At 42.3% G+C, this 144179-nt stretch overlaps 2 protein-coding genes across 2 annotated transcripts; one reads left to right on the top strand and one right to left on the bottom strand.

The window, feature by feature from the left end:
* Positions 1-30023: 30023 nt before the first annotated feature.
* NEIL3 (nei like DNA glycosylase 3) lies at positions 30024-53761 on the top strand. The gene is made up of 10 exons (XM_083631193.1): positions 30024-30668; positions 35639-35757; positions 37048-37182; positions 38187-38400; positions 39876-39950; positions 41261-41427; positions 44683-44852; positions 48995-49373; positions 51360-51534; positions 53027-53761. Exons 1-10 carry the CDS (start codon positions 30357-30359, stop codon positions 53207-53209), a joined length of 1929 nt encoding a protein of 642 aa, XP_083487319.1. The 5' UTR covers positions 30024-30356; the 3' UTR covers positions 53210-53761.
* A 13065-nt stretch (positions 53762-66826) lies between these two features.
* Positions 66827-84703, bottom strand: AGA (aspartylglucosaminidase). Its single transcript, XM_083572114.1, has 9 exons — positions 84217-84703; positions 82016-82169; positions 78315-78427; positions 76667-76779; positions 74626-74743; positions 72324-72399; positions 70969-71076; positions 70172-70305; positions 66827-69520 (listed from the first exon to the last, which is right to left on the bottom strand). Exons 1-9 carry the CDS (start codon positions 84665-84667, stop codon positions 69420-69422), a joined length of 1368 nt encoding a protein of 455 aa, XP_083428240.1. The 5' UTR covers positions 84668-84703; the 3' UTR covers positions 66827-69419.
* Positions 84704-144179: the final 59476 nt, after the last annotated feature.

Below are 144179 nucleotides of genomic sequence, written 5' to 3'. Positions count from 1 at the left end.
GGAAATTAGGCTATACAATTTTGAGATGACCCCAGTAATGTCCCTGAGTGCAGCAAGCCATTATCTCTGGAATGCCACTGGTGGAAGCATAATCAGCTCTAAGGCCATGACAATAGTGATTCCAGCATTAGGGCAGAGAGTTGCTATGTAACAGAATTGGCTACGTTAATTCCTACGGCAGAATGTTACTGAAAGACTGGAAGCTCCATGGCAAGGATCCCACACTCTCCCAACAGCTTAGCCCATTGCTTTGCTAGTGCTGTAATATACAAGCATCAGAGGTTATTTTAGTAAATTATCTCAGCAAATTAGAAATAGTCAAAAATGCAACATTTATGATGGTTTTCGAATTTTGATCTAACATTTGTTTCGCAACACATAATTTTATACACACTCTGCACATTTTGCTATCCAAAATATTATATAACAAAAGTGGTTCTTTTAGAACAAGCAGAGTATTTCAAAATGGTTTTGGCAGCCAAAACATCAAACAGAATACTTAACAGCGGGGGAGGGGAGGGTAAATCCATCAATCAACTGGATTATTTAGGGCCCTTTTACTGCCAAACAACAAACAAACAACCCCAGAATTTAGGCTTGGATCCAAAGATATGCAATATGACCTTCAGACTTTGGCTTATGACTTGGCCTCTGTGTGGGGAAGGGAATTCGGTCCTTAAGGCATATGGTGGGGCTGAAGCAAGCCAGTTGTACTTATTGGCTCCAGCGCTTTGACGATTTAGCCAATAGTTACAACTTTGTATCAGTGATTTGTTTTTAATCAATTCATTCTACCTACTCCACCCTTTATCCAAGGGCCCCGTTGTTAAGATAATACAGACAGTAAGTCTTTCCATGTAACTTAATGCTTGTTATGCTTGTTAACCACATTCCAATAGCGGGTATTTGTTTTCGCAACCATAGTGACGACATATATTTATTGGCTGCTCTTACAAGGGATTCTAAACAAGTATCTGTCTTTGTTTAATTTCAGCAAATGAGGACATTTTCCTAATGCCGCAGAAATATGGATTTGGAGTCAGGCACTGCCTTAAGAAATAAGTTGTTCATCAGTATACTAATAACATACTGGAATGTTTTCAGGTGGGACCATCATCCACATAGAGGAAATCAGGCATGTCTATCACCATTTTGTTATAAATCTGGGGGTGTGGCTTAGCGGCCAGAAATGTACTGAAAGGTACTGTGAGGTACAGCTTGGAGACTTTGTATTAGCATTCTTAATGTTTAAAATCCTAGAAAATGCAGTACAGGTATTTCCTTTCCTCCAAGGACCAAATCTTGGTGTACATGGTTCTCTTCCTCCTCCTCTTCCTCCTCCTCCCCACGTGGGTCAGACTATGTGGGAGGGGTGCCATTATCCAAGTGTACCCTCATTCCCATATTAAGCTGAGGGAGTCTTGATTTTAAAATCAAAAGAGGGTCATGGGAAGAGAAGGGTGTTGAACGCTTCCACCTTCTGTGCCCGCTTCTGCCCACCTTTCTTGGCTCCGATACCAGTAGTGATCTGGGAGTGGGGCATAGGAACCAACTCCCAGGGCCTGAGTTCTCCCCAATTAAATATTGGAGGAGGCCATGGCCCCCAAAGTTGATGGCCATTGCCATTCAAATGGTGCACATGCACCACACCTTGTGATCAATTATGCAGGGCAGGGCTTACCTGACCCCCACCCCCAAATATTTTATTCAAGCTGGCACCCCTGATTGGGAGGAAGTGACTGAAGCGAATGGCAGATTGTCAGATGTTGGGGTGAGAGGGAGCAGTGCTCATCTCTTGACTGCTCTTTTTGTTGTTAAAGTAAGACCTCTCCCTTTAAATCAATCGGATGCAATGTGAGTTTACTGTGCAGTTTGCTCTTAGTTAACATTCATCCATTTACTACTGTCAATGTAACAGGATCCTAGCTGAAACATTTTGGCAGTTTCTTAAGGAAAGGTCAGAAATCCAAGAATGACAGTAGGGCAACTGAAGGAAAGGATGGGGGGGGGGGGAGAGGAAAGCTCCTTATAAAAGCCTTATTATCACTGGGGAAAGCTCTGTCATTAAAGAAAGACTGTTATGGGGAGGGGGGAGATCCCCAATCGCCTTGCAGAGCTTTCCAAAGACAGATCTGGTAGCTTTTTAGGCCATGAATTGCAAGATGGGATAGATGCTGTAATCCATATTGGATTTCATGGGACATTCCTAATGAAGAAGAAAAATACCAAAGCAAGGTGTAAAACGACTCACTTAAATTACCAGATTGAAGCACGTTGACCTCAGAAAGCTATTGACATTTCATTTGAATGAATGAGACGTACTATTCCAATGTTATTTGGTGCGGCAGAGGAATATGCATCTCCCAGCTAAGATAACATGTCTGTCACAGATTGGATAAAAGTTATGACTTACAGCATTTGATCCTATTTCCATACTTGATTGATGTTAACCACTAAAGACAAAGTTTCAAAAGTCTGAAGGAAAAGTGGAAGCTATAATACATTTACTGTAAGAAAAATAATCTTTGTTCCCTAGCCACTAATTTCCCCTAGAACCCCAGCGTCTGCCTGTTATTTCAGTTCAAATTTGATGAGAAAAGGTCATTTTGGAGGTTTTTGCGAACTGCATGCCACACAGAAGCATCTTTTAAAATGCAAGCCTTCATCCAACACCACAAAAGGAATACAGCATGGGGGAGGCTACTTTGCTGATTCTAGGCTAACTTTCAACATGCAGTCAAGCCACTTGCAACCTGTATTAGACTCTCTTATACCATTTCCCCCTGATGGCTTGGCTTGTGACATCTTATCAGCAGCTCAGATATTTAACACCTCTTTGTTATATTAACAAAGTCCAAATTCAAGAACTACTAAACCAGACTCCAAAAATGCCAGAAATTCCGTTGTGAATGAATATGTGCACATAAATGGCATTATGAAAAGAACTGTGTTATGCTGTGCACTTTGCAAACTATACACATTCTGACTTTTTTGCCAGTTCTAGAGCAAGATGAAAATCCACCAGTACAAGATTAGTCAATTCAAAGCCAATTAACTCCTCCATTAAAATATTTGCTTTAATACCCCAGAATACTATAAATGCACACCAGCCAAACTTATCTATGGTACATTACAAAGAAGAGAACTTTTAGAATGTTTTAGTCATGTTGAAGTCCCAAGAGATTTTCCTTTTAGCTAATAATTCCCAAGAATGTCTCTATAATTTTTGAGATACTACCTAGTGTTTCAGCCTTTTCAACAATATTAGTACTCCTGAAAGCTACAAAATATAGCAGCATCCTATTACAGACCTAACTTCCAGGGTCATAGTATGCTTGTTTATTCTTGACTAAGACTGCAATCCTTTACTCCCTTTCTTAGAAGAAAGTCCCATTTAAATTAAGAGGACTCTCAAGTAGGCATGTATAGGGTTGCACTATAAGACTAAATAAAGGTGGGTCAATCTAGCCCTATATCAGGGTGCTCAGTTCATCCCCAGCTCAGGTGTCCTCTCAGACTCCACAAGCAAATGCTTCCGGCCTCCCAAGAGCTCACTGATTTTGGTGGCAGCAGTAAAAAGAAAACAAATTTAAAGTAGACCCAATACTGGGGTAGGCAGAACACAGGGTTCTGATGGAGGCACAAATTGTCCTCTTCAAAGACATCAGATTGAGCATTTGATGAGTGTGGAAGATAATCTTCTTTTCTCAACTGATCTACACAGAGGAGCTGGGTGTGGAGGGGGAGAACATTGAGTGCTTGTATGTCTCTTGTGTGCATTAGAGTGTGTAGGATGGCCATGCCTACTTCTGTGATGCAGCCCTTGGAAATTTAGTCAAGAATGACTATTTTATTAACAAAACTACAGTATCACACCAGTTTCTCTTTTAGGCAAACCTCTCATCCTAATAAAGACCTAAGTAAGGCAGCAGGATAATTCTTCACCTGTAAATGGTCCATTACAGTTTTTCAAGAGATATTCTGAGGTTTTCTATACATTCCTGGTAATTATATTTACGTACATATAACAAATAGTAGGGGAATCTATTGCAAACATCATGGAGTAAAATCCTTCAAAACACATGTTCCCTCTTCAATAGAGTTATAGAAATCTTTCTTCCAGAGCATGAAAGAATTAAAGGTAACATGGGCTTTGTCTTAATTCATCCCTGTGTAGCTGCATTCTTGGAGAAGTCTTGTCTTCTTCAATAGAAAAACCTAAGTAGCTGACACATGGAGTATAAAAAACAAATAGTCTCAGCGGGTCTATGTAATAATCATAATATATTTATGCCCCACCTTTCAGGTACACCATCACGACGTTGCTTTCAAATAAATAGAATATTGGTGCTGAAAAGATCATAATGAAACTCAGGGGATGGCACTCCACCAGTGGGTTACTACACCCAAAAGTGTCCATTGATTTTTCCGGGATTTAAAATTTTGCTTCCATTGGCACCCTAGCTTTTCCTTTCCCTATCCTAAAATATCACAATCCATCAGATGAACCAATATCAAGTCACCTTGCTTCCCTTGTATTCATTTTCCACAATTATTTCATACCTTTCCTGCAGCCATAATGTTTCAAGGTTTGTACTATGCCTAGCAACTCCCAAAGGGTCATTTTAGAATCCCACAGAGCTCCAAGTTAAGATTGTGGATGTCTATCTTATAATACTATGTAATTTTATCTGCTTGTCCACATTAGCAAGCTTACATACATGTGGCTGCTAGTTGCTCAAGTTTCTTCTGATAGGAATATCTAAAGTTTCTTAAGTCATTTGTCTCCCCTGGAGAAAGATGGATATTTTATAATTAGTATTTTTCTTTGGTAAGCAATACTCTCTGGGTGCTTGAACATTTGTCAAAATTATTCATTTCAGCTTCTTCTATTAGTACATCAAAATACCAAGGCAAATGTCATTCATGGTGTAATGTTAACCATAGTAAATTCTGTACTGCTATGATTTAAGGAACTGGTCAGTGTCATGTGTGTCTGGTTCAAATGTGTGTGTGTGTGTAAGAGAGTAGTATAGTTTGTGTCAATACAGCAGTATCATTCATATTAATGTTTCATTATTGTTGCCAAAATAAGTAATGCTTCAGTACCTGGGAGTCATAGGTCACTTCCAGGTGATCTGTTTATTGAACATTTATCCTCATCTGTTTGAACAAAGTTTGCAGGAGTATCAACAACACTGGCTGTTTATTGAGCATTCATTCTGCTTTGTCTGTGTGACAGGTTTATATGACGCTGCCTCAAGCAATTTTTTCCAGTGCATTTCCCCTTCACTTTGCTTACAGCAAAATGTTCAGTTTTACAGGAAGTGGGGTTTTGCTCAATGGCATGAAAACACAGAGGGACGCGGCAAGGGGATGGTATCCACAAAAACAATGTTATTGTTGCCCATTAGGTCAAGCAGATAACTTCTAGACCAAGTGTAAATCACAGAAGACAAGACCTATTAGCATTATAATACAGTGGTACCTCGGGTTAAGTACTTAATTCATTCCGGAGGTCCATTCTTAACCCGAAACTGTTCTCAACCTGAAGCACCACTTTAGCTAATGGGGCCTCCTGCTGCTGCCACGCCGCTGGAGCACAATTTCTGTTCTCATCCTGAAGCAAAGTTCTTAACCCGAGGTACTGTTTCTGGGTTAGCGGAGTCTGTAACCTGAAGCATATGTAACCTGAAGCGTATGTAACCCGAGGTACCACTGTAATTTGCTTATAATAATTTGCTTCATTTGTTTCATCATTTAAGATATTCATTTTTTAAAAATGGAAAATAAGAATCAAAGTTTTATGCTTTGCCAGTGAATAAAAGGTCTGTAAGTTCAAATAAAGTTATTTAGAGTGCACCAGAAAAAGAGAAAAGCATTAGTACACTAAGTTTAAGGAACATTTAAGGGTGATTTTATACAAACAATTTTAGGCAGGGAAGCCATGCTGTGAAGTTAAGCTTTCTGTCATTTTGCGGTTGGGATTTCTTATGAACACATTTCAGCATGATGAAATCAACTTCAAGCTATTTTTGTGAAAAGTAATAGCAAACATTTTCCAAGACATGGCTTAGCAGTTATTCCTCCAGGAGGAGTTTATTCAGAAGAAGTTTTAATTACTGCAGAATGGTGGGGAGCTGTCACCACAAGGAGATGTCTTCCCATCCAAAACGTAAACTAGCCCTAATAATGTGTATCAATAGTACAGTACTCTTCAATTTAGTCTGCTAATCATAGCTTGACCTTAAGATTCTACTTCCCATGTGTGCAATTAACAATGGGTAATATTGGCTATGTTCACATGCAATGCTAAAGTTTAACATTACATGGAAGAGCCTTGTATTTCCCTGTGTTTCCCTACCCTTCTCCTCTTATGATTATGAAGAGGAGATTGATAGCATTTGCTTCTGTTTGCAGCTATACCCAGTTTGCCATTATGCCCAAACCGGGACAAATGGTGATTAGTTTTAAAAAACTATGGTTTCTCCAAACAAGTTTCCCATGATCAATGATCTTGAATTGTTTGAATAAACCATAAATAAAGTGGTTACCATTCTTGGTTTAGAAATTACAAATTGTGGTTAGTTGAAAGTGGAAGAAAACACTTCTGGTCTCCTCCTCTTAGCCTCACCAGAGGGGGAGAGAGGAGGAAGGAGCACATGAGCCCAAAACTTGTGTAAAGGTAAAGGGGCCCCTGACCATTAGATCCAGTCATGGCCGACTCTGGGGTTGCGGCGCTCATCTCACTTTACTGGCCGAGGGAGCTGGCGTACAGCTTCTGGGTCATGTGGCCAGCATGACTAAGCAACTTCTGGCAAACCAGAGCAGTGCACAGAAACGCCGTTTACTGCCAGAGCGGTACCTATTTATCTACTTGCACTTCGTGCTTTCGAACTGCTAGGTTGGCAGGAGCAGGGACCGATCAATGGGAGCTCACCCCATTGCAGGGATTCGAACCACCGACCTTCTGATCGGCAAGTCCTAGGCCCTGTGGTTTAACCCACAGCGCCACCTGCATCCAAAACTTGTGTACATAACATTAAACTATGGTTTTAAATGCAAATTTTTCAGTTTAGAGAAAAGGCAAGCAAGCAACGACATGACAGAAGGATATAGAATTATACATGGCATGGAGAATGTAGAGAAAGTTCTTTTCCCTCTCTCATAACACAACAGCTCATGGACATCCCATGAGGATGATTGCTGAAAGATTCAGGACAAGCAAAATATATATATATAAAACACTTTCTCACAGGACAGTTAAACTATGGAATTCTTTCCCACCAGAGGCAGTGGTGGTCATAAACTTGTATGGCTTTAAGAGGGGATTAGAGAATTTTACATAGGATAAGGCTATCAATGGCTACTAGCTACCTTGCCTCTGCAGTCTGAAGACGAGTTGTTGGAAACTACTGGAAGGGATAGTGCAGTTTCACCCAAACCCTTCCTGTATGCTTCTCACGGGCATCTGGTTGGCCATTGTGAAAACAGGATACTGGACTAGAAGGACCAATGGCCTGATACACCAGGACTTTACGTTAATCTTCAGTTTACAAGTCACCGTTTACAAGAAAATAGAAATTTACAAGCTTCATACAGAAATCAGGAACGGCGGCGGAGTTGGGAGCAGTGCAGCACAGCTGGAATAAATTCCCCCATTTGATGATTGTCTTTCTATATAGCAGTGTCACCGGATGAATGGCTCATGCTAGACGAAAATGTGCTCATGGATTTTTCCTTTCCCACAACTGACTTAATTAGTGGGAAACCCAGAGATACAAACATTAGTTTAAAGGAATTATTCCAACGATTTCATGGTTTGAGTAAAGTAGGAGCAGCCTCAGGGACAATGTCTCCTGTAACTGATAGTAGACTCAGACTCAAAGTCATTATCCCCAGTAATGAGCTAGAGCCCCTCTCACATCTCCTTTTGAAGATTAAGATTTACATGTTTTCATTATCTCTAAACACTCTTGAGAGAGGAGAGAGTAAGCAGAACATTCCTATAGTTTACATTGGGGGGTGAGGTTCTGCTCATCATGATTTTTTTCAAAAAAACAACAACAGGTTTTTAATCCTCTGTTAAAGTGGGCAAGTCAGCTGCTTGTGAAATGCCTTCCTCCTCCCAGCTGTGTACTGTGTGAATGCTGTTTTTTCACAGAATTCAGAGGCTGGTGTAATTAAACTGAAGGGACCCTGGGTCATATCCACCTATTAACTCTGCTAATATAACTGACATGTCCAAACTGTTCCTTATGGGCAGTAGGATAAACATTCTCTCTCTCAGATTCTCCAAGTCCCAGAAATAATGAATTAGCGGCTTGTTATGTTGTCTCATCCTCATTGCATGTTTATCAGCATTAAGATACACACTGTTTATTCAGAGATATTTCTTTGTAAAGAAAGAGTGTATAAATAAGAGATATTGATGAAGACAGTCTGATACTGACTTCTCACAGAGCTGACTAAGGCTGCAGTCCTGTGCGGACTTTGGCATGCTTAATCCCCCAGATTCTAGCAGGTTTAGGTGCACCTAAGTCTGCACAGGATCAAGCTACACGGCAGCTAACAGAGGACTTGGATTTTCTGCAAGTGTGTGACATTATATTCAAAGGTTAATATTCATAAATGCCTGGAAATTCAATTCCTACTAGTTTTATATGGTGGAAGAACCTCCAGGATGGTAGCACAGGTGTAGCTATGGGCATGTCTATCAATTTTGGTTTCTCATTTTTCCAGGCTTAAATTCAATTCTCCACATTTTCACACCAGTTTACTTAAAAAATAAAAAGCCCTCATGAAAATTCATCAGCAAATCTCTCTTAACCTGTCCAAAATGTTCCTTTGGGTCAATACTGTAAACATTTTCTCCTTCATATTTTTCCATGTTTGTACAATTTTGTACAACATATACAATTTTGCAAAGAAATTTCCCCTAATTTAATGCATATTTTTGTGCTGTTTCAACTAATATATACATTTTTATGTATAGTTTACCATAGTGCATGCATTTCTTATACATTCCTGGGCTGGCAGACTGCACTGAAAAACTAAAGAGAACTGCGAATTTCCAAGAATGTTCCAGTTCCTGTATTGTTTCAGAAAGTGCAGTTTAGGTTGGTTTGCCCTTAAATGCGAACTCAATTGAATTTCTCCTGCATCCATACTCAGATGTTGGAGCTTCTTACTGTATTCAGTGAGATCATCTTGAAAAGATCTTAATAATACACCCAAATCCCATCCCAAAACATGGATAATCTCAGATCTGGTGCCAAGGGCTTTCCATATTAATCTTATAGCTTGTTCTACATCAGTTCAAGTCTCCTGTTCATTGACACTAGGGATCCATGTAGCCTGGGCTTTCTTTGACAATAATACTTTATTTGTAAATTATGTCACTTTGCACTAACACCAGGAACATTAAACCTAATGAGTTGCAAGTGTTTTGGGGGGCCCTCCATGATAGGTGCCTAGATGCAGCATGTTAACTTTATCCATTAGAAGAGGGTCCTGTGCTGATGACATTGTAAAATAAATGGCTGCTTCATAATCAGTATATTAGATTTTCTGGTATGGTTAAAGTGAGGGAGAAGATATTTCTTTCCAACTATTTCATTCATTGTTCAGCTTCAGATGGCAAGTTCAGAACAAACATAATTAATAGACTCATTGACTGAAAAAAAAGGGAGGGAATGTGAGAATTTTTTTAAAAAATGGACAGTAAAGAAGGAGGTACACCAAGAAAAGCTGCCAGAATGGCTGAAGACAAATGCTTCAACAACAAGACAAGCACTCTTGAAGATTTATGGATGAGCATCTCACTTGAGAAACAGGATTAAAAAATCATGTATAACTTTTGATGTGTAACTAAATCTACTAAAGCATTCCTTTCTCCTTCTTCACATGAGAAAGCAGCCATGTGCTACGGGAGAGTGGGGTCACCACTCCCTCGGGGATGTGGTATTCTTGCAACGTTTCATGCTGACAACATGCCTCCACTAGGAACATGTTTGAGTTTGGGTGTGTGCCAGTCATTGTTCTTTTCTGAATAAGTTAAGTGTTGTGGCACTGGGATCATGGTGGATTCTCTTCCCCAAGAACAACAATAGATCAATGTGAGAATGATCCTAGCCTTCTGAAGTTATGATTGAATGCAAATGTATTACACGTCTAAAAATTAATCAATAAACTCTGCAGCAATAAAGAATTCAACAGCTAACAAAAACAACTTCCATAAGAAACAAATAGAAATAAACAGTAGTGTCCCTTACAGCGGAGCTACATCCCATTTCAGGCAAAATGGGAAATACCTCCCTGCCCTGCTGCTGCCACCTTAACCACCCACTCTGCCACCTCCACCGCTGGTGGAAAAACTGTGCCAGCATAATAATAATAATAATAATAATAATAATAATAATAATAATAAATTTTATTTATACCCCGCCCTCCCCGGCCAGAGCCAGGCTCAGGGCGGCTAACACCAGTAAAATTACAGTTAAAACGTAATAGGAAAAAAACCACCCAATTTAAAATGCAGCTTCATTTTAAAAGTAGCCCATAGATCAAAACCACACCGGGGGGGGGGTGGACATAAGGGTCAGACTGAGTCCAAACCAAAGGCCAGGCGGAACAGCTCTGTCTTGCAGGCCCTCCGGAAAGATGTCAAGTTCTGCAGGGCCCTAGTCTCTTGTGACAGAGCGTTCCACCAAATCGAGGCCAGTACTGAAAAGGCCCTGGCCATAGTTGAGACCAATCTAACCACCTTGCGACCTGGGACCTCCAAAATGTTGTCATTTGTGGACCATAAGGTCCTCCACGGGGCAAACCAGCAGAAATCAGTAGAGGCAGTGGGACAGCCAGGGAGCCCTCAGGGATGCCCCCTCACAGGCTTCTGCTGCCTGAGAAGAGGGCCTCACCTTGCCTAATGGCTGTGCCGCCCCAGTCTCTTATTTAGATTTTAAGAGTATCTCCTCTTTTCCTTGGGAATCCTTCCTTGTGTTCAAGCATAGGACGAATAGTTGTTCTGTCTAGTATTATCTGAAACACACGTATCTATTTTACAAACACAGGAAAGCCTTAATTGGTAGTGTTTTATTATGGTGTGACTACAGATGCATACAATTTCATGAAATGGTGCAAATGCTTGCCCCCCCCCAACTGCTGCAATTAAAGCATTATTCATGAAGTAGGGATGTTGGACAAACTATTGAAATTTGCATTTATGCACAAATAGGTGTGCTCTGGCACCTTGAAGTGAAACCCCTTATCTGCTATGCTCCATTATATTTGTGGAGTATTACTGAAAGATTTTTGGCTCTGCAAAAAAGGGGATTTTTTTTATTATTCATTAACATGCCATATGCTGATATTATTGCTTCCAAATGAAAACTCTGACCATTACCTATTATGGCAACAAGTAACCTATATTTGGCCAGCTCTTTAGTTATGCAAAACCCCATTCTCCCAACTATTTCACAAAAGGCTATTTATGAAACAAAAGAAACGGGATGCTGAACATGATTCCTTATGTAACCAACAGGTAATGAAGACATATAAATGAAAGTTGATGAACAGCACAAAAACAATGTCTAATTTTCTGGGAAGGAAGGGAAGGAGAGAGAGAAATCATAACTTTTCATATGGGATGAGACAAAGAAGGGAGGAATGGGCTCCATGTGGAACAGAGAAGTACGGATTCGCACATTCCTTATGTGGAGTGGCCTTAAGATCTAATTTTCACTTTACTTTTTATATTCAGGTTCATGTTAGCACAGAATAATACCCTGTGATGTGTGGATGGTGCACAGAAGTGGAATTAGCTAAAAACTCAGAAGCAGCTGCTCAGCCCAGCTCTGCCAAGTTTCTTAACGAAATCTAATTTGACACATGGATGGCCATGTGAATATTTTGCACTAAGTATGTACCAAGGATGAAAATGAAAACAAATGGCTTCCGTTTGTGTACAGTCTTTGAGAATTTGTTCCCAAACATGGATTGCATCAGGGACCATGCCCTGCCCTGCTACAAACACAATAGTGGCAACTCTTACACTCAGCAGTAGGAATATCCCACCCAGTTTCAGGCAGGCATGGGATATAATTTTGCAGATGAGAAAAATTCAGAGATCGCACCAAATTCACTCAACATGTCAGCTTTATCCCTCATCACAGAGAGCTTTGCAGAAAAAAGAACCCTGATGGCAGAGCCTGCCCCATCCCCATGAGATGGGGGTGAAGCAGCCACCCATGGGTGACTTATCGTCTCTGCCAGCAGCAGAGAAACGGCACCAGGTTTGGTGCTGATTTCCTGTGTGATTTCACCAGAACCTGCCAATGTCATCTTTGTTTTGTGCTGTCACCACACAACCTAGGTAAGGGATGTGGGGGCAGAGTGGGGCAGCACTTCCCATTTCACCTCAAGCAGCGAAACAGGACACGCCACCCCTGCTAGTGGAATATCACTGGTGTTACAACCAGCTACTTGCTCTCAGTGAGAGTTGTAACAGGTTGAAGGACTGTACCCCAAAAGTGCAAATCAATGGTTCTTCGTCAATCTGGGGGGGTTTCAAGTGGAATGCAACCAGTTTCTGCCTGGATGGCCATTGTTTTGCAGCTGAAACAAAACCAAGTGGGTTAGCTTATTCCTTAAAAGATAGGAGCAGGATTCAAGTTGATGTTAATAGGATGGAGAGTTGGACCAACATTCATTTCAACAGCCCTAAAGTTCTGTATTTAAGTAGGGGGGGGGGAATCAAATACAGGCTAGCTACTAGCCACAATAGCTATGTTCTACCTCCACTGTTGGAGACAGTAGGCCTCTGAATACCAGTTGCTAGGAATCCCAACTGTTGCACTCCGGTCCAGTTTGCAGGATTCCCATAGGTATCTGGTTAGTCACTGTGAGAACAGCATGCAACTAGACAGGCCAGCATGGCTCTTCCTCTGTTCTTAGGATGGGTGGCAAGTGGCTTGACATCTGAAGATGATCTAGGAGTTTTAGTAGACTAGTTGACCATGTCAGCACTGTGGTGCAGCAACAAAAGGACTATGGAAAATCTAGGTTGCATCAATAGAAGGATTGTGCTCAGATCATTAATAGTAATAATACTTCACTGTTCTGTTAGAACACACCTAGAGTTGTTTTAAGTTCTGGGCACTATCATTCAGGGTGGATATTGACAAACTGGAACATGGGAATGTGGCCAATATGGTGAAAGGTCCAAATACCTATGAGGACAGGTTGAAGGTGCTGGGTAAATAACCTAGAGAAGAGATGCTTCAGAAGCTATATGATAGTCATCTTCAAATATTTGAATGCTGTCACATAGACAATAATACATAATACAGAAACTGGCAGGAACCTGGTGGAACCTTCTTTCTTACATTTTAAAGCAGAAGTTGGATGGTCACTTATCTGGGATGCATTGTTAGGAAGTTAGACTCAATGACTCTTTATGCCCCTTCCAAAACTGTGATTCCATATAAGTTCAGAGTATCATCCTAGAAGGGCTGTAGACTTTTGTCTGAAAAACTGTTGCCCTCCTTTTCTCTTCATGTGTCCTCTGATGCTTTCCAGATAACTGAGGGTAAAGCCAAATTTCTACTCCCAAGGGCGAGGCTAGGTGAACACTTACTTGTGTGCCCACAAGTGAAGCGATGTTACTTACTCAGTCCTTTAGGAAGTTCAATACAATACAATATTACATAAATAAATAAAACTCACTTTTTTGATCTTACTTGCAGGCTACCTATATAAATTAATCATATTGGTTTTAAATTATGGGAAAAGCAACAACAATAGTATCTTTGTATACAGTTTTCCACATTACTATTGTTCCCCGTTTAGGTTCTTTTTCATACAGTTGGGGCTGCTTTACAGTTACTGGGAAACTTCCTTTAGACAGAATTTTCAAATATGAAGCAGGAGCTCCCTCTGTGTAGCCTTTACTGTATTACTTGGGTTTTTCCCCTATTTCTTTTATAATGACAACTGCAGCTGTGGGCTGGTATTCTTTCAACTTAGACTTTGTATACCCTGTATGAGGCTAGCATGGCAGACATATTAAGACTTACCTGAGAGCAAATCCCATTGCACGATAACTCATCTAGTATCTGCCCAGATCTACGTTTGTTTTGATTTTTACTTGAACCCTGAGATCTGCCAACCAGAGCTTAGCACAGGATACATACACTTGTAATTAAGGAATTATTAGCCTAGAAATTTGTTCTGTGAATGCTGAACTGAGCTTGTAGTCCTTCCACACAGAAACGTAATTATTTCTTAATTAAAATATTTATATAGCACTATACCATAAAAAGAAAAACATCAAAGCAATTTACAGCAATAATACATAAATAAAAACCTAATTAGAAAGCTAAAAACATATATCAATTAACCATTGGGGAAATATGTAGTCTTAATTGCCTACATAGCCCTGGCGGAATAGAAAAGTTTTCAGCAGACATTTAAACGTTGACACAGAAGGTACCTGCTGAATCTCTGTTGGAAGAGTATTCCACAGGGCTTGGCTGATGACACTAAAAGCTCAGTTTCTTGCTGTATCCAGTCCAGATACTATTATTACCCTGCTGACTTTATATAAGAAGTATATTTGGGGGTGGAGGTGGTGACTCATTTTGTTGTTACCCCTGTGAGTCAGAAATCATCACTTCAAATCACCCAGAGGTTCTCCCAGGAGATCCTAATACACCTGGACTAGATCATAAAACCACTTCCATAGTTTCAAGAAAAATTAAGATTGTCCTGTGCAGGCAGCAAATACAGGGAGTGATGATAACGCATGAAGCCAAGACCACTGTACAATTGCACTGCAGATCCCCTCTTGAGGTGGTTGCATTATTGTTAAAACACAAAATCAAAGAAGCAGACCACACAATAAAAGTGATGGTTAGGTGACACACTGATTTAATTAGGGTCTTGGAACATGATCTTGGCAGTCCAGACATATGAATTGGCCAGGGATGAGCAGCAGGCCCAAGACACAGCAGTCATGGCAGAGTCTAGCAGCTGGGAGACAAGTGAAGAGCAGAAGCTCTTGGTGATGGACTAAGGCAGTGGTTCTCAACCTGTGGGTCCCCAGATGTTGTTGGACTACAACTCCCATCATCCCTGAGCTCTGGCCTTGCTAGCTAGGGGTGATAGGAGTTGTAGTTCAACAACATCTGGGGACCCACAGGTTAAGAAAGGCTGGACTAAGGCAAGCTTTGCCTCCTGACACTCTTCCAGATTGTGGAAATGCTAAATAGGCCCTGAGCAGGAAAGGGGGTGTCTGCACCCAGTACTTTCACTAAGCAGCAGTGGTGGGTGAAGGTGAGTGGAGCACCTCCTGGTGGTTCTGAGCTCTCTGGGATGGGGACAGGCGGAGCTGGTGTCCTTTCGGACTCCCCTGCTCTTACCACTGCCTCATCCTGCTCCATGTCCATCCTGGTGAGCCCAGTGCTGCCACCACTGGGAGGAGTTCATGGGGCTAAAGCCAAGAGTTGCCTTACTGCCATGTGCTGCTGACACCAGGTGGTTTGGTTTATCAATATATATATATATGCCACTTTCCCACAGTTAACGACCCCCCAAAGCAGTCAACTTTAACTTGTCAAAATACATTTGAAGACAACAACTTAGTCAGTTATGAAATGAACCAATAAATTAAAACACAGGCAATCCCGTGGTTTGAGCAAGGGTTCCGTTCTGGGTCATCACACATGACGGCATGTGTTTTTCATCACAGTATGTTGGGGGCTATGACTGTTGCCTCTGGCCTCACCCACTAGTGCTGCCATGTGGCCTCCAGAAGGTTGCCTGAATGGAAATGTGGCCCTCGGTCTTAAAAAGGTTCCCCACCACTGGTATAAACCCTAAAAGGCAGGCAACAAATCCCCTGAAGTAATAAAAATAACAATGTTTTGGTTCCTGGATTTTCTTAATGACTGGTTGGCTCTAGAAAGGAGTCTGCCACACCTGTTTACTGCATTCCAGGCAGCAAGCCTACAGCTGACTGAAAATCTCTGTTGCTTCAAACCTGCTATTACTACAACACATCCATGCCACAGACATAAACTAGTTTACCAATCAGCTGATCAATCTTAGGGAACTCGGGGGATTGTAAAATTTCGTAACAATTCTCAGCCCTCTTAACAAACTACAGTTCCCAGTATTCTTTTGTGGAAACTATGACACTCAAAGGGTGTAAAACTTGTGTGTGTGTACAGTGTAGATCAGTGTTATTTTTCTAGAAAAAGAGTGCTGGAACTCACCACGAATACCCCCCTTGTTCTCTTATAATGGCAATGGCATGTGCACCCGAGAGGTGCCGTAACTGGGTTCCGGTGAGTTCTGGCTGAAAAACACACCCTGTGCCACACTACAAGTGGCAGTGCTGAGAAGAAAAGCATCTCCACAAGCCAGAAAATCTCTAGTTCCACATCCTGTCCCTGCTTCAAGATGAGCAGAAGTCATAGGAGTAAAACCAGCAGAGATCCAGGGGTGTTACTTGTACCGACTATCTCACAGTATGTTCTCAAGCAATGGTTCTTCTTTCATAGTATTTATGAACTGATAAACTAAGGAGAAAAGTTGGACATTATGACAACACTATGTTTTACTAAGTATGGTCAGTTGTAGCAAACCATGACCAAAGTTTCTGTGTTTTTTAAAACTTTTCGTGACTGAGTAACTAATTTATGCATCGGTCCTGTCTGAGTAATTTCTTTGATATACTGTATAATGTAGGAATTATATAGAGTACATCAAAGCCTGCCTTGTGGTCTTTTAATAAAATGAGCAGAGGCGGGTGGGGGAATCTTCCCATGCACATCTCTACCAGGAAATTTTCCGCCAACAGAGTTGTTTGCTAAATTAAAGAATTCCTGACAACGCAGCAGTAAACGCCGTTACCCAGTTTCTCTCATCCAATAAATGTCACTATATATTATACCATTTATTGCTTCAATGGACCACTAGACTTGTAATGACTGATTAAGGCTTCTTCACAGCGAGATTTTCTTTTTTTGCTTAATTACCCATTTAAATATTTTATTTGATATCACACCAAGTAATGCAAATATTTTACCAAAAAAAAATGATTTTGAAGGAAATACAATAAAGCAAAGATGGCATGTTTCAAATGGTGCTGCAGCTGTTGTAGAGAAGCTCATTTATATCCATAGAAACACATACATTGGATGCATTCTGTCCACTTACCATACAAAAACAATGGCAAGAATTACAAATCTCAAAAATTGCTAAGCTGGATCTACTTTTCAGTTTAACCTTCTGTACTGTATTAAAGGTCTGTATAGTTAAAGCTATGGTTTTTCCCAGTAGTGATGTATGAAAGTGAGAGCTGGACCATAAAGAAGGCTGATGGCCGAAGAATTGATGCTTCTGAATTATGGTGCTGGAGGAGACTCTTGAGAGTCCCATGGACTGCAAATAGATCAAACCTATCCATTCTTAAGGAAATCAGCCCTAAGTGCTCACTGGAAGGACAGATCCTGAAGCTGAGGCTCCAATACTTTGGCCACCTCATGAGAAGAGAAGACTCCCTGGAAAAGACCCTGATGTTGGGAAAGACTGAGGGCACAAGGAGAAGGGGACAACAGAGGACGATATGGTTGGATAGTGTTCTCGAAGCTACTAACATGAGTTTGACCAAACTGCAGGAAGCAGTGGAAGACAGGAGTGCCTGGCGTGCTCTGGTCCATGGGGTCACGAAGAGTCAGACGCAAATAAATGACTAAACAACAACAACTATATTAAAAATATCAATGAACAAGCCTTGCGTTCTATTATGGGCAGGCAACTAATGGGCTTTAAAATTTGTAAGATCACATACTTGCTAAATTCAAATGAACCTTTTGACTCTTTCACAAATGCCTAATTATAGAAATCCTGATCACATGCCATAACATGTGCTGTAGGGTATATGCCTGATCCCTGCAATCTCTTCAGCCATAAAACTTGACGTTTCTTAAAATGATTTTGGAAATGTATAGATCTTGGAAAACTCTTTTGTGGTATATTCATCCAGTCACTTGCTATGAAATCCCAAATGTGAATGGAAGCAGTTGCCACTCAGGAAAGGAAGACACTTTTTCCGTTCACAGAAATCTGCTTGCATCTGACTGGAGAACCTGTTGTTGGACTCCAACTTCCATCAGCCCCAGTTAATACAGCCAATGCTGATGGGAACTGTAGTCCAGAAACATCTGGTGAGCCACTGGTAGCCCATGCCTGACCTAAGAAGGTGTGATAAGGTCCAGTCCCCCTTTCAAGAATATTCTGTATTCCACAAGTCCAGACTTCAGTAATACTTAATGTGTTGGTGGTAGCTATTGATTATTGAAGGAGGGAACATCTCTCAGCCTGTTCGACCTTGCAAGAAAGGAAGGTAACAGCAGTTATAAATGACTTTATAAAGTTGTCTTTTAAAAAAAAACTGGTTTACAAATATGTACAACTTCAGAGTAGAACATATCTAGCACACCAGATCACCCCTATTGGTCCATTATTGGTGGATGTTGGATGTTGCAGATGTTGTCCCTTACAGGAGTTAGTACCAGCAACACTGTCCCCCCCCCCCACAACCGGAACTCACTGGAACACAGTTCCAGCACCTTTCAGATGGGCACCATTGCCATTGTAAGAGAACGTGGTGAGTTCCGGCACTTCTTTTTCTAGAAAAATAGTAGTAACCAACAATGATATAACAGCAAAGGAAAAGTTCAAAACAGCTTACTCAGTTTGAAAACTTTTAGTTTTGGAATCCTGCCTTGGACCGAGGCATTATTACAGTGACAGAACGATCTCCGTTGGGCCACTGAAGGCGGACATAAAGAACAGGACAAGTATTTAACTACAGGTTGTAAAGGTTCTTTTCATTAGGTCCTAAGTAATAATGAACACTTATAAAAGGAAAATAGCACAGATAAAGTATTTCCACTGAAGGCATTTTATGCGCAAGTTCCCTCATTATTAGTGTTTAAATATGGGCCAGGCAGTATCAATTCAAATGTGCATCCATAATTCCCTGCATAAAAACATAATTGTACCCAATCTCTCTCACTCTCCCTTTGCCGCATTTTTCTTGAGTTCCAAGATCATTCACAACGGCGGTGCCATTTCCCCTTTAAAACTGTCTCTGCTCGCCACGTCTCAAACGGAATCCTCATTTGTAAACAAAATGGTGATTCATTATTGAAGCTGAAGGGCATCCTTTTTACCTGGATGTAAATTTATCATTTTTTAATGCCTCCCAGCTTGGTGCCTGAAATCTCATCAAGCCCTCTGAAAGCTTCTTTGACACAGATTGATGACCCAAACAATTAACTTAATAAAGGAATCAGCAAGCGTAGGTTGGCGCTGAGCACCGGAAGCACGGGCCAAAGCGATCCCTCATGCAAGCCCAATGAACTTTGAAGAGTTCCTTGTGGGATTTGTCTATTTACCTGCATTTGTAAATGAGGTTCAATTAAAAGCTTTTCTTGCTCTTATGTCATGATCTTTTAGCGGGGTACAGTTGACCACAACGAGCAATATTTGCAGCAAAGAGCTAAATGGGATGGATATGCAAGTTGCATTTCAGTACAACTGCAAACTGAATTTGGCTAGCCCTCACTGTTTAAGGGAAGTGGTACGTTTAACCTAGCCCTGCACAATGAAACCTTGAAAGCCTTGAGGCCTTATACAGAGTCATTAATATTTTAAGTTCTTTAATATGACTAAATCCATATGACTTAACAAAAATTTGTAAGTTATCAAATCACATTTCTTATTTCCTTAAATTTGTAGTTCTAATTGGAAGTGTGTCACATTTCGGTACAAGGTGCATAAAAACATATTGTGAAACTTATTGAACACCAAATAATTAAGAAGTACAGAAATCTAAGGTGCCATTTGAGCATAAAGCCCTCAGGCCTAATGGTTCTTTCTAATCCCAGTCTGATAGGACCCGATCATGTTACTAGAACGCCTTTTCCATTATAGATTGATAGATTACACACTTATGAATATAGATAAATGGTACTTAAGAGTGTGCTATCATAATACAAGCAGGCAGTTACACTTTTTGGAAAATGAGAATCAAAGTGAAGCAGTGTAATACACTGTATACTTTCAAAGACCTATCAGGAAAGAAAACACCGTTAGAGCAATAAAGCTTGCCATCTTGCTGATGACACTCAGGAGAAATTCAACAGATGTTTCTCTGAGCAAATATATACTTTGCCTCGTCTGATTACACTGATCTTGAGAATTCTTGATTTGATTTGACACTTAACAATTCTTCAACAGTCTCATTAAAAAAAAAAATCCTCCTGGAAAATATAAGCTTTGAATTTTTCCTCACAAACAGTTGAGGTGAGCCCACACTCCCTTACGATGAAGCAGTATCCTTATGTTCACACAACTGAACTATAATTAAATATGATGCCAGCGTCTCTGTAACTGCCTGCTGAATGCAAGCCACATTTTTTTGGTCATTGTGAAAACCACTTTCGCTGAAGTGACTGGTGACCGCAATAAATCATTTCTCACACTCTCACTTGCTATGCTGTATGATAAATGGCTTTTGCACTTCTTACCTGAAAAGAGGTTCGCAAACCATTCATTACTGCTTCTGAATACTTAAAAATGAGATATTTTTCTCTTGCCAGGTGGATATCTCTGTAGCAATGTAACAGTGCCTATGGACATTATCCAGAACAGGGTGTCCTGAATATATGCTGGTGTCCCAAACCCTTGGCCTACCTTGCAGCAAAGTTAAAAGTCTGAGGGTCAAGCACAGTTCAGAGTCCAAAATCCCAAGTCTGAAGGTCAGGAAAAGAGGTTCAGGGTCAACCTAAGTAGCCAAGTCTGAAATCCAGCATTCGGTACACTGAGTCAAACCCGAAGACCAGTCCGTGAAGGTCCAGGAGCATCCAAGTCAAGGTCTAGCAGCAGGGGCAGTTGAGCAAACACAGCACCTCAGCTCTTCTGCATGCTGATTGCAGCACCTGGGCTTGATGAGGCAAGTGACCCTCACCTGTTCTGAGCTTACTCCAGCTGAGGAATCACACACCTCCTCCCAAAGCTAATGAGTCCCAACTGGTCAGCTGTGGGCCCTTGCCTACCTCAGCCTCCTAGACTGCCCCTCCTGCTTCTCCCTATGCCTCAGAGCCTGCTGTGTTCATGGAGACAGGGCCCGCTCTGGCTCTGGGTCTTGCTGCTCTGGTTCCTGTGCACTGACCTCCATATCCTTGTCATCCTCTGTCACCTCATGAGTACTTCCTACACCAACCACTCCTTCCCTATCCCCAGCTTGCCCTGGTGTGTCCCAATCCCAGCTACACCCCCTCGCCGGGATCCTCTTCCTCCTCCCTGTTGTCCTGCCAGTTCATGACAGCGGGGGAGGAACTGGGATCTGGAGGATCCTAGAGCCATCCAAGTCCCAACACCAGCAGAAAATTCAGACATGCTTTTGAGCATGTCTAAACCTTCCTACCCTTGTTTCCAGTGAGAGGGGAGATTTTCAGACTGTGAGGGTTAGGCCAGAAATGAGCAGAGCAACCCATTTCCCAGAGCGGAGCTATCTATTCTGCCCCATAGGGTACTGGGTGATGAGATTAAATTGCCTTCATAATTATCTGCCCTCCCCTATTTTCATCAGAGAAATGTTGGAGGGTATGCTGTCCTGTGGGTAGTCATATTGATTGGTCTGATTATTAGGAAACAAACCATGAATATTATTAAGTAACTGAAGCAATAGGAACTTAGGGCTTCTGTCAGATGGGCAGCATATAATAATAATAATAATAATAATAATAATAATAATAATAATAATAATAATATAATAATACAGTGGTACCTCGGGGTACATACACTTCAGGTTACAGACTCCACTAACCCAGAAATAGTGCTTCAAGTTAAGAACTTTGCTTCAGGCTGAGAACAGAAATCGTGCTCCGGCGGCGCGGCGGCAGCGGGAGGCCCCATTAGCTAAAGTGGTGCTTCAGGTTAAGAACAGTTTCAGGTTAAGTACGGACCTCCGGAACGAATTAAGTACTTAACCCGAGGTGCCACTGTATTAATAATTGTTATTTACCTTTTCTAGACTTGTTGGACTTTAAAATGCCACAGCTAAAGAAGTATTGCCAGAACACTGTATTACAGGAGAATGAGATACGTTACACTTATTGAAGTGTACTGATAATTCTATCACATTCCGTACGGCCACATTTAAATGGCATGCATTTAAATCCCTATGGCACCACTTTAGTCATGGCTTCTCTTAAATAATTTTTGGGAACTGTGGTTTCTTAAGTGCGTTGAGAGTTCTTTGGAGACCCCCTATTTCCCTCCCAGAGCTACTGTTCTCAGAACGGTTTAACAACCAGTCCCCAAGGAAATCTGGAAAGTGTAGCCCTTTGGGGTGAATAGCAGAGGGGTTTCCTGACAACACTCAGCACCCTTAGCAAACTACAGCTCCCAGCTTTGGGGGAAGCCATAACTATTCAAAGTGGCATCATAGCGCTTTAAACACAGGGTGTGAATGTGGCCACAGTGTGAGTAAGTATATAACATGTGAATGGCATCCATTTTTTATTTATTTATTTTTTTAAAGAGGCCCAAGCAAACCACTGCAGCATCTTGGGAAATATTACAATGATGGGCAGCACCTGGGCAAAAAAACAACAACCCTTAATGCATGGGCTTCTCCCTCTGGCCTGAAACCTACGCATTATAAAGATTGCTTTGCCTCCACTGTTCCTATAAATCACTAGGTGCCACCTTGTCTTCATGCGCCTCACCTGCTCAAATTGCTGGCATCATTAACGCACTTTATATTATGCCATTCCTCTTGCTGCCCAGCCTGTCACCTCTCTTGCTTTTTCTAGCCTCCTCCTTGACAGATGCACTCAAGGAAACCTCGGCTGCATTCTCCCCCCCCCCCGCCCGTTTTCCATAGCTTTGCTCGTGCTATAATGCCAACCTCCTCTCGAGGGCGCTGCTGCATCGTCTTGAGCTTCTGCTAATAACCAAAGCCACGGTAGGCGTCAAGGCCCAGCATAAAAACTGCTTGCTGCACACACAGACACACACACACACACTTGAACGTTAGCTCACTCTGGAGGATGTGGATTTTGTACTTTTATTCACAGAGACCATTTGTTACCCTGAGCAAAAATATAGACACTGCACATTAAAACTGCAATATACCAGAGAGCTCTGTGTCTAAGGTGATACATTTTTCTCCCCCTGCAGAGAATGTACTTCTTCCTGTTCTTTTCAGTATTAAGCCCCTCACATTATCAATCAGTGTGTACATGATGAGAGTCGCATCTTCCATATATTCATGAGCAGGAAGCAGTCAGGAAGCTTTGCATCCTATCTTGAAGACTGCATGGGTCTGCATTTCAGAGCTGCCAAATACGTACTACTCCAGTCGAGACAAATGAGAATGGCGGGAGAGAAGGAAATAAAAACCCAAACACACTTCAGGGGGCAGGCTGGACTTCTTCCCAATGCAAAAATCACAACACAGTTTATACTTATTAAACAAACAAAAACAAAAAACCACCTTTTTTAAAAAACAAAACCACCACCCTGCTTTTGTGAAATTATATTAAGAAGCTTGTAACTCTATGCACACTTAGCAGGGAGTGAGTCTGAGCTTGTTTGAACTTGTTTCCAAGTAAACACACAGAGGATGGGGCTGTAGGGATGAAAAGGAGCAAACTCTTCTGATCTTGTTTGATGTTTTTTCTCTTAAAAGATTTGCAAGGAACAAGACAATTCAAACCAGAGAAAGAGAGAGAGAGAGAGAGAGAGAGAGAGAGAGAGAGAGAGGGAATACAACTGTTGCAATACATGATTGGTTCAAGTGCAATAATTTTGGGGGTGGGTAGGGAGAGAGTTGTAGCAGCTTACTGTATATAGTCTCATGTACTGCAGTAAGGGACGCGGGTGGCGCTGTGGGTTAAACCACAGAGCCTAGGACTTGCTGTTCAGGTTGGCGGTTCGAATCTCCGTGACAGGGTGAGCTCCCATTGCTCGGTCCCTGCTCCTGCCAACCTAGCAGTTTAAAAGCACATCAAAGTACAAGTAGATAAATAGGTACCACTCTGGCAGGAAGGTAAATGGTGTTTCCGTGCGCTGCTCTGGTTCGCCAGAAGCGGCTTAGTCATGCTGGCCACATGACCCGGAAGCTGTACGCCAGCTCCCTCGGCCAATAAAGTGAGATGAGCGCCACAACCCCAGAGTCGGCCATGACTGGACCTAACGGTCAGGGGTCCCTTTAACTTTACCTTACTGCAGCATGGAGCTTCTCACTTGCTTCTCTGCATGCCTAGATAGATCTTCCCTGTCTTGAGAGTTTCTCCCCTTCAGATCAACCACAGAAGCAGTTCATGGAGCACATATGAAGCCATTTCTTCTACGAGGAATGGGGAAACCCAAACACTCACGGTGCCATTTGCATACAGAAGTGCATATGCATCTCATGGTATAGACACCCATACGCAACACTGGACTGCGATACAGGGATGTGGTTTTCCCCCTCCTTGATAACAAATATACATATTTCCTACTTTTAAATGGGAAGGCACTGGAAATATTTAATGATAATATTTAATGATAATTAAATATTTAATTACATATTTAATTACATAATATTTAATGATAATAGCTAAAACGTGCTTGATATACACACAAAACGAATTTGCTAGCTTACTGTTATATGTTCATGCTTTGAAATTTGTCTGGGAACTTTTACCTGGCTATTACTTCTCTGAAGCATATGCCAATTTAATGAATGAGCTGCCTAATCCGTCTTCTAGATCATTAATGAAGGTGTTAAATAAGACCATCACTAACACTGCTCCCCCTGGAACTTCACTAGACATCTCTTTGCAGCTCAATTTATCACCACTCTTTGCTTGGAAATTACTTGGAAGATACAGCTGATACACAACAAGCCAACCCACCTGCTTAGTTGTATTAACTACAGGGAGCATATTACACCAATTATTTTAAAACTTCACCACGTTCTTATTTGTCTCTGGCTGCAACTCAGGATACTCAGATTGTTGACAATGAGCGATGGATCACCTCAAGGTTTTGCATCTTATTCACCTGAAAGGCTAAGCCCAGATTTTTAGGCAAAGTGCCAAGCATACAAAGCAATCTGTTGAGTGGACACGTGTAACACAAAAATTAAGTGTCTTCCGAAAGTGTCTTCCAAAATGACATTTTCGTGAAATTTCCCCCCAAAGAAATAATGTAAGTAAATGAAATGAAAGCATAAATCCAAAGACCAGAGAGCACTGTGTGTGTGTGTGTGTGTGTGTGTGTGTGTGTGAGAGAGAGAGAGAGAGAGAGAGAGAGAGAGAGAGAGAACATTGTCATCTTTATAGAATTCACAGTTATACAGAAACCATACAGGCTCGAAGATATAAGAAAACAAACTCATAAACCAACCATCCATATATGAGTCTGACCGTGTTAGTCCATCTGATGTATCCATTTGTTCGGTTTCAGCTTGATTAGATACAGCTCAAAACCAATACAGTAGTTCCCCTTTCAAAAAAAGGCTGTGAAGGGATGAATTTGACCTTCTCCATTCATTGTTAAGTTATTGCTTTTTTTTTATAATGGGCATGGAATTTGAATGACAACTATCAGAATGACCACAACACAAAAGAAACAGCTTGCCTACAAATTGGGGTGGGTACCATCTTCGTTGTTGGATGAATGCATCCATCAGGTGACCTCAATAAACTGAATGTGATGGAGAAGCACAAGTGCTAGGGCTTCCTGAAATTGTACCCCTCTTTACTATTAATTATTTATTTATTATGTTTTTATATGTGTTGGAAACCACCCAGAGTGGCTGGGGCAACTCAGCCAGATGGGAATAATAATAATAATAATAAACAAGAGCTTATACATGTGCATACATTTAATGGAAAGTCTTTTAACAAGGATGCCCATATATTAACCAAGTCTTTGGCAGTCAGTCTGATGTATGCTGATCTGTCACAAAAGGTCTGGGACTCAACATCTCCTCCTTGGGCTGCTCAGGTATCACAGGAGTGCAGATAAAGATGCCCCAGGAAAGGACATGAGGAAGTAGGCAGGGAGGGATCAAAGGAAGGGGGCAAAAGAGGCAGTAGGCCGAGGCTGGAAAGAAAGAGTAGATGAAACAAGGGCTAAGGGCAGTGAAGCTAGGTAGCAAGAAATAAGGAATGGAAGAGGAGGAAGCAGAGGCTTAAAGAGGGCTACATAGGCAAAGGGGAGGAGGAAAGTAGGGATAGAGGAAGCCAATTCCAGGAAAAGGTGACTGGGACTGGCACTTGTCTATCCACATAGCTATAACCTACAGCCAGACCATAATGGCAGCCTTGTGCACATCAGATTACAAAGGTAATCTCTGCTTCATCCATTCATCTGACGGTTGCACCAAAACAGCTTGGTGGATGGGTGAGACAAGTTGCTCCCTTTCACCACAATGCTGTGAACTGGGCTGTGTGAAGGCCTGATTGTGCAAGGTGTCATGACTATGATCCAGGGGCCATGCACCATGGGATGGAGTTCTGCAGCTTAGGGGCCACCACAGAGAATGTTGTCTCCCAGGCTGCCATTTCCCTGAACCTCTGAGGACAAAGGAATGACCAGGAGGCCCCCCCTATGCCGATCTCAGCATCTGAGAAGCTCTGTGGTGAAGGGACAGACTTTCAGGTATTTGGGACCTGAGTCATTTAGGACTTTAAATTCTAACGTGAACACCTTGAATTGGGCCTAGAAAAGGTGGCAGCCAGTGTGGCTGTTTTAAAACAGCTTATATGAGATCTAAATGGAATCTCAGCCAGTAATCTGGCTGCTGCATTTGGGGCTAATTGAAGTTTCCAAGTTATCTTCAAGGACATCCCCACATATAGCACACTGCAGTAATCCAATCTGGCCCGATAAACAGCATCACCACGCCTGCTTTGCACCTGCTGAAGAAATGGCAACTGAACAGCACTGAGGAAGTGTATGCAGTTAACTTTTACAGTGTATCCTCATTGGTCTGCTGATGAAAATGAAGGTAATTGAAAATTACCTATGGAAATTATCTACCTCCCCAGCTTCTCTTCCAATGGCATGTCAGACATTTTAAAGGGATTACTGATAGAGTTTACACTGGTCCCCCCACAAAAAAATTTACACAACCTCTATGCTGTGATATGTCCGTAACAGTTACTTTTGATTACATAAAGAATGGCTAAGCCTTTTAAGCTTCATTATCAATAACGTGGCTTTGATTCTTAGTTGCTTCTGAGAGCATTCAGGCCCTTTGTCAAGTCCAGCCTGTGAATACCAATAATTAAAACTCCAGAGTCTTCATTCATTTAAAATGAATTCTATTTATAATGATCAGCCATCACATGGGGAGATGCTTTTTTAAAAAAAACCCCGCTCAGATTCCCAAAGCCTTTTAAAATGATTAACACCGTGGCTGTTTAATTTAGCCGGATTTCTCTCACTATGGCACACACTTATTAGAGGGATGGGTGAGTTCATTGCTCCCACCACCAGTACTGCAGAGGGTAGGGCTTTGGGACAGAGGTCCAGAGACCCACTTAAGCAGAATGGGCAGGAGTGCACCCAGTTTCAGCAGGGCTGCATTAGCTTTTGAAGGGATGTAGTATGCACATTATCATCTGAAGGGTGGTAGGATGCATAAGACCATTATGATCAGAGTCTGAAGTGAGTGAAGTACTGTATTATACACTGCCACTCAAAGAGCCCTTTATATACCTGGGTCATTAAATGACTAAGTTCAGAACCTAAAATTACATTACTACACCAATGTGTGGCTATTTTACTTGTGCCATTTTAGCTACCCCTGGATGTCTGCACACTGCAAAATAGGCCATCTCACAATCTGTAAATATGATCCTTCAAGTAGTTGCTCCCTATCTATCTATCTATCTATCTATCTACACCTATGTTGTGTAGGCCCAATTGATTGTGATTATATGTCTTTTGAAGTAAATACGCACAAGATTGGACTATTATGTCCAAAAAAAATATTAAAATAAGCCAATAATCTTACTGTTTTCTACCTGATGTTCCCATGGTAATCAGGAATAAAGCAGCAAAGGCCCACATGGATCTAACAGAAGAAAAAGAAATCAGTTTGAAAAAGACAAAAACAACAGATTACTTTCAAAGGGTAGCAGATGTATTATTGGAAAGAGCAGGCTCTATAATTTTACAGGAGGAAATATATATTAATGATTTCTGACAACAACGGACACCAGACCTCTTGAGTAGCACTTATTGATCATCTGACTTACAGATCTCTCAATATCAACAGAACAGGTTGCATCTTAACGCCTGCTAGACTTAAATGGGTAAAACCAGTCTAACTTAGCAAATTTATCCAAGCTGATTGCTGTGTCTAAGAGAGACATCAGATTCTGTCAGATGACAATGTGGTTATCACTTTAAATAAAAATACTTTAGGATTATTTCACCAAAACAGCTCCTTTTTTCAGTATTATATCTGCATTCTCTGCCTATGGCTACTAGGCAAGTTGTTAAAAACAAGGCTAATATAGTTATATCTTTGATAAAATATGAATTGCTAAATGAATATAATTATTAAAAGTTACATAATAGATATTGATGCTACCTGCATGTCCGTTATGTGTGTTAACAGATAAATATGTTTAGAAGACAGACGTACAATGTTTAAAATCAGCCAATTTTTTAATAAATGCAAAGATGGTTAAAACTAATTTGATATCCGACAAGTCATTGAAAAACTGATTTCCTTATCCTCCACTTTTTTTCTGCTTTTCTCCTTGATTGTACTACTGGCCTCTGACTGCCTAATGCCTTATTCATTCCTCATTTTCTGGGCAGATCACTAGTTTGTGAAGATAATTAGGGACCCCTGCTATTCCATCAGAGACTTGGATCTCGAGGCTAATTAAAATGAAGTGCTGCACATATGCAAGCAGCTGATAAAGGCTTGCAACAAGGCACCTGGAATCCTGGCATTTGGACAGCAGCAGTGGCAAAGAGAAGAGGCACGTCTTGGCAGCAGAAAAACTAAGAGGAAAGGCAGAGAATCCTTCACTTGCTGATGTCTTCCATGCTAATATTTTCCAATATGTCGACTGGCTAACCTACAGCAGAGCTCAAGCAAGAGAGACAGAAAGTTTTTTTGGGCTCCCTTCATTATACTGTAAAATCTTTGGATGAAAAAAGGGAGCTAGAGCAGACTAGAATTTGGATGACCCGGGTTCAGATCCTAACAAGGCTGCAAGGCTCACTGGGTCATCTTGAGCCAATCACGCCTTCTCAGTTTGTCACATACATCACAGGGTTGTTGTGAGCACGAAATGGGAGGTAGAAATCCATGCAAGCTCCTTAAAGGCAAGATGGGACGTGAATGCAATTTTAAAACAAGTGGTGCCTGCACATTAAGCCTAGCTGTGCAATTATTCCACCTCTTGTCTGGCGAAGAGGAATTACTCATAGAATCAGAGAATTGTAGAGTTGGAATCATCGGTTGGAATATGCAACTGGATCAAACCTGCAACTTTGATGTTCAGCACCACGCTCTAACCAGCTAAATTATCCATTGTTGGTTACATGATCATGTGTGAATGTGCGCGCATGCACACACATTCACGATCTCAAGACACATATCTATTCCTGGCACATATGCACAGCCTACACACTGGGGCACTGGATGAACTGGACCGCAGACAAATGCATGGATATGACCTGGAATTCTTTGTAAGGGCACTTACATGCTGCTTTCATGCCCCCCCCCCCAACTAAGTCATACTCAGAACAAACATCATTATCAATGGACTTATCAATGGCATATACAATTATGACACACTGTGCTGCTGCAGGCTTTCGCAGTTTTAAGAAAAACAAGTCTCTCTTCTGCCACACAACCATGCCCAAGCCCTGGCAACTCTTAAGGCTTCACTTTCGGTGTAAATATACTCTGTGTTGCATCAACAGTAGCTCAGTCGGTGGAGCAGGAGACTCTTAATCTCAAGTCCCACATTGGGCAAGAGAGTCCAGCACTGCAGGGGGGTTGGACTAGATGACCCGTGGAACCCCCTTCCAACTACTCGGAAACCTCACTGAGCTCAATGGGGCTTGCTCCCCGCACCCCCGGTAAATGCGAAGAGGATCTGCGGCTCAAATATCAGTGATCCTGAATACGCGCCAGACACGCAGGCAGTTTTTCCTCCTTTTTTATGGAAGGCAGAGGGAGGGACGGAAAGTGATCCAGGGACTGCAAAACACATTGGCAGGAACCCTGAAATCCCAGCCGTTCCTTCTACATGAGGCGGAGCTCTCGAGCTCAGAGCCGCCGGGACCCTGCGCACAAAACTCCCGGAGGCGGAAGCGCGGGGCGGGGCAGCAGCCAGGCAAGGCAGGCGGGAAATTTGAACGCTTTTTCTTTTTTTCCCCCCCACGGCGGGAGGATGGTGGAAGGTCCCGGCTGCGCGCTGAACGGGGAGAAGATCCGGGCCCGCGTGGCCGCGGGGCAGGCGGTGCGGGGCGTGCGGGGAAGAGCCCCGTCGACGCCCCTGTCCCGGTTTACCATCACGGCAGGACGCGGCGCTCCCACGGCCGCCTCTTCCCCTAACGCGGTTAGTAGCGTCTGCACTCCGCAGCCGGCGCGGATCTAAACCTCCGCTCCACCCCCGCTGTGGTTATAGGAATGACAGCAGGGAAGGAGTCGGGCGGCGATGTTCCCAGGGCTCCCCCCCCCTTCATAAGAGCAGAGGTTGATGGTCACCTGTCAGGGATGCTTTAAGTTAAGATAGATGACCCTCGGTGTTCCTTCCAGCCCTATGATTCTAGGGCTACCCAAAGACACATCCAGCCAGATCTGCTTCTGGGAGCCCACAAGCAAAAACGAGGAATACCTGTGGTCTTCCAGGTGTCTTTGGACTGCAGTCCCCCCCCCCATCCCTGACCAGCCTCCAAGTTGGCTGCGGACCTGCTGCTGATGGGAGTATTTGCTGATAACACCAAGGTTGCAGGTTTGATCCCCTTTTATGGCACAGCTGCATATTCCTGCATTGCAGGGGGAGGACTCGATGATGCTCAGAGTCCCTTCCATCTCCGATTCTATGAAAATCAGTGAGCAGGATCCACACGCCAGCTTGCTTTAAGCCCGTTTTGCATATTATTGGTGTGATAAGGGCAGATTGCTAGTTCTGCTCCCTGGTGTTGGAAAAGCGCTGGCTCCTGGGTCTGAACACCCACACATTGGCACAGACGGGTTCCCGGGAGGAAGCTGTTCTTGTCTTGGCTTCCATACAATGAGGTGTGACATTGCAACAACAGCGCTTCCTGCCTCAGCCCCAAAGCCCCGTGATTGAAACGACTTGCTAGGATTACTTCAGCTGCTGCTCCTGAAAATGCATCCATTATAGAAAACCCATTTAAACTAATGGAAAGGACTGAATGTGTTATTGGTTGTGTTGATAGGATTTTAGGGCTGTATCAGCGTGTGATGCGTTTACAAAGGTTATTGCCATGAGCAGATTTGCAGACTGTAAAGGGGGGAAATGGCACATGAATACAGTGGTACTTCTGGTTACATATGCTTCAGGTTACATACGCTTCAGGTTACAGACTCCGCTAACCCAGAAATATTACCTCAGGTTAAGAACTTTGCTTCAGGATGAGAACAGAAATCGTGCTCCGGAGGCGCAGCGGCAGCGGGAGGCTCCATTAGCTAAAGTGGTGCTTCAGGTTAAGAACAGTTTCAGGTTAAGAACAGACCTCCAGAGCGAATGAAGTTCTTAACCCGAGGTACCACTGTACTTAAATAAATATTACCATTGAGTTTTTACCAATGATATTTGCATGGCAAGTATGGTGCCCTTTGGTCCCCTTCATTCCATTTTGTTAGGCTCTATATTACAATATTGTGGCACAGTATTGGGCAGGTCATGTGAAACATTGTATAGGTTGCAACAGCGATGTATACCATCCAGGCTGCCGGTCCTGTTCCTAAAACTAAGCATCTGCAAGGTTGCCCAGTAAACATTCCTTTGTCACATGTCAGAATTACAACAGACATGACTGATCGTCCCCAGTAATCATCAGTTCTGACTGTTTCAGCGATTTCGGGCAGCTGTTTGTGAGGGTTTTTTGTTTTTTGTTTTTCCCCTGCACAAAACACTTAAAAAGAAATAACTGGCAATCTGTAATATATTCTTGCCATTAACATAATAAATCAACCATAACGAGTCTGATTAATTTGAAGAGTTGGTAGAGCTTGGGCAAACATCTAACACATGTAAGAAATAATGAGGAAAGTGTCCTCGAGTCACTTTGCCTAATTAGGAAGATGGCAATTTTTTTAAAAAAAAAATTTAAATAAATAAAAATAAAAAATTATTATAAGGAAGCCCGTTATACAGTATCTGCTATAGAGTCACTGTCATGGAGTTTTTTTTAAAAAAAGAAAAGTACAGGGAAAGATCACATACTGAAATTGGCTCACAGGGAAAAAAAAGCAAAGCAGGTGGATGGAGTTGTTTGTTTGCTTAAAAATGTACTAACGAGGCCTGCTGTTGGTGTGAATGCACAGGACAAGGGAATAGGGTTCTCCTCCTCCGCTTCCCCACTTGCTTTCCCCATGTACACAGCATGCAATTTCTCCACAAGTTTTGATCACTTGTGTTGCCAGCATAAAATTACTCTGTTGGGGCTTGTGGAACTTTATAGAGGAAAAGATGTTGGAATATAAATGAGCAGCTTGGGTTAATGAGCTGTGAACATCCAAGGCTGTATTCCTGATTGGTGGGGTGGGGGGTACGGAGGAGACTCCCCACCCACCCTGTCTTTGTTCAAGTGCAAGCAAGGAAATTTTATTAGAGGAAACATAATCCTCAAAAGTACTCTGGTTATGTGGTCTTTCATTGGAAATATATAGTAAATATTCCAACTTGAAAATGCACAAAGCGTTCTCTGTTTAGGTTGTTTGTAAAGACATGTTTGGCATAAACAGTAAATCCTGACAGCACTTCGTATATATATATTTTAACAAGTGGTAACTTGTATTTTGCCTTTGTAACGATAACTTGTGTTGCTTTTCCCTAGGATACTGTAGCTTTTTTTTAAATCTGGGCACCTTGTAGCTGTACACAAAGCCAAACAACTCAGCACTTGGCACTGAGCCTGGTTTGTTTCCCACAGAAGGCCCCACATCCAATCTCTTGACATCTGCAGGTGGGCCTGAGAAGGCTCCCTGCCTGAAACTTTGGAGAGTCACTGCCAGTCTAGCCTAGACAGCACTGAACTAAAGATGGACTACTGGTCTGATTCCATATAATTCAGCTGCCTGTGTTCCTGCTTAATGCAACTCTTTGGGAACAGGCCATGCCCATAGCTCAGTGGTAGAGCATCTGATTTGCATGCAGAAGGTCCCAGGTTCATAACCTGGCATCTCCAGGTGGGGATGGGAGAACACCCTTGCTGAAACCTTGGAAGGCCACTGCTGGTCAGGGGAGACAGTATTGAGCTAAATGGGCCAGTCTAGGATTCCATTATTTCCTGAATTCTGTGGTGTGACTTGATGGAAGGCAGCTTCCTATGCTACAATCCTTCTGTCTGATCTGCACAAACAGCAGATCATGTGGTAAAACATCCTGGATTTGATTGTTTTATAAAATTATTTATACTGTATTCTACCTTTGGGGGCATGCCTTACCCAAGGTAGCACACAGCATCATGAAAAAAAACCCCCACTAAACACAGCAATAAAAAATAGTTAATCTTACTTACTTGAATTTCTTCACACCTCAGTGGCAGGCAGGGGGAATCGCATGACTAACCTCACCTCCCAAACTTGCACACACAGAAAACTACATGTAGTGTGTTTGGAGGAATTCAAGGTTATAATCCTCCTCTCTAGTTGTTGTTTTCATTCAGTGAGGCTTGTCTTTCACAAAACTATGTCATCCCCTTTCCTCAGTTTTGGGGTATCTAAGAACACTTTTATCCTGTGATAAAGGTTTGTGGAGACTTGGTCCCCATTCGTGTTAAATGTCAGTGACATGGAAGCCCTGTAGCTTGTTGTATGAGTCAGTTGTATGTCCAAGCTGAGGTGGCCACTGGGCTGGGAGGCAGGGTGATTATAGACTACTAAGAACCAATGCAATTGACTGTGCTAGTAACCGTTCATTTTTACATATGCTAACCAGACTCTAGCTGCTTTCTCCAGAGAATATACTTTGAAAAGTAAAGTCATTTCCCGAAAGCAGTTTTCAAACAGTGTGTGCATAGTTAACTTGGAAAAGGCATCATCTGCTTGTTGTACATGGCCTCTGCTATTTAGGAGGTGGTAGATTAAGGCACCATGCCATGGGTGGATTTGCTTCCAGATGATCGCCAGTGATGGCCTAGCCTTGCTTAGCTTGAGGAAAAAACGACATTCATGGTTAACAATGGCAGGGCATAGTATGTGGAAGCCTACAGCCAGCATGGCACACTGTAAACTAAGGAACTCTTTCGTTACATGTTGAACAGAATAAGCTTCAGTCCACCCTTCCTCATGAGCCTATTTTTACTTGAATCACAGTCACAAAGCTGGATGAATTTCTTGCTTTTGTGGTGTGACTGGGAGAGCAAAAATGAAGCGGTTGTCAAGCATCTGTCAGGCCACAATGTATGGCCAGTGGGCTGAGTTTGGCTTGAGAATGAACCAGTTATGCAGGGCTGGTGTAGAAAAACATCTGAAAAACGAGGTCATTATCAACTGTATGCCTTGTTGGATGCACTCAAAAGTAAATTGGCCCTGAAACATGTTACTGAAATGCACCAAACTATTCAAAACTGATACTGGCTTTGGTCAGGCTGATGGAAAACCACTTCTAAAGAAACCTAAGTTCGCTCCCATTCACCCTCAGATTTTATGCATCCAACAGCAAGTTGTTATCCTGTCTGAAATAATCATAAATTACACCATGACCTTCAGTTTACAACATGTTCTATTTCACAAAGACATCTAGAAATTCAAAAAACAAATTGGCAATTGAGAAAACAGCAATCTTGGGCCTTTAAATTATTTAATATTGTGTGAGTAGCAAGGAAGATATTTCATAAACAGTGTCAGCATATTATAGTAGTTTGGCAAATAAATAGCTAAGTGTCGATGCATAGCGTTCAGCATTTAGCGTGTAGTCTTCCAACAGCTTTTGCTTGAATCATTTCTTACATTCTGTTGTACTGACAGAAGGGTCCTAGTGGATAACCATAGACTTGCACAAGTTGGCTTCATACAAATATTTGGGCATTCGGTTTCACAAGTCTTTCAGCTGGAGAACTCTGAGCAAACTGGCAAGGACCAAAGCGGAGCTTAGCACGAATGTAATTAGTTTTCTTTTGTACAAACATTGGAAGATTTGTCCAAGTGGCCATTTGTGTTTTTAAAACCAACATTTTGATCTCAGATTCTTTTTGGTGCACCTATTTGGTTTCTGTGCTTTTAAAATCTATCTAGAAGGAGTTCCATCATACATTCTTAGATTTATATTTGGCACAAAATCCCCTTTACTTATTTTTATTTTATTGTTGCTGTTATTGTTTTCACACCACTCAGGTGATTGGGAATAAAGTATCCAGTCAAGACGTCTTGAGTGTGCTTAATGGATGTGTTTACAGTGGTGTGGAAACTCTGGGGAAGGAGCTGTTCATGTATTTTGGACAGAAAGCCTTGAGGTAAGTAAAGTATACATAATTTGGAGGAAATATTGCCCAACTTTATTAAGCTTTGTTGAAAAAACTGGGCTTAACAAAAGGTGTTGCTTGCACTCTCCATCTCTGTACGCTGACATGGTTTGCATCTCACACTAAGCCAAACCATGGTTTAGCATGAACACTCAAGTGCAGCTCCCAGAGAGGAGCTCATGGTTGCCTTGCTCCTCCTTGGTGGTTCTTTTGCTGAGCTAGCTAGCTAAGCCCATGGTCATGGTTCAGCTTACTCTGTCATCCAAACCAGGGTTCTTGGTTTAGCTCTCCTGAACAAACCACAAGCCATAAACCATAGGACAAACCTTGGTTAAAACTCATGGTGAGTCTGGAGAGAGCTAAACCATGAGCCTGGGTTCAAATCACACACCAAGCCATGACTTAGCTCAGTGAAAGCATGACAATGACCAGGAAGGATCAAAGTGGCTGCAATTACTTCTCTGGGTACCCACACGTTTTTGTGATAAGAAGAAGAAGAAGAAGAAGAGTAGTAGTAGTAGTAGTAGTTTGGATTTGATATCCCGCCTTTCACTCCCTTTAAGGAGTCTCAAAGCGGCTAACATTCTCCTTTCCCTTCCTCCCCCACAACAAACACTCTGTGAGGTGAGTGGGGCTGAGAGACTTCAGAGAAGTGTGACTGGCCCAAGATCACCCAGCAGCTGCACGTGGAGGAGCGGAGACACGAACCCGGTTCCCCAGATTACGAGACTACCGCTCTTAACCACTACACCACACTGGCTCTCTAAGTCATAGTTTATCTTAGTGCGGCATATGAACTAGGCCACTGAACACATTCTCATACTGACTGCAAACTTTTCAACCGTTGACATAAGAATATAAGAAGAGCACTGCATCCGGTTGTACTGATTGTCTAGAACTGCAGAAAAGAGAGGAAGCTGGTAGACAAGAGTCTGTTTGTAAGAGATGCACAGTCTAGCAAAAAGCCGTTTGTTCACACAGTGTGACAAAGGCCTTCATTAGCGGATTGGTGCTCACATGGAGGTGAATGTGTTGAGACAAATATATACCGTATATAGCTAAACCGCTGATGACCATAGAAGGGGAAGATTAAGAAACAAAAATTTAATAACAATTACAGCAAAAGAAGAACCCCAACTGAAGCCCCAAACAATACCCCAGTTTATCAGTCTGTTCAGCAGCCTTAGCCATTGTAGTTGGAGTTATGCCAAAGTAGGGGATAAGCTAGAAATAGTTAATGTTCTGAACTGAGGGATATTCAGAAATGTCTTTCTTTTCTAGGATCCACTTTGGCATGAATGGTTCCTTGCGTATAAGTGCAGATGCAAGCCAGAACAGAAGTGGAGAATTGGCAGTTCTGGAAATACAACTGACTAATGATTTGGTTTGTTTCTACGATGCAACTGTTGAACTTAGGTAAAGCCATGAATGTTTCCCTGCGATATGTTTTTACAAGAGTTCCTGAAGGGGGAAATACTGTGGCTCCAAGTTGGAAACATTGCAAGATGGCTTAAATCAAGCGAAAACTATGCTTAAATTCAAGTAGTTCCTTTTATTTGTTTTATAAGCGGGGTGGTGGTGGTAAAATGGTAGATGTTTGCAAAATGCCTGGATACACACTGGAAATAAATGAATAAATTGTTATCCATAAAACTGACAAAATAATATACTGCCCTATCACAAAATATCAGGGTATAACATGTATAACACTACACTGCACAGCGATATAAGAACATGTGTGTAAGATCACATATTTGTACTCCACATTTAATGGAGAATAGTTGCTTCCTTGCAATCTTTGCTCATAAATAAATGCATGTTTGTACTAGGGCTGCAGGGTTGAATCAACTTATTCATTCATTTCTTAAAAGTTGACTAAAAATATGCCCTTATTAATCAGGCAACAGATTTCTTCCCCTCCCTACCCACCCAAAGTATTGCTATATAGTAATGGGAGTCCTGTAGTCTTCCAGATGTTGGTATACAAATATCAGGTGATGGACTGGTTGGTAGCCTCACTCACCTGCCAAAGAGATCTGGGATGGGATTTTGTTCCATCCACTGGAAAAGGTTTCACACCCCTGGTTTGCTTAGACAAGCTAATTTTGAACTTTTGCTTATGAAGTTCTATTCAATAACCCATAGGTACGGTTAACCACAGTTTAGGGTTCTGGCATAATGTTAAACTGTGGTAAATCAGAATGGAGCTTCCAAAAGAAAAAGGGGGGGGGGGGGAGTTCCTGGTTTATAACTATGGATTGCTTCCTGCTAAATCCAGCCTGGCTTTGGGCAGTTTTGTTTTCTCTCTCTGATACTACCTACTGATAAAACAACTACCGGTACTTAAATATTTTAATTGCACAATGCATTGCTCACCAACTGTCCACTTACAACATATCCCCCCCCCCTTAACCTTGCAGGAATGCTGCTGAATGTGAACAGAAAGTCAGAATGCTAGAAAACTTGGATGTATGCTCTCCAAAATTTAGTTTTTTAAGAGCAGAAGGTGAAATTAAGAAGCAAAAGGGACGTATGTTATGTGATGTGTTGCTCGACCAGGCAGTCCTACCTGGAGTGGGAAACATAATAAAGAACGAAGCACTTTTTGACAGTGGTCTCCATCCAGTTGTTAAAGTATGTGAAATATTCCTGGCTTCCTCCTACTTGCAGGTTTGAATTGCGAGAACCAGAGTTTAAGAAAATATATGCAAATCTGTACCATTTTCGTAATGGTAACAGAATATTAGGCACCTGGCCATGGCAGTTTCAAAAAGCAGATCCTCAAAAGAATCTTCTCACAAAAGGGACGTGGCATGCAACTGACCAAGATTGCTTTTCCTTACAAATTAAATAAGTGGTCTTGAGAAGAAAATAATTCAGGTTGATATTTCCATATTGGGCAAGTGTGCTAAAATGAACAGTTTGAAAAGTAGTAAAAACTCACAAAGTATTCAAGTACAGTGGTAGCTCGGTTTATGAACAGCCCTGTTAACGAACTATTCGGTTTATGAACTCCGCAAAATCGAAAGTAGTGTTCCGGTTTGCAAACTTTACCTTGGTCTACGAACCAAAGCCAAATGGTGGAAGGGCACTGGCGGTGGGAGGCCTCATTAGGGAAAGTGCCTCTCGGTTTAAGAACGGATTTGGTTTAAGAACGGACTTCAGGAACAGATTAAGTTCGTAAACCGAGGTACCGCTGTATCTTTTTAAAAAGCCATACGATGATAAAATTGGTCCCTGATGATGATTTCCTGGTGCCTGAAAAGTACTATGATGATATTTATCTCCTTGGGGGTTCCTGACTTTATGTGTGCCACCTCCCGAACCAAATCCTTGCGTAAATGGTGGGTCCACTATATATCAACCCCCTACATTTGATCTGGAGAGGCCGGTGGGAAAGGGGACCTGGAAACAGCCATAGTTCAGTTGTAACCAACCTGATTAAAATTCTAGCACTGATCCCCTTTAAGTGATTGTCAAGACAAAAGTTAATGGCACTACCTGGTATTCATGTTTGTGGTAGAATTTTATACAGAAGAAAGTCCACAGACTTCAATGTGGCATACTCCCAAATACATATCCATAGGATACCAGCCTTAAAACGATACTACCGTAGATTCCGGCGTATAAGACGCCTTTTTAACCCCAGAAAAGAGGTTAAAAACTCGGGGGTCGTCTTATATGCCGGGTATGGGTGGTGTGGCGCGGAGCCCGCCCACTGCTGCTGCTGCAGCAGCTCCGAAGCAGCAGCAGCCGACGACAGACTCCGCTCTGCGCCGGGAGAAAGCCGCCCGGCGTGGAGCCCGCCCACTGCTGCTTTGGAAGCAGCGGGCGGCGGGCTCCGCTCTGCGCTGGGCGGCTTTCTCCCGGCATGGAGCTGCTCAGCGTATTAGGCGGCTGGGCTTATAAGACGAACCCCCAAATTGCAGCTGCCAATTTGGGGGGTCGTCTAATACGCCAGAATCTATGGTAGCTGTCCCATTACCAGTGATATGGCTTCTTAAGATAAGGGTTCCATGTCCTCAGCCTTTCCTTGTTTTAAGCAGTGACCCACTGTGGTTTGGAGAGTCCTTGGCCGTCGTTTTTTAAACCTCTGCTCCAAATTCCAGGCCTGTCAGCTAACGGATGAGCAAGTACATCACTTGGTGAAAATGACTCGGGATTTCACGCTTCTCTTTTATAAGGTAGGGAGAAAGCCCTTTCTCAAGAGATCTTCGAAAACTGCATTAAAATGTAAATGCTGAACATGTGTCTTGATAGTAAAAATGTTTTTAACACCATTAGTATAAAATTGCTTCACCCAGCCAATTGATTGAAGAGGCTTTTTCTCCCTGGCTGATTGAAAATTGCCTGTGGAATCCAAAGGGAAATGCACTTGAGTCTTTTAATTTTCATAGGACTTGGGGCCAACTGATGTATTTAGAAAAAGTAGGAAAGAGCTGTGCCACTCCGCTAGAGAGCCCAGGCAGAGAATTACACGATTCAATGTTCCCAAGCCATCAGAAATTATCTGGATATAGAAAGGTAGCACAACCAGGGGAAGTGGTTTTGGTCTTCAGCATGCTAGGTTTCTGTTTGATTATTTTTTTAATAAGAAAAATGTAATGTGAACTCTCCTGGAGTGCTGCACTATCAGCTTTTTCTGTCCAGGTTGGTTGGTGCTTAAGCACCATTGATGGCAACTGCCAGAGAACTGGTAACTAACCCATCATCCTTTGCACCGTGTTTAAAAGATGAATTGCATTGCTTGATGTCTTGCTTACCTATAAGTCAGAAAGCTAGGGGAAATGTTGATGGTTTCTTTTCTCTTTTTTGGCTGATAACCTTTTGCTTATTTTGCAAATAAGAAATATGGGTTTGTAATATATATATATGTATGTATATAAAACTTTTTAAAAAATTAAAGAGCTTATTGGTTCACAAAAAAAATATGCATTGTTGAATTTCAACCAAGGGGAAGCGAGGAAGTCACTTAACAAGGTCAATAAGTATAATTTCTAATAAGGTTATGATTTTTGTTTGTTTGTTTGTTTTGTTCATTTATAATTTTGTGAAAATTAATTTAAAAAATTGAGAGAGAAAATGTGCACTGTCTTTTTCTGACAACAACAAAAGCCCTGCAGTGATTGACAAGCAATTTAAAAAAAGCAATGATAAAGTTACAAGAACACATTAAAAGCAGATTTAACAATATAGTATCATTTGCGCTGCCCAAGGAAAACAAACCTCTTTGCCCAGTGCCAACAAGGCTGATGCATGGTTATTCCTCTCTGTGGAGATCATTCTATAAAGGGGAAGCTAATTTCCAGGACAGAAAAACAGGAATTTCTCAAATACATGGAACATTTTTTAACTGCCCAAAGTGTGAATGTATTTAAATCTCTCTTTTTGGATTTTATTTTATTTTTTCTAGTCAAGGATAAAATGATTTGACAATGGGCTGGAGCTCTGGCTTTCTAAATCACATGAATAATAATTCAGTTCTCTGTTCTAGTGTCGCAAGACGGGATCAGCGCTGTATAAGCATTACAGGGTGTACAAGCGCCCTAACTGCAGTCAGTGCAGAGCAAAGATCACGGTGTGCCGCTTAGGAGAGAATAACAGAATGACGTACTTCTGTCCTCTATGCCAAAAGGACAAGCCTCAGCTTGTGGATCCTGGGTAGGTTGTTCACCTTTATCAAACATTTTCTAAATTATCTCAGCATTCTGAGAAGAGCTGGTTTTAGAAATGCTAACCTTTTGCTCAATAGCTCTCCAGCTTGTCCAGTGTCAAAATCCAACCTTTGGCATTTGTTTGTTTTAAATGGCATTCTGTATTTTTCTGTCACTCCTTCCTCCTCTCTCTGGGCTACCCCTGCCCATTGCCCAGCCACCTGAATTAAGCCAGCAATTCTGTACGCTAAACCTTGGAGCGAATCCTATTGAACTTATTGGGACCAAGTAGATATAGATAGGCTACCACAGGAAAAGAGTTGAATGTGCACCAGGGATGTCCAACTGGCCGATTGCTATCAATCTATGTTTACAAAATGCCTGAATACACTGGAAATAAATGAATAAGTTGTTATCCGAAAGAATATACAGTGGTACCTCAGGTTAAGTACTTAATTCGTTCCGGAGGTCCGTACTTAACCTGAAACTGTTCTTAACCTGAAGCACCACTTTAGCTAATGGGGCCTCCCGCTGCTGCTGCGCCGCCGAAGCACAATTTCTGTTCTTATCCTGAAGCAAAGTTCTTAACCCGAGGTACTATTTCTGGGTTAGCGGAGTCTGTAACCTGAAGCATATGTAATAATAATAATAATAATAATAATAATAATAATAATAATAATAATTTATTATTTGTACCCCGCCCATCTGGCTGGGCTTCCCCAGCCACTCTGGGCGGCTTCCAAAAAAAAATTAAAATCCTCTAATACTTCAAACATTAAAAGCTTCCCTGAAGCGTATGTAACCTGAGGTACCACAATACTGCTCTATCACAAAATATCAGGGTATATAACATGTATAACAGTAAGATCACATATTTGTACTCCACATTTGCAGGAAAATAGTTGCTTCCTTGCAATCTTTGCTCATAAATAAATGCATGTTTGTACTAGGGCTGCAGGGTTGAATCACCTTATTTTTAAAATGTCCTGATTAATCAGGCAACACACTTCTTCCCCTCCCTCTCTACCCACCCAAAGTATTGCTGTATAGCAGGGATGTCCAACCGGTTGATCGCGATCTACTGGTAGATCGCAAGGCCTCCCTGGTCGATCCATGTCTTTCATGTGATCCTGACTGATCCACCCCCCAAAATCAAAGGCTCCCTAAAAAAAGCTTAACAACTTTGGCCAATCCAATGCCAGGTTTTTTTTAGTGTGAGTAGATTTCAGTCTCTTGGGAGCTGGACTCCCTGTAGTACATCAACGGAACTTAGTGATATAATCCTAAACGCACTTTCCACAGAAAGTGGGGTACAGCAAGACTGCAATCCTAAATCCTGGTAAGGAAGTCCCATTGAACACGGTAGGGCTTATTTCAAGGAAGGCATGCATAGGATTGTGCTGTAAGTAGTCCATCTGCTTTTTCTTTGTCTTCCTTTAAATATTTTTCATCCCACCTCTTCTCTCCCTTAGACAAAGTGGTTATTTTTAGGGCCGTATTCCCTGATTCTAAAACAGTAGGGTTAAGGAGCGCATTCACTGCTGGAGTCACACAGATATCTTATTTTCATCCCCTTGTTTCTCTCATGCAAAATAATGCAGGCAGCAGGGTTTCAGCTTGTTAAGCTGCAGATGGAGGATGTCTACTGAGAGCACCAGGGGGGCAAGCTTTTATTGAGAATATTTTCTCCACAATTCAGAAAAGGGGAGAAAAGAAAAAATCTGCTACCTTCTAGCTAAATTGGAAGAGATTTTCAGGGAGGATCGTTTTAAGAACACAAGAAGATTTCTGCTAGTTAAGACTAAAGGCTTGCCTAGTTCAGCATCCTGTTTCTCACCTTGGTCCAGGAGATACCTCTGGAAAACCCAGAAGGAGGGCAGCAGCCTCCTCTCGTGGATGTCCCCCAGTGGTATCCATGTATAGTGGTACCTTGGGTTACATACACTTCAGGTTACATACGCTTCAGGTTACAGACTCTGCTAACCCAGAAATAGTGCTTCAGGTTAAGAACTTTGCTTCAAACCGTTGCTGTGAGGGCAGTTCTCTGGCCTGATGCAACACCTGCTTTTTTCTTAGAATGAATTATGTGCTTGTCCTCTTCTCTCCCCCCCCCAAAAAAAATTGGGTGTACTCTTTGGGTAGGTACATTTAAGACTGCAGTGATAGCATGCCATGTTAAACTATGGTTTGGTCAGGATAACAGACTGCTGAGATGGGAAAGCAAGAAGAAACATGTGATTGAAAATAGCTTTCATCATTCATTCCATTCCCTGGTTTCTAAATCACAAGGGTGGAGCCTGCACATTAGCATCCCGTCCCATCTACAGGCTGCCCCCACAACAAATGGATGTTGGAGGCTGTGGGTTTGGAGCTAGCAAGCATAAGTCCACACTCTCCTCCTCATATGATTGATTCTTGAATACATGAGGAACGATGCCCAATCAGGGTTATTTTGTTGAAATCCAGTTTTAAAGCATGGAAGAATTTGAGAATTAGGCTGGAACACAAAGTTCCCTTTTATGTCCCCCCCCCAAATAACTCATCTATATCTAACAATCTCAGTGCAGGATACACAGAAGCATGAAACAACAGTTCCAATCACAAGCGGGGGACGGAGTGGGCAGACTTCTCTTCTGATCTACACATGTCCATTGGAACATGTGTATAGAGCCCTCTATGTATGGCAGCTGTTATGACTGTACAGGGCAAGGGAGGAACCTAATCTCCATCACTTCCTGGCCTAGCATGTGTATTGAATCTATCTGGAAAGCCTAGAAGGGCTGGATTGCATACATCAGGGATGGGCAGCCTGTGACCTTTCAGTCATTGTTGGATTTCATCAGTTCAAGCCAGCATGGCCAACCACCAGGAATGGTTGGCATAATGATTGAAGAGCTTCCAGAGAGCCAAACAGTAGCCACCCCAGGTATAGATGGCTGATATGCCACTGTGTTTTATCACCCAGTGCTTTGAAATAAGTAAACTCTTATTGTTGTTTTTGGGAAATACACTTTTGAGGAGCGGGAATAGCGCCCTTCCCATTCCATGTCTCGATAGCCAAGTTCATAGCCTTGATAAACCCTCAAGGCGAAACTGGAGCTTCCAAGCTATCAGACGCAGCAGCCCAACTTTCCCCCTCGCTGGTGGCCAAGCTATCAGAATCCAGTGCTGAATCTCCCATATAACCCCTGGCGGAACACAATGCTCAGAACAAACCTCTCAACATGTTAACATCAATTCCCCCCTTTCTTTCATTGTGCAGCAAACTGCCAGGAAGAAATGGTTTAATTGGCTGGGCGTACAGCAGGGGGTCGTCTTGTAAGGAACAAGTTGCTCAGGAATCGGAAGAGGAGTGGGCCTGTACACTATGCACGCTGATAAACAAGCCGTCTGTCAAACTCTGTGATGCATGCCTGACTCCAAGGCCTGAGCGTAAGTCTATATGGTTGTCTGTCTGGCATCGTAATGTATTACAGCAGTGCAAGCAACATGGAACCGTTTTGCTTTGCTTTGTGTTGTTTCTACTCCTGTTCACAACATACAGGTAATATGTTCATTAATACACTGGTCCTAAATGCCTATTACTTGCCCTAATGCTTCAAATCTGAAATAGTATATGAGGAGGAAGACAAAGGATATCACTGATATTATTTTATTTCAGAGTTGCTTTATACTTTGTGGCATGGTGCATGCACTGTTCCCTCCCCCTCTCTTTTTCTCTCTGCAGAAAATGCCACTCCCATTTAGCTAGACATGTCCCCAAACATTTAGAGACATGTGACGGACATGTGGTTGGGAATTGGGAAGCTGCTATTGGATGTGGCTTCTTGACACGTGTTTACTGCTTATTTGTTATCTTTTCTTTGTGGACTTGACCCCTTTGAACTGTAGGGGTAGCTAGCCTAGTTTGAGGACCTGCTCTGGTTCCCCAGGCAAATTCTTCTGGGACCCCAAGACCTGGCCAGTTTTCATGACAGCATCAACACGAAGGAAAAAATAGTGGGACGCAGCACTGGGGTTGGTAGGCCCAAATTCCTGACATGGATGCAGATCTTCCCTTCCCCAGTCATTACACCAATGACTAATGCATGGGGAGAAAGAATGATAGCCAACCATGATTCATCTAATCTGTATGCTTCGGCTGTGGAATGGGATGGGGGGCAGTCTGCTGGTGTGCGTTTTGCATGTGTGCATAGATGAGGCTGTGTTTTGAATGTGTGGCGTGGAGGGTTGGACAGGGCCAATATATACTAGCCACCCCAAAGTCCCAATTAAAAAGTAAAAAAATGAGAAGGTCCTTAGGTGTCCTAGCTATATGGGGTGGGAAGAATAGACAGCCCTTCTTTCCACAGACTAGGAAAGAAATTCAGAGGAAATCCTCTCTCAAGAAAATTAAGATAGAGAAAGGTTATATGAAACAGCCCTGAGCAGATGCCCGTGTTCTTAGAATCTGCATTATAAACCCAGAAACTTGTCTCAAGGAACAACTGTTTGTGCAATAATAGCATGTTCCTTTTGTAACTCAAATATATACTTTCACAGCTGTTATCCCATCCCATGCTGCATGAATTATTCAGTTAAACCTTTGGTACTTTTTGCAGATTTCAGCAACTTCCCTGAATTGTCAGACCAAATGTTCCATAAATTGAAAGGGAATGCATTTGTAAGGAGAAAAAAAATCTTTTCTAGCTGGAAGGGACAAAAGCTGTCCTCCACCCTGTTAGTATTTCAAAAACAATAGAAGTGTTTGTGTGTGTGTGTGTGTGCCTGAAAAGTGTTTAAAACCTTTAATAAAAATTGTGATTTTAAAACTAAGTGTTGAAACTTCACATGGGTATATATTTTTTTACACCTTTTACAGTTGGAGCACGGTGTTTCCGTGCGCTGCTCTGGTTTGCCAGAACCGGCTCAGTCATGCTGGCCACATGACCCAGAAGCTGTACGCCGGCTCCCTCAGCCAATAAAGTGAGATGAGCGCCACAACCCCAGAGTCGTCTGCGACTGGACCTAACAGTCAGGGATCCCTTTACCTTTACAGTTGGAGCAAACTCCAATCACTCAGCAATGATGTCTTTCATTTCTCCCACAAAGAAGAGCTGCTCTCAGCTGCAGTGTTCAGCTTCTAATCTCTGAGGCACTCTACTTCTCTGCCCTGCCCTACCCTGATTGTATTTCCTCCCTTCTCTTCCATGATTCTCTCCTCCTTGCTGTCTCTTTCCTCTACTTCCTCCTGCCTTTGTGCTTTCTGCTGTGCTGCTCTAATTTATCAGCCTCCCCCCTCTAATGGACAAGCCAGTTTCTTTTAAGAGGCTCCCCAAGTTTGGGTTAATATAATGTTTCCTGCATGTCCAGTCTCACCTGGATCAATTGCTGGCTATCCTTACCAACTGCAAATCAGGGGTGGGGAAACACCCACTTTTGCCTCTTCCTTGCCCAGCAGTGGGCATGTGGCCCCAGAAGGTTGCATGGCCCTTGGACTGCTGTCCATTCCTGTCACTCTTCCTCTTCCAGGTCTATTTGTTTTGCACTTGATCTGCCAATTGCAGTCCCTGAGAAGGTGCTTTTACCCATAAGGATAACATAGACTAGTGAAATATGCCTGGAGTGGGCTTGGCTGTCAGTGGAGCACTGATGCTATAAGCATCTGGTAAGATCTTCCATTCGAAGCTCCTGGAAGCCTTTCACACTCTGGACTGCGACTGGCTGTAAGGGAAGGTTGAGAAAAGATGTGCCGACCTGCTGTAGGCCTTCTGGAGCCAGCAGAGTGCTGGGCAAGGGAGGTTAGCGAGCAACTGTATCTGCAGTTGGGAAGGATTTCTGTTGTCTGCCAAAGTTGCTCTTGGCTGATTGTCTTCCACTAAAATGTCAGCCCCAGGAACCTAAAGATTTAGTCTGTTCAGAAAGTCAGATTTGCCAATTAACTTCTCTCCTGGAATTTATGCCCCCAGCTGGTTCCCTAGAAGCTGAAGCAGACCCAATACAACAAAGGCAGCGTGGCTTAGGGCTTTAGAAGAAAATCACGATAATGCTCTTTTTCTCTCTCTCGGCATCTTTTATTCCAGTTGTGAAGCTTTTGAGCTGTTATCAAAGTCCAGTGCTGGCATCTAAAGACTTCTTTAACATATGTTTAAATAAAGCAACTTTATCTCAAAAATCTACATTAAAATAAAATCTAGAGAGTTTTTTTTAATAAAAAAGATGATGTAAGTAAAATGATTTCCTCAATGCTTATAATTAATACTTTTGTCCTAGAATCAGAACTATAGAGTCAGAAGGGACCCCAAAAGTCATTTAGTCCAAGCCCCTGCAATGCAGGAATATCAATGCACAGATGGTCTCCCACCCAATTTGAAACCATACCGGATCCTGCTTAGCTTTGCAAATGTGCTTGCAGTTTCCCCCCCTCCACTTAATTAATGTATGTAAAATTCCCTTAATTAATTGAATGTATGAAATTTTACTTCCTCTGAAAAGGCCCTTTCTACATTCCCCATCCTTGCATATGTTGCTAGTGTGCATTCATAAGACTATTGCTGTCTTTCTACAATGCTAACCTGAACTGAGTTGAGTCCCATTGATGTAAATGGGGATGTGCATCAGCATCCAAGGCTAGTAGACATTATGGATAACTATTTCTTAAGGAAGAACTGTAGCTCAGTGCTTTGCATGCAAAAGGTCCATCATTCAATCTCTGGCATCTCCAGGGAGAGCTGGGAATGTTTCCCTGTCTGAAACCCTGGAAAGTTGCTTCTATTCAGGGTAGACAATGCTGAGCTGACTGGACCAGTGGTCTGACTTGGTGTAAAGCAGCTTCCTATGTTCACAACTATTAAAAGGATCTAGGGGTCTTGGTGGACCACAAGCTTAACATGAGTCAACAGTGTGATGCAGCAGCAGAAAAAGTGAATACTGTTCTAGGCTGCATCAATGGAAGTATAGTGTCCCGATCAAGGGAAGTAATAGTCCCCCTCTATTCTGCCTTGGTCAGACCACATCTGGAATACTGTGTCCAGTTCTGGGCACTGCAATTTAGGAACGATCTTGACAAGCTAGAACATGCGTGATGCAACCAACATGATCAAGGGTTTGGAAACCAAGCCTTAAGAGGGTCTGTTGAGAGAATTGGGTATGTTTAGCCTGCAAAAGAGGAGGCAGATATGATAGCCACCTTCAAATATCTTAAGGGCTGTCACATGGAGCAGGGAGCATGCTTGTTTTCTCCTGCTCTAGAGGGTAGGACTTGAACCAATGGATTCAAGTTGCAAGAAAGGAAATTCCGACTAAAGAACTTTCTGACAGTAAGAACTGTTTGACAGTGGAACAGGCTCCCTTGGGAGGTTGGGAACTCTCCTTCATTGAAGGTTTTTAAGCAGGGGTTGGATGACGATGTGTCGTGTATGATCTAGTTGAGATTCCTGCATTGCAGGGCGATAGACTAGATGACCCTTGGAGTACCTTCCAAATCTACCATGCTATGCTTCTATGATTAGTAGTGTGTAGATTCCAGGGGGTGATAAGTGGTTCAAAGAGGATACTAACTGGGATGTCTTCCTTTTCTTGCTATCTATTTTAAGTTCCAGAAATACAGAAGAATGAAGCTTTGGCAGCCTTTAACAGCAGCTTAATCAAGTACCCATGTAATAACTTTGGAAAACCAAGGGGAGAAATTAAGATCAACAGGAAAACTGTGTTTGGGACAACAACATTGGTGCTGTCAGATTTTGCTAGCAAATTGCCTCTGCCGAAGCATAATGGAAGCAGAAGTCTAACTCCAGATGGAAACTCTCTGTGTGATTCTTCACGAAATGATTATAACAGCACCAACCACCATGCTGTAAATACACCCGTATCATTCTCCCATCAATATAATTCTTTAAAGCCGGCACAGAAGAAACAGAAGATTGATTCCTCATCTTCATCTGTTGGGACGATCAATGAGAATTTAGCAATCAGGTTTGTTAATTCCAGATCTAAACAAGACTCCTCTAAAGTATATTTCACTGAATGTGGACTTGAAAGGTAGAAATTGATGGGTGCAAGGCAATGTTTAGAGGGAAGCATTGGTTTGGGGTTTATTGCGTGTTTTGCTTTTGAAGTGGTTTGATATATATTCCGTCCAATAAGGATAATGGGTAACTCATGAAACAGAGTTTGTTGCTGCTGTGTGTCCCTTATTTGTCACAGAATCGCTTGTGACTTGGGCAGCTTGTTAGATCAGAAGAAAGGGCAATTTGCCAAGCTCAAGCGGCTAACTGCAGTGGCAAGAGACTAGTTGCTGTGTCTTAGAAATGAAGTGGGGCAGAAGCCCTGGAACTTTACAGAATTTAATTGTAGGTGCAAGGGGGCCAGTGGGCTTCTGTATAGCACAGCAGAGCAATGTATTCCTTGCTGCCTGCTTCCATACTTGGTAGCCAAGAAACAAAACTGCATTGTGGTGTAGCAGGTGTAGCACCATGGTTGAAAGTGTTAGCCATGGACCTGGGAGACCAGGGTTCAAATCCTTACTAGGCCATGAAGCCCACTGGGTGCCCTTTGGCCAGTCTAGCGTACCTCACGGGGTTGTTGTAGGGGTGAAGTATTAATTAAAATTGTATACCGCCCTATGCCCATAGATCTCAGGGCGGTTCACAACATAAAATTGAGGCTGGAGAGAACCAGGTATGCCACTTTGAGCCCCTTGGAGAAAAAGACTGGGTATAAAGGCAATAAATTAATATAGTTGTACCTTGGTTCTCGAATGCCTTTGTACTTGTACATTTTGGTTCCTGAACGCCAAAGACCCAGAAGTAAGTGTTCTGGTTTTTGAATGTTTTTCAGAAGCCAAACGTTCAATGCGGCTTCCACTTGAGTGCAGGAAGCTCCTGCAGCCAATCGGAAGCTGCACCTTGGTTTTTGAACAGTTTCGGGAGTCAAACGGACTCCCAGAATAGATTAAGTTTGAGAACCAAGGTTCCACCGTAAAGGTATGGGGTGTATATAACCCATTTGAGTAAGGAGCCAAGTAAACCATTACCCAAAGTTGGACCTTTGGGGAGGTGGTGAAGACTGAGAGGGGGTTGGAGGAGGATGTCAGAATTCCCAGGTAGCACTTTACGATGTACACAGGAGCGCGAGAATAGCACCGCCGGGTGGAATTTGGCCTTGACTTGTAGAATTACAGCAAAAAAAGGTTGGCTGCTGCTAAATCAAAGTAACAGGGAGCGAACTAACCTTGTTTAAACATTAACCATCAAGGAAGATGCCCTTGTGCCTTGTAAGCGAAGCTGCTCTCCAACTCTTCTGGTGACGCTAATGTTAGGGGAGAGTAAAGCTTCCCTGCCACCTTCATAAAATATACTTTTCTGCTCCGCCAGTCAGACTTCCTCCTCTGTGGAACATGATTGGGATCATTAAAGTAGCTTTGATCAAAGAGCATGGAAAATTGTCTCTGAAGCGGACAAGTAGGTAGAGATCCCCATGGCCTGGTCTAAGACACTTGTAATAGCTTTCCAGAGAGGGAGACTATAATTGGAGGGAATTGGACCTCGAGTACGTCTTGCTGCTGCCAATTCGGAATGCCTTTTAAACAACATGAAAGGACAAAATTTATGCCAGCGACACCGGAATGGTGCTGTTTTATATTTTAAAAATTGAGATAAAATAAGAGGCCATGCAATTTGGGGACTTTAAATTTGCCACTTGCCCTTCATTTCAATTGCCTGGATGCTCAGTGAAGATTCCTTCAGTTTTATTTAAAGAAAAATCAAGTAGGGCAGGTAAAATATCCGGTTTCTCTATTTTGATCACTACACGTGTATAACAATGCATTATTGACAGCTGTGTACGAAAGGCAAGAGTGTTTGGTGGAAGGGAGGAAGAGTGTTGCTGCTGCTGTTGCTGTAACTAATCCCTTTTAACTTCATGCAGTTTTTATTATTATTTTGCAACCTGTCATTGCAGAGCACCTCCAGTTAATATGACAGATGGTTCTTACACATTAAATACTGGCAACCCTCGCTGCAGTAAACACAGCCGCTTCTGTGTTCTTCGCGTGGTGAGGAAGGACGGAGAAAACAAGGGCAGGCAATTTTATGCTTGTCCTTTACCCAGAGAAGCCCGGTGCGACTATTTTGAAGTACGTGAGATTGCGTAGCCTTGCCGAGTACCCTTGAAGGGTACAACTTTTTCCCTCCAACCCGTTATGATTACTCATGGGTTTCATTCGTACTTTCGGGATTAGTGTACTGGAAGGAGAATTACAATGTCACTGATGAAGTTAGCTTTCCTAGATAACTTCTAGACACATCGTGGCCACTGCAGAATGGTTTTCTGCGTGGAGTAGAGTCGTGAACTTTGAATTCAGATTTTACACTAAAAGGTTTTCATTTATTGACACTATTAAGAGTTAATAGACACATAGAAAGCTATGGCTTATTGATATCCCTTCCCCAGTTCTGAAAGCAGAAGCAGGGGGGATGCTCCTGTCAGTCACGAGCGGGATTTAACTGCCTGGCTTGGGTGACTTCTTATGTGGGGAGGGCACAAGAGAATATTTATTTGAAGAGTGGAATTGATGCAGAGATGGGAATAGAGATTATTCTTCAATCAAGTAGCCATTGCTGTCCTTGAAAAGCTGGTGAATGGGGAGTTTGGGAGAGGGTTCTCCCCCTACTTCTCTGCCTCTTCAACCAGTAGCCATCTATGGCAGTGATGGGGAACCTCAGTGATGAGGTTCGCCTTGGGCCTCTCAGTCAAGTCTTCAGTGCTCTCTCCAGGCCACAGACCTGCTTCACATCCTCCTGGGATGTTTTTGCCTCATTGTGGAATGTGTGGTGGTAGCTCCTTCTTGCTCAGATGGAGACAGATTTGTTCCTTCCATATACACATGGAGGAAGGAGCAGCACTTTCTTCTCCCAGACGTCATTGCAGCTTGTTGAAAGGTCTGAAAAGGGCTCCCTGTGCAAATTAGTGGTAGTCGCTGCAAAAAATAAATAAATCTAAGAATCTCTTTGTATGGACCTTGGCATCCTTTTCAGACCTTCTACCTCATGGGGCTGGGACCAGCAGAGGACAGATATGTTGGGAGTGGGGCCAGTGTATACACTCCACTCCTCTCCACATGCTTAATATACACATGGAAGGAAGTTCTGAAAGGGGAGTAAAAGGCCCTCTCAACTAACTTCCCAAGGATAGGCTGAACGCAATATACAATAGATTATTTTCATGTGGGTTTTGTTCTGTTAACACAGCAATTACACTGGCCTCTGCTATGCAGTAAGGAGTGCAGTTATGTCATTTTGACCTTCAGATTCTGAAAAGGGAGAGAAGGAAGTTGGAAGTGTGGGGAAGTGAGGTCTATTGCTATTCAGCTATGAGGTACCAGAACTTTACTTGGATAAATTGAACCCATGTTGCCTCCAGAGTCAGATAAGACTCCCGAAAACTCTACTCTCACAAAGTCAAACGAGTGGAGCTCAGGTGGTGAAACATATAGCGTATTTGAAAGAGAGCCATTTACCCTGATTATTAGCAGTTGCCACCTACCTGGCAGAATTAAAGTCGAGTTTCTTGCCACCGGTCTAAAAGAGGGATCTGATGTTAAAAGGAGAAATGATTTCTCTCTACAGTGGGCAGACCTGCATTTTCCCTTCTGCAATCACAGGAAGCGCAGCATTATGAGGACGGTGTTGAAGATTGGTCCTAATAATGGAAAGAATTTCTTTGTGTGCCCTCTTGGGAAGGATAAGCAGTGTGACTTCTTTCAGTGGGCAGAAAATGGTCCAGGAATGAAGATTATCCCAGGATGCTGAGCAATTCATCTCCAATACACCATCTGACGTTAATCTTCTCAAACTGTGTGTACAACGCTGCTCTTCTCTGGGAGATACTTTAGGAGGGTCATGATCAAGTGGTATCTTGCGATTGCAAATCCATCTAGATTATACATTTGGACATGCTTTCTTTTGTTCCCTGCTTCTAACTGCCTCTGTGATTTGTTTTATCTATCTAACACTAGAAGCTCTCATGTGGAAGGGTTAACATATCTGAACAATACCCGTCGTATCTTTTGTTGTCTTGTTTCCTGCCACCCCACCCCACCCCAAATTGCTTAAATGCAGTCTTCAGGAATTATCTGGATTTAGGTGTCTCTCACAATGTGCTACAATCTGTCAACAAAACATACATTTTTAGTCGGAGTTTGTACATGTTGTTTGTCCTTCAGCACTTTCCCCCCACTCCCAATTCTTAAGCTGTGTTTCCATAAACATTTATATTTCAATGCATTTAAGATGAATAGATTTTAATACACTTTGTAATCAGTTATGAAAGATTAATATATTCAATAAACTTGTTTCTAGCAATGACGAGCCTCTGTTTGTTCTTAAGGATTGCTCTGAATGAGCTTCTTGCCAAAGTAGAAGGGATGCATTTAACTAACATGCTTTATTGTTTGTTGCAGATCTGTAGGTCACCTTGCCATGGTTTTCCCTTCACCTTAATATTTCTCCATATAGGAACCTGTCCTAAGAAAAAAATGTTGCTCCTTTGGAACTGAACAGGTGGTCAATTTAGCTTGGCTTATGCAATCAGCCTGATCCCCTATGCAGAATTAGGCACACACATTTGGGTTGGTTTGGTGCATTAAGTCTGCATAAGCCACTTGCACTTAAATTTGGTGGAAATTTGGACAGCACTTTACCCATCTTTTTAGATCAATGGAGTTTGGCTAACAAGCATGGCAGAGTTGGCCACTCTCTTCTCATTTATTGGTGACCTGTGCAAATGGATTGGACACATGCCTATTTGGGAGTAAGTCCCATTGAATTTAGGATGATTTAGTTCTGAATAGACATGCATAGGGCTGGGCTCTTGGCATAATTCTTAAAGACAGCTCTGCCTCCAAACATTAGCTAGGTTAGGCACTGGCCAAGAGCCCCATGAACTCAGAAGCACCTCTTACCCTGCCCTCCCTGCCATGTCCCTGGGTGGTTGGTTTTTTTTGGGGGGGGGCAAATCTCTGCTCCCACCTGCAGTGTCCACCCATCATTTTAACTTTACCCAAAATGCAATGCCCTAGCCTATAGATCTACAAAATCTACACGCTGGTTAGGAATATAGATCCATGGTGGAGCATTGCATTTGGTGCAAATTAAGGTGATGGTTGGCCATCACAGATGGAAGCCCATTCAAAAATGGTAAAAGGTAAAAGGACCCCTGACCGTTAGGTCCAGTAGTGGACGACTCTGGGGTTGCAGCGCTCATCTTGCTTTACTGGCTGAGGGAGCCGGCGTACAGCTTCCGGGTCGTGTGGCCAGCATGACTAAGCTGCTTCTGGTGAACCAGAGCAGCACACGGAAACGCTGTTTACCTTCCCTCCGATGTGGGACCTATTTATCTACTTGCACTTTGGCGTGCTTTCAAACTACTAGGTTGGCAGGAGCAGGGACCGAGCAACCGTCGCGGGGATTCGAACCACCGCCCTTCTGATCGGCAAGCCCTAGGCTCTGTGGTTTAACCCACAGCGCCACCCGCGTCAAAAATGGTACTGCCCGCTAAAATATAATGGGTGGGGTAGTCAGCAAGGAGAGCAGCAGGTGTAGCAAAGCAGAAGAAAATATACTGCATATTTATCCGGTGGGGGCCCTACTGAAATACCATTGTGGTAGATTCTGTAGGTGGATTGGCACAGATTTTCCTGTAGTTGCTCATTCAAAGATGAAATGCTCTCCCCATGGCTGCTGCTGCTATCCCAGACTTCCTCTGCTTCTTTGACCTGCTCCCCTGGCATATAGTTTTTCTTGGGAGTCTCTTAGAATGAGCACCTCCCGTGGCAATTGAATTGTACCTCATCTTCGTTTGTTCAGCTAGCCTATTAAGATCATCCTGGGCCAGCGACAGAACTTAATTGTGTTGAAGTGCTTTAACGCTGACGGAGTGCTGTTTATTCTTTAAGGTCACTTTGAAAGTGCTTACACATCCGTTGTTGAAGAAAGCCTAAAGCAAAGCAGCTTATGGAGAAACCCTATGGCTGTGTGTGGTGAACTTTGACGAGGGATCTTTCGAAAGGACAACCTACCATAGGTACAAGAAGAGATGCATTGCGGGCAGGAAAACTGCCTTGGTAAACCCCGAGGGAAACATTTCCTGCCTCCTGTGACAAAACTGCTGCTCTTCTGAACCCTCTTAAAGTGCACGGAGCCACCTTGTTTTCCTTCACAGAATGTTAGGCTTTTGTTGTTGTTGTTTAGTCGTTTAGTCGTGTCCGACTCTTTGTGACCCCATGGACCAGAGCACGCCAGGCACCTCTGTCCTCCACTGCCTCCTGCAGTTTGGTCAAACTCATGCTGGTAGCTTCGAAGACATTATCCAACCATCTCGTCCTCTGTCGTCCCCTTCTCCTTGTGCCCTCCATCTTTCCCAACATCAGGGTCTTTTGCAGGGAGTCTTCTCTTCTCATGAGGTGGCCAAAGTATTGGGGCCTCAGCTTCAGGATCTGTCCTTCCAGTGAGCACTCAGGGCTGATTTCCTTAAGAATGGATAGGTTTGATCTTCTTGCAGTCCATGGGACTCTCAAGAGTCTCCTCCAGCACCATAATTCAAAAGCATCAATTCTTCGGCGACCAGTCTTCTTTATAGTCCAGCTCTCACTTCCATACATCACTACTGGGAAAACCATGGCTTTAACTATACGGACCTTTGTTGGCAAGGTGATGTCTCTACTTTTTAAGATGCTGTCTAGGTTTGTCATTGCTTTCCTCCCAAGAAGCAGGCGTCTTTTAATTTCGTGGCTGCTGTCACCATCTGCAGTGATCATGGAGCCCAAGAAAGTAAAATCTCTCACTTCCTCCATTTCTTCCCCTTCTATTTGCCAGGAGGTGATGGGACCAGTGGCCATGATCTTTGTTTTTTTTTGATGTTGAGCTACAGACCATATTTTGCGCTCTCCTCTTTCACCCTCAATAAAAGGTTCTTTAATTCCTCCTCACTTTCTGATGTTAGGCCTAGAACCCAGATTTAAAATCCAGAGTTCATTTTGTAGACAGCCTCTGTCAAATGAGGGTAATACTGAAGTTCGTCCTCCTGACATGCTCAGTTGCAGTACAGAATTCCACCTCCTTTTCAAAGGCATTCTGCTTCTACAACAGGAATGACATGCCTGCACTTATTGCCAGATGGTTTCAGTGCAGGAAATCAATGCTGTATGTACATATGTGACATACATAACATCTTAAATTAGCGTTGAATGACTCACAGTGGGGGGGGGACTGCTAGAGATTATGCAGGAGCCTTCAATATTTGTTGCAGCACAAATGATGTATAGACGCTGCTTTTGTAACAACAGAATTTCAAGAAGTAAAGCACTGCCCATAACTTGCCACCTGTTGCATTTATCTCATACATTGTTAAAGATTATCTGTCAGTGGTGAAAAGGTGGCAAACGGCAAGTATTATGAAACAAAATGCACAGAATTCTCTCTGAAACCAATTATGCCATATAGCTAGCTGTACATTTCATAGCGTTTGGGGATATATGCAGGAAAAAACAATGATGCGGATGCCAAATGCTGAAATTCAGAGAAAAAGGAAAAGTCAGATCTCTCATTTGCCATCAGTTTTTCACTGAGAGGGGTGTCAATTATTTACTTTAGTTTATCTATCCCCCCCATTTAAAATGTGTTGAATTTAAATTAAGGCATTATTAAAATTACTAGCCTATTAAAAGGCACCCTACCTTTCATTAGGATTGCAAATCTTTTAAAGAGAGTATCCAAAATGAAATTACACTATTTAAGGCAATAGCTTAATTCTCATCTAATAGTTCTTTCAGCATTAACATTTCTATTGTAGTTTGTGAAAAGCAATAGCAATTCTGCAAAAGAGAATGCAAGATGTTAAAGAGTAAGATTTTGTTGTAATCGTTACCTTGCCTTTTAATGGTTCTGTTTTCCAAAGTTTAGCTAGATGTGGAATGCTGTTTTAAAAAATTCTAGAACTGTAAATGTAAATAGAATAGTGAGCCTTCAGCTGTCATTTAACACGGAATAAACAAACTCTTCTACAAGTATCTCATTTCCTGGATGTTCCTATTGGGAGGCAGCAAAGGATATAATAGACACATTAACAAATTACACAGAAATGCAGAAGCTTGCTTTTAGCAACAAATGGAGGTGCTGCTATAGCTAACTTAGACTCAGACTAAAGTAGATTAAAGTAGATTGTTGGCAACTGTGCATTTACAGCTGAAGTTTTTGTGGGTTTGCACAGTATCTCTCCTAAAATAAAAAGAACTGGTCTTACACATAATACAATACCTTGAGGGGAGGGGGTAAACAATACACCAGGCAAGCAGAACAAAGCTAAGGAAGGCAGGAGCAGGAATAAACAAGAAGGTATGAAGGAAACATGTAAATATAATGAAAGAGTCAAGGCCTTTGGGTTTGAACTGTGAATGACTTTAACAGACTGTAGTTATAATGGGAAGTAGCTAGGCAATGAGCTTTTGAAGTAACATCCTGAATGTATCATTGGTTGATGCCCATATAAATATTTATTATTGAAAGGGGTTTAAAACTCAGGACAGATCTCACACTGGAAAGAAGCACCTCTATAAACCCTAGGGCAGAGGTGGAGAATCTGGCGATATGTATGTTGCTGGAGGATAACTCACATCATCCCTGAACATTGACCATGCTAGCATCAACTGATGGGAGCTAGAAGTCTAAAAATATATTGTGGGTCGCTGGTCCCCAACCCCTGCCCTAGGTGATAGTTATAGTTCAGGCATCCCTAGTTTTGCGGCCCTCCAGATGTTTTGGCCTACAACTCCCATGATCCCTAGCTGACAGGACCAGTGGTCAGGGATGATGGGAATTGTAGTCCAAAACATCTGGAGGGCCGAAGGTTGGGGATGCCTGTTATAGTTGATATCTTATGCGCTCACTTCTCTTTGCAAAACATAACACAGATGGAAAAGAACTTAGTTGCTGTGATGGGGGAACGAAGACTTCTGTATTAGGAGACAGAAAACTGAGACAAATACTTAGGCAATCCGTTTTAGCTTCAACAAAGGCTAGAAAGATACACAAAAAATTATGGCACAACCTTGAAAAACTATGAGAACTATGAAGATACTCAGGAGGAAAGAATATTCCCTATGTGGAAAAGTTAAAACATTTGGTGCTTTTAAGTGTAGGAAAAGGGCAATTGCAAGGGGGAGGGGGAGGGGAAGAATGATGATAGAAGTCTATAAAATTATATGTTGTGGAGAAAGTGGATAGAGAGACGTTCTCCCTGAAATAGCAGAACCTGGGACAATCTAATGAAGCTGAATTCCGGGAGATTCAGGACAGATGAAAAAAAAAGCACTTCTTCACACAGCACATACTTATACTATGGGGTTTTCTACCACAAGATGCGGCAGCCAGCAACTTGGAACACTTTAAAAGGGGAGTTGGTAAAATTCTTGGAGGATTAAGCTTTTGATGGCTTCTATCCATGATGGCTTTTAGCTACTTCTAGTAGAGATGCTAGGCCTCCGGATACTGGTTGTTTGGGAACATGAAGCGGGAGGCGGCTATGGGGCTCATGTCATGTTTGCATGCTTCTAGGCATGGAGTTGGCCACTGTGAGAACAGGATGCTGGACTAGATGGAACTTTGGTGTGATCCAGAAAAGCTCTTACGATGAAGAAATCATCAGGCCGGCGTATCTTCTGTGTTAGCAGCTGAGGTGCATGCTTTAAAAACTCCAGTGAGAGTCAGTGTGGTGTGGTGGTTAGTGGTGATATCAGGCTTTGGGGGAGCGGCTCCCTCCCTCCCTTTGGCAATGGATAAGCAGAACAAAGCAAACATAGTCTATTACCATTTAAAGAGATTTAATGATCACAGCAAAAGAACAAAGAGTCAATTCTCGGAGTAAAGAATTAAGGTTCACACCTACTTCCTCCTGAGTCACTCTCATCACTTCCTCATCTTGCATCCTGATCTCGCAACCACTGTGCCTTCTGTGCAGCTATTTATCTAATCTCTGTGGCCTTGGACTGGTTGGCTGGACACTATCCAGTGAACTGGAATCTGTTAACTCTCTCTCTCCCAGTTCTTCTCCTAGCTGTTCACCACCCAGTTCTTCCCAACTTTTGTCTTCTGAACTATGTCCCTCTACAAACCACTGTTCCAAATCTATACTGTCCCACTTTTCCTGGGAAGATTCAGGATCCTGATCAGGGGGAGGGGGAGGCTTCCACCATTCCTCAACTGTGCAGCCCTCCTCAGCACAGTCCCTGACAGGTTATCTAGGACCTGGGAGACCAGGGTTCAAATCCTGACTCGCTCATGAACCTCACTGAGTGACCTTGGACCAGTCACTGCCTGTCAGCCTAACCTACCTCACAGGGTTCTTCTGGGGGTTAAATGATGAGAACCACATGTGCTTCCTTGGAGAAGAAGGTGGGATATAAATGCAATAAATAAATTTCACACTAGGCTACAAAGTGAGACAATGTCTAGTGCAGTGCTACCAGCCCCCTGCTGAGGTGTGGGCCAATGCCAACCCCTGACCCCGATCACATCTGCAGGCCAGTATCCCATGCTAACATCAGCCTAAGGACATTGCCTCTTCCTGCTCTTGCCTTCTCCAGGCCTCGTAAAAGGTGTATGCCAGGAACAGGACCTTTTGACTGGCACGTGAAGAAAGCTTCACATTCTTTAGATGGCTCTGACAAGGCTGCTTACAACATAAAACACAACCCCAGCGCTAGCCCCAAAATTTCTCCCCAAGTCGGCATTCAAACCTAACACTATTCATCAGAGGAAAGCAGGAAGACAAGTACAGAGTGGCAATTTGAAGCAGATGATGAACACCGCGTGTCGGAATGAGAGATCCATTTAAGCATAAGTATAGTTAAGTGCAAGTTAGGCAACAATTGTAAGCATCAGATTTCAGGATGCTAACAGCTGGGAGGTGGAAACACTGATGGCTGAAACCCACAGAAGCTTTTTAGCGGCATTATACAGCCATTCATCTTGTTTGGGCTTCTGCTCTGGGAGATGCTGGAAAAAGAAAAGATAATGTAATGGCAATAGTATATCAACAGTCAATTGCGGTTCTCTCTGAAAGCAAGGAAAGACACTTTGGATAGAGGAAAATATTTAAAATGCTTTTTGTTGTAATTAACACTGCAGCGCTGGTGTTTTTAAAGGGTCTTGTTACACCCATTTACTGGAAGATTTCATTAGACGGCCTCTCAGTTGTTGAGCCAAGCAGCTGTAGGGTTGCTGCAGGTTCAGTACAAGAGAAAAAGAGAGTTAGTGAGTTAGTGAGTTAGTTAGTTAGTTAGTTAGTTAGTTAGTTAGTTAGTTAGTTCCTGGGCCTTTAACTGTGGGCAGAGACTGCTTCTTGCACTATGGCAGCTTGGTGGCAGGGTAAATCAACCCTTCCCAAATGCTACCTTCTCAGAATTATTTAAAGTACTGAAGTCTCCTGAACTGGGCAGCCCTAGGTGAGAAAATGATATTACAAGGTTCACCATCAAGTTCCAACATAAAGGGTTGGGTTTTTTTTTTAAGTACTTTTAACTCATGACTATAAAGGGCAGATTGAGTTGTTTCACATGATAAATATGAAAGACTTTTGTGCTGTAGTGGTTAGAGTGTTCAACTAGGACCTGAGAGACCAGAGTTCAAATCCACACTCAGGCGTGAAGTGGCCTTGGGCCAGTCACACTCTCTAGGTCTAAACTACCTCACAGGGGTTTTTTTGAGGATAAAATGAGGGAAAGAAATTTGTATGCTACCTTGAGCTGCTTAGAGGAAAGGTGATATATAAATGGAAAGAAGGAAAGAAAGACTTTTATACATAATGTAGGACTGGTGAGCAGGGACTGCCTTGACATACAATGTCTAATCATACTATCTAAGGTCCATGGTATGCTGTCTCCTTCCTTGAGTCATAAGATAGTGTCTTGGGACATGCTTGCATCATCATGTCTCAAGATAATCCTTAATATACGGTACCTCCACGTTGGAATCTGTTTGCACAGCAAGATATCAGTCCAAGGTAAAGTGAAGAGAAGTATTTGGATGGTCAGAGCTTCTTTTCCCCACTCTCTTGTTCTGGGCTGGGTCCCCAAATAGGCTACACACACACACACAGTAGCCCAAGAAAATGAACTGCCATGGAGACATGGCAAGGATATCCCTACTTATTCAATTTTGTCTCCAGCCTGCAAACATTATAGAAAGTATAATGCCACTATCTGCCTCCTGAATTGCTTCTAGATTTCTCCCTTCAAAAGCAATGGGAATTGAACTCCATCTCTGTCACATTCATACTGCAGTTTCTAATAAACCTTGCGGAAAGGCAGGTGTGATTTTGTATCAGTTTGTTGCAATCAGCTCTCACAGCAAAAACAGTTTGCAGTTGCTTTCTCCAAATGAAGCTGCATATTGTAACAGTGACAACAGGCCAGCAATTTTAGCTCCTGTTTGAAGCAGGTGAGCAAACAATCAGAGGTAGTTATAACTACAGTGGTGCAGAGAAGAACATATTTTGGACACCAACTGTGTTGTAGACCACATGTGGCAGGAAATGTTTGTTTCTGAATAAGCATGCCTCCATTGATAGGTACAGTATTCCCGTGATTAAAAAGTATTTGTATATTTGGTGGTTTGGAAGGGATCAAGACAAATGCGTGAACACCACAGCTTCCAGGAAAATATGGATGAGAGTAAGGTCATAAGACTTAAAGTTACTTAAACAATGCAGACAGCATACAGAGAGAGAAAAAATCCTGCTAGCAATTTACTGAGAAAAAACCCCCAGAACTAAACCGTGTATAATTTGAGGGGAAAGCAGCAGAAAGGCTTTTCCTTTCTTAGTTCAGGCCTTCAACAAAGCAGGGACACATTCAATAAAATATGCACAGAAAAAACTCCCTCATAACTACACAGCCAATCAGGAAACATGCTACCTCAGTAAACATCATGCCCCTCCCCCTGCCTAGTTGCTAAGCTATACCTCTACCTCTACCCCTCTTGGCCAGTTGACTTCAATACTAAGACAATTAACCATTAAGTTGCACACAGAATGATCTCTGCACACAGAAATGATCACTTTCAACAAAAATACAGTACAATCCAAAATACAGTTCTTTTTTTATATCCAAACATAGCTGGGAAAACATGCTACATTTTTAGCATTAAGCAGTAAAGGCGCATTCTGAAAAATTATGCCCATAGATGAGACTGTACAAATAACTGGAATTGTTTCCATGTAATGTAAAAGGAGCGTGTGGTGAGGTATGGTAATCTATGGTGGGGCTGAATTTGTGTTTGTGATGCATCTTTAACATGCATACCACAATTCGTTAAATTGTGCATTGTGCACACATTCATTTCCCCACCTCTCAGCTTGTCTTTGGTAAAGCTTTCTCCACAGTAATAGAAAACAATTGATAATTTTGATTTTAGAAGAAAAAAGAAAGAAAAGTTCCCACAAGGCCGCTATTAATCAAACACCATTCAGCATTGTAGCACTTTCGTCTGTTAATTGTAATTGTTCGGGTATCTACTGTAGAGTGGTCTTCGCAAATAGAGAAGAGTCCTTTAATGACTACTTAGGTGATTGTACGCAGCCTGTATTTACTGACAGAAGAGCCTGGTTGATTGAGGACTTTTACTGATGGCTGTAAGTTGCTTTTCCTTATCCCAAAAAGAAAAGAAAAAATCATGGCCAGAACTTTTTGTCCTCAGGTTTCCTATTCCAAAGTTATCTCTTTCTATTTATTTATATCCCAACTTTGCTTCAATGCGCTCAAGTTGGCATACATTTTATTACTGTAATCCAACAAGATACAGAAAACCAAGGTTGAAGAACACTGCCCTAGCAGATCTATGGATGGTCTGAAATAGATCAGCAAGGTTTTGTGATTCCCAGTTGTTCAACAAAACAGATTCTGCAATCTTGAAGTCTGCCTTCCCCTGTTGATTGTACCAGCTTACCTGCATTGTGCCTGCTTAAATTCCTGGTCCAAATGAGCAGGAATGTGCAGTGACGTATGTTGCAAATCACCCTTCATCTATAAGGATCTGGTGAGCTAAAATTCTAGTTTAGAATGTTAATATAAATTAATATGCTCTCCATGCCAAATAGACACTATTATTAGCCAGCTTGCTTGGTTTCTATTTGTTTACCATTCTTTAATTTACCATACTATGCACATACTTACTAAAGGCCTGCTTTTGTGTTGTTTTTAAATCCCAATGACCAAGCAACCAGTGTGAGAAGCAGATTAGTCCTATGTTAAGTAGTGCCAGCTTGAACATTTGAAAGGTGATGCCGTTGCCATTTTCACCCTTATTTAATGAGAGCAGTGTCTTGTTTTCTGTATAGCTGACCTTTGATTTATTCCCCCTGGAGTGGGACATCACTGTAGGGGTTCAGTATATAATTTTAACAATGGCTATCAGAACAGTAGGGATCTCCGCTAGAGACAAGACATCTTTGGCATGAAATATGACGGTTTTCTTCTTTGGTCTTTACAGTGCTTGTTGATGTGTATAAAATGACTGCTTCAAATACAAGAGCTTAGTTAAGGAGCATTTCTTTTGTTTTCCTTTTCAGGATTCTATTTTCTTTTGCTGTTTCCAAGCAAATTAAATTTACTTTCTCCAGCTGCTGGTCTGGATGGAAGTAATGCAACCATCATAGATAGAAGTAGACCAACAGATGTTTTTGGATTTTGTACCATTATATGAATGTAGGTAGGCATGTTGTAGATGAGCATGTCATGTACTCATAAGCCCAATCTATGCAGGCAAATTGACAACCTGTGAAAACTCTTCCAGCTTATTAGGAACAATAAAAGTGACGTTTTGGACTTGAGATCTTGTAGTCCTTACTTTTGACATGTCTGGTGCAGGACAAGCTAGGTTAATAAGAAGTTGCTATTAATTCTGAAGAGGCCATGTAGAGTGTTAGACAGTTAGAAAAGCTTCCTGCAATCAGAGGTGGGAGGCAATGGTAATTTCCAGTTAGTTATGTAACTCCATTGTTTTCATGTGAATTGCGGCTGGCAGGTCTACACCCTGAGAAGGTTCATTTACCTAGAGCTGTGGAGAATTGCAGCTGAATGACATATGATATGGTGGATGGAATTCTTCCATCATTACACAATAAAGGTATAGGAACTCTCCCGAAGGATGCCTTCGGACTTTCACTATTTTGCAGGAGAGATTCAAGTGCATACCAGAACTTTGTTGTTGTTGTTTAGTCATTTAGTCATGTCCGACTCTTCGTGACCCCATGGACCAGAGCACGCCAGGCACTTCTGTCTTCCACTGCCTCCCGCAGTTTGGTCAAACTCATGCTGGCAGCTTCGAGAACACTATCCAACCATCTCGTCCTCTGTCGTCCCCTTCTCCTTGTGCCCTCCATCTTTCCCAACATCAGGGTCTTTTCCAGGGAGTCTTCTCTTCTCATGAGGTGGCCAAAGTATTGGAGCCTCAGTTTCAGGATCTGTCCTTCCAGTGAGCAATCAGGGCTGATTTCCTTAAGAATGGATAGGTTTGATCTACTTGCAGTCCATGGGACTCTCAAGAGTCTCCTCCAGCACCATAATTCAAAAGCATCAATTCTTCGGTGATCAGCCTTGTTTATGGTCCAGCTCTCACTTCCATACATCACTACTGGGAAAACCATGGCTTTAACTATACGGACCTTTGTTGGCAAGGTGATGTTTCTGCTTTTTAGGTTTAGGTTTGCAGAATTAAAGATTAAAGCACTCGTCACCCTAGCATAAATCCACTTTAAAAATCCAGACCCAGACATCTTGTGGTTAGTAAATTGATGGGGGAGTGCACGAAAAAGTATAGGATGAACAATTGTCCTCATCGTCCATGAACTAGCTGTGGCATCTGCACAAGCCAATCTGCAGAGACTTTCTTTGGAGTTGGAATCCTGAATGCTGAGGATTCCAGCTTCCAGGGGAATCCTACACACAGAGAGATCTACATAGGGCAGCTCTTCCTAAGCAGATGTCTACACTTAGAAAGCCATGAAACCTCAGAGGCAATGCCAGCAGTGTGGTCTTGCTGCCCCTCGATTGTGTGGAGGCCTCTTCATGTCAATAATATGTGAAGCAGGCTCATCCAGGAAACCAGACTATTCCGCATGAGAGTGTCAAATGAAAACTGGTGGAACCTGGGGTTCAATTCCCTGCCTGGCATGACTATTTCACATGGGGTCACTGTTTACTATCACAGAAGTGAGATTGTCCCTAGGCAGTCTACTTCTGCATAGCAGTCTACAATGTAAAGTGGGTACCCAAAGTTTATTTTACCCCACTCGGAAGGACAAAATTACTAGTTCTAGCTAATTCAGTCAATACAGTTGCTAATACTTTAGTAGTCAAATAAAATTACAACTTCACTTGCCATCCTTATTGTCCTTTAATTGGTTCCCTAAACCACACTGCAGCTAACGTCTCACGTTCTAATTAATAATGGTGATAAGGAGAAATTATCTTCATTGGGCACAGTATGTCAAAGCTATTAGGACAGAGTCTATTAAGGAATATCATAATTTGGGTTGTTCCAAAGCAGGGGGTATATGGAATGTTTTAGATTCACCGACTCTGGGATCTTCAGCAGTACTTATTTGAGCAATCTTAAAAGGAGATTCTCATCTTCAAAACATACATGAAGAATAATTCATCCAAATACAAAGGACAGCTTCCATTTCCCCCCCTTTTAATGTTGCAAAGAAACCCTCTCCCTGCCATTCCACACAAGATAAAATGAAATTCGGAATCATTAAAATGATTGTCTCTGCAAATTTTACTTAGGCTGCAATCCTATAATCAGTTAGCTGGTAGTCAGTTGAACTTAATGAGGCTTACTTCTAAGAAGATATGCACACTACAGGATTGTTAAGACTGCTGTAGGGGGGAAATCATAAGAAAAGGCTAAAGCCTATTAAGGCCCATCCTTATAATTAATAGAGCTGGAAGAGACTCTAGTCCAGCCCTCTGCAATGCAGGAATCTCAACAAGAGCATACATGAGAGAGGGCCATCCAACCTCTGTTTAAAAACTTCCAAGGAAGAAGAATCTACCACCTCTCATGGGAGTCTGTTCCATTGCTGAACAGCTCTTACTGTTAGAAAGTTCTTCCTAATGTTTAGTCAGAATCTCCTTTCTTGTAACTTGAAGCCATTGGTTCGGGTCCTAGCCTCCAGAGAATACATCTTTTGCTTCCAGTGAGAGGAGTGTAAGGCCCCAAAGAAACACATATTTTTATTTTAAAAATGGCTTTAGAAACGTTACGAATCCAATGAGACAATCCGAATTCAGTCTCATGAATAGTGTGTCCTCAGACTAGTATGTCCTGATCAACCTAAATAACAACAAACAACAAACAGGTAAGACCTACTCTTGCAAAACACACAAAAAGAGAATGTTTTATTTTGTCTGAAGACCTGCTTCAGGAGACAGTTGTTGTTTTAAAAGCATGTTCCCAATCAAATGTTATGTTCCACAAAGCCGCACCTAAGGAAAACATCTCCAAAATACAGATGCAATAGCTTAATGGGCGTCACCGAAACAATTTAGTTAACACTGGTAATAAAAAAGGAAAAAGGAAAGTCACCTGAAATATTCTCTTAAACAACACAAACATGAACAATTATTTCTGACTGCTATACATTTAGGGACTTGACCTACACTTAGAAACCCTGTGTGAGCAAAGTCTGCTTCCAGCGAAACCAACACAAAGACATACAGTATCCCAGAGTCATGGGGATAAGTAACAGGGAATGAGCTGACAGAGGCAGCTGCATCCTGGCTTGAGAGTGGATGTATACCTTAAATGCCTTTTAATAGGTTTCTGCAAAGAAGACTAGGTTCCAGAAACTGGACCTGTACTGGAAAGTGGTCCAAAAGGAGGTTGGGATTAATGGTGCTTTGGGAAGGTCCATGGCTCAGTGGAAGGGCATCTGCTTTGCATGCAGAAGGTCCCAGGATCATCCTAGACATCTCCGTGTAGGGCTGGGGAATATTCCTGTCTGAAACCCTGGCAAGCTGCTGCCAGCCAGCATGTGAAGATGGACCAACAGTCTCAGTACAAAGTAGCTTCCTATGTTTAGCACAGCGCCTGTGGGTCTGTCCTTCAAGAGTAAATCAAGATGGAGAAGTAGAAGCCTTATCAGTGCTATTCAAAGTATCATCATTGGCTCTTGTCTCAGGGACCAGTGGATAGGCAAAATCTCTTACCTGGTCTGGTTGAGTAAAACAGGTTGTAGGTTCCAGAGACTACTTATGAAAGGTGTGAAATGAGAAGCATGACACTTGGGTCCAGCAAGTTCATCTTGCACCAGGGCAAAGACGGCATTAATACTGATCTTGGTTGTAACCCAAACACAGCAGGTCTAGGACACGGTTTTGGAAACTAAGCTTTTGATTTTGGCCCTATGGGCTGAAATGATCTGGAAACAGATCTGGTGAGAAGCATTTTGCAGAGATATTGTAAATTAGGAAGAAATTTACAGGGGTCCAAGGAAGGACTTTTATTAGCAGCTATTTGTATCCATCTTTTTGAGGGGGGGCAGCGTACACAGGGCAACATTCACAAGGCGATCCCACTTCATCAGCTTGGCAACAAAAGGAAAGTTAGGTTAGGTTGACTGATAGTAACTGGCCTAAGCGAGCTTTACAGCAGAGCTCCAGAGGTTAGCTGAGTGGCTGGGAAAACCCAGCCAGGTGGGTGGGGTATAAATAATAAAATTATTATCATTGTTGTTAGCAGCAAGAAAGGGCATGGAAGTAGTAGCTGATTATAACACATTTGGAGGTGTGTTGTTGTTTTTAAAAAAACTACTACAAATTCAAGAGCAGGGTGGCAGTTCGGCAGCTCCAGCATGTGAAAAGGGGAATATTATTTTGTAAATTGCTAGAAGGAATGATTGGATTTGTACATTTTAAAAATAGTTCTTAAAAATGAATGTGTTTATGGGGAAAATGTCAATACTCAATTAACATAACCAACAGTCCTTCCAGGACTCATACAGCCCGAGTGTTCATGCTGTATATTAAATAGGTGGTTTCTTTTACATCAGGTGGAATGTAGCAGTACGTAGCGGGGGAAAGCATTTCCGCCCCGCCTCCCACAATAGCTAGTATTGAAACCCTGTCCTGTCGCATTTCTCCTCCATTCTTGAAGATGCATTTCCAGCTGTTACTGGGAGAAGGGACATATTCAGAGTGTCCTAGCAGGGCTATTCCTCATTCAGAGATAGGAAAGAGAACTCCGGTGGATCTTTCAAAACAGAAGTCAGCTGAGAGGAAGGCTTTGTGGTAGGGTTTGTTCAAAGTGCCTGGGCTTGACACATTCATTTCTTCTCTCCCACAGACGGTAGACTGCTTTGGTTGAAGTTGAGAAATATCTCGGCATATATTTGAGTGAATTTCTTTACTCAGCTTATTCTGTTTAAATTTACTTAAGGGTCAGCAATACGGGAAAGCAAAATTAAGGCTACAATCTTAAATTGTATGGGCGGAGAATGAAGGCCACCTAAAATTCAGTTTCCTGCTAGACACACGCAAACCCTCCTCTATCCTTTTACCTTATTTAGTTTGGAACATTTACCCCCCCTATAGAAAATAACAAGGAGGAAATTAATGAGAAATCTTGAGGGGAAATCTTCCCATTCTGGGAGCATGTCAGGAGGATGAGACGACGATGGCTCCTGCTCTCTCTTTGATGTCAGTAGGGCAGCAGGAAAGCCTAGGGGGTGTAGATCTGGCACTCTCTTTCTCTGCCCGCCTCTCCTCCCAAGGGCCAAAAGATTACAGTCTTAAGACAGAGAATATAGGCTCCTTGGCGCAAATCAGTAACCCCTCTGCGCTATAATTTATGGGGAAGTTGTGTGCACAACAAATTTTTGTAAAAAACGGCAATGGCAAAAGTTTAATTTTGTCTTCTTCGTTTCTTCCAGTGAACTCTTTAAGTTTAGGGGGGGTGGGGGGTGTTAAATGCAGTCTATTATTTGCTCAGATGGTTGCTTCAAAGTGGGATTAGAAGCCATAAAGTGAAACTGTGTGAATCCTGAAACTTTATTGCAGGCAGCACCTGTGTCAGGAAAGGGAGAGATAAGAGAATAAAGAGAGAACAAACTATGAGAGGCGCATTAATCTGTCTCCTTGTGCTTTTAACATCTAAGGATCCCACTATTAATTCAACTACAATTGTGCAATTGTTCTTTTATAGCCTTAATTAACCCAGCATTGCGCTTTCTTTAAAAAAGTCATCTTTCCTTCACTTGTTTTAAACTCTTGAAGACGAAAGAGTCTCCAGCTAGCACTATGGCTCTCTCAACCTAAAATATAATTCCAAGTTTAGTATATTTTGTTTCAATTTACATCTTAATACTGGCAAATGTAATGAGTCCACGGGTCTCTAATCTTTCAAACGGAGAACTGTGGGAAATCAAAGATAAAAGAAGTGCACTGAGCAGCCTAACCCAATACGTCATATCGATTAGCAAAATGATTCTGCATGGTGATCCAAGGGCTCAATAATGAGATACCCAGCATGACTGATCTTGGATTGCTTTGAAGCAGAGTCTCAGACTCTGTTTCCCCCCCGAAAAAGTGAATATTTTGTTTTGAGCCCTTTCCTGCATGCTGATGTGACGAATGGGCAACGAACATAGAATCCGAGTGTTGCGAACTTATTCCAACCTATAAATTTGCATGAAACAAACTTCTGAGGCAGACATACCATAGCTTCCACTCGCGTTGGCACAGATAACGGCACCAAAGAAGTATGGCTCATATTTCTGAATTCTAGAAATAACTTTCTGGCAGGCTATGGTGGGATCCATTCCTGTTCGCATATACTCCACGGCTTGATAGCTGATTTAAGAAAAATAAACAAACAGATATTAACACAAAGGTTCTCCAAGTATGCATAGTATGCCAAGGAGGAGGAAACCCTCCTCCGCTGATAACAAAAAGGGAATCTTGCACGAACTTGCCCCAACAAGGGAATCTTGCACGAACTTGCCCCAACGTTGACACGGGATAAAAAACCAAGACAGGGCCTTTTTAGTGGTGGTTCCCTATCTCTGGAATGGTTTGATTTGGCCCTAGTGATCCACTGTGATCAAATCCTCTGGGTCTAACTGTTATCAAAAACTCATAATTAACTGGTTTGGTATATGAATTTGTCCAGGTCTTAATGCTTGGATGCAATATGAATTGAACACTAGTTCCCTTCAAAATTCTTCTACGGCTAGGATTGTAGAAAGAGAGTCTGCATATTTAAACGAAATGTGAAATAGCTATTATTAGTTCAAAATCCTGCTGTTTGGACAAGGCTAAGCAACATCCCCAAGATGATGTTGTTTTTCTACATCACGAAGGACCTATGGGCATGCCTAGTGATACCCCCAAGGCTTGAAGCAGTGCAGTGCAGCTTCCGAGCTTGCCTATACAAAGCCCATCTTTTACCCCAGGGTGGTCTCACAATTAAACCCAGTATCAAAAAAAACCAAAGAGTTCACAGAATATAAAAACCTGGGCAAGAAGCGCATCATCAAATCCCCATCTCCAGTGGCAGCTGCAGCTCCAGCTGTACTATCTGCATATGCTCCAGCTCCAGCAATTGGAGAGTCTCCCACACGTCTAAGAAAGATGAAGGTGATGTTAATCCAATGAAAACAGCCGGGCGATGGGCAAAGATTCTGATAGTTTCAACAGAGTCACAAACAAGCTAGCAACAGAGACACGCTGAGGCGTGTTTCTCATTGAGGTAGTAAACCTGTGCCTGCCTCGAGTAAACTTCTCGGAGCTATATGTACAATCTCAGGACTCTGCCAGACAAAGCATTCGTCCAGATTTCCTCGTACAAAGCTTCGGCAGAGGTTACACCATGTCTGGTATTTACTGAGCATTCGTTCAGATTTGTTTCTGTTTTTTTAGGGGGACAGCTTATGAGGACAAAAGGCCATTCATCCTGATCTGCTTTTGGGGTGTCTTCCCACCAATCATTTGTCCATTCCACACTTTTCTATACAGAGCACTTTCATTGCGCATATCTAAGTTTCCTACTATGAGCTCGAATTTCCCTTGCAAAATACATGACAGAATGCTTGTCCATTAAAAAATAAGACACACACCCCCCAAACCAAAAACCACAAAACTCAAAATTGCTTCTCCCCAACATTTAGTTTTCTGTGCAGAGGATAGTTCAGTCATGGGAGTCTCTGACTGTAGTCAGTACAGCCCAGACACAAGCTTACCACCTCAAGAAGATGTAGTGGTTAGTCTCAGTACAGTGGTACCTCAGGTTAAGTACTTAATTCGTTCCGGAGGTCCGTACTTAACCTGAAACTGTTCTTAACCTGAAGCACCACTTTAGCTAATGGGGCCTCCTGCTGCCGCCGTGCCACCACTGCACGATTTCTGTTCTCATCCTGAAGCAAAGTTCTTAACCTGAAGCACTATTTCTGGGTTAGCGGAGTCTGTAACCTGAAGCGTATGTAACCTGAAGCATATGTAACCTAAGGTACCACTGTATATAATAGCAGATTTTGTTTTCCCAGGCGTCAATTCCATTCTTTTTGGACAGCAATATTTATTATTATATTTGCTGAACTGGGCTGAAATATCAAGGCAACACTTAACTTAAACATCCAATATAATCAAGCACAGCTCTAAAACAGATAGAATTGAAGAGGAAGAAGACAGAAAACAAATTCATGCATTCTTGACATATCCACTTTTCCACAAAATCCTTCTTTCAAGTGATATAAAAATCATTACCACTACAGCAGCAGTTCACATACACACTCATGCTTACTATAAGCAGCACTCAAGAAAGGAAAACAAATCTCACCAATAAGGAATCTTGATTTTATTGTGACACTAACCCCTGAATTTTGTGGTCTGCACCATTTGTTGACGTCCCCACAGCAATGCTTCCGTTCTGACCAATCACAATCATGCCTACAAATGAACACAGGTGGAGAATTTAGAAGCAGCATTATGGGTTAATTATTTTGTTAATTGAATAGGGGTAATGTTAGGTGACCACCCTTTAAAACAGACCAGACTCCTGCTGTCCTTCAGACAGAAGTGGGGAACTGAGTTTGACCAGTGAGTTACAATGTTTATGTCCCCATCCCCTCATAGGCCAAATTTGACAGGTGCGTGGAGCTCAGGAAATCCCTTTCTAAATTCTGGGCAATGTAACCCTTGGACAAAGCATGATCTTGCCCATTGTTTTACATAGTGCTTTGTAGGCACTGCTGATCAGCCGGGCCTGCAAACCCCTTTTCAGCTAAGCCACGTTTTGACCTGGCCCCTACTGACAACATATATGACAGCGGCTGTGTGAAGTTGGGCCAAAATGGTCTTGAAGGCCAAATGGGAGGCCTGGCAGGTGCAATCAGGTTTGGAAGCTGGGGGTCCCTCACACCTATTTTAAGAGTTCCTGGTAATATACGACAGTCGCCACAATCTTTTCTTATCACAACTAGATGGTGATGGGATCCACTTCACCTGGGAACTGTTTGCCTTCCTTGGGCCTCTTTTACGTTTGGAGTAACTCCACCCTAGAGTCCATCTATTATGTTTAAAGAAAGAAAATCTTCCATCTGCAAAGACAGATGATCACCAGGATCACAGTCTGCCCCATAATTCTGCAGATTAAGTCAGAAACATGGGCTTTGGCTCCTGGCTTCAAATGGGAGGCATTATAATCATTCACTTCCAGTGTGGAAATACATATTTTAGGACACTTAATTGTTAATTTATAGACCCACATCCAGATAATTCACACACTGGCTACTGGAAGGCAGCGAGTGCCATAAACATAGTGTCAACTGACACAGCATGAAGCAATTGTTCAAAGTTTGCATTCAATTATTTGCCAAGTAGGCAATTTGCCTACAGAATGCAACTGCCTACAGTAGCCTAGTTCAGTTTTGCTCTTTCTTTGCCTCCCAAAGAATAAATCACTGGCTTGGGCAAACTGCCAAGGTGCAAAAGTTCATAAGGACACACCTTTAGATTAGCAAGAACCTTGGCATTTGACATTTTTAAAATGCTAATTACTTGGTGGTGACGAATTTAATCATCACACTAGAAGTGCCTCTTAAGTGTCTGGGAATGAGGCTTGTGCTCCCAAGTCACTTAGGTGCTTCTGTAAATTCCAAATTTAATTACTATGCAGATGGAAGAGGCTGGATCCAAACAAAGTCGTCGTCCCCCGCCCCATCCCATCTTCAGCTAATTTTGCAAAATGTAAAGTTGAAACTTGAGCTTATTTGAAAAAAAAAAACTTCCAGACCTATGTAGTTCTGGAATATCCACTAGGATGATCAATTCACTGGAATATATAAGCTCATTTTGAAATTACTTCTTCAAGAAGGAGCACTCTTGATGCACGTTCAGCAAACTAGCAAGCAAAAAGAGTAAATTAAGTTGTTCCTGTTTGAAAACAAAGTGGTGCTTCGATTTTGGATGATAATCATGTTCTACTAACACAAGTTCCGCCTCATCAGACCATGTGCGTATTTTTAAAAAAATGCTCATCATATATCTGTAGAATGAATGTATGAATGTACAGGGGCTGGGAAGGAAGGGTGAAAGTGGAATAGAATGTCACATTCCTGATTCTAGAACTAAACAGAGAAGCACAGGCCAGGTTCCTACAGTAAGTAGGGAGATTTACAGAATGGGGTGAGGGGTAACATGGCAGGTGTCATTCCACATCCCAAGTCCTGCCAACTCATGCTGGCCAAGGTGGAAGGTGGCTTCCGTGAAATTTTTCACTATGCCAGCAACATATTGACATAGATGAGAAGCCTGAGGAACTTTTGGATCAAGTGGATCCAAGGCTGTTGATGATCAGCCTCAAGACTCCTCATTTCAAGGCTCCTCCATGCAGTAGCGTTTCACCCTCCTGGGCAGAGCCCCACAACCAGCAGAGAGGCAACTATGCGTAATCTGACAGCACAGCATTCAACATTATGGGGTGCTAGGGCTTCACGCTTGGGAAATGTCTTGCTGAATCACTGATGTTATCTCTGCATCAGGCAGACTTTGTTCTTAAGTGGATTGTGTCCTTATATCCTGCTTAAAATTATTCACATTCAGTTTCTTTGGTGACTCATTTAAAACAAGCAGAGGGATTGCAGCATGAAATAAGCTGCTGTCAAGAAGGCATACCAATAGTGTCATGGTTATGAACATCTATTCTTTTCTTTGATACACTCCGCTCTTCTTTGGTGAACTTTGCAGCCTGCTTGTATGGGCCACATGATTTTGAAGCATCTGGTGTCACACTCTGCAATCAAAGTTTCATTCACATTAAAATCTTGGAAGAAAAACAAACTGGCATTTCAAACAAACCTGTCTTCTCTCCCTCCCCCCCCCCCCCGTCATCCTAAAAGAATAGTGTAAGATTTCTGTATATGCCAAGGATGAAGAAGTTTCATCGAAGGCAAATTACTGTAGCTCAGATGCTTTAAACAATGAACAGACAAAAGCATCTCCCTCAATTTAGAGTAACTCAATACTCAAAACACTCTAGTTATCGCAGCCCCGCTCAGATTCCACGTTATGTGATTTGCAAATGTTTCCTACAATGAACAGCCAGCAGAGAAATAATACATCAACATTCTATGTGCAAAAAACCCAGCATGATAATTTGTCTTACCACCTACCGCTATAATTCAAGATCAGTTTTTCTCAATCCTCATGAGCATCCATGCTGATTGTGATGAGACAACTTTATAGACAAGCCATACGGCTAAAGGCGCTGAAGCCGGATAATTCAACTTGCTCTACTTCCAATCCACATACCCTGCTAAACCCTTTACAATCTAACACACCCTATTTTTTCCCCTTTTGCTGGTGGCTCAAGTTAAAATAATTAAGAAAGACTTTGCTTCAGCCACACAGACTTCTCCTGCTAGCCTTAAAGATTGTTATCTTTCAACTTTCTTCCTATGATCTTGGGTGCAGAGGTCCCTCTACAGGTTTCTACATAGCCTGTGTTTTCTGCAGGGATAACTTGAAGGGTATAGATAGTCAAGAGGATGGGATCTGCATGCAGAATGAAGGAAGAAAACATTTTACACAAATCACAATAGGCTTCCGATTCAATGATAAACGAATAGTGCTGGAGTTCCATATTATATTTCTTAACAGTAGATATCTAATAGGATTTTTTTTTTAAACTGTGCCCATAGTTATACATCTGAGTGACATAGCATAAAAACAAAAAATGCCCATGCTGAACGGGTCCACATAGATTTAATGGTTACACACTTATCAGGATCACAGCAGGCTCAGAGCAGATCTTAAAATGAACTTGCATTCCAGATGCATGCCTAGAGGCAATTAAAAAAAATCTTAAGCAGAACATAAAAATAGTTTAGGATTTTAAAAATAAGGCAAACAGCAGGCAGAACTTGGGATTGTTTATATGAAATAACAATGTGTGGATTCTAATCATGGCACAAAGCTTAAAAGTTCCAAGGTGGGGGAAGAGCAGAAAACATATGAGAAAGATAACCAAGAAGCTTAAACTTAGCTCCCACAGAGGATCTGGTGAATAGAAGAACATGGGGAAGTCCCTGGGTACATAAAACTCATTAAAAGCAACTGTCCACTGATGGCAGGGGGACACAGATAGGATTATCAGGTGCCCAACACTTACAAGGCAGACAATATGAAACAGCAAGCATCAGATGCAGTGGAAGGATTCAAGTTGAACTGGTTAGCAGAAGCTGGTATCAGCAGTGACCAATTCTAGCTCGATTGGAGGCCAAAGAGAACCGAAGAGCAGGACCCTCAAAGCTGATCAACAGGACCTTTTGGCTCCATAGGCCTAGCTCCATCGGAGAACTCTCTTGTACACATTCACATACATTTGTTCTTTGGTACACAGCACATTCCTCTTCCCTTGCAGCTTGCTCCAATGATGGAGTGGGGTGCTGGGAATGTTGCAGACATAAGAAAAGCCCTGCTGGATCAGGCCCAAGGCCAATCTGGTCCACCATTCTGTTCTCAGTGGCCAGCCAGATGCCCATGGGAAGCCTGTAAGCAGGACCTGAGTGCAACAACACTCTCCTCGCTTACAATTCCCTGCAGCTGGCACTCAGAGACATACTGCCTCCAAGAGTGGTGGCAGAACAATATTTAATACAATGTAGCCACCAAGTTTATAAAACAAGAAAAAACAGGGGTGGAAGTTGTGCTTTACCTTCCAGAAGTTTGGCTGACAGTTTCGATTAAGCCACTGTAAGTACATTGAAAGAGAGCTCTGTGTAGTCAGGTCTTCACTTGGAAACCCCATGCTTTCCGCAAATAGTGAGGCTTTATGGAACAGAAAATAATGAGTAATTTCTTTTTCTATGTAACTGTATTTGCAATTCAACAAGCGTGCAAGAGGACACTTTTCAGCTCATCGAGATCCCTATGAAAACACGGCATGGCACTTGTAAACCATTTTCATATAGTATTACAACAGTCAGAGCCCAAGTCACTGCCCTATACAAGTGTATACGTTATTATGATTATGTCCTCAACAGACATCCCTTTCTCATTTTCTAGAACAAGAACATATATCAGGGGGCTTCAGAATGCTGAAGACTGATAGCAAACTAAGAGGAAGTATATGAATTTGCAACATGGAATCCATAAATGAAAGACTTGTGATAAGAAACAGCAAAGTTCCACTACACTGTCAGATAGAAACTTTAAGAATTAAAAGTAGAATGTTTTAGACTGTATTGATAATTTTTAAAAAAAATCCTGTTGCTTTTATCTAATATATCTGAAGTATGTTTCTATTTTTTTCCTGTTACCATAAATTTTTAAAAGAGAAAAGTGCTTTTGGGGACATCATATTTATAACTGCACAGCTTGTGTTTTCACAGAATCCTTTCTGAGCTATCTGTTGCAGCTATACTTTTTAAAGAATAATTTCTAATGCTAAAATTCCAAAAATCAGTGATGAGTTTTTTCACTGAAGTCTGCGATTCAATACAAATTTATTATTTTAATCTATAAAAAACATTTACCTTTGGTCTCCAAAAAGAGTTCCCCAACCAAGTATACAAAAAACCAAAAACCCTCTTCTACACACAAGAGCATTCAGTAATAATAAATACACAAACAAACCATAATTTGATAAAATTAACACATCAAAAATTTGGCAGAACAAAAATGCCTCAACTGCCCACCTTGAGGAGAAGGAACCTTTCTAAACTGGGAGTAAACACCACACCTCTAGGTTCAATTACTGCAATGTGTTATACATGGGCCTGCTTCTGAAGATGCCTCGAAATTTACGATAAAAACCGTAGAAAGATGGTTTGAGCATATAACACCAATCCTGGCTCAACTGCACTGGCTGCCAATGTGTGTATGTGTGTGTGTGTTTATACTGTAAACCACCCTGTGATCCTCGGATGAAGGGCAGTATAGAAATTTAATAAACAAACAAAACAAAACAGTGAACTTAATGAGACTGGAGTGCATGTTGAAGAGGGCAGAAATAACCTATCAAGTCAAACCAGAGCACAGTGGCCCCTATCCATTTAAAGCAGGTGTGAGGAACCTTTGGCCTGCCAGATGTTACTGAACGACAGTTCCCCCTAGCCCCAGCGAGCATGACCAGGGATGATGGGAGTGGTCGTTCAGCAACATCTGGAGGGCCAGAGGTTCCCCACACCTGCGCTAAAGCATTGCACTGTATCTTAATGAAATCAAGTAACTTGTCACAACCAACTCGTGACAAAGTTCTTGACACCAGCAAGGCAACTTAACTTCATTTGGACAGAGGCGGCTGCCTTCCACCACTGCATGGCGGAGCCAAAATTTCAAGGGAGCAAAATGAAGGAAGTTACCTGACTCTCCAACCAGTAAGGTGTGCTGAGTATGCTCTATCACTTTCCGTGCCACGCCAATAGCATTTTTTACGCGTCTGAGATCAGCTACTGCCCCAACTTCCATAGTGTTACTGGACCAAAGACAGACAAATGTACCCAAAAGCAAAACAGACAAACAGAGTCTTAAGTTTAAATCAAGAAACACAGAGTATAAGAATAATGTATGCCACATCTAAAGGACAAGCATGAGATAAGTATAAAAATGAAGATTGGTGTCCAAACGTTACTTGCAATCCCATTAGACTAAATGGGTTGAACCTGTAGATGGGGAATTCCCAAATGACTGTCCACAGAACATGAGTGGTTTATTCAGGTGGTTTGTGGCATGTCTGTGGATTTGTAGTTGAATATAACACATCTATTGTTTTAAATATTCATTCTGACTTTAACTGCATTCTAATTGCTTTTTTTTATAATATTTTTATTTTTTCCATATAAACACAACACAACAAACAAACAAACAAACAAAGACAAAAACAGAACAAAAAACATGTATCATTTCATATCCTAATTTCATATCCTATCTTCCCCGACTTCCTCATGCCTCCCCTTTCTGTATTCCAAATTCTTATCGATTGTTCAGCAAATCTTCCCTTATTTTAATTTAAATTTAGACTATACTTCCTTATTCTCCTTGTCTTAACCATTGCTAATAGCAACCATTTACTTTCCAGTCCAACATCATTCTAACTTTCATTAACTTTGTAATATTTCTTTAAATAGTCCTTAAATTTTTTCCATTCTTCTTGCGCTGCTTCTCTTCCCTGGTTTCGGATTCTGCTCGTCATTTCTGCTAAGCCCATGTAGTCTATCACCTTCATCTGCCATTCTTCCAGTGTGGGTAGTTCTTGCGTCTTCCAGTACTTCGCAATGAGTATTCTAGCTGCTGTTGTAGCATACATAAAGAAAGTTATATCCGTCTTTAACACCCCTTGGCCGACAATACCCAAGAGAAAGGCCTCTGGTTTCTTGGGGAAAGTATATTTAAATACCTTTTTAAGTTCATTATAGATCATTTCCCAGAATGCCTTAATCTTCGGGCAAGTCCACCAAAGATGAAAAAAAGTACCTTCAGTTTCTTTACATTTCCAACATTTGTTGTCAGGCACATGGTAAATCTTTGCAAGCTTGACTGGGGTTATGTACCACCTGTATATCATTTTCATAATGTTTTCTCTTAAGGCATTACATGCCGTAAATTTTATCCCGGTGGTCCACAACTTTTCCCAATCAGCAAACAAAATATTATGACCAATGTCCTGAGCCCATTTAATCATGACCGATTTAACCGTTTCATCTTGTGTATTCCATTTCAACAGCAAATTGTACATTTTGGACAAGTTCTTAGTACTGGGTTCTAACAGTTCTATCTCCAATTTTGATTTTTCCACCTGGAAGCCAATTTTACTGTCCAGTTTAAACGCTTCATTTATTTGATGGTAGTGGAACCAATCTCTCACCTTCCCTTTTAATTTCTCAAAACTCTGCAATCTCAATTTGTCCCCTTCCTTTTCCAAAATTTCCCAGTATCTTGGCCACTTGGACTCCATATTTAACTTTTTAACTGCCTTAGCTTCCATTGGCGACAGCCACCTTGGAGTTTTATTTTCCAGCAAGTCTTTATATCTGACCCAGACATTTAATAGTGCTTTTCTGACAATATGATTTTTGAAACTTTTATGTGCTTTGACCTTGTCATACCACAAATATGCATGCCACCCAAAAATGTTATTAAAACCTTCCAAATCCAAAATGTCTGTATTTTCAAGAAGTAGCCATTCTTTCAGCCAGCAGAAAGCTGCCGCTTCATAGTAAAGTTTAAAGTCTGGCAGGGCAAACCCCCCTCTTTCCTTTGAATCCGTTAATATCTTAAATTTAATTCTGGGCTTTTTGCCCTGCCAGACAAATTTAGATATGTCTTTTTGCCACCTCTTGAAACAATCCATTTTATCAATTATTTGCAATGCTTGGAACAAAAACAACATTCTTGGCAATACATTCATCTTTATAGCTGCAATACGGCCTAACAAGGAAAGCTTTAAGTTGGACCAAATCTCCAAATCTTTTTTCACTTCTCTCCAAATTTTTTCATAATTATCTTTAAACAAATTCACATTTTTAGCTGTCATATTTATACCCAAATATTTCACTTTTTTAACCACAGTTAACCCTGTCTCATTCTGAAACCTTTCCTTTTCTATCTGTGTCAAATTTTTCTCCAAAACCTTTGTCTTAGACTTATTCAATTTAAATCCTGCTATTTGACCAAACTCTTGAATTATTTCCAAAACTCTTTTCGTGCTAGCTTCTGGCTCTTGTAATGTAAGTACTAAGTCATCTGCAAATGCTCTCAATTTATATTGTTTAGCTCCGACCTGAATCCCTTTAACCAGCTGGTCCCTCCTAATCATATTAAGCAAAACCTCCAGGACCGATATAAAAAGTAATGGGGAGATAGGGCACCCCTGACGTGTCCCTTTTTCAATCTTGAACTCTTCTGTAACCACATTATTTACAATTAATTTAGCTTTCTGTTCAGAGTATATTGCACCTATACCATTCTCAAACCCTTGGCCTACCCCCATCCCCCGGAGGTTCTTCAACATAAAACTCCAAGAAATGTTGTCAAAGGCTTTCTCGGCATCCACAAATATCAAAACAGCTTTAGTGTTTATGTTCACTTCCAGCTTTTCCAAAATGTCAATTATATTCCTTACATTGTTCGACAAATGCCTTTTTGGGAGAAAGCCCGCTTGGTCCCCGTGAATCTCCTCCATCAAAACTCTTTTCAGTCTCTTTGCTAAAATATTAGCAAAGATTTTGTAATCCACATTCAATATATATAAAAAAAATTAACTGCATTCTAATTGCTTTTAATTTCTCATATTGCATTTTAATGTATTATAATGTGAATTCTATGGAATTCACATTGTAATAGAATAAAATGCAATATGCAGGAAATTAAAGCAGCAATAAAGACACAATTAAAATTCATACAGCATCTAGCACAGTACGATTGCTACAGCAGGCAGAAAAAACCATTTAAGTGGTCAGCCTCAACAATTTGCAAGTGGTCTGTGGGTAAAAAAGTTTGGGGACCACTGCTATAGACTACAGTTCAGATGGGCATGTGCTCTCTTTAAACTGACATTTTAAAGCATATTTAGTGATAGGAAAAAATAGAGCTAAACCTGACTTGCTAAACCAAATGCATACACTCTATTGCTACTAGTGCACAGCTTCTCATGAGAGCAGGGCCAGTTACATACATTGCCATATGTTTGTTTATCTGCTAGTTACTTTAGAGACCCTGGAGTGTGTATGAAATAATGTGCATAATAATGCAATAAGCCAGTAAAGAAACTGTACTTCTTGAGATCAAGGAGTGAAACAGAAACTAGAAAAAAATATATATGTGTGGATAAGACTGACAAAGATTTAGAAGAAAAACCCCATCCCTAGTAACAGCCCAGTCAGTCTCAGATGCACGCATGCCCTTCTGGGCTCATAGGTTCCCATCAGCTTTTCAATGGAGAGGGCAGCAAGAACAAAACTGTCTACTCTTTGAAGTGAATGGGGAAGATTCTGAACATGGAGGAGCCGCGTGCAATTGATAGTAGAACCCCTATGCCTGTTAGGAATGATGTGGGATTCCTTACCCATCCATAATCATAGCATCCAATGTTGTTTCTCCATGTTCATCTGGGTGTCCTCCATAACCCACACTTCCATCACACTGTTCAACTTCACACTGACCACAGCCTTTTTCTACTGCATCCAGTTCAGAACCACCAGACTGTAAGGTACTCCAAGCTGAAAGGAACAACAACAACAAAATCCCACGCACTCCACATGTAAAGTACGTAGAAGTCATATTCTTAAAAAGCACACCCCCAATTCCCATCCCTAGAATACACAGTACAGAGCAAATGTGTAAGTGTTCATTGTCCTGATTTTATGGAGGCTGGTCAATAATACAAGAAAACTAAATCCATCATGTTCAGGGAATGCAGCATCAGTGGCAAAACCCTTAAACCAGGGATTCCTAGACATTAATTGTCAACTGTCTGCTTCTCATTGTATTCTCCCCCTGCCCTGCCAATCTGGCATCAGCCACAGTTGGCAAGCAAGCTATAGATTAAAAATGGCCTATTTGTCTGATGTGACAAATGTTGAGTCCATTCTAATTTCTTTCTCTTCAAGCCCAGAGTCTCCAATGAGCCAATTATGTTTAGAAGTAAAAGCAAAGCAGCACAAGGGTAGATAACTTCCATTTTTTATAATAAAAAAACCTGGCCCTGCTCTTTTAAGTGGGGAAGCTTTTTCTGGCATGGTGATAAATGGCGGGGAAAGTTTTCCTGGCTACATGTCTGCATCAAGTTGCAGCAAAACAGGAATGGACTTGGGGTGGAGGGCTGGGTGGAGATGGGATGACCCTCACTATATGGCAACAATGTGCTAGTTAAAGGGAAAAAAAATATTTTTAAACCATTTGTATGGCATTTCACTGAGGGGTTTAAAACCATTTAATGTTGCTCCATATGCTTCCTTCACAAGCCAGGCATGTCACTTATGGTGCAAGAATTTCCTCAAGATGGACTTTAGCACAAACTTTATGGATATATTGGGCAAGGGAGAGGACTCATTAATCTTTTCCCAGATGCATGCACACTCACTAGAAGGAAGTGAGTACGCTTTTTACACACTGTGTAAAATCATATCTGTGCACTGTCTGATGTTGCTGTTATGAATCCAGTGAAGACACCCACAACAAGAACTGACAGCAGAAATCTATGTTGCACAACTGGCCACAAGATGTTGCTGTGGCCTAGTAGACCAAATTATGTAGCTAATACAGAACACAGCACAAGCTGAACTTCTGCAGACACAGCAGCACACCAGTGTTTCCAGTGTTAATAAAATGCCATGCTAAGAGCCCTTCTGCCACATTACTGTGGATCAGAACCCCTTCCCCAAAAGACCTACACTGAAATGGAGGGGGGACGTGCCCTGCCTGTAACAGTGCTACACTAAGAAGGTGACCAACGTGCACTAAGTAATGTAGATTATTTCTTGCTAAACCAGAACATAAAATGTCCCACACCAAACAAGGAAGAAGAAAGTAGCAGAGAAAAGCCAAGGAAGTTTAACAGTAGCAGTGTGGACGGCTAGTTCATCTGACCAGGCTTAAACTGTCACCACCCTTTCTCCTATTTCACTGCAAACATTAAGTCTTGATTAAAAAAAGAGCACTGTTGAACATGCACAGAATGCCTTTCCCCTCCTCTCCCCAAAGACAAGCCCAACCAGATTTTTGGGACTGAGATAGTGGCTCCAGTAAATAAGAAAAAGGGGGAGTGGGAGGAGAGAACAATTGGGTCCCAGGGTCCGGCAGGACACTGCTGAAGGTGAAGTCTCCCTCTCCAACCAGCCCAAATCTGGTTAGCTTGAATTCATCGCCCACCCTCCAAGCAGGGGGTCCTCCTTACTGCTTCACTAGCCCCAAGTGATCTGAGGGCCTGGGCTCCGAAAAAGCGACTGCTTTGCTCTTCTGTTTCTCCTCAACGCCTGACTTTAGGAAGGCTCAACACATCCTGCTCGAGACATCTAATGCCAGCGTGCGATGTTCTCCCAGCCCACAGATGCCAGCATGCAGCACGCACACAACCGCCTGCAAGGATCTTTGCAGATGTGGCGCTGAGACCCGGGCTGGATCATGAATCTAGAAAACGGGGTGCGGGGTGGGGGGAGCCCAAACAAAGTTTGGGGCAAACCTAGGACGGGGCGAGGGGTTCCTCCCCGCCCGCTCGAGCCTCTCCTCTGCGCAACCACGGAAGCCCTGGAGGAAGCGAGACCGCACCTGCTTCGGCGGCTTTCCTAAAGGGCCAGGTGTTGAGGACCAGAGGCAGCGAGGGCGCGTCGCCGCTCGCCGCCACCGCCGCCAGCAGCAGCAGCAGCAGAGGCAGCAAGAAAGGTCCCCTCGGGCGGCTCCCGCGCCCCATGGCTCCACCAGCCCCACTGAGTCGCTCCCTTGTCAGCCCCACATCCCGTGACCACCCGGCGGATCGGCCGCACGCGCAGTAGCCGCGAAGGGCGGAGACTGTGGCGCGCGTAAAAGTCTTGCGCGGAGCGGCCTCTGGTGGCAAGTTCCGCCCTCTGGGTGCGCCGCGCGGTTGCTCTTTCTCACTCCAGACGCCCTTACTCTCCGAGCGGCAGTTGCGGGGCCCCTCCGTCCTCTCATCAGAACAGCACTGGAGAGCTAGAGGGGGAACCATCGTCGAGAGTTCCACGAGGGGTGTTGGTGAGACCATCTTAGTCGCCTTAATAGGCCGCTCCTGTTGCTTCGCAGAGTTGGTGCCTGGCTAAGCGCTTGTTTGCATTTATGTTTCATCTTTTGCACGCCACGAAGGAGAGAAACGTCCGTTACTACGAGCTGAATAAAGAGCATGAAATTCACACTCGACTCCGAGTATATTTCAGATGGTGTGTGTGTGTGTGTTGAAGGGTCCCTCCTCCACTCAGCACGTCTCCCCAGCATGCCAGAGACAGGCAAGCAAGGATTAGGCACCTGGTGCTGCCTAGAGAGAGTTACAGCCTCGGGTTACCTGTCCATGCCTCCCCATAAGGCTTGGTTTCCAAACCCTTTATTGTCTTGGTCACCCTCATTGGCATGCTTGTCAATATCCTTCTTGAACTGTGGTGTCCAGAACTGGACGCAGGACTCCAGGTGAAGTGTGACCAAGGCAAAATATTACTTCCCTTACTCTGGACACTAGAATAGCATTAGCTTTTTCTGCCGCTGCATCATACTATTGATGCATGTTAAGTTTGCCCTCATATTAGTTTTGGTCTACTAAGATCCCTAGATCCTTTTCACATGTACTTGCTGTCAAGACAGGTGTCCCCCACCCTATATTTGCATATATGATCATTCCCACCCTAAGGAATAATCTGATTGTTCACATTCTAAAACGGCTGTTTATCCTCCATCCAGGCCACTTAAGAGTCATTGAAGGTCATATTCCAGCCAGACAAAACACTCAAGGAAGGTGTAAAGCAAACCGGTGAGGATTGTGTCCTGGGAAGAAAGGGTGTGTGTATGGCTAAGGAAGCATCCCATGGGCCAGTAAGAGAAGTCTGGAGGGCCACATTTGGGTCCCTAGACCTGAGATTGTCCACTTCAAATACATGATGACAGTGACAAAATAAAATATTTTAAACACCACAGAATAACTGCACTTGCGTTTGCATGTGTGTGTTAGCGAGTGGGAAGGGGGAGGATTGCTAGTCCAGATCAGACCCATTGCAGATACAAGTTGGGGGAGGAAAATCCTCCACTTAAGGGCAAACTGTGTGACTATCATAACATGCAGTTTGGCCGTTAGTTGGATTGAATGTCCTGTTTTCACAGGAGTTATAACAGGAGTAGCCTCATATGAGCAGTAACTCCCAGTCAGCAGTCACCTAGGATAAATCAGGTGTTGATGCTACTTTTCAGTGGCAGGGAGGTTATAGAATAACTACTGGGGAAAAAACACTTTCGTTTCTCACACCCCCCCCTTTTATTATTATTATTTTCAACACGAGAGCACAGAAAGTCGTCACAGAGATGCTTATACAATAGTGGCAAACACAATTCTACACATGAATATGAATACTAAATTAACACAGTATTTAGAGCTGTATTTCTTTTTTAGGTACAGGTGCTACTTCAGGTTTCGGAATAACAGTCCTGAAAATGCACTTCGTTTATAATATTATTTCACTTGCAGAATATACTCCTACATAGTGGAGAAGTGCCAGAGGTTAATTTGGTTCCATATGTATAGTTCATATTTCTTAAAAATGGGAAGACAACTTGGCAGGACCTCATGTAAGACAAGATAAGTTTTGAAGATGCATGCATATTTTTAGAGCGTTCAAGCTATTTTAAAAAGCCTGAGGCTATGTTATTATTATTAGAACAACAAAAAGAGACAAAAGGTGCTGGAGGCTTTTGAAGACTAGTTACCTCACAGCCTATTATTATAAAAGTCTGCAAAAAATAATAAAACCCATAAAGGCTTGAGAGTTGCAATAACTTGACCTTTGCCTCAGAAGTTCCATAAGGATGATATTACAGGAAGTCCAGAAAAAACAACAACATATAATTTAGCCAACATACTGATGTTAGTTCATTTCTGATATGAAACTTTGTATTCCTACCCTATTCTTTTTTTATAGACTTTCATGGGGGGGGGGAGTGAAACATGTAAGTGGTTAAATGGAGAGAAAAGTTAAAAAGCGACACAATGAATATCTGTTCTCAAACAAGCAGACAAAAACAACAGTTATTTTTCAGTGAGCTTCATTACACACACACACACGCACACACCCCAATTCTCAATTGTAGCAAGAAAAAAAAAAAGCATAGACAATTATGCTGTGGTAAATACCTAGATAATATATACATGCTGTTCTTAAGGGAATAATAATTTTGATGTATGCAGCCTCCACATGCAGACTTAAGTAGGAGGATAAAAAGTAGCAATCATATACATGTTCTACTCACTCAGGCTCAATTATATGCTGCTAGTGGGGAGTACCTATCACTGTCTGGGAATTTGTAGTCCTCCAAAATTGTGATTTTTAAGTGACTAGTGTAATTTGTGAGTTTGGACCGCACCCCTCAAAATGGTGATGTTATGGCAAAGTCATGTTTTGGTCCGCCATTTTGATTTAATATGTTGCCTGGCACCAAACATTGATGGAGACTACTGCCCACACCTTTCATGCCAAGTTTGGTGACAATAGCTAGAGAAACAATCAAACCCAAGGCAAAAAGTCAGTCATGTTTGAATTATATTTCAGTCCTCCATCTTGATTCAAAATGGTGTCCAGTTTCCAAATGTTGATGATTGCTAGCCCCATCTCAGGAAACCTTGTGCTGAGTTTGGCAATGATAAGCATCCAAACCAACAGAGAACAGTTGGACAGACAGACATATCATTTCCAAAAAAATATAGTAGATGCTTAATGTGTAGTAATCAGTTTTGTTTCCAGATCTTTTTAAAATTGCAGGGCTGGAGAGATTGTTATGACCAGTGGGAACTTTTTGTTTATTAGGTTTTAAAAAAACAACTTCAATTTCTGTGAAATATGAAAGTGGCTTTCTTGCAAGACCATGTATGCAATTACCGTATTTTTTGCTCTATAAGACTCATTTTCCCCCTCCTAATAAGTAAGGGGAAATGTGTGTGCATCTTATGGAGTGAATGCAGGCTGCGCAGCTATCCCAGAAGCCAGAACAGCAAGATGGATTGCTGCTTTCACTGCGCAGCGATCCCTCTTGCTGTTCTGGCTTCTGAGATTCAGAATATTTTTTTTCTTGTTTTCCTCCTCCAAAAACTAGGTGCGTCTTGTGGTCTGGTGCATCTTATAGAGCGAAAAATACGGTATAATATGTAACTTGAAGTTTCATTTATGTGTGTCATTGTGAACCATGTCTCTAAGAAATAGCTGAATTTTTTAAATTGAATATCCTGTTCTCTGGATGAAGGCTGCCCGGAATAATCTATCAAGTCTATTGATAACATCTGAAATCTCTATCACTAGTTTTGCCAGTGTTTGAATGCTTCCATAAAGAAGGAAGTGCATTGTTTTGCATCAAACAACCTGAGGGACACTAGGCCATCAAAAGACATTGCGTTTTCCAATGCAATTCAATTTGTTGTTTTTTGTCTTCTCAAGGACCTCGGCTTTTGTTCATTTTTTTACAAATTAAAAACATTTTACATTTTTAAGAAAATGACATTATTTATTGGTTCCATAGGTTCCCAGCTGTGATCTCTAACTGCTTTTGTACCCCCAAGACACCTCCCCCCAATCCGTCCTTTAATTTTTCTAAATTTATATTATTATTATCTTAATCAGGCATGGCCAAACTTGGCCCTCCAGCTGTTTTGGGACTACAATTCCCATCATCCCTGACCACTGGTCCTGTCAGCTAGGGATGATGGGAGTTGTAGTCCCAAAACAGCTGGAGGGCCAAGTTTGGTCATGCTTGTCTTAAGTGAATTTAATAATGAATGATTAAAAAGGATTTAATATAGCATATAATAGATGATGGGAGAGAGTTTTGGAAGCAGCTTTGAATTCTCAGCATACCATTTTTTACGGTTTGGTCCCACTTATTTTTAAGACATGTCCCCTGGAGGGTTGACTATGGTTCAATGCAGCCCTCAAAACCCCCTGATGGTTAGCTATTCCTTCTATAGTGGTACTTCAGGTTAAGTACTTAATTCGTTCCGGAGGTCCGTTCTTAACCTGAAGCACCACTTTAGCTAATGGGGCCTCCTGCTGCTCCCGTACCGCCGAAACACGATTTCTGTTCTCATCCTGAAGCAAAGTTCTTAACCCGAGGTACTATTTCTGGGTTAGCGGAGTCTGTAACCTGAAGCGTCTGTAACCTGAGGTACCACTGTATGTCCCAGGACCAGATATTTCAAAGGCTATGAGAGGCAGGACCTCCTCAGTTGTGACATCCACTCTGGGGAACCTCTTCCATCAGGTGGAAAGTCAGCGACATTCACTGATGGCTTTTAAGTGTTTCGAAGAGGGCCTTTATTTATAGCTATTTCAAAGGCCCTTACAATCTAATACTGCAGCAGCAATTGTTTTATTATTGTGTTTATAATGTTACTGCTTTATGGTTTCGAACGATAGCTGCCTCTGAGGGCCTGATACATGCCAGACGTTGGGGTCCAGTACAAATGAAGTTTAAAACCCAAATTTCTGTATGTTTCCTTATTTTACTCTAATAATAGTTTGTTTCATTGAAAAGCACGTTCCTAGATATTACCTGGTAATTGTGACTCACTGTCTCGTTTATGGAATTGTCCTATGTAATTATTTGCATTTTAGCGAAGATTATGTTGCTGCAATGATATGTTGGCCTGTTATGGTCCTTTGCTTCTGGTTTCGTGTGCAATATATTTCTCTTTAATAATTGTAACAGTAATAATAAAGTTGTCATACTCAACGTGTAATGGACCACTTCACATTGTTGGAACTGTTCTTTTATTACAACTGTTTGTAACTTTATGAGGCTTTAATAAATGTGATCCATTGCAATAATAAAGCTTTTGAACAGCTGCTACAACTCGCTGTTTCCTAACCCCAACCTTGAAAGATACTGTGACACTGATAATTAAGACTCTTCAACAATAGAATTTCAGGCAATCAAATGTATTGCTACGGGTAGGATACCATACAGCTAAGATAACCAATCAGAATCAATTTTATACAAATCTATAAGTATTTGCTAGGATTTATGGCCCCACCAAAACAAATATGAAGTCCATTTGGTATGCAACATATTATAAACATAATGCTCCTAATGAAAAGGTTGTCCATTTTTTTACATGATGCTATAGTGCAGGCTTCCTCAACCTCGGCCCTCCAGATATTTTGAGACTACAGTACCCATCATCCCTGACCACTGGTCCTGCTAGCTAGGGATCATGGGAGTTGTAGGCCAAAAACATCTGTAGGGCCAAGGTTGAGGAAGCCTGCTGTAGTGATTAATGTATCCTTTGACCTGATTCAGTGATATAGCATGCCTAGGAGCTCTTAAGGTTCCTGCTTGCAGCGATTTCCCATTCATTTCAGTGGAGGAAATGGATCTTTTATTCTATTGAAATGAGCAAGACAACCATATGTATTGGAATATGGTTAAATGGTATGCATACGAACACCCCACAAGCAAATCAGGATGAATGCAGAACAAATGGTCATTGTCATATAATGGCGCTGTAAGCAAATCAGAACAAATAATGCAGACGGGATATAATCTCGCCTCCGCACTTTGGGCTGGCAACTCAAGAGGGATGCTCATTAGCTATGTCCCCTGGGGGATCCCTCAATCCATTCAATACCAGCTTGTTCATTTGCCTTCATGCAAATCCTCCTCACCTATGGCTACTAGACTAGTGCTTAAATATCTTCTTCTTCTTCTTTGGCGATTACTCGTAGTTGAGTAAGATTGTCTTCCATAAACACGGTTTTAACAATGAGTCCGTAAGTGAATGTGGAGGCCAGTTCTGGATCCACACATCCTTCCACAGTGGGGACATTGGTTTCTGGGTGGGAGTTGATGTGGTAGTGTGGATTTGCCAAGCATGCCTTCCTCTTAGCACATTTCTCCCCTGCGTCCTGAGTTCGGGTGTCTTCAAAGCCCATGACACCTTTGGTAAAGGTTGTTCTCCAACTGGAGCACTCGCAGGCCAGTGTTTCCCAGCTGTCAGTGTTTATACTACATTTTTTTAGATTTGCCTTGAGACAGTCTTTAAATCTCTTTTGTTGACCACCAACATTACGCTTTCCATTTTTAAGTTCGGAATAGAGTAGTTGCTTTAGAAGATGATCATCAGGCATCCGCACAACATGACCAGTCCAACGAAGTTGATGTTGACTATAAGGTTGCTTCAACACCATGTCCTGAGTGAGAATTTCTTTCCTGCTTTTGCTATATTTTGCTTCCTCTACAGAAATCACAGTTTGCATTCCTAGTCCCAAAATGGCTGTATATGGATGTGGCAGAACACCCTCCACCAATTAGACAACATGGTGACTAGGTGTGCTGTTTCTAAGCCATCATCGCAGCCGTGTTGTGGCACAAATACAGACACTTGCACTTTTACAGTACCGCAGCAGGCCTCAAAAAGGAAGGAGAACCTCTTTGTTCCAGTTCTTAGTGGATGGCCAGCCGCACTGCTGTTGAGAAATATGAGATCTCTCAGAATGAATGGCTCAGTAAGAGGCGATGATTGAGTTCAACTATCTTGACTAGCTTTGTTTGTGGATTATAATAAAGTAATGCAGCTCAGTTCATATTTACTTACAAGTAAGGATCACTGAGTTCAGTGGTGTTCATTTCTAAGTAAGCCCACACAGATTTGCAGTTTGAGAATTAATTACATTGCAGTAGTAGTTTGCATATGTGCGTGCTAAAATCGGCGTTGCAGGGTTGCACAAAGGAATGTTCGCATAGTTTCTAAACTCTAAGGGATGTGAAACAAAGGTTCATTTGCTTCATAAAAATGGTGTGTATATAGAAAATATATGCTTATTTACTATTATACCAGTTATGGTGCTGTATACATAACACCGTTTACCATCTGCTACTAGGAATATGGCACATTTTATCTGTGTCTGAAGGAAAACACAGATTTTTCCTTGTAGAATATGCTTTTTATGTCTTTGAGGTTTGGGTAAAGAAAAGTAGGCTACTTATTAAACATTGTTTGTTAAACATAACAGTAGGTAGGTTTCGAGACTCAGCAAGAGGGACGGGGAAAAGGACTCCTAGCATCGGAATTGTTGACGATATCTTAGATTCTTCTTTCCAAATAGCTCTTCATTTCCTGCTGGTCTGCTACATATCTATTCATTATGACTCATTTCCCAAACACTCTAGCTTTAAAATAGAAACTGAATTCTTATTTTTCTATGGAGAAAAATAGTGCATGATGATTACCCAGAAGGACCATTAGAAACAGGAAGATGTAGCATATGACTGACACTGGGATGTGCTTGCATAGAAAACAGCCTCCCAGCCAAAACTAACAAACAAATATTAGTGTTTTGAATCAGTGACTTACAGTTTATATTTATTTTTGAGGAGGACCAGTAGGGCAGCCATTGCTACTCTTTCTCTTCAGTTACATTTTAAAAAAATATTGTATATTTATGTAATTTAAATATTGCCATTTGAGTATCAAGAGCAGCTGTGGAGCCAGGGACACATCTGTCAGGCTATTGCACCGATAACCATCTGGTGCTTGGTTCTGCTTGATTGAATTCCAGCTGGAGATTTAAAATTCATATCCACCCACGACAACTGAAATAGAGGGGGTACATATTATTCCACTGGAATCACCCCCACTGGGTTGTTTTTTTCATTGAGAGGCATTTTAATGCGAACAGAAAGCGCATCTCTGCTTGGATGAATATTTTCACTTATAGTTGATAAACCAACAGGAATAAAAAGCGCAGTAATCAAAAATGCTCTAGAATTTTTTGCTGATGGGGGAAAATGACATCCATTTTGGTGACTTCTGTGTATTGGGAATGAATCTGAGATTAAGCATCAGCCAAAATGTATTTTAAACTCAATGGCAATAAATCACAGTGAAACGAAAGCACCACAAAAACTGTAAAAACGATGACATGTACCAAAGCTATCCGTTTTCATAAAGGCTAATGGCATCTATAGCTCAATTATATCCCCATAGTGAGATATAAGCCTGATTTGCACCCAAAAGCTACACATATATCTAGCTCCGAAGGCACCCTGAGTGGTGTACACCAACATGGGCATAGTAGCATCTTGTATGAGCTCATTGTACTACTGAAAGGGAGTGATTATGCTACTGTGCTGCTTCACAGGTTGGATATCATTGTACAACACTGGAAACTTATCTAAAACTTGGTGGGTTTGTCCAAGCCACTACGTGAAAAATATTTGCAGTGCATAGTGTTTGTTGGCTCTCTAGGAACTCGTTTTTTTCATTGAAGGACACTCCCATGGATCCAACCACAGGAGCCAACTCCAGGGGGCCGTGGGGGCTGGGCACCCACAAAGTCAATGAAAAAACCCGGCAGGCGGCAGTGGTGCTGCCCCCAAGAGGCAAGCAGTTCAGCTACACCTTCCACAGCCAGCCAGCGAGGCATCCTTTTCCGGGGGTGGTGGTGCTTGATATGGAGGCAGAGTCTCTCTGCCTCTGAGTCCAAGCCTCTCCCCCTGGAGAAGGATGCCTTGCTGACTGTGGAGAGGAGGAGGAAGAGGAGTCGCTGCTGGCCACCGCAACACGGATGTGTGACGTCACACACCTGCATGTCTGCACTGAGGCGTTGGGCGCCCACAGTCCTGAGGACAAGATGACTCCACTGGATCCAACCCATAGTATTTTGACCTGAAGGACAACACATAATTCTTTGGTCTTTATTGAAGCAGAAGAGGCATAGGCAAACTCGGCCCTCCAGATGTTTTGGGACTACAACTCCCATCATCCCTGACCACTGGTCCTGTTAGCTAGGGATGATGGAAGTTGTAGTCCCAAAACATCTGGAGGGCCAAGTTTGCCTATGCCTAGCGTAGATGACCAAGAGCAGTTATCCAGGAAGGTTTGGGAGCTGGTACTCAGTAAAGGATAACCATAGGGTCCTAGGTGAGTAATTAGTTCATATTATATATATATATATATATATATATATATATAATGTGTGTGTGTGTGTGTGTGTGTATTCCTTATATCCGGCTTCAGATGCCTGGTTTGCTCCAATATAGGGATATATCTATCTATCTCCCTATATTGGAGAAAACCAGGCATCTGAAGCCGGATATCAGGAATAGGAGAAGGACTAAGGTTGCAACCCTGTGCACACTTTCTTGGGAATAAGCCCACTGCACTCAGTGGAAATGACTCCTGAAATACAGCAGTCAGCAGGACAAGGCAGGGCAGTGGCGCTTACCTGGCCTCCCACCACCAGTGTCACTTGGGCTTACTGGGAGGGCAAGGTCAGCAGCAAGACTAGTGCAATGCAAAAACACTGTTGGGAGTGCTGGGTTGACTCCACTGTTGCATTTCTACTGGACCAACCAAACCCTCTCCCTCACAGGGGTGCCGGTAATGGGAGACATGTAAGTGGTGCTGCCTTATCCTGCTGACTAGTACTGCTCCTGAATGAATATCCACAGAACTGTTGACATGAACTAGCCCTATTCAGGTGGTCAATTTCCCCACACAATTAGAATTGCATAGGGAGAGCTGAGATGTGCTGGTTAGCCACATATCCCTCTGTGGCATCCTATGACACTTCATACATTGGAGGGCTGATTTCCCAGAATGTGGTGAAAATTCACTATAATGACTGTGGAGGATGTGACCATTTCTCAGCATTACTTGTAGATGAAATGGAAATGGGCTGAGTTTTTTTTCTAATGTACCAACATTAGAATATGTGCTGTTTGCTGCAGCTAGTGCAGAATGCAATGGCTAGACTGATGGGGACAGACAGTTGACCGCATGTCACACCTCTGCTAAAACATCTGCACTGGCTGCCCATATGGTACCAGACCAGATTCAGCATTCTTGCATTAATATGCAAAGTTCTGCACAACTTGGGTCCCTAAGGATCACCCAAGCCCTGAAATTCCAGCTCAATCACTGCGATCACCCAGAAGAATGTTGTTGGTTGTCCCCCATGTCTCAGAAGCCTGAGATTTGGCAGGCGTCTTTGCTTCTAATTTTCAGACATCTCTCGAAGTCAGTGGCAAATGGTGTGATGCGGCTGTGCCACTCAGCTGACCTCTGTGTAGCTGAGTCATGGCAGTACACCAGGATGGAGAGGGGGACAAGCACAGTGACTGTGAGACACATTTGCACCATATCAACCTTGCCACCTCTGCATCCCTCCATCCCAATATTTTGCAGTGACTCAGTCAGATTAGTGGCACAGCACAATCACACTGTCCAGTGCTGCTTAAAGACCCTTTTATGCCAACAGACCTTATTTGGTTGTTTGCATTTTAGTGATTCTTCTGCATTGTTTCATTGTACCTGTATATATTGCTGTATGCTGCCATGAAATTTTGTAGGCATGGACAGTTTATACATATATTTAGAAACAAATAAATAAGCCATAATGTATTTAATGTATTTATTTACAAAATGCACCAATACCGATATTTTAAGAATATCTAAGTGGTGTTTTATCAGGAGTTTTATCAAATCAAAGCATATAAGAAAATAGTAAGAGCATATGAAAAACAGTATAAAATATTACCTTGCTGTTTCATAAAACTGGCAGGAGGCGTACTTGGGATTACACTGCTGGGAAGGCTTGTCTAAATAAAAATGCCTTCAATTGAAGTTGAAACCAAGTAAGTATATAACTAAGAATATTAAATTTATTCATGTTGTAGCAAAATATAACATTTTGCTCAGCTCTATATAAAATGAATTGGATTCCTATATATGCATGCACACCCACACACCAGGATACTATAACATTAAAGGTACTGATTTAAAGTTCAAGGATCTTTATAAAACTTGCAATAATTTATAATAACATAATATGATATTTTATAATTTAATGAAATAATTTACATGAAATTGATTTGCTTCTCTCTCTCTCTCTCTCTCTCTCTCTCTCTCTCTCTTTCTGTCTGTGTGTGTGTGTGTGTGTGTGTGTGTGTACCAAACTCATGGAAAGTTAGATGGCTGTTCATGCTTCTGAAGCTAGATTTCTGCTTTCCTAAAGGTTATTAAACTGGTTGTGTAGAAAATTGTGCATCTTTTGATTCAAAAGCAACAGCGCTTCTGTTCCGAAGCAATTTTTGTACTTTATAACATTGTTTTTCCATTCAGCTTGACCCAGTGTCGGTTTGGAATGAACAGTTTGTCGAAATGTCTCCATTAGTGCAATATTACATTGGTGGATTGAGCCCCTACTGCAATTGTTAGGTGAACTTTTAATTCCTTGGTGGTCCTGATATATCTGCCCATTAATTATGATTAGGCTAGGCCTGTAGTACATTTTCAACTTTACAGTGGTTATTGATTTGTTCTTTTGGAAAAATCAAAGTTTAAAGCTACCTGTATAAGTGTTTTTTGTTAAAGTTGTACAGTTGCTGAGCATTCCATATTTCAATTCCCCAGAACATTTCCATCCCCCAATTGTGTAGAAGCAGTAATGCAAAGATGTATAGTGGCACAGTCCTCGGTACCTCCACTCTGCATCTGGTTAATTACACATATCAGAAGATCCTGAAAGCTGAAAATGGCTCAAAATGTGCAAGCTCATGCAACAAGAGAACACTTTCAATGCACCAACACAGCCATTTCCTGGAGCCGCAAATTCGTTTTGCCAAACATAATAGGAGGGAAGAAGTTCAATGCATGACCAAAGTAACAAAAAATGAACATCAACATATAAAAACACTGTATCCTAAGAAAACCCCATGTAACTGTTACAGATCTTATGTAAAGTACAGTGGTACCTCGGGTTACAGATGCTTCAGGTTACAGACTCCGCTCACCCATAAATAGCACCTTGGGTTAAGAACTTTGCTTCAGGATGAGAACAGAAATTGCATGGCAGTAGAGCGCGGCAGCGGGAGGCCCCATTAGCTAAAGTGGTACCTCAGGTTAAGAACAGTTTCAGGTTAAGAACAGACCTCCAGAACGAATTAAGTTCTTAACCCGAGGTACCACTGTACCAGACATTTCAACTGCTATTCAGTAATGCAATGCTTTATCTTCATGGTAATTGAAAAGGCGGCTAAAAAATCATTGTCATCCTAAGCATTCCATCTCCCTATCATGGAAATGGGGAAAGAAGGCCACCCTTTAGATTTCAGTAGCATTTTGTATTATATGAGATTAGACAAGGTTTGAATGTGGTTCGCTATTTGTTAAAGAGCCACAGGTTCGTGGCAGGAGCAAGAAGCCATGGTGAGAATTAGCCTGGATATACAGATCTGAGTGATGACCTAAAACTCAACCATTTGCCCATGCGGCCCTTTGCTAGTCTTGGGGCAGCAGCAAATGCCTGATCTTGTCATCCTTTAAAGCAGGCCCTAATATATCTGTGGCAGAAGGTTAAGGAAAGGAGACAAAAATTGCCAAAGAGACTGGATTACTGTAAGAAATAGATGTAGCCTTTAAAGTTTGTGTTGTGCTTTGACAAATGGGTGAGACAACCCATCTGATGTCATAACGACACCAGGCGGCTGACAGGTTGGTTGTTGTGCCCACCAGTTAAAGTTAGCCTGACGGGTGGAAACAGGTAATGAACAGGCCTGCTGGGCCAAAATGTTTTTCTGACCCTTTTTAAACTGGGAAAGGGGGAATCTGAGCATTGCTGGGGTTCTTTAGAGTGGATTTATTGAGACAGGAGTTGCATTCCTGATGTTCAAAACTGGCGACTGAATTTGGACTAAAGGCTGAATGGTACATTCTGGATATGAGAGATAGGAAAGATGGAAGGAGAAGGGGAACTGACAGCCTGCACTGCAGAGCAGCCTTACAGCAACATCACATCATCATGGCATCTGGACAACAGTTTGGCACAGTGCAGGACTCTGATTTAAAGTATCTCTACATTGCATTGGAAGGGCTATAGGCTTATATAAACTTATAGCATAAATTAAAAGTAAATTTGATGAAGGAAAAGAAATCATTTTTTTCTAAATATGCTCACCTTGTTTCAAGCTCTCATCCCAAACCATAAGACCTGTGGCTTGCACTTGACAACATGTTGGATGCCTGTCCTTAATATTGTCCTTCCTGTCTGAGATAAAGCTCTTGGTTTGGGGCTCCAGGTCCCAGGAAGTGCTCCATGAGGTCCAAAGCATGGTGAGCAGCTTTAGATATCTTTTGAGATATTTCTTTGTTGGTTCACCAAAAATAGGCATTGTGGATGGTGCTTGCAAGTGATAGTAACAAGCAATCCCTATGGCTTGTTTTTCTTTTCAGCCTGATCTATATTTATTGAACTGCATTGATCTCGTTCATACATTTCACTAGCCTTATAAGTCTGTGAAAGAAATGAGGCAGAAAATCCTGTTAAATAGATGATACTTAATGGGGTGATCAAAGCACCTCAGAATTTAGCAGTTTTCTTTTCTGCACAGGTGTTCATTGCTGTTTCATCTGGCTGAAGTAAGATTTGAATGAGACTTGATGATTCGATTTGTATGAAGTCATTTGACTCCTGTTTTCCTCCCCCATGTAGAAACAAACCTGTTCTTAAAACTGGAATGCTGAGAAGAATGAGCAACAGTTACCTCATCAGCTATTGTCCAGACTGTGTGTTGTCACAATCCTAATTGATTTCTAGAAGGTCTCAAGGCAGCACTTTCATGCTACAACAAAAATAAACACACATGCACTGTAAACCCATGTGTTAAAAGCAGAATAACTTATACAGACCATTGCAAAGCTATAACTAGTCCATTCCTCTCTGTCAGCAGCAACCACACTTTCTGTCTGTGCAAGATCATTGTTGAAGCATGGCTCTATGGACTAGATTTTCTCAAAATACGGTGTTCTTTCTAGAGATGACTGGCATACTTCTGTATTACTGGTAGCTTCTCTGTTTTTAAAAGACCCCCTCCTAGATCAGGCCAAAGCCAAAAAGGTACTTACGGGAAGCCCACAAGCAGGACATGAGGCCAATAACCCTTTCCTGCTGTTGTTCCCTATCAAATGTCACTCAGAGGTATGCAATCTCTGATCCTATAGGTAGTATGTAGCCATCATGACTATTGGCCATTGGCAGCCTTGTCCTCCATGAATTTCTCCCGTTGTCCTTTAAACCCATCTAACTTAGTGGCCACCAGCACCATGTCTTGTGTTAGTGAATTTCATCGTTTATCTGTGTGTTGTGTGAAGAAGCGATTCCTTTTGTCTGTCTCGAATCTCCTTCATTGAATCGCTCCACAAATATTATGAGAGAGGGAGAAAAACAAACCAAAACACCATATCTCATGAGAAAAAGCTGGATAGATATGGATTTTGGCTAATGTCCTGTGTATATCATGCCCCCAAACACTGGCTGGAAGGTGCAGGATGTGGTATGGGAGTATGTACACAGTTTTATTTGGTCTTCTCTGTACTTTCCACACTTTCCACCTTCCACACTTTCCCACTTGTGAGATGCAGTAACCAAAACTTTATAAGTATGTCAGTTGTGCTACACTATAGATTTGTATAAATGTATTATGATATTGGCAGTTTTATTTTCAATTCCTTTCCTAATGATCCTTAGCATTGAATTTCACCTGTTCACAGCTGCTGCACACTGGCTTGACATTTTCACTGAGTTATCCACTATGAGCCAAAGATTCCTTTTCCTGCTCAGATACCACCAGTGTATATGTGAAGTTAAGATTCTTCTTATTATTTTTGCCTCGATGTGCATCACTTTACATTTGTCATTTTAATGCCCTTTCACCCAGTTTGGAGAGATCCTTTTGGAACTTCTCACAATCCCCGTTTTTCTTTTTACCACTCAGAATAATCTCAATGCTTACCCCTAACTCCAGATCATTTATGAACAAGCTCAAAAGCACAGACACAATATAGGTCCTATTTTCCTGTTATTGGTCCAGGGAGCAGGTGTGTATTTACGACAGAAATCAGCAGCTTCATGGGTGATAAAGTTGGCTGCACACATATAAGTGGGTCTCATACACACATGTAACTGGGCTTTGTGTGAGAGAAAAAAGAGTCTTCAAATGTTGAATAGCTTTCCTTTGCAAAAGAATTTTATTTTGCTTGTGAATGAAACTGGCGATTTTACCACACCTTGATTAAAGTGAAGAAAAATATATTGTGTTGCCAGATAAAAAAATCTATAGGATGTCCCTGCCCATAAACAGTTAGCATATGACCATTCGCGTTTAAAAACCAGCTTTTTTGGTTTCAACAAATCTCTATTTTTCACCCTTTGCTCTATGAGTTTGTGTAAGAGAGAGATAGACAGACAGAGAGAGTGAGCACATTTGTGATTTCCCTTAGGGAGATTGATTAAGAATTGATAACGTCCCGCTGACATTGCTGTCTAGACTTGATTGGGTAATTTAGTTGCTGCTATCTTTTGTTGTATACAATTGTGGGTAATGAAACCTTCGTTGCAGGCTTCTTAGAATCTCAAATTGCTGTATATTTGACTTAGCATTGTGGACAAAACAGATCAGAAGGAAAAGATATAGACAGCAAAATTGAAAAGTTGGCACAGATATTAGAAATGATCCTTTAAAATTATTTCACTACAGATTCAATAGGGGCATCTGGTTCCGCTTTATCTTGTGCAGACTAGCTTGTGAGGCCTCAAAATTACATCAGTTGTGGAAAAGATGAACCTCGGTGCTTAATAATTTTGTTAACATGGTACCTGAAGGTTTTTCTGTTCTTTCTTCTTGTTTTTGCCTTTTCCATATCTCAGTGAAATGCTGGATTCTGTATCTGTGTTGAATACAGGGGCAAACTTTAATTGAGGGCTTTTCTTTGGGGATCATGTGCATTCGAGGAGAAAAACTCCTATTATCAGCTTAGAGATATAGCAAGTTTGAGACTTTCATCTTGCAGAGATACCAAAATGTTAATTTGTGCTTTTGTGACACCAGGCTTGGATTACTGTAATTCTCTGCTTGCAGGTCTCGTTCAGCCCTCTCTTCAGAAAACAATAACATCTGAAATAATTCCACCACTGTGATTTTAAACATGCACAATAGCTGGTCATCATATGGTTCAGCACTGAGATTGCTGCACTGGCTACCAATTAGATATCAGATCGATTTTAAGACCCGGGGGGATGCGTTTTAAAACTCCACATGTATCCAAATGAGTTTTTGGTTCCCTATTGCCAAGCCCAATTTGTACTCAAGTGTGTAAAATGGTGGGCTTTTCATTTGTTCAGAGCTATGATTATAAATCTCTGCACTGCTTAGCTTTCCCCTGCAGCTGTGGGATGCCCTTTGCCAGCAGAGATGCAGAATGTCAGGGCTGTCATTGACTCGAGGTCAGGGCTAAAGCAGGTCATTGTTTAACTTTGCTTTTGTTCAAGCTGTGTCAGGATATATTTAATGTAATATTGTATCACTCCTCTTTGTGTAGGGGAGGGGAGGCGAGGCATGTACAAGCATGTGCTTTGGAACCTTTCCAATGCCATAACCCATTGCTCCCTTAGAAAGGATTTGCAAGTCACTTTTCTGCATTTTGTGGGGTGTTGGAGCAATATGGCGCTGTATGCAAACAGACCTATTTATAAGAACAGCTCATACCTAATAAGAACAGCTGCTAACACATTGGGCATGTAAGGAGAAGATATATAACTAGTGGGAAAAGCCAGATGTGCATTACAGAGCAATAGTTATCAAGGTGAGGTGAACTCAAAGACCGTGTGTGTGTGTGTGAGAGAGAGAGCGAGCGAGCAAGAGAACGAGAGCGAGAGCGCACAGTTATGAATGGAAGCTCATTGCTTCTCCCATATCCCTCTCAATGGGTTCCTTGATTGGGCCAGAGGTCAGATTCCCAAGGTATCCAATGCAAATCAGAGTTGTACTCCGTCAGGGTGGGAATCAAGCCGAGTCCCTCCGAGGGCATTAAAATTGTCTTGATCTTCTTCCACAGTGAACAAGAGCGACTGCTGCCAGGCACACCATCTGTCTTTTTTCTGTTATTACATTTGGTCCAGGTTGTGCATTAAATTATCATATGGAAAATGAAACAGCCTACACGTTATGGCTAACTCCCAATGCTGCTGCAATGACAGGATACCAAACTGTACTCATGGATCACCTCCATTCCAGTCACGTACGGTTCAAGCAACTGGTCCAAAGATGCCATAACAGGAGGGGCATCATAGGCTGCTTCATATGAGCTCTTGCATGTTCCACCCCCCTTTCATATGAAACTTCCCTGGATATATGATTTTTATTTTTATTTTGACAGAGGAGACTGTGAATCAGAAATGCCCAAGTACACTTGGGCAGAGTGTCATGGAGGCACCAAAATATTGCCAGGCAAAAGTGTGTCCATGCACCACCAGTCCATGGGAGACATTCTCTACTCAGTCATGTGTGTCTGAATGACCACCATGTTCTCTGGTCACAATCTTCCATTTGGTTCACAGACAGACTTGGAGAGAGAGGAGGCTTCACCTGGAACACCTCTAGCCCCAGAACATCTAGACCAGAGGATGTGCCCTTATCAGACTCTTCCAGCTCACAGACACCCCTCCAATTCATCCCTCATTATCACCATGCTGCTGGAGCTAGTGGTTACAGAACAAGGCAATGGTCCAGAGGGGATGGAACTAACAGGAGGTTTGGGCTAGCCAGCCTTCAAGAAGCCTCAGGTGGCTTCAGCATGAAGCTGAGGAAACAGCTCTCACCGAGTCAGTGCCAAGCAGCACTGGCGGTTTCCCAGGTTACTCATAAGCTGGCTTTTGCCATGCCTGACCCTGGTTAGGATATGTGCTCCTCTAAGCGGGGATTCATTGTTAAGCTGAACCTAACAATTCATTGAAACATCAAATGCCACCAGCTTTACTTGTGTGACTTGAGCATCGATTGCAGCTTGCAGATTGTGTGGGTGTAGGAAGCTGACTTAGGACATGCATGTGGAGAAAGGGCATACGAGTTTTCCTTTCACACACTCCAATGTATATTTCTGTTCCTTTTAAAATAAAAATACCATTTCATTTATCTGATATGAGCACATTTGTGTGCTCACGATTGCATATGCTCCCTTAGTCTTTCCAGGGACATAATGAATTCCCTTGCTGTTGTTCCTTGCCATTTCATTCAGGATATATGGCTGTTGGCATTTGGAAGCATTCTGATATCCAATTAAATATATGTAATGTCCTTTTCTTAGGCAGAGGTGATTCTGTGGTTCACTGTCATTTATCTTGTTCTTGGGTTATTCGAGGGCAGCTGTAATGTTGAACTTGCACTGCAATCATGACCAAAAAAAGTTGTTATTGTCTGTCATTTTACCTCGGCAGCTATAGTTAGAGAAAACTTTAGGTATACATACAGGTATATGTTTAATAATCTATCATTAGTAGAACTGCAACTGTTCACAGCGTGCAGCCCATAAATACCTAGCATTGCTGGTGCTGTCCTCTGGTTGAAACTCTAAAAGCAGTCTTAAAGTGACCGACAATCCCCAATGCTTTAGGAAATCTGCTCCAGGCTGTCTGAGTTAGCATGGTTCTCATAAAACGCATTGACCCCTTTTGATTGCTTTGCCAACCTTTTGGTTTTAAAGGCATCTGCGCTCTGCAAACTGTGCTTGTTAGCAGCCTGGCTGATGCTCTCAGAAGATCAGGAGAGAAAAAGCATCCCCAAATTTGCTGATTGTGGTTTGTTTTAAAGAACCTTTGCTGTGCCCATCTCTCTCTCTCTTTTTATGCCATTTGCCTCTGACTTGAGAATGTGTCACAGGTAATTTCCACACCGGCACAATTTATCAGTCAATCAGTCTCTTTATTATAGTTAATGACCAGTAGTGACACAATTTAAAAGCTTGGTGAGATTTTATCCATAATACTAACTAAGGCTGCAGTCCCAACTCTACATACCTGGGAGTAAGGCCTATTAAATTCAGTGCTACTTACTTCTGAGTAAGGATGGTTAGGGTTGCAGCTTAATTATGCTTGATCAGAGTGAAGGTGACACCCTCCGTAGTGCATCAGCAAAGAGGGGGTCGCAATCCCATGTTTGTTGAATAATTGGAATGAGAGGTCAGAGAGGAAAGAATTTACAGGGCAGACAGATGGGGCGAGGTACTTAACTCTTCCCTAACCCACCACTTTCCTTAGTGTAATCCCTTCCCCAAGTCATTTTGTATGGCCAAACTTATTTTGAGTCACAGCTGTGAAAAATTGAGAGGCAAAATGACCAGGGGGAAGGGATTGCATGGGGATAGTGGCAGAAAATGGAATGGATTAAGCACTCCCCTGTCTTGAAACATCCCTCCTGCATTTAACCCTGGCTGTGTTTGCTTGTGTAATGCACACTTTGATCCTGGGATGAAGTATTTCGGGGAAGATGAGAACTGTAAAGACCAAAACTATTGTCCTCTGTGTTCAGAGCCTGACAATGCAAATTTAAGTCATAACACAAAATGGAATGTTGTTTTATATTTATATCGCATGGGACAATACTATGTGATATCAATATGCATATATGCAAATCACTGTTTTGTTCCTTTTCCATCTTGAACAAAATCTAAATGACACCAGCTGCAATCCAAAGAGCCCATTTAAGCATGTACGACTGAAAAGGAGCTGGCAATATGCCACAGAGGAATGAGGGGGCAGCTATGCCAAGAAAGAAAGAAAGACAGAGAAACATGATGAACCCACAGATGTGCCAAAGGCCCATCAAGTCCAGCACTCTGTTCTCACAATAGCCAACCAGATGCCCATGAGAAGCCAGCAAGGAGAACTTGAGCACAACAACACTCCTGTGATTCCCAGCTTTCTTCCTCTGACAGTGGCGGGAGAACATAACCATTATGGCTAATAGCTTGAAGTTTTGCACAGGATGAATAATGTTTCAAGATTGTTTCAATGGCTATCTATCCTCTGCTGCAAAAACTCAGCCTGTTTCTGCAGGTCTTTGCTGAGACAACTTGGATGTTTGGTCTCAGCTGAAGAAGCATTAGCTCTGGTCCTGAATCTGCCCCTTTCGTTACTCTCCAAGGTGCTGACTTTGCCTCGCCATTCTGCCTGCCTGGGAAACCAGGGATTATGCATCACTCCTCCTTGGTGGTGGGCATCCCTGTGGATCATGACAGCCCACTGCCAGCATGCAATATCTGACAGATGACTCTCAAGGGAATGCAGACCACAACAGGAAAAAGTTTTCTAGTCCTGAAACAGGGGAAACAATACAATCAAACACAATAAAAAAGTTGAATGGTCTCACAAGGCATTTTCAGAAAATGTTTCTAACCCTCTGCTCCTTTTCCATCATTGTTATTTTAGGCACAAAAATTGAAATGGGAGCATCCCCCCCACCCAGCGCAGCCTAAATGGTTTCTATTTTAAATCTCCTCTCACCTCACTCTACCCCATGTCATTTTCCCGGTGCTCCCTCTATCCAGCCAGCAGCAGAAGATGGAGTGGGGCAGTGATGCTGACCTCTGGCCAGTTATGCTAAATAATTTATGGAACAAAATCTACCATACATACTGCTTGATAGTAGTAAAACCTCTGCACAGTTTACAGGAAACATTATCCATTCAAAGAATTGAAAACATTTAAAGATAAAGATAAAATTACCAGGAAGAAAGATTAAAACAGATCAACGTCTGTGTGTCTAGATTAACTTGACAAACTAAAATATTTTCTTAGCACCCCTGCTGCTTACTGGGAGGCGTCAGCTAGGCACAAATGCACTGGGAGAGGGACCGGATTGGCTCTGATACTTCGTTTGCACCATGCTGCTCGCACTGCTACCACCCCCTCTCCTTCCTCGAAAACAGCAGTAATGTGACTGATCAGCGGTCAAGTGAGTGCCACTCCCCTGCCATCTAATTACTTTACCAGCCTTTACATAATTACTGAAGATGAATAAGTTATCTAGAGCTTACAGAGCCTGTGTGAATGGTCCACCTCTCTCTTTATAGTACCTATAGCATTAGTTGCCTTTGCTTTACTGCCCTCATTCACCTGGACTAGATCATGCAAATCATTTATTACTTCCCATTTGACTGAAGAAAGTAGCACCTATACATGTTGCTACATTTGCTAGGATTATAATTTTCATGGCAGGATGAATTAGACTGATATATGCCTAATTCTTTAAATTATATTTATATAAATCAAAGAGAGCTCCAATGAAAGGAAAGGAGTTCTACATGCATGCAAGAAAACAGTCTAAAAGAGAAGAGAATTTGTAACAGGTATATCTTGCCTCCTGCAAGTTGCTAAGCACCCCAAATCCCCGCCGAGTTCAATAAGAGTAGAGGATACTCCCTACCTTCCAAGCATATAATTTGCAAAGCAAAATAATTCATTTTTGCTTCTAAAATGACTAAAATGGAAAGGATGAGCACACCATGCAGCTACTTCTGTGCTGTTATCAGGAAAAAAATCCACAGGGATAAGCAAATCAAGCAAATACTGTAAAAGCCTTATAGCTTCCACTACTGGTGTTCAAAGCAAGCATCAAATCACCGATTAGGCATATGAAAACAAATACAAAACTTATCAATTTTTAAATGACTCTGATAAATTATGTGTAGAAAGTTAATTAACAGAACTGCACCTATGATGCTGATAAGCAACTAAAGATTGTGCCCAGTAATTAAGGACTGGAGGTCCCGGTGTATTCTTAGAGTTAAACCTCTTAAATAACTTTTGGTTTCTAGACCATTGGATCTTTGAAAAGTTAATCTCCGTTATCTCCAAATGCAGAAGGTTTACTCTAACAATAGTAGTTCAAAGCCCTCTAGGTAGAGAGTTTTCAAAGTCTATATTACTTGTGATTGAAATGCAATGAAATCAAACATTAGATGACTAACAACAGTGAAATCCTAGCCACGTCTACTCATCTCCATGCAGTTCAATGGGACTAACTTCCATGTAAGTGTGCATAGGATTGCAGTCCAAATTGCTCTTAAGATTTTCATCAGAGGTATCCAAACCATCAGCGTCTTCCACAGAGGCTTCCTTACTGTGGTGAAATAATAAAACCCTCTACATTCTTTGTGTACATTCATGTTTGAACATCTGCTGTCTAAAACGGACAAGGCATCACCATTTTTTTTTACTCCAGAATTGCTCCAAGGAATATATTAGTTTCTTTCCTGAGAACACAGGCTTAAAAAAAATACCCCAAAGAACTCAACTAGGGACATTTTATACAAATATCTTGGCATACCCATTTCCCTGCATGCATTATAGGAATGGGTTTGCAGGAAAACAGAAATGAATCAGTAAAAACTGTCTTGAAATGGACTTCATGGCTTTGAACGACAATGTCAGCATGATTTTTTACAATGGCAGTAGGAATCATAGTGTCCTGTGAATGCACACATGGGTGTGTGTGGGGGGGGGGGGACACACAGGTACACGTAGATATGTCAGCACTGCCTGTGATCCAGGGCTGGATATGGATCACATCTGCATGTTCAGCAGCTCTCCTCATCCTCCTCTTCTCCCCTCACCCCACCTCAGACTGCTTTGCAAGCTGTCTTTGAATCTTTCTCCTGAGTTGTTCATCCATAAATAGGCTCTCTGGAATCTCAGCTGGTGCCTTGAGATCAGAATACCTTTGCTTGCATTGTTCTGAATATTATGCACCTGGCATCCTGTTTTTGTAGCTTTTATGGAAGGGGGGGGGGCTGTTCTGCATTCAGCAGAGCAAGCTAGTTTTCCTATCATTATTCTTTCAGTCACTGTGAATTTGTATGCCCTCAGTGAAATCTCAGGTTAACTACAAGCTTGAGGTGAAAGCCTACCCCACGAGCTTTTCCTGCTATGTAGGTGAGCAAACACACTACTTTTCTGTGTCCTTTTGCATTGTTCTGGTTTTGTCGACCTTCCAACCCATAACAGGCATCTGCTGCACCAAGGCAGGGCTGAGGCAGTTCCCTTTTGTTTCCTCGCTGTCAGTAGAGGTTAGAATTCCTCCTGTCCCAAACCATTTTCAAACTTCCTGGGGTAGGCCAAGCCCACTTATAAAACACGGTGACACCGTTTTTACATTTTTTGCTTCCCACAGGCATTCAAATACAGGTGAATGTCTTTCCCTGTCAAGGCAGCAGTGGGAGGTGAGAATGAAAGTCCTTTTCTCTTTCTCCGGGAAATTGGACTGCAAAAAGCTGTCAATTTAAAAATGACAGAGTGGCACAGCGTTTCTTTAAGGTGGCTCCTTTCATATATTTTTTTTTCACTCCCGCTGTCTCTCTGACAGTCGAAGTGGCAAGAGGAACTGAGACAAGAAATGAGCACTGCTGGCACCTGCCCTCAGGCGCAAAATTAATCATGGAATGAAGCAGACCAACCTCCAAGATCCCCGGCGTCCATTATCTGCCAATGGGGACTGCCCATCCCTGTAATAAGGCAACCCACACATTGACTATTATTCAAATCTTAAGATTATTCACCATTGCTCATCAAATCCCAGAGTACTGTTCTGTTCAGCATTGTCCTTGGGATTCTGTCGTAATCGAGTTCCTGTGTGCCATCAACACAGCCTCGATGAGTCTAGCATTTTGTAGATTAGGAATGCTGTCTTTTCTCGTTTGCATATTAATGTCAAACGTTGGCAGAGAATATGTAAGGTATCTTTTATGTGGGACTGTGATCATGAAGGTACATCTGCACCCACACTCCTCATTGCAGTTCTTAAGAGCTGGACTTGACATTTTGTGAGCTGCTCATAGGACTGCCTTAATCAAAGAAGGAGAAGACTAAATTCATGCAGACAGCTGTGCATAGTACCATCATGTTAATGCACAAAGGAAACAAAAATTGGGAGGAAGAGCATGGCATGTAATTTACACATGATACCACCAGCAGAAGAAACCACTCTTCAGGGGCACAAGTCAAAACAAAATGCACCTCATGTGGTATATATGGTCCATGTGATGTGAAAAACAGCTCCTGCCATCCAAGACTTACCAACTGTGTGTTAGAAAGTTCAGAGTGTTACAACTATTTCAGTTACAAAGTCTTCAGAACATTAATCACAATGCTAAAAAAATGCCGCTGGGTTGGCGTCTTCCTCATGCATTATCACTGTATGTAATTTTTAATGGCTAGACTGGTTGAAAACACAAAACAGAACAGACTTGAAGTCTGAGGCAGAAACGTATTTTGGCCTTTACAATCTTTTCACCAGAAGCTGTCTGTTCAGGCAGTGCCTGGGAGTTTATCAACATTTCAGTAGAACTAGCCTTCCGCCCTCCCGCTCCAATTTCTCCATTCCCTCAGAAATAACACCTTGTAGGTACTATGATTGGTAACTTAATGGGATCTGACATTTTTACACTCAACTGATGTCATGGCATATCACTCCCTAGGTTCAGCTAGGAGGTTAACGTATGTTTACACCATGCCTAATTTTCCTCAACACATCTCATTTAAGTCTCTCTGCAACGTGTAATTTTTCTGCCGGCTCCTGAGTTCCACTATTGCCACTATCACTGCTCTTATTGGGTAAATACTTTTCTGCAGAACTTGAGTGATTTGTCAACTGTAACAGCACTGTAACAGCCTCCTAAATCCAGGCTTTTCCAAGGAAACCAAGCATTTGGGGATGAGATAAAAGAAGGGATTCCTCCCTCTTTGACCTTTTAGAATTTAGACATTGTAGAAATTCCCATCTCAAAAATACATAGATTTCCCACCATTTAAACCCATATTGGTGAAATTCAGGAGTCGCCAAAGTGGTGCAGGCAATGGATCAGGATTTTACATAGCTCTCTTGGAAAAGCAAAGTGTTTGTGCATATTAGATTAATTCAGTTAAGCTATCAAAACTCCACAAACCTGTTCATATACATATTATAATTACGGTTATGCATTCTTGTCTATTTGATAAACTGTATTATCTGTATCTGACAGCAGATCAGATTATGTTATTTGGGGTTTCCTAGCTGGTGCCTCCCACCACTCGTCTGCCTCCAGCCGGTCCACGATGCAGCCTGCTGATACAGTGTCAAAGTTGCGTTACTCTAAGTGTTCCCAGAAATAAAGGCAAAAGAGATACAGAGGCGTAACTTCTCCCTGTCTCTTGTTATGTCTTGCTCCATCCCGAATTCTTTCCCACTGAAGTATGGTGTATTTCAGATTTCCCCCTTAGGTTGTTTTGAACATGGGTTGCATAGGGGAACGACCAATTATTCCAAATGATGGCATCTTCTGAATGGTTAAATTGAGAACACCACATGGCTGTCTTTATTTCTCAAGAAACAGAAACGGTTTCTCACCAAGACAGCACTTCTTAACAAAGACCGGTACAACAACCTGGTTCCAGTAGGCCAGGAAGGATTAGAAAGCTGAACACTTAAATTCATGGAGAGTTGCTATGCTAGTTGGCATGCCTGACCTTTTCAGGGTATGTTCAAATAATAATTAATATCTGTTATAATTCAGAATGTTGTAATTGTAATAATGACCCATTATTATCCTAAGAAAGAGCAACTTGACCTTTTGAGCGCACACCTCTTCCCATTGGGGGAAATGCATGACCTAAAGTGGCAACTCCGTTCCTCTACTGCCACTTACTTAGAGCATCCCAAGTTATGCAGCCACTTCTTCCACATAGGTACATGGGAAACTGACCAGTAGTAGCTCTCCAGGGTTTCAGATGGAGTCTCTCCCAGCCTTATAGCACTTTCAGTCAATACAAACTAGTCTTGAATTGGCCCAAAGGCTTTACATCTTCTCTCACCTTCTGACATCTGTTCTCAGACCACTCTCTTAATATGTGACCAGCATGCAGTTGGTACACATGGAACACACAACTCAGTTCCTTCAATTCCTCAATCTTCTAATGCATTGGATTAAATGCTGGTTTACCCACTGGCTTTTAAAAATGCTTTGAAAATGTTGACTCCTAACATTTTATAACGCAGAGTAATAGGACAGAAGAGACACTCATTAGTCCAGTTGCCAATTGATTTAGCTGTTTTGCTTAAATCACTCCAGTTATGGAGGGCCATTAAATAATTTATTCCAACATCTATATTTTAAGCCTCTTTTATTACACAAGAATAAACATCACATTAGGACTGCCTTTGCAGGAACAAATGTACACGTGTGTAATAAAAGGAGAATGATGGTTCTGCAGTCCTTCCCTTCAAGTGAATTGCCTGGAATAATGAACATGATTATTTATTTAAAATGATATGTTAGTCAAATAATGCAAATGGACCAACAATCTTTGCAAACATTTCCCCAAGCTGCCTTTACAAAGCTGCACAGTTGTTTTACATCAAGCGTGGCTTTGACTTGAGGTTATGATTATTCCTGTCATATAGCGCATTATTTCACCAAAGGATATGATGACATTAAGAGCAGTTTAGAAGCATTGGTAACTTTATCCTGGGATACTATTGTAGAGAAATTGTTCAGCATATACGGCAGGGCCTATTATTGCTGCTCAGAATTCTATATGTGAATAAATCTTTCAGGGAGGAGAATTGAAAGATGACCCTCTAGATTTCCTGTGAGATATCAGGATGTAACATTGCAAGAAGATATTCTGTGATTGGGGGAAAGGCTGTAGCTCAGTGGCTTAGAATCTGCTTTGTATACAGAAGACTCCGGGTTCAACACTCAGCATCTCCAGGTAAAACTGAGAAGAATCTCTGTCTGAAATCCTGGAGAGTCACTGACTGTCAATGTGGACAGTACTGAGCTCAATGGATCAGTTGGCAGCTTCCTATTTTGCTTAACAATTACATTTTTATTTAGGACAACTACTTTGTTCCTTCCTGCAGGTATAACATTCCCCTACAATGCCCCCATCACAACCCCTGGTTCAGATCTCTTTGGATGCACTGATGTACACAAATATCTCCCAGCAAGCCTGATAAGATCAAGAGAGCTCCATATATTCAATGGAGAATTTGTAGCCAATAGTAATGTTGCAGCAAATGAAAAAGCCCTTGTCCACAAAGGATCCCAGTCTACACATCAGAGCTCTTGCATGTTTTTAAGGACCCTCTGGATTGGCTGCGCATACGGAAGCGTGATTTCTCCAAAGATAATGAGAATATAATCATAGACAAATATGCCTACAGTGGCATTCATATTCTTATCACCTAAATAAGAACAATCATGGAGATGAGTGAATATCCCCTAAATAAATTTTGAAAAGTAAATTGCGAAGAAGCACAGTCACAATCTGTTTCTTATAAGCAATCTACATCTGGCATGCAGATTTACAAGAAGTTATCTGATTCCCTTTTGTTGTTTAAAATAAATGTTTCCTGTTCTTATCTCTGGAAAAAAAATCTCTTTGGGAAGCTGCAATGTTATATGGAGACACCAATCACATCAAGGGGAGTCTGCCACCTTCCAGATGTTGTTAAACTCCAGTTCCCATCAACCTCAGCTGACATAGCCAATGGTCAGGAATGACAGGAGCTGAAGCTTAGCTATATCTGAGAGGCCAAGTGTGATGGCCTGGGATTCGGATTCGGATGCTGAACGTGAGGAATCCCAGCCTGCACAGCAGTCCCCGCTGAGCCGGGGCTGGGGGTTGAGCCTGAAGGGTCCTCACCTGTGCTGGATCCTCAGGTACAGGCACCAGCTGAGTCTGCTCTGGCTCCTGAGGGGGTGGAGGACCCATTGCCTGCAGGCGCTCCACTCCCAGCCCTGTCAGGGGAAGCTGAGATTGTTGCGGGGGGGTCAAATTTGTCCAGGGGTCCGGCACACTTCCCTGCGCCTCATCAGCTGGCCCTTCCGAAGACCTTTGACTCAGCAGAGTAAACACACAGCGGATGTATAAGCTTGAAACGTTCTGTCGTGTGGTGGCAATAACTCAGGCTGACACGCAGCTCTCCTTATCTTAAAGTCTTTATTCCGTACAGATCAACACATCGTAAATCTTCCCGGTGAGACGCAGCTCATGGCTCCTTTCTCCGTGGAGCGTAACACACAGACTGGCAAACACACAGAGATCCACGCCCCTTCCGTGTTCTCTGCCCGCCCTCAGAATGTGAGGCGTCATCACTCAGAACTCTTAACCCTGTATGTTCTGACTCTCTCAACACTCCCTCTCGAATCACGTTCTGAGGGGACCTCTGAGTGTTCAACACCTTCCCCATTGCCTTCCGCCCCTTCCTGGCATCGTTGTTAGGCACCTGTTGAACCTCACAAACCTCAGGTTCGCACTGTGCGAAACCAACCCACGCATTTGTGACCTGAAACCTCTCAGGTGGAATTCCCTTTGTTGCCCTTGAAGACCGCCTGGGCACAAACTGGGATTCTTCTCCTGACCCACTGGGGCCAGCTTGTGCGTCTTCCTCATCAGAAGACTCCCCCTCTGACTTGACACGTCTGTGAGCTTTCTCCATTATGCGCACAGGAGATGAGGGCTCACTCTTGGACACTCCCTTAACAACCTGTGGAGACGCCTCCCCCTGGTCCTGATCCTGATCATCGACCAGATCACCATTACCTGGCTCTCCCTCCTGCTCAGATTCGGATTCAGACAGACAATCTGAGACAGCGTCATGGCTGACTTTGCGCCTTGACCTATTTCCCTGCTGCTCTTTGAACTCAGCATGCTTGCTGACCAGAAGCTTGGTCTGATCACCTTCTGGGTATGCGAACCTCCACCCCTTGGTCGCGGGTTCATACCCACAGAAGATCATTTCCTGGTACCTTGGACCACCTTCTTGCTGCAACCACTTTGGTACAGGCACCATGGCCCTGCAACCAAAAGTGCGAAAGAAATGCACAAGCGGCTTCTGCCGATGAAGCAGGAAATACGGGGTGTCACCTACCACTGCATTGTAGCACCTGTTCATCGAGAAATTGGCCGTTTTTACCGCCTCCCCCCAAAAACTGTGAGGCAAACCAGAGTCATCCAGTAGAATTTCGGATGCTCGGACCAGAGCTTTACTCCTAAGCTCTGCCACGCCACTCTTCTGAGGAGAAGTCACCTTGTGACGTATCCCCCTCTGGCGAAAGAAACCCTTTAGAGCAGACCCAGTGACCTCAGACCCACGGTCAAACTGGAAACCTTGCACCTTGGTGGAGAACCTCTGTTCCACCTCCGCAACCCAATCTTTGATCAGTTGCGCTGCTTCCTCCTTAGCTTTCAGCGTGAAAGCCCATGCGTTCCTAGTATAATCATCTGTCAGCACCATCAGCCACTTGGCCTTGCCCAGACTTGGTTGTGGCATACCTTTAAGGTCTGCGTGCACAAGCTCAAAAGGCTTTGTGGTCACCCTCTCCACTCTGGGATCATCAAATCCCTTGTTTCTGGCTTTCCTGCAAGCCTTGCAATTCAAAGGTTTCCCACACTCTTTTACCTTGCAACCTTTGGTGCACTCTGATAACATCTGGACGTCCTCGCAGGACCCATGTGACATCCTCTTGTGCCACACGCAAGCACACGACACATGAGTGTGGTCAGTGGCTTTCCCCTCACCTTCTAGAGGTGATTCCAGAACAAAGAGATTGTTCTGATTTCTCTCAACACGTACCAGTTGCTCTCCACCTCTGGAAATTGTACAAACATTGTTTTCAAAACTCACAGAATATCCCTCCTGTAAAAGAGAAGGTACAGACAGCAAGCAATGCTTTATCTCAGGGAGAACATAAACCTTCAATTCAGCCTGTAAAAAGGAGACGAACAAGTTAGAAATATGTGTTACACGGCCCTGTGCACCTGTAGCAAATCTAACTGTTTTCTCAGTTGAAACAGCCTTGCAGTTCCACATTTGTCCATCAGGTGGCGCTGTTACCAAATGGGCATTCGCAGCTGAGTCAACAACCCAACGTAGGACCCTTCCCCCACTGGAGTTGTCCTTCTTTGTTGCCTTAGCAACTGACTTCCTGCTCCTCCCGACCTTGGAGCTCTCGTTGCAGGTGGTGTTTTCCAAAACAGCCATCGAAGCAGTCAACGTCTCTTGTTTCTCACGCCTGCCTGCGCTGTTGCCATGGAAACCCGCCTGGTTCCCATGGGAAATGTCCTTGGGACCTTCCTGCCCTTTGTTTCGCTGTGGACAGCTTCTGCGCAGGTGCTCCGGAGAACCGCAAGCAAAACATCTCCGAGTGGAAAACTTTGCAACTTTGCCTTTGGTCTTTTCTGCCCCCCCAACCTTTCCAGCAGCACTCCTCCTTGAGGCTTTTCTGCCGTTGGGAAAATGGCTTTTGGCTTCCAGCTCTGTGGTTTCTCTGCAAACCCCCTCCAGCTCCTGCCAAACAGCCTGGGCACTCTCAAGACCCTTGGAATGGCCTTCCTGGCCTGCACCCCCAAACTTGGATGCATAGCCTCCAGAGGAACAGCTTGCCTCTGCTTTCCTCTTCCCAGCTTCCAGCAGCTTTGCAGCATGCAGCTCACGTGTAGGGGCATTCCGGCAGCCCTCCAACACAGTCCCAGCCCCCTCTGGACTCTCTGGGCGTTCTGGGCGTCCACCAGCCCCTCCTGGGCATGGTGCTTCTTCAGAGCAATTCTCAGCCCCCTCTCTGGGCCTGGCTCCCACTGCTTTCTTCAGTGCCTGCCTTCTCTCGGCCCAGGGCTTGCTCCCGTCCACCTTATCAACAGGGATTGACGACTTCTGGCTGTCTGCCATCTCTCCCCGGGGCCCAGCTTACTCACGAATACCTCCGGTCCGGCAGATCTCAGCTCCTCCCAGCGAACTCCTGGCTGGCTTCTGGCTGCAGTTTCCACTTCCCAGCGAGCTCCCTTCGCTTCTGCTGGCACCAGCTTCTCCTTGCTGGCCTTTTGCTGCAGCCCTCTCACACGCACGAACGTTGCTTATCTTTATTGCTGATACCCATAACCTGTTGCGGGGGGGTCAAATTTGTCCAGGGGTCCGGCACACTTCCCTGCGCCTCATCAGCTGGCCCTTCCGAAGACCTTTGACTCAGCAGAGTAAACACACAGCGGATGTATAAGCTTGAAACGTTCTGTCGTGTGGTGGCAATAACTCAGGCTGACACGCAGCTCTCCTTATCTTAAAGTCTTTATTCCGTACAGATCAACACATCGTAAATCTTCCCGGTGAGACGCAGCTCATGGCTCCTTTCTCCGTGGAGCGTAACACACAGACTGGCAAACACACAGAGATCCACGCCCCTTCCGTGTTCTCTGCCCGCCCTCAGAATGTGAGGCGTCATCACTCAGAACTCTTAACCCTGTATGTTCTGACTCTCTCAACAGAGATTGCCTCTGGGTCCGGTAACCCTCCAGCTTCTCCTGAGCTGCAGAGGCTCAGGGCAGAGAGGTGGAGGGAACTAAGTTCCCACAGGAGGAGTGCTCGCCTCCAGGCCAGGAGAGGCGAGTCACCTGAGGATTGGGGCCGCCCTGTGCCTCGGGGCAGATAAAAGCCAGCCAGCCTCAGTCCCAAGTTGCGGGAGCAACTTTCTTGGTTGTCAATTCCTGCCTGAACCCTGTCCTGCTATCCTGCCGGAGCTCTTGACCTCACCTGACTACCTGCCCTGCATCCAGCTTCAACTTTTACGGACTGCCTCCATACTGCACCTTCAACCTCGGACTGGACTCGGACCTCGCATCTCAGTTAGCCCATGAGACCAGCACACCAAGGCTTCCTGCTCCATAAACAGTGGATGTTTGGAGTTCAAATCAGCTTATGAATATATAGACTTCCCCTTTCCCCCTTGCATAGTACATCTGTGTTGCAAGTTGTATTTTTATCCAAAGCTATTTTAGATGCCTGTCAGGAGTAGTTGGTGCAACACCTCCCAACTCATGTTGTCAGCCTGAGGGCCGGCTGCTGAGGGAAGCCAAACAGAGACCACAAGAGGCTGGGCAGGGCAGCCATGCTGGAGAAGGAGAGATGCTCCACCAGGAGAGGATAAATGTGTAGTGGGTGAAACATTTAGAGGGGGTTTCAAGCAGGGAGGGACCAATAATGGAGAAGGAGGAGCATAAAAGGAAAAGAGTAAAGAACTAGGCTCTGGGCAAGCCTTGCACACAGAGTGTGAGGAAGGAAAAGGCAGCATGCTGGAGCTAGCCACTCTGGTGGCAAGTCAAGGAGGAAAAGGCCAGGGTTAACTGAAGGAAGGGAGAGGGATTCATGGGGAAGTAAGACAGCTTGAATGAATAGATCCAAGAAGGGCTCTGAGGATGAGGGCAGCAAACTCATCTGAATGAAGAACTCACCAGGTGTTTTCTGAAGGCAAGGGAACACCAGGGGAGGGTGGAAACTCTCATATTCCTTTGAAATCCCTTTGATGCTTCACCTGGGGAAAAACACCCACCTCCACCCAGAGGAGAAAAAGCATAGAAACCTAGCAATCCGCATAACTTTCTGGGACATTTCATTTGCCCGTTGAGTGTCCTTTGACTGCCATCATTATTTCTCACATGCTTTGCCGGAATAGATAACGTCCAAATTCACCTGGAATTATTTTGTCATTTGCTATCTCCATATGAGATCCCTGTATCCACTGATGAGTGCACTGAGGAATTGTTTTGCTCCCCACACAGCATATTGCTGGCTGCTCCTTAATGCCACATTTATGACACTGGCAGAGAGAAACTGAGAATCTGAGAAATAAGGATTACTCATCTGTCCTGCAAATGTCACATTTGCCCAAGAGAAGCAAAAACCTAAGAATTGCAATGCGGTTGCAAAATCAGAATTGCCTGAGCAGGTAAGTAAAGCAAGAAGAGCAAGACTTCAAGCATTAAACGACAGGTATATAATTTTTAGCATTCCTTCAAATAAGAAATGTGGGAGCAAATATTTAACATAGGAATTGCTTCAGAGGTCCACTAGAAGGCAGCAGAATCAAGCAATTCAGCTGCTATGGTACCTCCAATCATTCTAGAAACAGAAGACCATGCAAAGAGAAGAAACTGAAATAGATCATGTGAAGACTATGAATGTGCAAACGGGTAAAATGAATAGACTAGAACTAAATATGGTATTTTGGCCTCAGTATCAAACACATTTGTCAGATTCACATAGATCCCCCCCCCCCGACGTTTGATCACTGAAGAGTTGCATTATATCTGAATATACCTGAATTATTGTATCTTCTAGTAAATGTTTGAACAAGATCCGACTATAACACTGCCCAATCCTGATCTCTGCATATATGTTAAATGTGCTCCAAATAGAAAGTTATGATTATTGCTTATCATAAGCAATTCTGGCATGGGTCTTATTGTCATCTCCAGAGATACAAAAAGGTGAAATAGCGACAGCCTGAGCAAAGTTGGCATGCCACTGGAAAACAGTGGGCTTCTCTGGGAAGGCACGCCCAGTTTTGCCAACTTGCGTTGCATGACGAAAAGTCCAGGCAGCATCGCAGGTCCATCAGAAGTCCAAAAATTAAAGACAAATTTGAAGTCACTTGGATGCTGTTTCTATCATCTATCTATCTATCTATCTATCTATCTATCTATCTATCTATCTATCATCTATCTATCTATCTATCTATCTATCTATCTATCATCTATCTATCATCTATCTATCTCAATACATAGGAAGCTGTTTTCTGCAAAGTCAGGTCTTTGGTCCATTTGGCTTAGTATTTGTTACACTGACTAGCAGAAGCTCTCCAGGATGACAGTTCACTTCCAGAGTTCTCATCTAAGACACAGTAAAGACGTGTGGGTGGCAACCCCATTTCCCACACAGAGGACACTCTGGAAGGATGTGTGTCCATGGATTTATTAAAGACTGGTTGTCTCTGTGGAGAAGTGAGAACATGAGGGTGGGAGTTTGTACTGAGAAAACAGAGGTTCCCATAGATTATTTTTGTAAGAGAAAAAAGAAGAAAAAAGACTTCTTTTAAAAAATCACAATCAGTTCAACAGAACAGAGTACTTTTCTTCCAATGGGTGTTCAGTGGGTAGGTGCCCTGGTCATGTGGATTTGCAACTGTGGTTATGAAGAGGAAACCTAAAAGATAACCTTTTCCTCCCAGGATTCTTATTTTCCTTACATTTACGCAAAAGTGACATGCAAATGAAATAAAATTACAAAGGCTGCATGCGAAATTGGAAAATGTTCAGACAGGTTTTGTGAAGCAGCTAGAGAAAGCAGCAGCAAGGATAGGTAGCTGTCCACATCCCCAGAAGCTGATCCTTAAATGCACCACTTTCCAGTGCATCAGTGCTGAGCCTTTTATAAATTGGGTCACATCAGTGGAGCACAAAGGGGAACCGAGCAGCTATTATGTACAGTAGCCACTTCTCTGATTGCAATCAATGTTTCAAATTAGAGTGCTCTTCTGGCTTGAGCTCTATTACAGAAAAAGGTCTTGTCACTTTGAGTTAAAGATGGCCAGGCACACAGCATCCAGGTGCCCAGATTAATTCTCAGGTCCCTTTGTTTTATTTTGTTTTCAGTTTGAAGTGTTAATTCCACAACATTTGCACACTTTCAGGTCCCAGATTAGTGGGTCTTAATTGCAAGGAATGACTTGTGTGCTCCTGCTTTCCCCCAGGGCCAAACCCAGGCTGCAATCCTGCACCCACTTACTTGGGAGTAAGCCCCATTAAACACAAAGAGACACACTTCCGAGGAGACATGTATACCATTGTACTTAAGTTAGCTATACAGTAAATTCTTAGAGAGTGTCTGGTTTTTAGCTCTTGCGCAACAGGAGTCAAGCCCAATTCTCCTTGCAAAGTTTGGCCATTTTGCATTTGCCATTGGGAGAGGCTGACTGACTCTTTAACATCCACTGGCATTTACTGAGCCATAGTCTTTGAAGAAAATAACATCGAGGAAGTAGCTATCTCAGAAGAATCTACCACAGGGAGGGGAAAAGCACCTTGATTGCTAGGAAAAAAGAAAGGGCAAACTGCAGAGATTTCACAGACTTGAAAATGAGACAGAAGCAGGAAAACTGCACTTAAGGGAAGGAGAAATCAGCAGCTCTTTAGGATTTGTGGGATTCATATTGCATGGCAGGTGCACCCACTCTATGGGACTGAGGTGTCTTTGGCCCCCCTCAATATTTGTTTGAAGGGGGCCCAGTCCCCTCCAAGTTGAGGGGGTCTTGCATGCGTCATGGAAGGCTGCACTAGCACAAGGTCGCATTGGTCTGCACAGGGTCCAGAGATGCTGTGAGGACTGGCACAGCCTGGGCCTCCTCAAACTTGGCGCCTCTGCTGCATGGTGTCAAACAACTCACTGATTAGTCACAGTTATGATTTTCACTCACTGGCAAAAGGCAGGAGCAGCTAGGCTGCCTCATTTTACAGTGATCGCTTTGAAGGGCACCTGCACATTTTGCTTTATAACTTTATTTCTAGGAAGGCTAGAAACTTACTCTTTCTTTCTTTCTTTCTTTCTTTCTTTCTTTCTTTCTTTCTTTCCTTCCTTCCTTCCTTCCTTCTTTCTTTCTTTCTTTTAAAGAAAGGTCCAGGTAAGCATTAAGATTTAATGGATTTAATTTATATGCCGAGTTGGATTACAATGTGTACACTGCACCTTTATAAATTCCATTTTCATGGCCATTTATCAACCATATATAATGGCTGGATGAGCTTTGGCTTATTCAGCCATTTCGTGTGGTTGGCAAATTCTCATGAAAATGGAATGAGCGATAGCCAAATGGTATGGCTGCCTTGAACATGTAAAACCAATTTCAACTAATTGTATCAGCCCATGCCATCTCTGTTTATGTTCAAAGCAGCATTCATTATGGGGCATTTCAATATCTGTAAATGCTAGCGAATGAAACACACACACACACACACTCACACACACATATATTACATATAGTGGTGTTTGATCATAAAGTCTATTAAAAATCTTGATTGTCCCTTTTAAATAATGAACAAATGGCACAATCCGAACATTTTCCTACCCAGTGGATCTAAGCATATTAAGAAGTCATGAACAAGGTTTGTGTCGCTGTCCTCAATGGAGCACCCTGCACTTTATGCCTCAGCCCTGGACAGCTTTGCTCAGAAGTAAGTAAGATATGGCTAGAACCTGCAGGTCAGGCAAATAAACATTTATTTTTTATTAAAAACATTTATATACTGCTTAATGGTTAGCATTCGTAAGCCGTGTACATAAAGACCTTCCTCAACAAATGGGATAATAACACATGACTGCATTCCTTTTTTCGTGCTGTGGGAATGTGTGAATAGATATCATTTGGTGATAGAGAAGCTAAATGGAAATGGCATTTCTGAAGTCTACCTAGAGTGCATCTGTGCAATCAAATGGTGATGATTAATAAAACATATAGTTTGAGTCTACATAATGTATAGTTTGACCAGTCCGGGTCACTTTTATATTACAGTTTCAGTTTGCTTCTTTTTCTTTCCAATTACTCCTCAGTATATTGTATGACCTCACTTTCACACCACACCGTACACAGAGTATTGCTATTTAAATTATTTCTGAAAAGACATTTGGGCATGTTAAAATCTCCATCTATTTAGTTTGTTGAAAGCAGAGTAATTACTATTAGCACCCATAATGTCTCAGGAACACTATCTAAGTTACATGCTATCCACTTTGCCCCCGTTTTAATATTTATTTTCAGACATAGATTTTGTCGCCGATCTGCTCTAGCAAATAAAGTGAATGAACTCCATCACCATGTATCAGAGGGATGGCTGTGACCTTTAGAACTGCCGTGTCAGAAAAAATCCCAGGAAATATATATATTCCTGTTGCATTTAATAACAGCACTGCAGTGAATTAGTGAATATGTTCATGCCTCACCCCATCGAAATATAGCATTGGGAATGTGGGTGAAAAGTTCACAAACATGAAAGCAGCAGCGTATGTGTTGGGTCTTCAGCAATTTTTCCATCTCTGTGACAAGTGGATGATTTAGCTGGAGGACGGCTTTATTTAAAGGATCGATGCCATCTTCAAAATCACACCAGAGACTGAAAACACCATTCCTACTTATAAATATGAGGAAAATAGAATATTACTGCAAGGGGAAGTGTTATGGAAAGGAAGGGGGAAGATACCTATTTTAACAGTATAATTATATCATATAATTGGCAGACATTTATTAATAGTTCATTTAATTAATTTCTTTACAGATGCCATCACTCAGCTTCTTTACTGAATATCTTCTTATATAAATATCTATCTACTAAAAGTTCTGAGGTGTTTTTTTTTAAAAAAGAAAACTTATTTTAACCATCTTTCAAATAAATGTTTTAATCACCCAATTAAAAATATTAGCTTGACAGTCTCTCTTTTTCAAGTCAAGTGAGAACTGGGAGTTGTCCTTTAATATGACAATTTACAAGTAAATGCACTGAAGGGTCATGACAGCTGTATTCAGGTGGCATGGTTTTTCTACTTATTCTTTCATTTATGAGAAGGCTGGTTGTAGACTTTCCCATAGCAAATCAACATCCCTCTGAGGAAAGATGAAAGAATGTTCGCTCTCCTTTGCATCCTTGGCCAACTGAACAGGATGCTATTCTTCCTCCATGCGCTCATCATCTTTTCCTCCAACCTGTTCTGATTCTGTGGTTTCCCTAAGCTGCAATAGGTCTGCTGGTCATCCCTAGCCAGATCTCTTCTCTTAAATCTGCCCCAAGCTTTCTGGTCTGAATGGCTACTGGGATTGCTGATTCAGGTCCTCCTCACATTTCTATGGCTTCAGCTTCACCATCTTTCATTTCTTTGTCCACTCCTTTTGCTCAACATATCAACTAAGAAAGAAGGGAGCAGGAGTCTCTTGTTGACTAAGCAGCCCATGAATGAATCCTCAACAGGGGCAGAGGAATCACGCTGGTGGTGGCAGTGGGAGATCGGCAGCAGAACTTACTGGCATTTCTTAAGTTCTGCTGGCTTGCACCAGCCAGGGCTAAAGGGGTGTGTGTGTGTAGGACCATTCCCATCCCATTGCTTGTGGGCCTGCATAGTTTCCAGCTCTATTTGGGAGAGTGTTGGGGGAACAAGGGAACTAAGGATTCTGCAAATCCTCAGCTGTCCTGACCTGTCAGCCAACCATTCAGTTCTGGGCTCCACTGCTGGTGGAGTACCATTAGTAGGGCAGCCATGGTGGCAGAAAGCTTTGCCGCTTTTGAGGAGTACTTCTAGCAGTGAATCTACCTCTCCCTAGGAAGGTCTCTTTCTCCATGTGTGGTTGTGAGCGGGAACCCCAGAATATCCTATAGCCCATGGGATGCCTTCCCACAAACCATAGTGTGACAGCATCTCAGCTGCCTGTGCTGTGTGAAGAAAGGAGATCCAGTTAAACAGAATGTCCCCTTCTGATCACACACCCTTCTCTGTTTAAGAACTTACTGCCACCAAATGTGAAAGTTATTTTCTACAATGCTGTTACACCATTCAGCCTAAAACCCTGCAGCTTCCCAAGGGCCCTCAAGGCAGCATGCAATTTGGCTTCAGATGCGGTGGTAAATAAACAGATCACAGTTTTTAATGAAGCAAAGATTAAAAAATTACTAAAAGATAAACCAAAGGTTCTTGATGCAGGAAGAGAAAGTGACTTTGGGATAGAGCAATAGGTCATACAAAATAAATGTTGAGTTTAAGCACCTGCCTTCCCTATCTCTAGTTCCTATTCTAAAGGGTCCATTTAGCCATATAATCCACCCACCCATATCTTCCCCTTTGTTTCCTGCTCATCCTGTGCAGGGCACAATCTAGCGGGGGCTGGGGGACCAAGGTCCCCAAAATTTTCCAGGAGGGGGCGGGGCACCCTCAATATTCCGTGGCTATGTGTGCACATCTCTTGTGCGTGCCTTGTGGCCTGCTCACGTCACATCAGCACATCACATGGCATGCACGAGTGATGTGAGCACTTTGCATGGCATGCGCGAATGACTTCAGCATGTTGCATGGTGTGCATGCAGGGCATGCGCACATTGCATGGCACCCACCTCCTCCATCACAGGGGGAAGCCAGCACGCCTGATCCTTTGCGTGAGACCCACCCCACATCTGCTGACCAAAGCAAGTCACTAATTAGAAATAGCCTCTGTCTACATGACCCTGCCACTCCTAAGTTAGAAGCCCCTGATTCTGAACTGCAAGCAATACCTACACTAGAACCCTGACATCTTTGATGACTCTTACCTTCCCCAGGGCAGGTGAGGTTTATAATCCTATAATCACAATCTGGTATTGTGGGTTCTCATGGGAGTATGGGCACATTTCTGCCTTCAGTTGTTGCTCCCCTAGACCATGTTCCACTGGGCAAAAGGGTCCTGGGACAATATTGGCCTGGAATGAGGCATAACATAAATCCCAGAATCTTAAAGCTGTTACAGTACTGATTGATTTCCTGCTTTTGTTTTATTGTGTGAGCAACGAGCAGCAGGTTCATCTCTCTGGCTGTCATCCCCCCCACCCCCAGCCCTGCTTCTCTGGGTCTCGGAGATGAGTCAAACTCTTTCTGCTTCCTATTTTCTTTGCTGAAGCTATAGATCCCATGTTGAGTTAAATAAGCTGCATTCCATGATCTACTACCCATTCAGCCTTGTTATCGTGGCCTCTAAGCCCCTAAATGCTGGCTTCCAGGCTGGAGAGTATTCCCAGGAAGGCTGCCTAACAGCCTTCCACATCGCTTACCATCATTATTGCTTACAAGTCCCCAGTAGTACATTGCCTATATTTTGTCAAACTAATTGGGATTTTCTTCCCAGGACTTTTTTGTTTAGTTTTTTTGCTAAAGAAACCAACATGTTTTTTGTCCCCCCCCCCCCCGGAAGTGGAGGGGAGGAAGGCACAAACATTTTTTTTTAAATAAAATAAAATCCTGCATTACACTTTCATTATCTTTTAGCAGAAATGTTAGTATGAAAAACTAAGCTCTTGACACTAATTACAGATCATTTCCACAGATCCTGTCACTTTTCTTGTGAGGGAAAAAGGAAGAATACAGAAAAAAACAATACAAAAATAAGTTTTAAGCCGGGGGGGTGGGGGAATTCATTGTTATAAAGAAGCACAGAAAACCTAAGGCAAATTTATCATTCTTTTAAGTTATTGCACCCATTAGGCTGCCTTGGCACTTGTTAAAATAAGCATTTGTCCACATTTATTAAGGTGGGTTTTTTTTTACTGCATATATCCAGACACTGTGAATAATATAGCATTACTTATAGAATCATAGACATTCCTAGAACAAAGGCACACAAGGATGTGTGAAATATCACAAGCCTGTCTCTTTGGGACTCTTAAGGTGCTATATTGGCTCCTATGGCAGGATCACACAAGAACCTTTACTAATCTAATTTTCTAAACTACGGGGAGAGGGGATAAAAGGAAAGAAAGGTTTTTCATCAGTACTTGAGGGACAGAAACTTTATCTGAGCAAGATTACAGAGCTGATAGCCAAGGATTTAGTAAAAGGTCTTTCCTCAAGATTAAGAGCCAGTTTTCAAAACACATAAGACATGTGCTTTGTCATCCACCTGTAAATGCAGAGCACTAAAAAAGATATGACATGATGAAAAAATTAGAATATTATGCTAATCTCAGTTAGAGCCTCCTTTGCTATTGAAATGTCACATGTTTGAATACTTCTGCTTATCTCAATTCCTTGCATTCCCGCTGGAGACCTGTATCAGTGTAATCCTGGGCAAAATTTGATCAGGTGTTTATACGTTTGGTTCTCTGGGATGTTCGAATAAAGGCAGTTGCACTGTAAAGATATTTGTGCACCAGTCTTTCTTGGAAATTACTGAACCCTCATGAAAGTAAAGATGTTGAGGAGCTGGAATAAAGTCTTATGTGGTAGCTGGGACTTTAAATCAATGGCTTGCAAGCCAATCAGAATATAATTTCATTGATTTCAATGGTAAAGTGGATTCAAAGAGACACTTTCTTCTGCACACAAGCAGCTGTGGGCCATTTTTGCATGAAATAAAAGCTATGTTAGTGCATGAACTTTGCTGCTCCATCTTGCCTTTGAGTAGACACTCGAAGTCACAGCTGAAATCTGGAATTTCTCAGTTATTTTCTTTTGGCAATCATTACTTTTCTACCAGGGAAGATGAAGAAACAACTTCAAATGGAGCCAGGAAGTCCCTTCTCCATTGTCATAGTCTAGAGAAATATACAGCATCTCACATGCACCAGGAAGTGCATAGCTTCAGAATTACTTGGTCCCTTCTTCACAGGCCTTTTTGTGTCTTCTCTGCTATGCATGTGTCTCTAAACTGATCTCTGGTACTCAACAATCATAGCTGTGACATCACTCATTGGCGAAAACCTCTGAAATGTTCAAGCAGCCTCATCTCTCAGAAAGCAGTTGTTATTGTTGTTGTTGAGCCACTTACATGCCATAATGACTTCTAAGTGGTTGGCAATCATAAAATAAAATACACAATAAAACAATTCCACCAAAACGTTAAAACCAATCATATTTAAAATATACAGTGAAACACACCTATTGAAAATAGAATTAAACAGGTTCAAAAATAAAGCAGTTAAAAAAAAGTGGGATCAAGATGTTCAAGTTTGGAGAATGCATTCCTAAACAGGTGTGTCTTCAAGAGCCATTGGAATGCCAATATGGATAGGGCCTCCTGTACACTTACCAATGCATGTGTCACAGTGGCCAAGTTATCCCTGTTCAGGCAAGGGCAGAGTTGATACACCAGGTGCTCTCCACCACAGAGGCAACCTTGGCCTCCATGGGCAAATATGGTTCCAAGAGCACCCTTAAGCTGCATATGTGCCTGTGCTGCCTGCACATTTTGCTTCATAACTTTCATTCTACAAATTAATGCAGGGTTCTTGGCAGTGGGGGAGATTCTGAGTGTGTTCAGCCAAACACATGAAGAATCTCTCTCCAGCTTTGATGTGAGAGAATTTGGGATGGAACCATCAGGGGTGGGAAATGTGGGCCCAGGGCTGCTGCAAGCACCCTTTCACCTTCCATGGTTGCTGCAGGCACCCCAGTTGCCCTCTTCCTTGAATGTTTGACCAGATATACCATAGGAGCAGAAAGGCTAAACTAGAAGCTCTTTCAGTTACAAGATGTTTTCCACATGGGATGTGGTTTTCACAAGGCAGGCTCTTTTGAAAGAACAACTCCCCATCCACCAACTGGAATAAGTTCATTCTCCAGATAAGGACCACAGCATTACTGCCCTGTAATCCCTTCTCAGAAGGCATTCCGAGCTGCTTTCTGTGTGCCCTTTTAAAGATTAGCAGCTACATTCTGCGACTGAAAATATGTGCATATGCTGGAAGTGACAATGAAGGCACACTGCTAGCTAGAAAAGAAGAATGGTGAGAGTCTGGCAGGGCTTCTGCAATTCACAGCTCTCCTTTGCTTCAAGCAGTTGTGTGTATTGGCTTCCATCTGAAACCCATGCAAATGTGATGCAAGATCTATGACTATGTATACAGTTTATATTTTTAGAAATGGAAATAATGTGTGAGATAGCATTTATTAAAATGGAAGGCAGGAGCTGGTTCTCAGCCTTTTTTCTTGGACACAGAGAAGCTGCCTTCTGAATGGGCTCTGAATGGATTACAGGTGGCTATCAGAAGGCTGGGGTGGGAGAGAGGTTAGCGAATATTCCTGTATACTCTGCTTCATAAGTGTTGCCCAAGTTCTCTCTCTGTGCTCTTAATGCAGAGAGGAAGTCTAAGGGCACAGCTCCAAGCCTAAAAGTTATTCATGACAAAGTGTTTTCCTGAGTAATGCTATTTTTAAAATGCCAGCGCAAAAATGAACTGCAATTATTTTGGCAGGATGTTCAGACAAGGTCTTTTCAAAGAAGTAATTTATTGAACGTGATAAGTTGAGGCAAAGGCATAATTGGCAGAACATGGAATAAGGACAACGTTTAGCAAGAGCTGAATTTGTTCAAATGATTGTCAAAAATTAGTTATGTTGCCAGGGTCCTTGCAACTAAAAGTGGGAAGGCATAAATTTATGCTTGTGTATTTTTGTGCCTCTGTTCCCATGAGAAGGAAGCAATCAAAATTACGTTTTGCTCTACATTATATCTGGATTTGTACTGCACTCAAAATATACACTAATAACAGTCATTTGCTGTTGATGGAAATCATTTCTATTCTACTCAAGACAAATGAAGGACTGGGGTCTTTCACAGTCTGAGAACTACCAAGTCCTAGGACGTCTTCCCCCTTCTATGACAGCAAAGCCACCTAAGCCAATGACGGCAATAGGAGTCGAGAAAATTGTGTTTCACAAGACTTATTGTGGCATCACATAAAGTAGCAGTTTCTCACAGCCACTTAAATACTGAGATGGCACTATGTGGGAACTTTAATATTTAGATAAGCTCTTTAAAGGATCATATGAGGAGACACTAGGTACCTCGGATGCTCTCTAGCCTTAAAACAATCTAGGGCAGCTTCTTGTATTAAGGTGTCCTTGACTCAGGCAAGAAGGCACAAGTGATTTATGCAACCCCAAGAGCATCACATATCCTCCAAGCACCCCGATTTTCAAGTCCTGGACAGTCCTGGAATTACAGAAGCCATCGCGGCTTCAGATTTGAGCCTGGAATGCCCCTATTTTCCCTCCCAGCACCACAGCTGAGCTTAGGGAGGAGGATGAGATGGCACTTGTCCTGAGTGATGACAGTGGAAGGGGTGGCGGCTGCAAGGAAGAAGACTATTGCCTCTCCATGGCCACCGCTGGCCTCCTCCCTTGGGCAGCTCGTAGCAGCTGCTGGAGAGTAGGCAATGGGGAAGAGAGGCTGCTGCCATTGAGGCCCAGCCCCACATGACACGCTGGCTCTGAGAGGCAAGCAGGGGGCAGAGTCACCCTGGGTGGAGAGAAAGGGGGAACAGAGAGGAGCAAAATGAGTCTTTTTTTTTTAATGCTTTGTGCACCCATGTCTAATCTTACCCCTTTGTAAAATTCATTCCTTCTTTTTGTAAATCTACTAGAGAATAAAACAAAACAAAACTGGGGTTAAGGGCTTTTCTTAGGACATTGGAGTGCATGTGTCCTGTGTCCTGATGGTGCAACAGTGGTGGCACTTGGCCTTCATCTTATAGGAAATGCTCTGCAGTTGGGGCACAAAAATGGGGGTCAAGGAGGGTCAGTTGGGCGGGGCATGAGAAATGTCCCTATTTTCACCTGAGGCATGTTGGAGGGTATGGTATCAAAGCTGCAGGAAAGCCTCCGTAAGTCACAAACTTGGTGCACCATATCGAGACATGTATTGGCTACAGCTCCAGCTCTGGTTTCGGGAGTTACATCCATTGTTGACATGGTTCCTGGCAACCAGAGGGATGCAAGATATTTACAGTGCTCTGCAGTTTTCTTTTGGCTATTAAATAAAGGCATGAGTCTTTATTTGTGTGCTCCCCATTTGTGTGCTCATTCTGTTATGAATCCAAAAAGGACCCTTGACCCTTGGCAGAACAGGAAATATCGCAGATGCCAGATGATTTTATTGTGGCCAGGTTGTCAATAAACGCTGGCTCCAATAATTGTATAAGCACTGTTGATTTCAGCCCAAGTGCGAATGCCAGACCCCTCTATGCTCAGTCTTTTGTTGAACCCATCATTTCCCTATATAAATGATTGGGCAGCAGTGGATAGCTCGGTTGGTTAGAGCATGGTACTGATAACACCTGGGTTGCAGGTTCAATCGCCGTATGGGGCAGTTGCATATTCCTGCATTGCAGATTAAAAGCACATGGCTTTCCCTGAAGAATCCTGGGAATTGTAGCTTGTTAAGAGTGCTGGGAATTGTAGCCCTATGAGGGGTAAGCAACAGTTCCCAGGGGTTTTCTTTTTGTATTGGTGGTGGGGAGAGAAGCCATATGCTTTGAATGTATGGTGGCAATGTTTTTATTCAAGGCTGCTAAGATTTAAAGAATGAGGTGGAATAATTTTCCAGAAATGTCCTGAAGATGGCACAGTAGTTACATTCTGATGGGGGTTTTAAGGTCATATTGGATATATATATATGAATACACACACACACACATGTATCTGTGTAGGAGGCCCTCAAAGACTAAACAAAAAGGGATGGTTCCCCTTTATAAACATTTTCACTGAAAGTCTTTTGAAAAAGAAACACAGGCTGTTAATTCCATGCTGCCTAAAAGATAATGGATAAACAGGTAGCACTGCAGGCTCATCACTGCCAGCTATTACTGGTGAGGGCTGGTTATGTTCCCATTGTATGGCTTTTTATCAATAATATCCTTTGCAATTGTAAAACAGCTGATAACCCCATCTGTTATCTCCTGCTTAATGTATAATCTTCATCTAAATGCCAATTTTTATTAGGAGCATTATGAGTATGGGTGAGGAAAGATTACTTGCAAAATCTCTGTTTTATTAAAATATAAAAATGTTACTGCAGAGGTTTTTTTAATAATAAAAAAAGAGAATGCCAAGCATCAGCTTGAATTAATAAATGAATCTTTTATTTAATACATGTAAAGAAACAGCAGCAGCATAAACATTGCTCATTTATACCAGACTCTTTGGGGAAATTATTGAAGACCTGCTTAGAGAAACACCATGAGTGAGAGGGGATGTTTGTACAAAAAGGACCAAGAGAAAAAGGAGAATCCACTGACAGCAAGAAGATATGAAAAGAAAACATTTTCTATTCAAGCTCCAGGCCTGATTCTATGAACTTCTAAACATCTTCAGAACCTTAGGCTGAGATATCTCTAGGAGGGGACAAAAGCCCTTAACCACTTATAATTCACTGTGAAGCTGGTATCTCAGACACTTCTTAGCTCTGCTTCCCCTGCTCCCCAAACCTTACTCAAACTTTTCTGCAGCAACTGAAATAGAATCATCTGATGTCAAAGTTTCAAAAACTGCAGACTGGTGCTTAAAACCATGCTGTGGGGAGGCTTTTATGGCTCCAAAGCAGGTATGAACATAAGGTGTACACCATCTGATACAATGCCCAACAGGTGGCATCTGTGGCCCATTCTGTTTAAGGTTGGAGTCTTCATCCACCAGAGGAGATGCAATTCAGTCCCCATCATCCAGAGGGATGTTATGAATGCATCATTTCATGAAGGTTGTCACATATGGTGTGAGGAGTTGTATCTATTCCTAGCAGGGATTTACAAATGTCTCAGTATATTCATTTGTCATGGAAGTACTTGTTTGAGCACTTAATATACACTGCATTGGCTTTCTCTGCATTCAGGATGGTAAATATAGGAAGGATATAATATCCAATCATTTCCCTCTCTGCTAGCAGAAGAAGTAATTAGAGTAAAGCAATTGGTGCAGCAAGGAACCCAGGAGATAATTTGCACAAACATGGATTCAGATATGTTTATTTTAGCTGTTCTGATACTGTTATATATCTAAATAAAGAATTGCAGGGTGCCTTAAAAAACCACATACCCTGATGAAATCTTATGTGATTTATGGGGTAGCAAATGTCTCTAGGGAAACTCCATACTGAATTTTAGATGCCAGGTCTAAACTGTTTAACCTCAGGAGGCCTTTACACCCTGAATCCCTTCTCAGATGTTTTGCATTTTTTGTTTTTAAACTCTCCAATTCTTTTAAAAAGCATGTTTTAAATGTTGTAAATTGTTTATTTCATGGTTTCAGCCACTTAAGAGACTAACATGGGGGAAAGTGGGATATACAGTGGTACCTTGGGTTACATACGCTTCAGGTTACATACGCTTCAGGTTACAGACTCCGCTAACCCAGAAATAGTGCTTCAGGTTAAGAACTTTGCTTCAGGATGAGAACAGAAATCGTGCTCCAGCGGCGCGGCAGCAGCAGGAGGCCCCATTAGCTAAAGTGGTGCTTCAGGTTAAGAACAGTTTCAGGTTAAGAACGGACCTCCGGAACAAATTAAGTTCGTAACCAGAGGTACGAACCCGAGGTATCACTGTATATGTTTAAATAAGTATCATGGAACTGATTTAGAACTATGATTGTGATCACTGATGGTGAATGATAGCAATAGCAAGGAGTGTACATTAGGGCTATGCTGCTATCTGTTGCAAGACTGTGAGCTGAGTATAAGCTTGGCTCTCTCACCAACATTATTGAGCATGCACTATATTTATCTGTCAACACACAGTCTCTTTCCAAGTGCCAATTTGTTGATGGGCAACTTCGAAGTCTCTCCTCTCCCTTCTTATATTATTATTATTTCTCCATTTTGTAGACCACTGTTCACGTCAGCTTTTGTGTGTTGTTGGCAGTTTCCAAAAAATACCCCAAAATGCAATCATACAAAACATTTACGACACAATTCAAAACAGGCAATACAGCAACAACAGCACAAATACAATAAAACCAGCTAGTGGCTAACAATTTACTCCAAATGCCTGGAAAATTAGGATTGTTTTTCTTGGTGTTGGAAAACCAACAGAGTCTGTGCTGCGTGGACTTTCTGGAGAAGACTATTCCAGAGTTGGGGAGAAGGAGGCACCACAGAGAAAGATTGGGCGATAGACTCTGTCAGAGCAGATCCAGTGAAATCAAGCAACTCCATCAATTTCAAAGAATCTAAATTAAATATAATTTAATTGGATATTGCCCATGGTTATTTATCTTTTGATCAGAGATAAACCAGAAAGCCTGTCTTCTTTAAAGTAGGACCCATGGCCACCTTATAGTACCTGAATATCCACTGACAAATATGTTTCATAAATATATAATATGCAACTAGCAGGCACAGTTTTAAAAATAGCCTGTCTAGGGCTTGCCTGGCAGGCTGTGCTAACTTAGTCAAATTAAGAAGTATCATTCAGAAAACGTTAGCCAAACCTAAGAGCCATTCAAATCAATAGGACATCAGCACTTGACTGTACAGTTAACTCCCATTAATTAAATAAGGCCCAGGACCACTTCACACTAAATGAATTTCATAATGCAGATACCGCTATTGTGCATGAAATTCTTCACAGCTCTGATGGCATGTAGCTAACATACTTTTGGGATGAGTAGTACTCAACACAGAGTTCAGCTCTGCCATATGCTTCAAAATATACCCAGGTAAAAAAAGAACTTTAAATGACTAAAAGTGCTCGTCATCCTGAAATAACCAAAAAAAAGAAAAGAAAAAAAGAAAACCCTATCCCATTCTACTGAAAGATGAACAAAAAACTGTTTTGGGTGTGATCATACCCTGTGACCCTAATTAAGACCCACATGTAAAGCACAAGTTAGAGGCTGCTGAGGAGGAAATTCCATGCATTAAGCAGCTTTCAGACATGCTCAAAACCCATGAAATACATTTGAGCTATAATATATATACAGTGGTACCTCTGGTTATGAACTTAATTCGTTCCAGAGGTCCGTTCTTAACCTGAAACAGTTCTTAACCTGAGGTACCACTTTAGCTAATGGGGCTTCCTGTTGCTGCCGCGCCGCTGGCGCATGATTTCTGTTCTCATCCTGAGGTAAAGTTCTTAACCCAAGGTACTACTTCTGGGTTAGCGGAGTCTGTAACCCGAGGTGTTTGAAACCTGAGGTGTTTGTAACCCGAGGTACCACTGTATTGAATTTTTAAGATAGAATTTATAGGGCACAGATTGACCAAAGGTTCCTGGAGCCTTCTGTGGAACTAACTTGTACTTAAACTCCCTGGGAAAATGTATTGTTCTAATGAATGACTGTTAGGTGTTCCTTACTTCTGAGCACTGAGATGTTTCAGGGGCAGTTTTATTAGGTTATTTGCCAACATAGCAACCTAAGAAGAGTCTGCTGAATCAAGCCAATGGCCCATCTAGTCCAGCATCCTGTTCTCACAGCGGCCAAACAGGTGCCTGTGGGAAACTCGCAAGCAGAATCTGATGACAAGACTACTCTCCCCTACTGTGGTCTCCGGCAACCAGTATTCAGAAGCATTACTGCCTCCAGTGGTGGAGGCAGAGCATGGTCATAAACGACTCTCATATCTTTTGGTTAAAAGAGCACTGAAGTCTTATGGATTCTTTTGAATATTTGATTGATGTTCAGTGGAGGCCTCTAGGCATTCCTTCAGCAGGCTGCCATTCCCCAAGAGCAATTTGTGTTTCCAGCCAAGCTGGACTTCAGCTGCAAACTTTGAGCTTTCTTCCCACTTTTTCCTTTCTCTCTCCTCTGGCCTTGGTCAGACAATTCTATGTACAATTAACATGTGAAGGGGAAAATGGGCTTGCACCTTGTGGTTCCATCACTAACCTATACACATGGGCAAGGCCTACATGCATATTGTTTGTATGTGGATGGAATCTGTTCAGAAGCCCCAGTCAATAGATGGAGGTCAAGGGAGGGCCAGTGGACACGATCACAGTCCATCTCCATGCACTGATTGTGCACCAATTTTCTGTCTTCATCCATTCCCAAATTCCCAAATTGCTTCACCTCACCCCCTACAGAGCAAACATCTCTGGGGAAGCCACTCCAGGAGGAGACAATCTGGAACAGAGAACAAATTTGGTTTGAAACATGTATCTGAAAGAAGGTTCAGTTGAAGTCAGTGTGCCTTCCTTTTAAGTAAATGTGCTTATTCTTGGGCTGTACAAGCCTAGAGCGCTGAGTTACAGGAAAACATCATTTTCAATTCTCTTTGTTTCTTTAGTTTTTTCTGCACCATCTAGTTGATGGATGGATAATGACAGTGGGTGATTAGCCACTTTCTGCCCAAGCTTTCCCCAATACACTCCATTGTCATTATAACACCATTTTCACCATTTCCTTTCATTAATATATAAATAAAATGGAAATACTTTCCAATCTATAAGGAAATCCAATTCAGCATTACTCATTTTGATGCTTGGAGATTTCAGCTTCCATTCTCGATTAAAATAGCTCTTCCAAGTAAAGACAAAATTGAAGGTCTGTGTATGTTGGCTAAAAATTTTTGTATGCTACAATGACACTGTAATGTTGAGTTCCCAACATGATACTTGTAAATTCACAGACATTCTACTGCAGGCTTAACATTGCAAACATTTTTGCTTTTGTTTTTTAAATGGAGTATCTTGGGACATGTTTGGCCTTTTATATCAATTTTTTACCCATTTTTAAATCTTAAAACCTTCCATATTTGCATGGTTTTTTCCTGTTATTTGGCCTCTTTTTCTGCTCTTTTGGATGCAGCAGTCATTTGGTGATATGTCACCCCTTCACAGCAACCATTTTGTGACTGGTGCCCACAAAACTACCTCAAAATTCTAAATGTTCCCACAGGAGCCAAAATGTTGGTGACACCTGCTGTAATGGTACAGTTTGAGATGAGGGCTGAAGATCATCTGAAGGATGACCATACAAGAGACTGATGAACAGGCATATAAATAAATACTGATTATTGTGGCATTTTGTTTAATAGCCAAAGTAACACGAGAAGATAATGACAAGTATTACACACAAGAATCAGTGCATACATATTTTGATTCCCAGTCACCACTGATCTTTGGTTATTTCACTGAACTATGTGGGTGGCTGCTTTTGTACACAGGATTTTTAACCATAGTCAGTCTTTGTTAATGATGTTCTCTCATGTCTCTCTTTCACCTGCTTTCCTTTGCCTTCTCTGTTCAATTGCCTGCCTCATTTCTTGCATGCTCTTCTTCAGCTGATGCAACAGCAGTTTTAAACACCCCTCTGTTTTCTTCCCAATTCATATTCCTCTCTTTTGATATGAAGGGGTAGGCAGTATAGTACTGAATCAGAATAAACCATGTCTTATAATGACTCAGTGCCATTTCACTGTCTTTCACTTCATGCTTGTTAAACTAACTTGACACCATACCCCTTTGACAGCTTTCATCTTTCCTGGTTCTTCTTCTTTTAATTGCATATTTCATGTTCAATATAACTCTTGGCATACACACATAATCTTTTTACTTCACTTACTTCCTCTTCTATATTTACTTTCTTATATTTACACCTTAATCACACCTAAGCACATTGTCTGTGATCCTGATGACTTTGTGAAATTATTCTGAGATTCACTTCACCTTTCCCTTCTCCTAGCTTGCTCACGTCAGCCAAGAAGCTGAGAAACTGGTGGCCTGATCCTTGGGACAGCAGCAAATCACACAGAATTAAGCACAATGGATTTCAGCAAAACCGTCTTCAGTGCCAATCCCTAAATTCCCGCAAAACTTTTCCAATCTAATCTCAAGGAAGTTAATAAAAATAAAACCAAATAAAATGTTACCACTGATTCATAGAACTCAGCTAGCAGAAGTGAGCTGTCATTCAATAGTCATTCAATCTGAAATGATCTTCAGCTACCCACTTCTTTCCAGGCAGATACCTCCACAGGATTGGGTTCCAGAAGTCACGAAGGTCTAGTCTAGTTAGAAAAGGCATTTCCTTAGTTGATGGGAAAGGCCTGTTCTGTGAGGCAGCTCTAACATGTAGAGTAGACCAACTTGCTACATTATTCATTCCACTTCCCTGAAGAGCTTCCAAACCTGTAACAACAAGGTGAATGGAGCCTCACCAGGCAATAGGGAAATCTATATGATAAATGATCCCGCAGGTTTTGGCTGTGTGCTGGTCCAGGGGGGAGGTTACCGTGGGGCGAGGTCCAGGACCTGAGTTGAGGGTCGGCAGACAGTCCTCCTCGGGCGAAGCGGGGTCCACAGCGGGAAGCCGGGCAAGGACAGGAACTCTGGGGAAAACAGGACTGGATGCTGGCCGAAACAGCTCATCAACGACGTTGCTCCCGCAACCTGGGACCGGGCTGACTGGCCTTTATCTTCTCTGAGGACAGGGGCGGTCCCGGCCCCCAGGAGACCCGCCTCTCCTGGCCTTAAGGTGAGCACTCCTCCTGGGAGAAACCAGTTCCCTTCGCCTCTCTTCCCTGAGCCTCTGCAGTTCAGGAGAGGCTGAAGGGTTACTGGACCCAGGGGGAGACTCACCTGTAGGCACTGAGTCCTCAACCACCTCTGGAGCCAGAGTGGATTCACCTGGTGCCTGCTCCTGAGGATCCGGCACAGGTGCAGGCGCTTAAGAATCAAGGCCCTGCCCCAGTTCAGCCGGCCCTGGAGGCGGGGACTCCTGTGCAGGCTGGAATTCCTCCGGTTCAGCCTCTGAATCGGATTCCCAGGCCATCACAGGCTGCTTTATTAAGCAACAGCCATGTTGAGGTTATTTCTAGTGACCTTCATGCGGTGTGTAGACTGGCTTGTAGGTTGGAGAGATGTTGAATTTGCTTTGACTTGAAAAGTGAAGGACTTTCAGCCATATCCATTTATGAATCATGCTGCTTCATACCTTTCTTTCCTCTATTTATTGGGGATAAGTGTAACCCCTAGTGTATGCACAAAGTGTATAAAAGTGTATAAAATGAAACCTCACAACTCATATGATGCTATATCTGCCCTGCCTCTTGACTCCCATCCTATTTGCTTGTAACAACAACAACAATTTTAGTATTTATGCCCCACCCATCTAGCTGGGATTCCCCAGCCACTCTGGGAATACTTGAAATATAAGAAGCTGCCTTATACCAGTCCATCTAGGACAGCATGTCCAAAACTGAGTGGCAGCTGCTCTCCAGGGCTTCAGATGTGGGCCTTTTCAACCCCTATCTGGAAATATTGGGGATTGCACCTGGGATCTTATGCATGCCAGGAATGTGTTCTTCCATGGAGATACAGGCCTTCTTCTGAAATACAAGCTTCTAAAGTAATAATATATGTTACTATTGAGAAATGTGGGGAAGAAATTGCAAGGACACAGGGCTATGTCCAGGTTTTGTGTGTGGGATTTGGAGAAGTTATCTGCCTCCTACAGCCTTTCTCATGAGGCTGTGGAGCACCTGTTTCACTCCAAGAGCCAGCTAGACACCATTGCAAGGTTGCGGGTGGGGAGGGCTGGCATTACCAATCGGGTGCCTAGGCCCAAGTAGCTGCCTGTGAATGCCAGGTGCTGGTGTCACCTTTACAATGAAGTACTTATACAACAATGTAAGGAAACTAAGCAAAGGCAGAAACACCACAACCACTAAGAGCTCCTCCACACCTTCGCTTGACTCACATTTTTAATAGTACAGACTCCCCTGGGGCCAAGAGCTTTTCTTGTTGATCTGCTGCTGTGCCTTGTGAAAATCTGATCTTACCTGTTGAAGCTAAGCAAAATCGCTTCGTATTTTCTGTGCATCTGATAAGATCTGATTCAGTGACATTTGATTTTTGCAAGGCACAGCCACAGAACAACAAGAAAAGCTCTTGGATCCGGGGGAATTAATCAGTACACAATATGATCAAAATACGGGTCACATGAATGTGTGTATGAGCCTCAAGGTAAATGAGTGAATACCGTATACCTATAGAATAGGTCATTTAGTGTGAACCATTTGTTAACTTCACACTACATGAATAATCTGGAGTACAATATTTGGAGAACAACTGCTATTTCTCTGTTTCAGAAAGATATTTTATCAATGGATTTCAGCATGATGCAAGAAAGAAAAAGAAGAAAGTGCTTTTGAGCTGGATTTTTTTAAAAAAGAATCTTGTAAATATGTTTCCCCTGCACCACTCTTGGGATGCTACTTGGGTCTACAGTTTTATCATATAATTTGCATATAATACACTAATTAACTCAGTTGTGCATGGAGCATTTGAATTCCCCCTTCTTTTGGGGAGTTTAACACCCTCCAGAGAAATACATGGGATTGTCCAATTATCTTTGTTCTTTGTGCTGTGGGTGGGGAATTGAGGCTGACTCTTCACCCAAGGAAACCCAAAACAGTCTGTAAGCTGCTTCGCAATGTGAGTTGTTCTGTTTAAAGTTTATTGACATGTAAAGGTTAGCTAGTTCCTTCTGTCTTGTTTTCTTTCTTTCAAAAAACAGTTTCCCATTTCTGAATCTCTCTCTGCTTGGTTCTTAAACAAATATACTTAATTGAAACTCTGAAGGTGATTGAGTTATTTTGCATAATCCTGCCTGGTTTTATCCAACTCTCCTTGGTGCATATGGTAACCTGGCTTCATGTAGTGTAAAGGAAGCTTGCATTTCTCTAGATGTGCATAGCATGAGTCTGAATTGTCCTCCGCAAGTTCAGCCAAACAGCTATAAATCATGGGTGGTGGCAATCTATGCTGGAGTAAATAACAAGGGGTATGTTGCAGCTTGCACCACCTTGGTAGTGGTGTTTGTTAATGTCTGAAGAGAGGCTCATTATATGTAGCATCATGGAAGACTTAGGGTTGTGCACAGTGTTAGTCCTACTTAAGAGTTGAAATGAATTTGAGTCCATTAATTTCAATGGATTGAATTCAACTATTACTCAGAGTGGAGCCATTTAAATGAATGGTCATGGCAGGTACATTTATTTCAATGGGTCTACACTGAGCAGAACCTGTTTTAATATAGCCCTCGGTATATGGATTAGCTTTGTTTCTTTTTCTCCCCCCCCCCCGCCGTTTCCATATCTATTACATGGCAGAGATTATTCTATATAGGACACTATGCAGGGACTACTCTCTGTGCAGTACTTTGGAGTATTTTAAGCACATCAGCACTACCATCCACCAAACCTGAAAGATACAGCTGCCCTCTCAATGCCTTGCACTGACAGCCCTTATTATACAGGTGGGATTTCGCTGTGTCCCCAGTCTCCCCCAGAGTAAAATAAAATAAAATCCCCATTGGAGAATCATACTGAAAATGAGAGCTTTTACTCCTGACACAGGCCAAGGAAGTGGCATATATTGCAACTTAGAACATTGTTCAGTAATAAATGTTAAGTAACCTTTCAAAGGATTTAAAACCCACATAATCTGAAGGTGCTCCGTAAATAATAAAACCTTCAGCAAAACTCCTCAGAGACAGTCTTCCAGAGAGCTCAACAGAGTGAGGCGAGGAAGGAAAACAAAAGACAATGAAAGCTGGCTAGTACAGACTGCCAGCACCCCTAACAAATCTTAAACACCCTCTATCTATGGTGTATAAAGTTGGTACTGCCTCAGCCGGCACTCTGTCAATTCATTGTCCCTTGCCCAGGTGACACACTGCAAAGACATATGCAGATGAGATGAGGAAGGTGAATGCCAGGGCACATACCTAGGTGATAGGTACTGCAATCCTGTACATCAGGTGTGGGGAACCTCAGGCCTGAAGGCCAAATGCAACCCTGCAAGTCTCTCTATCTGGTCCTTGAGACTCTCCCCATGCTACCATGCCTTTTTCCTCCCTGTACATGCCTTAGGTGAATGAAAAGACAAATGGTGATTGCAGTGTTGGCATTTACTCACCTACAATGTCATTGGACATGTGTTGATACATCCACCACTGCTTGAACTGCCTACATCTGTTTTTTAAAATTATGTAATTGGCCGCTTACCACCCTTCCCAATGAGCGGCGGTTGTGGCCCGATGCGGTGCTTCCCCTCCTTCCCAGCACACAGCACCATTTCTGCTTGCTTCCTTGTCCTTCTCCACTGCCACGAAGGCTCCCGGGCTCCCACCAAGCTTGTCCGTTCAAATGGGCCAATCCGTGGCAGCCCCAGGGGTGTGTGGTGTGGCAAGCAGACCTGAGGGTGTCAGGCTTCCCTCAGGTCCGCCTACCATCTATTTAGCCTGGCTGACCCCCAACCACAGTACCCAGTCGGCCGGGAGTGTCACCCACCCTTCCCTTCCCTTCCCTTCCCTTCCCTTCCCTTCCCTTCCCTTCCCTTCCCTTCCCTTCCCTTCCCTTCCCTTCCCTTCCCTTCCCTTCCCTTCCCTTCCCTTTATTAATAGTTTATTACTGCTGTAACCATTCCTTTTCAGCTAGGTGGGCTTTGCTGTGGTCTATTGACGGTTGCCGTATTCGGAGCCAGGAAGGAATTTTTCCTGCTCTGCAGGTTTCGCCTTCCCCATAACATTAGTCACAGCTTTGGTGGTTTAGGCCTTGGGTGGAATCCTATAGTCTTTCATCCAATCAGGGTGTGGTGAAGTGGTGACTCACCCAACTCCTGTTCTATGTGGCGGCAATAACAGAGTTCCCTGTTAGAGGGGCCTGGAGGGAAGTCTCTGTCCAAAGAGCCAGTTGTGTAGGGCTAGTGGACCTTCCCTCAGCATTTGGGGGCTATCAGCATAAATCTGCGTCTTGTGATGGACCCACCCCCGAATAGACCCTGTCATACCTAAGTCCCCCAGTAGGGGCGCTGAGAAGGATACACGCCCAGTGCCTATACCAAGGCTTCCTACATCTGAAATAATAATAATAATAATAATAATAATAATAATAATAATAATAATAATTTATTTGTTCCCTGCCCATCTGGGTGGGTTTCCCTAGCCACTCTGGGCGTCTTCCAACAAAGATTAAAAATACATTGAAATGTCACACATTAAAAACTTCCCTAAACAGGGCTGCCTTCAATAAAGTTGTGGCCATTTTAAATCCCAGACTGTTGCCGTGTCCATTCATTTATCATTCAGTGGTCAGGCGTGCCAGGGTGAGGGGTTCTGCAGCTGAGCATGCAATGTGTGTGGAGTACACAAGTAATTTGTTCCCATTGATTCTAGAATAAAATGCAACATGTACCCCACCTATGTGCCTGCGATTTTAAAGCATGGGTGTCATTGGTTATTGTATAAAATAAAGAAGGTCATCAATCCAGGGCCTGCAGGTGCCCACAAAGGCTTTCACTGCTTTCACTAGGGAAGTGCCCCAAACTCTAAGTTTCCTTTTCTTTTCTTTTGAAAGCAAGTCTCTAGCTCTCCTAGAAAGAATGTTATGAGGCAAGATATGCAGCTACGTTCTGAGCCAGGGGTCAGCAAACTTTTTCAGCAGCGGGCCAGTCCACTGTCCCTCAGACCTTGTGGGGAGCCAACTATATTTTGGAGGGAAAAAATGAACAAATTCCTATGCCCCACAAATAACCCAGAGATGTGTTTTAAATAAAAGCACACATTCTACTCATGTAAAAACACATTGATTCCCGGACTGTTCATGGGCTGGATTTAGAAGGTGATTGGGCCGGCTCCGGCTCCTGGGCCTTAGTTTGCCTACCCATGTTCTAAGCAATTTCTGTGAAAGGAGAATGAGTGGGATGAGGCCCACCCTCTATATTTTCCTGGTAATGAGGAATACTGCCTGCTGTTATTCGACAACAACACCATTGTGTATTTGTGTAATCTGTATTGTATAATTGCCACAATCAGGAACTGCAGGATATGGCTGACTTCCCACAAGCAGAAGCTTGTTTGGGGTGGTTGCCTTGATAAATTTGTATTATGCCATGCCACCCATGGTAGCCATTTTGTGACTGGTGCCAACGGCACTCTTCTAAAACTTGAAATGTAACCACTAGTCTGAAAGGGTAGGGGGCCCCTGAAACAAAGCAACCAGTGTAGATCTTATTGCTCTGAAAGGTAGAAACACTGCTTTCTTGGGGCAGGAGGAGAGTGCCTGGGCTTGAATGGCCATCTCTTGTCTACAGGCCTGCATGTGCCAGTATTTAGCTTTGCATAAAAACCTCTCCGATGATCTGACAATGATCAAAGCTTTGAAATATTAGGCAGCCCATAAATTTCAGTAAGTGTGCCTTTAAAAAGTTAATTTCCTTCTCTACTGGGTAGATGAAGTGCTAACAATACATAACCTTTCAGTGACTTACATTTTGAAGTTTATATCCCTTGAATATAGCTGAACATTTCTCAGTTATATGCTGAAATTAGTGCAGGTGCCAGCACTAGTAGCTCGGAAAGCCATGATCCTCAAATTTGAAAGCCAGTGCCTCAAATTATGACTACATCAAGCACTGGTTAAGCATTATATATCTTTTTGCTTTCAGCGAGTTTAAACATTAATGAATGAGGGCTTTTTTAACCCATGTGTGCATGTGGAAGTGTGTGCCAATAGAAAGATCTTGATCACTGAAAGTGTGGTCTTCTACATAGTTGCATACACATGAGAATCCTGTATTGGCTGCAAAGATAGGATGAAGCCCATTGCAATCAAGCTGGAGTCACACATTTGTGCTGGGTGTGCACACATTTGCAGCTTGAAATGCACTGAGCTCATGTATCACGTTTTTCTAGCTTCTTCCTTTGGGACTGATCAACATGTAGCTCTTAGTTGTAGCTTAATTAGCTATATTTTCCATGGCATTAATTAATGTTGGAGTAGCATTTTTCACATCCGATAACTCACTGGCCTATATGTGGATGTGGGTGGCTGTTTGCCATGCATTCCTATCAATGGATTTTGAAAAGATTTCTTTTAGCGGCTACTATAAGGCCATACTTCTTCTTTTGATGTTTTCTTTCCCAGGTGGTTTATTTTTATCTTGACATTTTGCCCATCCTGTGAATTTCATCCTAAGGAAGAAACAGCAGTTTGTCTCGGAACAGTTCAATTTCAATCTCCAGGTGACAAGTTGATATTTCTTTCTTTTTTGAAGAAACTTTTAATATGATGCGTTAAATGTCAAGAAAACTCCCCAACATATATTGAACTTTACTAAGCTTATTTCTCTTAATATTGATGACATATTGACATCTTTTTTATGAAAAATGAACACTTTCAAGGATGTCAGTGCTCAGATTTTTCCTGCGTGCAGCCCATAGTCCAGTCTGTGCTTCTTATGGAGAAATCTGCTTGCCATTCGGAGTGGTGAAGCTGCAGTGAAATAAAATAGATTCCATGTATACCTTTAACCACTGAAATACCTGCTTAGTAAAGAGGATACACACACACACACACACACACACACACACACACAGCATACAGTGGTACCTCGGGTTACAGATGCTTCAGGTTACAGACGCTTCAGGTTACAGACTCCACTAACCCAGAAATAGTACCTCGGGTTAAGAACTTTGCTTCAGGGTGAGAACAGAAATCGTGTGGCGGCGGTGGCATGGCGGCAGGAGGCCCCATTAGCTAAAGTGGTACCTCAGGTTAAGAACAGTTTCAGGTTAAGAACGGATCTCCAGAACGAATTAAGTTCTTAACCCGAGGTACCACTGTATATATTTTCAGAAGCACGTCGTTGTTTTATGTTACATTTCTAGATGCAAAAGATACCCTGATCTTTCTGGTTTGGATATTTAATTCTCATTAAGGCCAACTTGGAGTGATAGAATTAAAATATTTCTTTTCCAAACTTAGAATTTTAAAACGATAATAGTTATATTTTTTACTGTCTTCATAGTGTACAACCTATAAAATGCAATATATGTACAAATTAGAACATCTATGAACACAACACCAGAATCACCAACATATACAAATATAGATGCAAAGCTGCTACAGTTTTATAATTACATCTTTGGGTTTGCTTGCCAGTTCCCAGCAGTTGCCTGGACAGAGAAGAATTTAACTGCCTCAGTCCCAGTCAAAGGTATGGAACAGGTGGGCATAGTTTCAGAAAAACAGCTTTGCAGGTCAAATGAGGAAGCCTAGAGGACGAAATCTGGCCCAAGGCATGGAGGTCTTCCACCTCTGCCACAGTGCTGCCCATCAGCACAAATCTCCTATTAGAGAGGACCTGTTATTCACAAGGACATCTAACTGATCTTTAGAAAATTTGGAAATGCACTGCATTGCTTTAAAAAAGTGTTAATGTTTCTAGTTTCTATATTTCAGCATGCTTAGTTGTGGCAACATTTTCTTTGTTTTTTGGTATAGGAGCAGTAGGTTAGCTTCATATTTGACATATGTAATATTCTCACATTTCTATTTATATATGTTAATTATGAATGTCCACAGGGAACAATGTTCATATAAAGCAAAGCTCTCTCACGCA

The sequence above is a fragment of the Podarcis filfolensis genome, assembly GCF_964270895.1.
Source record: "Podarcis filfolensis genome assembly, chromosome: 9".
In the NCBI taxonomy this organism is placed as follows: domain Eukaryota; kingdom Metazoa; phylum Chordata; class Lepidosauria; order Squamata; family Lacertidae; genus Podarcis; species Podarcis filfolensis.
Note: the sequence above shows the minus strand (reverse complement) of the source record. Positions and strands in the feature narration are given on the sequence as shown.

Bases quoted from the DNA above. Each gene is read 5' to 3' on its own strand.
- NEIL3 (XM_083631193.1), top strand. From the start codon at position 30,357: ATGAGGCGGAGCTCTCGAGCTCAGAGCCGCCGGGACCCTGCGCACAAA. The intron at 39,951-41,260 runs GTAGGGAGAAAG...TCTCTGTTCTAG, and splicing joins TCACGCTTCTCTTTTATAAG to TGTCGCAAGACGGGATCAGC. The intron at 51,535-53,026 runs GTACGTGAGATT...TTCTCTCTACAG, and splicing joins CCCGGTGCGACTATTTTGAA to TGGGCAGACCTGCATTTTCC.
- AGA (XM_083572114.1), bottom strand. From the start codon at position 84,667: ATGGTCTCACCAACACCCCTCGTGGAACTCTCGACGATGGTTCCCCCT. The intron at 82,170-84,216 runs GTGCGGTCTCGC...TGTTCCTTTCAG, and splicing joins TAGGAAAGCCGCCGAAGCAG to CTTGGAGTACCTTACAGTCT. The intron at 71,077-72,323 runs GTTAGTGTCACA...CATCTTTCTTAG, and splicing joins GCAGACCACAAAATTCAGGG to ACGTGTGGGAGACTCTCCAA.